Raw genomic sequence first — 129,254 nt, 5'->3', positions numbered from 1 at the left:
TCCCTCCCTCCCCTCCCTCCCTCCCTCCCTCCCTCCCCTCCCTCCTCTCCCTCCCCTCCCCTCCCTCCCTCCCCTCCCTTCCCTCCCTCCCTACCCTTCCCCTCCCCCCCTCCCCTCCCTACCTCTCCATCTTTCTCTTCCATTCCTCTTGTCCAGGCCCAGCGTCCTCCAGGCAAGCCATCGTGTCCCACCATCGCGGGGCACCACCAGGCGACCACTGTGAGAAGCCTACTCTGGACATTGGGGGCTTCCCTGTCCTCCTGAGTGGACACCGCAGGGCTCAGAGACTCCTACAGACAGCGTGGAAAGAGAGGGGGTCCGTAGAGCCCGCCAGAGGTAGGTGCTTATCAATCAATATCAACATGTATACACCACACCACATACTGTATATGGTACAAAGCATTATGGTCCAAATGCATGTTCCATTCAACTAGTTGAATATCTTTGTTTTGCAGTTCACCTAAAATGAATACACTAATTCTTATCATCAGGACTAGGATATGAAAGACCTTAAACAATACCCAATGGAGAATTATTGGGAGTCTCTTCCTGTGAATTGTGACTTCTGTACAGAACAAAGTCTAGTGTTGTCTACATTGTATGGGCAATATGAACAATATGAACAAGATACTTGAAAATCCTCGAAAACAAAAAAAGGAATAAATAATTCAAGGCTTTTTCCTTATGGTTTATTTTGGCTTCAGCTCCAGTTCCTCAGTGTAAAGAGAATGTATGGATATAAATACCAGACGTAAACACACTCAGGAGGTGGGAGGATGTGCCACTATACACATTCATATTTACCATACAGAGGGTGAGGCACACACACACACACACACACACATATACACACACACACACACACACACACATATACACAGCACACACACACACATATACACACACACACATATACACACACACACATACACACACACACACACACACACATATACACACACACACACACACACACACACACACACACACACACACATACACATACACACACACACATATACACATGCACACACACACACACACACACACACACATATACACACACACACACACACATACATACACACACACACACACACACATATACACACGCACACACACACACACATATACACACACATACACACATACACACACACATACACACACACGCACACACACACACACACACACACACACACACACACACACACACACACACACACACACACACACACACACACACACACACACACACACACACACACACACAGTGACAGAGTCAAATACATACATACCAGAGCACTGACGGCTGCCTCCATTGTTTACACCAGTGTAGAATAGCAGCAGCATAAATGTATATACTCCTCCCTGAATACACACACACACACACACACACACACACCCTCCACAGACTTGGCCAGACTGACGAGAGGGAGAGGGGAGAGAGAGGGGAGGGAGGGATCGAGGGGAGAGTTGGCCCGGTAGGAAGTGCAGGCAGTTCTTGTGCTTTAAGGGACTTTCTGTATGTCTGTCAGGGGATCCAGGGCTCATGACCTGGGGGGGGGGCAGGAAGGAGGTAGTCAGAATAAGCATCCTGCTGCTTCTGCTGCTGCTAGTCCCTGGGGGCAGGGGAGAGTCCCTGGGAGGGGGGGTCCCCACAGAGATACAGTTAATTATGTGACTGTCTCTAGATTCCCTACCTATGCTTTTTGTTTCAACAAAAATGGACAATAAAAATGGACAATGCTACGCAATTCTATTCTAATCTGGGGGATTATGAAGTGGGACTGCAGTGGATAGCAACACATTTACAGACTCCTGACCAGTTCTGCTATTTAGTGTTTTTTTTTACACTGATCTTAAAAATGTTTTTTTTTTTACACAATGTCTCCGCCATCATTTCCTATGACCTTCTGGAGATCAGAACAGTGATCACTAACCTCCATTTGAATGGCAGTTTGTACTTCAACGGGTCGGCAGCTCTGGACGTTCTGTTTACTCTGGACGTTCTGTTTACTCTGGACGTTCTGTTTACTCTGGACGTTCTGTTTACTCTGGACGTTCTGTTTACTCTGGACGTTCTGTTAACTCTGGACATTCTGTTTACTCTGGACGTTCTGTTAACTCTGGACGTTCTGTTTACTCTGGACGTTCTGTTAACTCTGGACGTTCTGTTTACTCTGGACGTTCTGTTAACTCTGGACGTTCTGTTTACTCTGGACGTTCTGTTTACTCTGGACGTTCTGTTTACTCTGGACGTTCTGTTTACTCTGGACGTTCTGTTGACTCTGGACGTTCTGTTGACTCTGGACGTTCTGTTAACTCTGGATGTTCTGTTGACTCTGGACCAGACCCTAATCCCGGGGACTCAAAAGAGGAAGTGATGGAGCAAAAGAGGCAGAGGAGCCGGCATCATGACGAGACTACGTCGGCGTGCAAATAAACCGCCTGTTGCCGAACATACGGTCACTAGAGAATAAACTGGACAAGCTCTGTTTGATATTATCCTATCAACGGGACCTACAGATCTGTAATATTCTATGTTTCATGGAGTCGTGGCTGAACAAGGACATGGATAATATACATCTTGTTGGCTTTTCCGTTGTCAAGACCGGTCAGCAGCCTCTGGTAAGCTGAGAAGGGGAGGGGTGTCTCTTAACAACAGCTGGTGCGTGATCTCTAATGTTAAGGAAGTCTCAAGTCTCTATTTACCACCACAATCCGATGCTGGCACTACTAGCTGTATAGGGCCAATAGCAAACGCACTTCTTGTGGCCGGTGATTTTAATGCAGGGAAACTGAAATTCCTTTCACTTCATTTTTACCAGCATGTTACCTTTACTTCATACACAGAAATCCCTCACCCTCCAATCTGACCATAACTCTATCCTGATTCCTGCTTACAAGCAAAAACTCAAAACAGGAAGTACCAGTGACACGCTCAAAGACTGTTTCACTACCCCAGACTGGAATAAGTCTGGTAGCTTCAACATCTAAATGGAAGCAAGTCCCCGCGGCAATGTTCTAATATCTAGTGGAAAGCCTTCCCAGAAGAGTGGAGGCTGTTACTGATTTTGGAATGAGATGTTTGATGAGAAGGTGTCCACATACCTTTGTTCATGTAGTGTATATGTACATATCTACCTCAATTACCTTGTACCCTTACACATTGACTTGTATATGTATATAGCCAAGATATTCGTGTTATATTCTTATATATTAGATTTGTACCTTGTCAGCTCGGGGATGTGAACTTGCAACCTTTCAGGTTACTAGTCCAACGCTCTAACCACTGGGCTACGCTGCCACCCCAAATGAAGGAGGATTAATTGTCAGAGTAGAGGACCTTGTGCATTTCAGGTAAAATAACAACCCAATGTTTATATCCCAGGTCAAATTAGCTAGCAACAGTAAGCTAGCCAGCTAAATTGCCATGAATGTTTAATGCTTTTTGTTCTGTCCTCAAGTTAATATAGTTGGTTCAGAGTTCGTTTTGATATGTCAACCTGCGTGTCCTGATCGCGTCTGGTGTGTGTGGACAAAATCAACATGTGCACGATGTCGCACGTGGATGCACGCCTTCGCGCGCCCGGTCTAGTCAGCATGTTGGTCTAGCATGTGACAAATAACATTTTATTTGATTGCGTATTTTCCCTTCAGGGTGGAGCAGGCTGATCTGACCCTAGTAGTGGTGGACTCCACCCAGCTACCCCCAGACCCTCAGCTAGTAGCAGCCTTCCTCCAGCAGCACCTCAGCACTGTACTGCCCAGCCCTGAGGCCGGTATGACGGCTGCCTCAGACAAGGTTCTGCTGGTGCTCAACAAGAGTGATCTGGTACCTGAGGAGCAGAGGGAAAGAACAGAGGGAGAGCTGAGAGAGAGACCGGGTCTCCCTCCTGCATGTTTTCTGTCTTGCTCTACCAGTACAGGCCTGGAGGATTTCCTCACTGTGCTGCAGAGCAGGGTCAAGACTCTGTAAGTATAGAGTACAGTTCTGTGTTAATGTTACTGTATGCTTCTACGTAGGTTTAAAAAAAAAAATGTTTTTCCTGTATATCAGGTATTCACCATGGGCGGAATCCTAACTCTGATTGATAGATTCATTGTGCAATTCATTCGAAATCAAACTTAGGTAACACTTTGATATCGCAAGTAAGTTAGGATTGGTCCCTAAGCTTTTGATAATATCATGCATGACTTGTCATAACATGAGTCATAACACCCTGTGCTTACCCTACGGTAGGAGTTTCATTGTGTCGTTTACAGCCCGCCGTATCCTGTGGAAATGAGAAATAAACTCTGATTAGATTTGATACATCCTGAGTCTTTGAAGAAAGTAACGCTGATAGCATCTCCCAGACTGAAGATCAAACACCCCATTATTTTGAAACATTTGGCAGCGCCGGCCGGCTCACCTACATACAGTACATCAGTTATAACACATCTGCTCCATCCAGGTGTGGTGACCCTCTGAGCGGAGCTCCCAGTCTGACCCAGGCCCGTCACAGAGCCCACCTCCAGCAAAGTGTCCAGGCCCTGAACCAGTACCACCAGTACAGAGACCAGGACCTGGCCCTGGCCGCAGAGGGGGTCCGCCTCGCCCTCACCCACCTGGGACGCATTACAGGACGGGTCGGAGCCGAGGAGATCCTGGACATCATATTCAGAGACTTCTGTATAGGGAAATAAATGGTTGAACGTGGATACATCTCATGCAGAAAGGACACTCTCACACTAGATCACGTGACAGGGTGGAACACTAACACAGACTTTAAGTGTAGTTATTCTAGCAATATACCAAAATGTAACTAGTGTATTTCATTGTTTGTCCTGATCATTTGAACTGGTGGATCTCAACTCTAGCCAGACTGAAGAAGTGTAAACATCTTAGCAGATCATCTGTGACTCTCTACTGAGTCACTGTTTGAGTCATCATCGCTCTGTGTTAAGTGGGAAATAAACGGTTTGGTAGGCGATCATCTCTGTGTTCTGTGGGAAATAAATGGTTTGGTAGGCGATCATCTCTGTGTTAAGTGGGAAATAAATGGTTTTGGTAGGCGATCATCTCTGTGTTAAGTGGGAAATAAATGGTTTGGTAGGCGATCATCTCTGTGTTAAGTGGGAAATAAATGGTTTTGGTAGGCGATAATCTATGTGTTCTGTGGGAAATAAATGGTTTGGTAGGCGATCATCTCTGTGTTAAGTGGGAAATAAATGGTTTGGTAGGCGATCATCTCTGTGTTAAGTGGGAAATAAATGGTTTGGTAGGCGATCATCTCTGTGTTAAGTGGGAAATAAATGGTTTTGGTAGGCGATCATCTCTGTGTTAAGTGGGAAATAAATGGTTTGGTAGGCGATCATCTCTGTGTTCTGTGGGAAAAAGACGGTTTGGTAGGCGATCATCTCTGTGTTCTGTGGGAAAAAGACGGTTTGGTAGGCGATCATCTCTGTGTCCTGTGGGAAAAAGACGATTTGGTAGGCGATCATCTCTGTTCTGTGGGAAAGAAATAATCGTCTCTGTTCTGTGGGAAAGGGACTGTTTGGTAGGCGATCATCTCTGTTCTATGGGAAAGAGACAGTTTGGTAGGCGATCATCTCTGTTCTATGGGAAAGAGACAGTTTGGTAGGCGATCATCTCTGTTCTGTGGGAAAGGGACTGTTTGGTAGGCGATCATCTCTGTTCTATGGGAAAGAGACAGTTTGGTAGGCGATCATCTCTGTTCTATGGGAAAGAGACAGTTTGGTTGGCGATCATCTCTGTTCTATGGGAAAGAGACAGTTTGGTAGGCGATCATCTCTGTTCTATGGGAAAGAGACAGTTTGGTAGGCGATCATCTCTGTTCTATGGGAAAGAGACAGTTTGGTAGGCGATCATCTCTGTTCTATGGGAAAGAGACAGTTTGGTAGGCGATCATCTCTGTTCTGTGGGAAAGAGACCGTTTGGTAGGCGATCATCTCTGTTCTATGTGAGACTCTCTCACACAGTCTCTCTGTCACACAGTCTCTCTGTCACACAGTCTCTCTCACACAGTCTCTCTCTCACACCGTCTCTCTGTCACACAGTCTCTCTGTCACACCGTCTCTCTGTCACACCGTCTCTCTGTCACACCGTCTCTCTCTCACACAGTCTCTCTGTCACACAGTCTCTCTGTCACACAGTCTCTCTGTCACACAGTCTCTCTGTCACACAGTCTCTCTGTCACACAGTCTCTCTGTCACATTGTTTACTGCGGGTGTTGAAGTAGAGGGCTGCGGGTCCCGACAGAGATCATTGTGGCGCAGTCTGTATTGTTCATGCGGTTAGGAGTGGACGGTCAAACCAGACAACTTTGGGATGCAACTCGATATTAGGAAGGTGTCCTTAATGTTTTGTACACTCAGTGTATGTATGGTCCCAATGCAATAGAGTAGACTGCCATTGCTGGGGTAGGAGAAGAATGGGGCAGATATCTTTCCAAGGAAATGTACTTCCTAAATATGATTAGGCTATAGTTTACTACATTGCCTAAAAATAATTATCGATCACCCATATTTGTCTCTGTCTGAAAATCGTCCCACTCCTGAAAGGTAGGCTATAAAACGTTGCTCAAGAGAAAGTGCAAGCGTCTCCAACTCAGTAAACTACATCTACTCTCTTGGCTGATTTGTGAGAATTTCTGGTAATTTAAACTATTTCTTAGGTTATTTTGGTGGATTTTTGATATTGCCTATAGGGCTCAAAATTGCTGGACCATGGCTGACAAGTGCGTTGCGTCCTCACAGACGCCTAAATGAACGTTGCGGGACTACGGGTTGAGTTCAGGTCCAGTTTTTCCTGGTGCGATATGAAAAGCTGCGGGAGTGGGATGAATAAATCAGTGGCGCGCAGACCTCTATATTGAAATGCCTTTCTGTTTGGCATCTACTCAGGTCTTGATGTCTTCTCCAGCAGTTAGGGGATGTGTTTGACCCAGCTGTATAACACTGCTGAATCAATAGAGCACAATGGAGAACACAGTAAGTAACAAAACAAAATACAAGTTATTGGAATTAAGGAAGTCTACATCTATGGGTGGCAATGAGCCGACATCTTGATAATGGGCCTGTTGATATGTTATTATCATTAACCTTGGAAATCCTGGAAAAGGCTGCTTTGTTTTTCCTTGGAAACTGGACTGTTGGTACCTGGAATTCTCTGATCCTCTGAGAAACAATGTTCCTGATAAGTGTTTGATACGAAAGAAATGACCATTTAGTATTGTAATCTATTTTTAATACGTCGGTTAGAACTGGAAGAACACACCCAAGGTAAAATTAGTTTTACATTGGATACTCGGTGGATATTCTCATCAATAGCATTGAACCAAGCATGCCATGACTATGAAGATGGTATCTTCTAAATCGGGTGGAAAAAGAAAAATCCCACCCCCAAAATGTAATAGTACGTTTTCACATTTAAATCTTCAGTAGGTCTTACACAATTCCTTCTATGACTATGAAGATGGTATATTCTGAATCGGGGGAGGATGGACAACAATCCACACCTTTTTTGTTACCATTTGAATTTTATTCTGGGGACAGGGGCTTTTGTGTAACAACTATTGAAGATTGAAAGCTAAAACAAAATGTATAGCTAAAAAATAAACACATGGATTTTTGTCCATCCACCCCTGATTCAGAATATACCATCTTCATTGCCATGGCATGCTTGGTTCAATAGCTATTGATGAGAGAACCGAATATCCAATATAAAAATGATTTTACCTAGGTGAAGAATGCCTGGAATTCGGCTTAGTGTTTACCAGGATAAACGTGTGCTTTTACAACAAAGTGATCAAAAGAAAATAAGAACATCATTTCATATTCTTGTTTCTCTATTATGTTTTCAACATAACCTTTATCACAAGACCAGACACCAATGGACGTTTCATGGTTGAGTGATGAGTGTAGTTTAACCTGTGTGGTAATTGTGTTTCCTCTGACGGAGGTGTTTGTGCGTCTGTGTGCATGTTCGTGTGTTGTGAGGAACAGGGTGACTTATGGAGTGTAATTGGGGGCATTCGGGTTCACGTTCACAGATGTGCTCTGTGTGCGCACTCCCCCTGTTTGACCCAGGGTAAGACAGACTGTCTGTGTGTGTGTTTGACCGACCGCACAGGGGGAAAAAAACAGTCCTTAAACAAAGGATTTCCTGAGAACAGTAGAGGCTCCTTCACCTGTAGTTCTGTCATGCATGATGAACAGATGCAGTCTCAGCAAGATGTATCTTATAAACAATCACTTTTTACTTGAACTATTATTCTCCTCCAAGAGTGGCTGTAGGGTATAGAGTGGCTGTATGTTATTAGGGTATAGAGTGGTTGTATGTTATTAGGGTATAGAGTGGCTGTATGTTATTAGGGTATAGAGTGGCTGTATGTTATTGGGGTTTAGAGTGGCTGTAAGTTATTAGGGTATAGAGTGGCTGTATGTTATTAGGTTATAGAGTGGCTGTAGGGTATAGAGTGGCTGTAGGGTATGGGGTGGCTGTATGTTATTAGGGTATAGAGTGGCTGTAGGGTATAGAGTGGCTGTATGTTATTGGGGTATAGAGTGGCTGTATGTTATTGGGGTATAGAGTGGTTGTATGTTATTAGGGTATAGAGTGGCTGTATGTTATTAGGGTATAGAGTGGCTGTATGTTATTGGGGTTTAGAGTGGCTGTAAGTTATTAGGGTATAGAGTGGCTGTATGTTATTAGGATATAGAGTGGCTGTATGTTATTAGGGTATAGAGTGGCTGTATGTTATTAGGGTATAGAGTGGCTGTAGGGTATAGAGTGGCTGTATGTTATTAGGATATAGAGTGGCTGTATGTTATTAGGATATAGAGTGGCTGTATGTTATTAGGGTATAGAGTGGCTGTAGGGTATAGAGTGGCTGTATGTTATTAGGGTATAGAGTGGCTGTATGTTATTAGGGTATAAAGTGGCTGTAGGGTATAGAGTGGCTGTATGTTATTAGGCTATAGAGTGGCTGTATGTTATTAGGGTATAGAGTGGCTGTATGTTATTAGGGTATAGAGTGGCTGTATGTTATTAGGGTATAGAGTGGCTGTAGGGTATAGAGTTGCTGTATGTTATTAGGCTATAGAGTGGCTGTAGGGTATAGAGTTGCTGTATGTTATTAGGGTATAGAGTGGCTGTAGGGTATAGAGTTGCTGTATGTTATTAGGCTATAGAGTGGCTGTAGGGTATAGAGTTGCTGTATGTTATTAGGCTATAGAGTGGCTGTATGTTATTAGGATATAGAGTGGCTGTATGTTATTAGGCTATAGAGTGGCTGTAGGGTATAGAGTGGCTGTATGTTATTAGGGTATAGAGTGGCTGTAGGGTATAGAGTGGCTGTATGTTATTAGGCTATAGAGTGGCTGTATGTTATTAGGATATAGAGTGGCTGTATGTTATTAGGCTATAGAGTGGCTGTATGTTATTAGGATATAGAGTGGCTGTATGTTATTAGGCTATAGAGTGGCTGTATGTTATTAGGCTATAGAGTGGCTGTAGGGTATAGAGTGGCTGTATGTTATTAGGGTATAGAGTGGCTGTAGGGTATAGAGTGGCTGTATGTTATTAGGCTATAGAGTGGCTGTATGTTATTAGGATATAGAGTGGCTGTATGTTATTAGGATATAGAGTGGCTGTATGTTATTAGGATATAGAGTGGCTGTATGTTATTAGGCTATAGAGTGGCTGTAGGGTATAGAGTGGCTGTATGTTATTAGGGTATAGAGTGGCTGTAGGGTATAGAGTGGCTGTATGTTATTAGGCTATAGAGTGGCTGTATGTTATTAGGATATAGAGTGGCTGTATGTTATTAGGCTATAGAGTGGCTGTATGTTATTAGGGTATAGAGTGGCTGTATAGAGTGGCTGTATATACATACTATGTACTGGTGTCTATGTACATACTATGTACTGGTGTCTATGTACATACTATGTACTGGTGTATATGTACATACTATGTACTGGTGTATATGTACATACTATGTACTGATGTATATGTACATACTATGTACTGATGTATATGTACATACTATGTACTGGTGTATATGTACATACTATGTACTGGTGTCTATGTACATACTATGTACTGGTGTCTATGTACATACTATGTACTGGTGTATATGTACATACTATGTACTGGTGTATATGTACATACTATGTACTGGTGTCTATGTACATACTATGTACTGGTGTCTATGTACATACTATGTACTGGTGTATATGTACATACTATGTACTGGTGTCTATGTACATACTATGTACTGATGTATATGTACATACTATGTACTGGTGTATATGTACATACTATGTACTGATGTCTATGTACATACTATGTACTGGTGCATCAAAATACATACAAAAGTTGCCAATATCGTATTTTAATTTTGTAATTTTGTATTTTTTGTTATTGTCCCACCATACCAACCCTAGCTAGCTAAAGTAGGACAGCACAGTTTATCTGAAGTAGGACAGCACAGTTTAGCTAAAGTAGGACAGCACAGTGTAGATAAAGTAGGACAGCACAGTGTAGATAAAGTAGGACAGCACAGTGTAGCTAAAATAGGACAGCACAGTGTAGATAAAGTAGAACAGCACAGTGTAGCTAAAGTAGGACAGCACAGTGTAGCTAAAGTAGGACAGCACAGTGTAGCTAAAGTAGGACAGCACAGTGTAGATAAAGTAGGACAGCACAGTGTGGCTGAAGTAGGACAGCACAGTGTAGCTAAAGTAGGCCAGCACAGTGTAGCTAAAGTAGGACAGCACAGTGTGGCTAAAGTAGAACAGCACAGAGTAGCTAAAGTAGGACAGTATGGAGTAGCTAAAGTAGGACCGCACAGTGTAGCTAAAATAAAACAACATGGAGTAGCTAAAGTAGAAAAACATGGAGTTGCTAATGTAGAACAGCATGGAGTAGCACAGCACAGTGTAGCTAAAGTAGGACAGCACAGTGTAGCTAAAGTAGGACAGCACAGTGTAGCTAAAGTAGAACAGCATGGAGTAGCTAAAGTAGAACAGTCTTATAGGGTTTTCCATTGGAGGAAAGAGATCCAGTTTACATTAGGAACCCCCTGTACTTATGTTAGGCAGGGACCGGGATCTTGTAGTACTATATACAATTTTGTTGTACTGTTATTAATACTATTATTAATACTGTTGAGTGCATTCAGAATAAGTGGGGAACTTTTTTAATTTCTGTCTTCTGCAACCTCTTCAGACATCTATCCAACATATTAGCCCGATACATTTCTGAAATTCTCAGATGTTTCCTAATCAATCACAAATTGAATTTAATTGTCATTGGGGTACAGACCCATTTGCGTACGCTGAGTCAAAACCATATTTTCTGTTTTGCATTTGGTAGATTGGGACAACAGGTACATTATGTATGGATATATAGACACCCCAGACCAGGATGTAAATACATTATGTATGGATATATAGACACCCCAGACCAGGATGTAGATACATTATGTATGGATATATAGACAGACCAGGATGTAGGTACATTATGTATGGATTTATAGACACCCCAGACCAGGATGTAGGTACATTAAGTATGGATATATAGACACCCCAGACCAGGATGTAGGTACATTATGTATGGATATATAGACAGACCAGGATGTAGATACATTAAGTATTGATTTATGGATGTGTGTATAGACATAGCCATCATGGGATTTCACCTCTGTTATACTAGCTGTGTGAACAGTTTTCCCATGTGGAGCTATTTACAGACTTCATATTGTATAAGGAAGCTATAGACATTATTTTCTCTCCAATTCTTCCACTATTCTTTGAAATTTGCAACAACAAAATAAATAATAATATGTCTTTCACAAAGGACCCAACGGTAGTGGAAACTGCCGCAGTTCCTAAACTGCTGGTGAGGATTACGCGTGTATAACAAAGATCACTCACATTCAAAGAGGAAGAATATTTTTAAAGAACTGCAAATTCAAGCTTTTATTTCCTCAAATCCAACAGACTTTAGTAGATTTATTTTCTATCATAAATTAGAAAAAAAAGATTAGCAAAGGAAGATGTTAATATCTAAAAACCAACACACTATCAGAAACATTGAATTGCGTCTTAGGAAAGATTATTTACATAATAATCACATGAACTTTATTGGTACACATCTTTCTTTAACCTGAGTATAAAGTTAAAGGAGGACACACACGCTTTTCCCAGTACACAGTGAATCCCAGTACACGCTTTTCCCAGTACACAGTGAATCCCAGTACACAGTGAATCCCAGTAGACAGTGAATTCCAGTACACAGTGAATCCCAGTACACAGTGAATCCCAGTACACAGTGAATCCCAGTACACACGCTTTTCCCAGTACACAGTGAATCCCAGTACACAGTGAATCCCAGTACACACGCTTTTCCCAGTACACAGTGAATCCCAGTACACAGTGAATCCCAGTACACACGCTTTTCCCAGTACACAGTGAATCCCAGTACACAGTGAATCCCAGTACACACGCTTTTCCCAGTACACAGTGAATCCCAGTACACAGTGAATCCCAGTACACAGTGAATCCCAGTACACACGCTTTTCCCAGTACACAGTGAATCCCAGTACACACGCTTTTCCCAGTACACAGTGAATCCCAGTACACACGCTTTTCCCAGTACACAGTGAATCCCAGTACACAGTGAATCCCAGTACACAGTGAATCCCAGTACACACGCTTTTCCCAGTACACAGTGAATCCCAGTACACAGTGAATCCCAGTACACACGCTTTTCCCAGTACACAGTGAATCCCAGTACACAGTGAATCCCAGTACACAGTGAATCCCAGTACACACGCTTTTCCCAGTACACAGTGAATCCCAGTACACACGCTTTTCCCAGTACACAGTGAATCCCAGTACACACGCTTTTCCCAGTACACAGTGAATCCCAGTACACAGTGAATCCCAGTACACAGTGAATCCCAGTACACACGCTTTTCCCAGTACACAGTGAATCCCAGTACACAGTGAATCCCAGTACACACGCTTTTCCCAGTACACAGTGAATCCCAGTACACAGTGAATCCCAGTACACAGTGAATCCCAGTACACAGTGAATCCCAGTACACACGCTTTTCCCAGTACACAGTGAATCCCAGTACACAGTGAATCCCAGTACACACGCTTTTCCCAGTACACAGTGAATCCCAGTACACAGTGAATCCCAGTACACACGCTTTTCCCAGTACACAGTGAATCCCAGTACACAGTGAATCCCAGTACACAGTGAATCCCAGTACACGCTTTTCCCAGTACACAGTGAATCCCAGTACACAGTGAATCCCAGTACACACGCTTTTCCCAGTACACACGCTTTTCCCAGTACACAGTGAATCCCAGTACACGCTTTTCCCAGTACACAGTGAATCCCAGTACACAGTGAATCCCAGTACACAGTGAATCCCAGTACACAGTGAATCCCAGTACACAGTGAATCCCAGTACACAGTGAATCCCAGTAGACAGTGAATTCCAGTACACAGTGAATCCCAGTACACAGTGAATCCCAGTACACAGTGAATCCCAGTACACAGTGAATCCCAGTACACAGTGAATCCCAGTACACAGTGAATCCCAGTACACAGTGAATCCCAGTACACAGTGAATTCCAGTACACAGTGAATCCCAGTACACAGTGAATCCCAGTACACAGTGAATCCCAGTAGACAGTGAATTCCAGTACACAGTGAATCCCAGTACACAGTGAATTCCAGTACACAGTGAATCCCAGTACACAGTGAATTCCAGTAGACAGTGAATCCCAGTACACAGTGAATCCTAGTACACAGTGAATTCCAGTACACAGTGAATCCCAGTACACAGTGAATTCCAGTAGACAGTGAATCCCAGTACACAGTGAATCCCAGTACACAGTGAATTCCAGTACACAGTGAATTCCCAGCCTAAACTCAGCAATCAAATACAAGTGGAATTACAAGGATAAAAACAACCCTATTCAATTAATTATTAAATGAATTACGTTTAAAAGCGATATGTACTGTATACACTGAGTGTACAAAACATTAAGGAGACTGTCCTGATATTGGGTTGAAGGTAACCTGTCTCCTCCCCTTCATCTACAGTGATTGAAGTGGATTTAACAAGTGACATCAATAAGGAATCATAGCTTTCTATGTCATGGAAAGAGCAGGTGTTCATAATGTTTTGTCCACTCATTGTACATTTGTAGATACAGTTTTTAGACGGAACAAAAATATAACCGCAACATGCAACAATCTCTACGATTTTACTGAGTTACACTTCATAGAAGGAATATTCATTAGGCCCTAATCGATGGATTTCACGACTGGGCAAGGGCACAGCCATAGGTGGGCCTGGGAGGGCATAGGCCCACCCATTTGGGAGACAGGTTCACTCACTGGGGAGCCAGGCCTAGCCAATCAGAATGAGTTTTTCCCCACAAAAGGGATTTTTACAGACAGAAATACTCCTCAGCACCCCCCCTCAGACGGTCCCTTGAAGAAGCCGGATGTGAATGTCCTGGGCTGGCGTGGTTACACGTAGTCTGCGGTTGTGAGGCCGATTGGATGTACTGCCAAATTCTAACAAATGACGTTGGAAGTGGTCTAATGGTAGACAAATTACCATTCAATTCTCTGGCAACAGCTCCAGTCGACATTCCTGCAGTCAGCATGCAAATTGCACACTCCTTCAAAACTTGGGATTGTGCTGTGTGACAAAACTGCACATTTTAGAGTGGCCTTTTATTGTCCGCAGAACAAGGTGCACCTGTGTAATACTCGTGTTGTTTAATCAGCTTCTTGATATGCCACACCTGTCAGGTGGATGGATTATCTTGGCAAAGGAGAAATGCTCACTAACAGGGATGTAAACAAATTTGTGCACAATTTGAGAGAAATGTGTTTTTGTTTGTACGTATGGAACATTTCTGAGATCTTTTATTTCAGCTCATGAAAAATGGCAACAACACCTTCACATGTTGCAATTATATTTTTGTTCAGTGTACATGATGTAGGACAGTAGATACAACCTATAGTGTCTGTAGTATTTACACATGGACATTTTAAGGTCTAAGAGCACACATTGATCACTGAAAGGCATCACACCCAATTCTCCAGGGACCATAACAGTAAGTGCCTTCATTTTCTCACTCGGTCATGGCCTAGGTAGAGCTGTGTGAGTGGGGCATCTTCCTCACACCCGTCTCTCCTCACCTTGCCTGAAGGAACAAACAGTAACATGATTACGATGTGGTGTCTGATTGATTCCATTTGAATATCTAAACTGGGTTTATCATTACTGACGTCTAGCATTAGGAGATCAACTCAAACTGATCTTTTGATAATGAGTTATTTATTGAACCTTTTAGGGTTCAGAACAGAACAGTGAGTGTAACACCAGTGACTGAGAGTCAGGGGTGTGTATGTACCATGTGGGGTTTACTGATCACTGGTGCTGCAATGGATGGCCCCCCCTTCAAGGCTGACATCAGTCCGAGAGGCTTTTGGCCGGTGAGCTGCATTACAGACAAAACATCACAAACGGATTGAGTTTTACAGCAGATCCTCCTGATCCCCAGAGCTTTATGGACTCGTCATAATACTCGTGACGTAGCCAAAAATATATAGAAAATGCACACAGACACACACACTTAAAACAGTGAATATCTAAATCGGCATGAGACCCCCGTAGCCCGTAGCTACCGACAAACCATCGGTCAAACTGTGCTTCCTCCTGACGTGTGGTTGTTATCGTCTGTCCATCCCTTCATTTATCTAGGCTGTCTGTCTCTTCCTGTGTCCCCCCCCCCGACACCACTATTATGCTGACTGAGTCTTTCTCCTCAGCAATGCACTGGGACAACCATTATTGAAGGCAGTGTGTCCTTGGGTTACATTGCTCAACTGCTAACGTAGGGTTGTAGTGGGCTGGTAATGTAGTTCACTCAATACCATAGGGTCCCCACTGATAACAAGCTCCTTTGGTAGGATCTGCTTGCTATCTAAAGTTATTTACAGTTCTGAGAGTGTGCACAATTATTATTCTCTTACCTTAGGGTTACAGTTGGTTAGAGCGGTGGTGAGTGACTCGACATTCCCGTTGAGTGTTTTGACCTCAGCCTCCCTCAGAATCAGTCTCTCTCCCTGCAGGCTCTTCTCCTCCCTCAGCCGGTTCTGTTCCTTCAGCAGGGTCTCTACCTGCCTGTCGTGGTTCTCCCGGATCTCTAACAGTAGCCTGCTGCTCTCCGCCGCCGTCACGCTGCGGTTTTGGACACACTGCTGGAGGTCAAGGGTCAGATGGCTGTTCTGGACCTCCAGGCGACTGGACTGGACCTGGATGTTTGCCACCTGGATGAAGAGGATAACATATTGTAGCAAATTCTTGGGGTATCCCCAACTGGGACTTGAACCAGGGTTCCAGAGATTGTCAAGCCAACACATTAACTGTTATACTAAGAGGTCTGAACCTCTTGAAAAGGTCGCTAGGTGTTGGATTAATGATGATGCTCTACAGAGCCAGGTTACTGGATGTTTGTTTGTAGAAAGTGATGTGCAAATATACTTTTATTGATGAATTGATTGATACTGTAGGCAGTTGGGTAAAGCAGAAACAGACTGAGAACACTGGCTAACCTGTAAACTCCATGCTAAATTGAACATACCAATACTTTCAAAGTATGTTACATAAATATTTGACCCAGGTCTGGTTCTTCTACATACCTTGTTCCCCACGTTGTCCAGGTATCTCTGGAACTTGTCCTCAACCTCCTTAGACAGGTTGGAGCATCTGGCCCTGATGTTCTCCATCTGCTCTGTCTGCTTCTCACAGGTCAGGTGAAAGGTCATGGAGTGGGGGAACAGGTTGTCGATGCGCACCAGGAAGTTACTGGTCACCATTTGGATCCCCTCCAGAGACTTAGCAAAGTCCTCTTTACACTTCTGGGTGTAGAGTTTCAGGTGTTCCTTCAGGTTGTTGTTCTCCCTCCGCAAAGAGATGGTCTCAAGGTTGTGGGCGTCACGGTCCTTGATGGCATTGTCCCTCTCGATGCGGATGTACTGGTTGGTCTGGGTGAAGTTGGCTTCGATCAGTTTGATCATTGCTGCCTGCTGGGAGTTCAGAGACTGGAGGGTTTTTACCTCAGCTGAGGAGAAAAGATATCACAGCAGAAATTGTTGTGACTTGTTGTTATTAGATTGAAATGTTTGGGTCAATGTACTGTGTCAGGTCTCTATCCCAGTATTAGAATAGAACGCTCTGCCTAAGGGACAAAGGGGAAGTAGTAACGTACTGTTAGGAGTGGCGAAGATGAAAGGGGTGGTGGGTCCCCGGACTTGGGTAGCACGGCTCATCTCTAGTTTCTTCTTTTCTGTTTCACACTGGCTCTGTGGAGGACAGAAAGTGTCAGGTTTATTCTCCATAAATGTTAGCTATGCTCCTCTAATTGAAATAAACTGTCACTTTTTGGGAGAAAAGTTAGTTTGCAGATATTCTTGCATTATAGTCATGTAAGTGCAAAAACATTTGTTTTTATCTAACCTCTGAGATAAAACATAAATCAATTCCACAAGAGAGAACTGATATCATTTGCAGCAGAAACAGTTTAAAGAATTGTCTCTGTATAGTAATTCTTTCTCAGATCTAATGCCAAAATAATTCCTGCACACTAAATGCTTCTAGTGCTGTACATCAGCTCACAAAATCAAAATGAACAAAACATGAGCTAGTATCTATTTATATTACATCATAATGTTACAGTCCCATCTCCTCACCGCTTTCAGTAGGAGGGCTCTGATCTGCTCCACGGAGGCATTCGCTGCTTTCTTTATCATGGCCACCTCTCCCTCCAGGGCTGTCTTCTCAGCCTTCCTGGCCCCCAGCGCAGCTCCCAGGTCAGCTTTATCCTTCCTCAGGTTAATGTTGTTCTCGCTGATCCTGTTCAAACTCTGCTCCAGCTCCTCTACCCTCCTCTCTTCAGCAGACTTCTCTGGCTGGCCGTAGACCAGGAACAGCACCAGGCTCACGATGATGAGGGACTGGATCAGAGAGGAGAAGAAGAAGACCACCCTCATGTAATAGCCGCAGCTCTTTCCCTTTGCCTTGTGGATGTCCTTGGCCTCCAGACCAAACTTGGCCTGTGAGTAGCTGTTGCCACTGTACATCTCTGCTGGATGTCGGTGTGGTCAAGAAGAGGGTATTGAAAAGTCAATGGAGGTCTCTTTGGTTTCTCAGGGGAATTTCCCTCCTTCAAAAAGCTCTCTTGGTGCTCTCTCAAAAAGTGCTGAAGCCTCAAAATGAGTAAACTCTTAGGTTACTAATGTTTAAAACGAACCAGAGTCTAATTCTCTTTGTCAGTAGTCCTGTATCTATGTAAAGGGTGACCCTGAGGACCATGTTTATAAACGCGGAGGCACACTTCCTACACTGTGACTCCTTCCTGGCCCTCCCCTGGCCCCTGGGTAGCCCGGCCCAGCCAGCGCACCGCTCCAGAGGTTATCATAACTTCACCCTGCCCTGCGGTCAGCAGGGACGTCTGGGCTGACATCACTTTCACATTGCTAGCACTGCACAGCCCTCCTACAACCGTCAGAGACTATCATCACAACTGCACAGCCCTCCTACAACCGTCAGAGACTATCATCACAACTGCACAGCCCTCCTACAACCGTCAGAGACTATCATCACAACTGCACAGCCCTCCTACAACCGTCAGAGACTATCATCACAACTGCACAGCCCTCCTACAACCGTCAGAGACTATCATCACAACTGCACAGCCCTCCTACAACCGTCAGAGACTATCATCACAACTGCACAGCCCTCCTACAACCGTCAGAGACTATCATCACAACTGCACAGCCCTCCTACAACCGTCAGAGACTATCATAACAACTGCACAGCCCTCCTACAACCGTCAGAGACTATCATCACAACTGCACAGCCCTCCTACAACCGTCAGAGACTATCATCACAACTGCACAGCCCTCCTACAACCGTCAGAGACTATCATCACAACTGCACAGCCCTCCTACAACCGTCAGAGACTATCATCACAACTGCACAGCCCTCCTACAACCGTCAGAGACTATCATCACAACTGCACAGCCCTCCTACAACCGTCAGAGACTATCATCACAACTGCACAGCCCTCCTACAACCGTCAGAGACTATCATCACAACTGCACAGCCCTCCTACAACCGTCAGAGACTATCATCACAACTGCACAGCCCTCCTACAACCGTCAGAGACTATCATCACAACTGCACAGCCCTCCTACAACCGTCAGAGACTATCATCACAACTGCACAGCCCTCCTACAACCGTCAGAGACTATCATCACAACTGCACAGCCCTCCTACAACCGTCAGAGACTATCATCACAACTGCACAGCCCTCCTACAACCGTCAGAGACTATCATCACAACTGCACAGCCCTCCTACAACCGTCAGAGACTATCATCACAACTGCACAGCCCTCCTACAACCGTCAGAGACTATCATCACAACTGCACAGCCCTCCTACAACCGTCAGAGACTATCATCACAACTGCACAGCCCTCCTACAACCGTCAGAGACTATCATCACAACTGCACAGCCCTCCTACAACCGTCAGAGACTATCATCACAACTGCACAGCCCTCCTACAACCGTCAGAGACTATCATCACAACTGCACAGCCCTCCTACAACCGTCAGAGACTATCATCACAGAATAACATATCAAATATATTGAAATAAAATGACAATGTACAAAGACATATCAAATCCATATAGTAATGTCATGAGGTATTTGCAGATGGTGCATGGCTGAAGGACTGATCCATCTATCTTGGTATGTTAGTGTGAACATCTATCTTATTGTTTTATGTCAACCCAACAGGAGCTGAGATACCAGTCGTTTCATTTGAAAATAAAAAGCATTACAAAACAAATATTAGAAATGAGGTTGAGATGATCATGTTGGGAGATACTTTGCGTCCTAGACACCAGAGCAGGCTCTGTGTATTCTTCCTCTCTCACCCCTCCCAGACACCAGAGCAGGCTCTGTGTATTCTTCCTCTCTCACCCCTCCCAGACACCAGAGCAGGCTCTGTGTATTCTTCCTCTCTCACCCCTCCCAGACACCAGAGCAGGCTCTGTGTATTCTTCCTCTCTCACCCCTCCCAGACACCAGAGCAGGCTCTGTGTATTCTTCCTCTCTCACCCCTCCCAGACACCAGAGCAGGCTCTGTGTATTCTTCCTCTCTCACCCCTCCCAGACACCAGAGCAGGCTCTGTGTATTCTTCCTCTCTCACCCCTCCCAGACACCAGAGCAGGCTCTGTGTATTCTTCCTCTCTCACCCCTCCCAGACACCAGAGCAGGCTCTGTGTATTCTTCCTCTCTCACCCCTCCCAGACACCAGAGCAGGCTCTGTGTATTCTTCCTCTCTCACCCCTCCCAGACACCAGCCCAGGCTTCGCACAGTGACCTCTCTCACCCCTCCCAGACACCAGCCCAGGCTTCTCACAGTGACCTCTCTCACCCTTCCCAGACACCAAATGTGGACGTGGCCCGTGCAGCACTGTGGGGAATAGTTGTTATTTTGTGATCCCTGAGAGGAGGACAGTTCCTTATTGTTGTTCTGTTAACTCCTCTATCATAGCTGCCCCTGTGTCTGTGTGCTGCCTGGGGAACAGGAAATAGCATCTGCATGTGTGGATCACATTGTTCATTCATTTGTGGATGGAATGTGATCAGGAATTTGGCATTTGGGTTGTTTAGCATGATAGCACGGCGTTTTACTCCGAATATGTGATTTTCTTTTAATTAGTTACTGGAATTTCTGTTTTGTTATATATATTTTTGTACGATTGTTAAAATATTTTACAATATAAAACATACACATACAAACTACAACATACAGATGCACACCTACATGCACATAACCCTGCCCAGACACACCTGCTCACAACCCCCATCTCCTCTCTGCCAAATGGCCTCAAACTGCACAATTGTGTTTCTCTCTGTTGCCCATGCACTTTCAACATTTAATTTCAACATTTATTTAATAGATAATAAAGCATTTGACTTTTGGTTGATTTCCAGTGTTTAAGTATATGTTATTTCAAGATGATTGAAGATAATTTCTGTGTCTGGGGGGCTGCTGTGAACACTGTGAGTGAAGTGCTGAAAGATTTGTTTTTTAGAAGCATTGCGTACAGTCATTAAACTTGGTCTAATATACTCGAAAGCCTACTAAAGTGAGACGTTGTTCTTGTGTTTTTTGGTTATTTACATAGATTTGTTCTCAAGCTAGGTTGCTTTTCAATGTTTGAGTTTGCTTCCACTGCTAGCAGAAAGAGACATTTTTATTTAACCAGGTAAAGTTGACTGAGAACACATTCTCATTTACAGCAACAACCTGGGGATAGTTACAGGGGAGAGGACATGAATGAGCCAATTGTAACCTGGGGATGATTAGGTGACCTACTCTTACAATAAGTGCACCGCGATCTTTAGTGACCACAGAGTCAGGACACCTGTTTAACGTCTAATCCGAAAGACAGCACCCTACACAGGGCAATTACCCAAATCACTGCACTGGGGCATTGGGATAATTATTTTAGACCAGAGGAAAGAAATAGTGCCTCCTGTTGGCCATCCAACACCACTTCCAGCAGCATCTGGTCTCCCATCCAGGATTAACCCTGCTTACCTTCAGAGGCCAGACAGCAGTGGGATGCAGGGTGGTATGCTGCTGGAATAATACTGAACACGTTTATATTGTAGTCAATTAGCAGTGATGCCGCTGGCTCAATGCAGCAGCCGAAACATTTTGTCTGGGACATTTTGGTTAGACGACTCAGATCACAGAATATTAAATTAAATCGAGCAATATAGCACATTACTTCTTACTAGTAATACATTTCATGTTTTAGAAATATTGCTAAGCGTGCTCATTTATTTTTTTGATTAATTATGGTGGAAACATATTTTGACTGGTAGATTATAGTGTCTGGTAGATTATAGTGTCTGGTAGAATATAGTGGCTGGTAGAATATAGTGGCTGGTAGATTATAGTGTCTGGTAGATTATAGTGTCTGGTAGATTATAGTGTCTGGTAGAATATAGTGTCTGGTAGAATATAGTGTCTGGTAGAATATAGTGTCTGGTAGATTATAGTGTCTGGTAGAATATAGTGGCTGGTAGAATATAGTGGCTGGTAGAATATAGTGGCTTGTAGAATATAGTGGCTGGTAGAATATAGTGGCTGGTAGATTATAGTGGCTGGTAGATTATAGTGTCTGGTAGATTATAGTGGCTGGTAGAATATAGTGGCTGGTAGATTATAGTGGCTGGTAGAATATAGTGGCTGGTAGAATATAGTGGCTGGTAGATTATAGTGTCTGGTAGATTATAGTGTCTGGTAGAATATAGTGTCTGGTAGAATATAGTGGCTGGTAGAATATAGTGGCTGGTAGAATATAGTGGCTGGTAGAATATAGTGGCTGGTAGATTATAGTGGCTGGTAGATTATAGTGGCTGGTAGAATATAGTGGCTGGTAGATTATAGTGGCTGGTAGATTATAGTGGCTGGTAGAATATAGTGGCTGGTAGAATATAGTGGCTGGTAGATTATAGTGGCTGGTAGATTATAGTGGCTGGTAGATTATAGTGGCTGGTAGATTATAGTGGCTGGTAGATTATAGTGTCTGGTAGATTATAGTGTCTGGTAGAATATAGTGGCTGGTAGATTATAGTGGCTGGTAGATTATAGTGGCTGGTAGAATATAGTGGCTGGTAGATTATAGTGGCTGGTAGATTATAGTGGCTGGTAGATAAGATACATTTTAATCTACCAGTACCTGGTATACAAAAAAAGTTAGTTTTAGGCCCTGATTCCACTTCACAATACGTTGACAAATTACAATGATTGAACCAGGGTGTGCCGAGCGGGTGGTTACTGACATATTTGATTTCTGTTCTTAAATCCGTTTTAGAGAGGCTGTTGATGTTTTTGCCATAACCTCTCAAGATAGATGCTTATAAAAACATGATATATTTTTTGAAGTGTTATGAGATACAGGTCAGAGGGACTGACATCTCTGAAACAAAAACAGTCTAAACTGCCCGTGTCTCCATAACTCTAAAATAAAGACTGTGGTCCTTGAGGGATGTTTATTCTCGTTTTATAAATCAAATATTTAATTATACCTGGTTCTCTAATCTCAATAGATGCCCCTATAAAGCAGTATATTACCAGTGAAACATTAAAAAGAGACCGTAGCCCCACGAGTACGGGGGCTGTCAACCATTGCTTGACGAAGCTTTCTAAAGGACACTTATATATATATATATATATACACTGCCACCTAGTGGTGAAAAGACATACTAGGTCTGGGACACAAAAACAACATGTAGATTAAACCTAACATTTATCTTTTAATCATCAGATACAGATCAACGAAAGTACAATTGACAAAACAAGCAACATAAGTGGGAATATAAATGGCTGATCTGACAAGGCAAACGTACCCATCAGAGGGTGTACGGATGGAAAAACAAGAAAATTAATCAGTTTACAACCTTTCCCAAACAGCCCATGACAACAACCTTGCTCCTGACAGTGTATATAGCTATATTTAGTTATTTCAATGTACGTTTTCCACAAGCCAGCAATGGAAATGGGTGACATCTATTGTGTAGGCCTAGAAGTGCCACCATGGATTTCACTCTTTAAGACTTGTAGGGAAAACACTGTCCCCAGATCAGGTTTAAAACCAAATGGAATACATACACACATGCTTCTTAATTTCCCCATTGTTATCTCCTAGCAACCCATCTCCTAGCAACCCATCTCCTTGTCCAATTAGAGCAGTGTTCTCCAAGTCTGGTTCTGGAGAGCTACAGCGTGTGCAAATGCTTAGTCCAGCGCCGGGCACTAACACACTTGACTCAGCAGGCTTTTGCTCCAACCCTGCACTAACACACCTCTTGATTCAGTGTCAAATTAGCAAAAGCCTGCAGACCCTGTAACTCTCCAGGACCAGGGTACTCTGAAGACCCCCAAGTTAAACACTGGCCTCTCCTGGGGGTCCATCGCTCTACCAGGCACCTCCAGTTAGACGGTGGCCTCTACGTCCTGGGGGTCATCTCCCTCTAGCAGGCTGTAGGAGGCATGGCTCTGGAAGGGTCTCTGGAGGGGGTGGGACAGCAGCTTGGCCATGCAGTTGTGGAGCTCGATGGCCGGCCCACACAGAGATACCTCGAAGTGGTAACAGGTGCCTTTAGAGTCCAGGTTACAGAACGATGTGTAGATGTCCTACAGAGAGAAAACACACGTAAGAAATTACAGTTTAAGTGAAACGATATCTCCTCTAAGTTGAACAGTTTTTCAGGTTTCAGTGATAGAACAGGAAGTGAATTCGAAAAGTATTCAGACCCCTTGACTGTTTCCGTTTTGTTACATTACAGCCTTATTCTAAAATGGATGAAATGTTTGCGAAGTTACACATACATATATATATATATATATATCTAAAAATAAATAGAAATACCTTATTTACATAAGTATTCAGACCCTTTGCTATGAGACTCGAAAAAATTGAGCTCAGGTGAATGTGTTGAGGCACAATCTGGGGGAAGGGTACCAACACATTTCTGCAGCATTGAAGGCCCCCCAAAACCCAGTGTCCCCCGTCCTTCTTAAATGGATGAAGTTTGGAACCACCAAGACTCTTTGAGCTGGCCACCCGGCCAAATTGAGCAATCAGGGGAGAAGGCCCTTGGTCAGGGAGGTGACTAAGAACCCAATGGTCACTCTGACAGAGCTGTGGAGATGGGAGAACCTTCCAGAAGGACAACCATTTCTGCAGCACTCCACCAATCAGGCCTTTATGGTAGAGTGGCCAGACGGAAGCCACTCCTCAGTAAAAGGCACGACAGCCCACTTGGAGTTTGCCAAATGGCACCTAAAGGACTCTCAGACCATAAGGAACATGATTCTCTGGTCTGATGAAACCAAGATTGAACTTTTTGGTCTGAATGCCAAGTGTCACATCTGGAGGAAACCTGGCACCATCCCTGCGGTGAAGCATGGTGGTGGCAGCATCATGCTCTGGGGAGGTTTTTCAGAGGCAGGGACTGGGAGACTAGTCGGGATCGAAGGAAAAATAAAAGGATGAAAGTACAGAGAGATCCTTGATGAAAACCTGCTCCAGAGCGCTCATGACCCTAAGCAGCACACAGCCAAGACAAAGCAAGAATGGCTTCAGGACAATTCTCTGAATTTCCATGAGTGGCCCAGACAGTGCCCGGACTAGAAATGGATCGAACATGTCTGAAGAGACCTGGAAATAGCTGTGCAGTAATGTTATTTATTTATACATTTGCAAAAATGTTTTTTTTTAAATGTTTTTGCTTTGTCATTATGGGGTATTGTGATGTCATTATGGGGTATTGTGATGTCATTATGGGGTATTGTGTGTAGATTGATGGGGAAAAAAACTATTTAAATCAATTTCAGAAAACTGCTGTAATGTAAAAGTCAAGGGGTCTGAATACTTTCCGAATGCACTGTATATACAAAAGTATGTGGACACCCCTTCAAATTTGTGGATTTGGCTATTTCAGCCACACCCATTGTTGACAGGTGTATAAAATCGAGCACACAGCCATGCAATCTCCATAGACAATCATTGGCAGTAGAATGGCCTTACTGAGAAGCTCAGTGACTTCCAACATGGCACCGTCATAGGATGCCACCTTTCCAACTAGTCAGTTCGTCAAATTTCTGTCCTGCTTCAACTGACCCGGTCACCTCTAAGTGCTGTTATTGTGAAGTGGAAACGTCTAGGAGCAACAAAGTCTCAGCCGCAAAGTGGTAGACCACACAAGCTCAGAGAACGGAACCGCCGAGTGCTGAAAAACCGTCTGTCCTCGGTTGCAACACTCACTGCCAAGTTCCAAACTGCCTCTGGAAGCAATGTCAGCACAAGAACTGTTCGTCGGGAGCTTCATGAAATGGGTTTCCATGGCTGAGCAGCCGCACACAACCCTAAGATCACCATGCGCAATGCCACGCGTCGACTAGAGTGGTGTGAAGCTTGCCGCCATTGGACTCTGGAACAGTGGAAACACGTTCTCTGGAATGATGAATCCCTCAATGTGATCAAGACAAAGGAGATGATTATGGACAACAGGAAAAAGAGGACCGAGCACACCCCCATTCACATCGACGATACTGTAGTGGAGCAGGTTGAGAGCTTCAAGTTCCTTGGTGTCCACATCGCCAACAAACTAACATGGTCCAAGCACACAAAGACAGTCGTGAAGAGGGCACGACAAAACCTATCCCCCCTCAGGAGACTGAAAAGATTTGGCATGGGTCCTCAGATCCTCAAAAGGTTCTACAACTGCACCAGAGAGCATCCTTACTGATTGCATCACTGCCTGGTATGGCAACTGCTTGGCCTCCGACCGCAAGGGCACTACAGAGGGTAGTGCGTATGGCCCAGTACATCACTGGGGCAAAGCTTCCTGCCATCCAAGACCTCTATACCAGGCAGTGTCAGAGGAAGGCCCTAAAAATTGTTAAAGACCCCAGCCACCCAAGTCATAGACTGTTCACTCTGCTACCGCATAGCAAGCAGTACCGGAGCGCCAAGTCTAGGTACAAGAGGCTTCTAAACCCTCAAGCCATAAGACTCCTGAACATCCAATCAAATAGCTACCCAAACAATTTGCACCCCCCCCCCCCTTTTTACACCACTGCTACTCTCTGTTATTATCATCTATGCATAGTCACTTTAAATAACTCTACCTACATATTACCTCAATTACCTTTTTATTTATTTAAAACTGCATTGTTGGTTAGGAGCATGTAATTAAGCATTTCCCTGTAACGTCTACTACACCTGTTGTATTCAGCATTTCACTGTAAGGTCTACTACACCTGTTGTATTCAGCATTTCACTGTAAGGTCTACTACACCTGTTGTATTCAGCATTTCACTGTAAGGTCTACTACACCTGTTGTATTCAGCATTTCACTGTGAGGTCTACTACACCTGTTGTATTCAGCATTTCACTGTGAGGTCTACTACACCTGTTGTATTCAGCATTTCACTGTGAGGTCTACTACACCTGTTGTATTCAGCATTTCACTGTAAGGTCTACCACACCTGTTGTATTCAGCATTTCACTGTAAGGTCTACTACACCTGTTGTATTCAGCATTTCACTGTGAGGTCTACTACACCTGTTGTATTCAGCATTTCACTGTGAGGTCTACTACACCTGTTGTATTCAGCATTTCACTGTGAGGTCTACTACACCTGTTGTATTCAGCATTTCACTGTAAGGTCTACTACACCTGTTGTATTCAGCATTTCACTGTAAGGTCTACTACACCTGTTGTATTCAGCATTTCACTGTAAGGTCTACCTACACCTGTTGTATTCAGCATTTCACTGTAAGGTCTACCTACACCTGTTGTATTCAGCATTTCACTGTAAGGTCTACTACACCTGTTGTATTCAGCATTTCACTGTAAGGTCTACTACACCTGTTGTATTCAGCATTTCACTGTAAGGTCTACCTACACCTGTTGTATTCAGCATTTCACTGTAAGGTCTACTACACCTGTTGTATTCAGCATTTCACTGTAATGTCTACTACACCTGTTGTATTCAGCATTTAACTGTAAGGTCTACTACACCTGTTGTATTCAGCATTTCACTGTAAGGTCTACTACACCTGTTGTATTCAGCATTTCACTGTGAGGTCTACCACACCTGTTGTATTCGGCATTTTACTGTAAGGTCTACTACACCTGTTGTATTCAGCATTTCACTGTAAGGTCTACCTACACCTGTTGTATTCAGCATTTCACTGTAAGGTCTACTACACCTGTTGTATTCAGCATTTCACTGTGAGGTCTACTACACCTGTTGTATTCAGCATTTAACTGTAAGGTCTACTACACCTGTTGTATTCAGCATTTCACTGTAAGGTCTACTACACCTGTTGTATTCAGCATTTCACTGTGAGGTCTACCACACCTGTTGTATTCGGCATTTTACTGTAAGGTCTACCTACACCTGTTGTATTCGGCATTTTACTGTAAGGTCTACCTACACCTGTTGTATTCAGCATTTCACTGTAAGGTCTACTACACCTGTTGTATTCAACATTTCACTGTAAGGTCTACTACACCTGTTGTATTCAACATTTCACTGTAAGGTCTACCTACACCTGTTGTATTCAGCATTTTACTGTAAGGTCTACCTACACCTGTTGTATTCGGCATTTTACTGTAAGGTCTACCTACAACTGTTGTATTCAGCGCAAGTGACTAATAACATTTGATTTGATGAATCACGCTTCAACATCTGGCAGTCCAACAGACGAATCTGGGTTTGGTGGATGCCAGGAGAAATCTACCTGCCCGAATGCATAGCACTGCCAACTGTAATGTTTGGTGGAGGATGAATAATGTCTGGGGCTGTTTTACATGGTTCGGATTAGGCCCTTTTGGTCCAGTGAAGGGAAATCTTAACGCTACATCATACAATGACATTCTAGATGATTCTGTGCTTCCAACATTGTGGCAACAGTTTGGGGGAAGGCCCTTTCCTGTTTCAGCATGACAATGCCCCATGCACAAAGCAAGGTCCATACAGAAATGGTTTGTTTAGATCTATGTGGAAGAACTTGACTGGCCTGCACAGAGCCCTGACCATCGAACACCTTTGGGATGAATTGGAACGCCAACTGCGAGCCAGACCTAATCGCTCAACATCAGTGCCCAACCTCACTAATGCTCTTGTGGATGAATCGAAGCAAGTCCCCGCAGCAATGTTCCAACATCTAGTGGAAAGCCTTCCCAGAAGAGTGGAGGCTGTTACAGCAGCAAATGGGGACCAACTCCATAATAATGCCCATGATTTTGGAATAAGATGTTCGACGAGCAGGTGTCCATTTACTTTTGGTCATGTAGTGTACATGAGCTGTAAGGTGCCACTTTTTCAGCAGGCTTCACAATCTCACATAGTAACATTTCAGAGCTTGGATGAATGTCTGTGCCGTTGTTCTCCTTGAATCCCTCCCTCTCCTCGACCACTCACCCTCCAGCTGGCCTCATCCCCCTGCTCCTCAGCCCCGTTGTGAAGGTAAACCACATCAAAGAAGAAGTAGGGAGACAACAGCATGCTCTGCAGGATGAGACAAGGACAGTTAGTGTATCTGTTCAAATAATACCACTAACACTGAAAGAGCTAGGTCTCACCACAGATATAAGACACGTGATACACAGCTGTACAAAATAGTATTCAGTGAAGAGTCAGAGCAGTAGACGTCTGATAAGGTGATTGACACAGTGGTGGTATAGTAGTAGAGTTAACAGTAGACAGTAGTATGTTGATAGTGTTGGTATAGTAGTAGAGTTAACAGTAGTAGGTTGATAGTGTTGGTATAGTAGTAGAGTTAACAGTAGTAGGTTGATAGTGTTGGTATAGTAGTAGAGTTAACAGTAGTAGGTTGATAGTGTTGGTATAGTAGTAGAGTTAACAGTAGAAAGTAGTAGAGTTAACTGTAGTAGGTTGATAGTGTTGGTATAGTAGTAGAGTTAACAGTAGTAGGTTGATAGTGTTGGTATAGTAGCAGAGTTAACAATAGACAGTAGTAGGTTGATAGTTTTGGTATAGTAGTACAGTTAACAGTAGACAGTAGTAGAGTTAACAGTAGTATGTTGATAGTGGTGGTATAGTAGTAGGTTGATAGTGTTGGTATAGTAGTAGAGTTAACAGTAGTAGGTTGATAGTGTTGGTATAGTGGTAGAGTTAGCAGTAGACAGTAGTAGGTTGATAGTGTTGGTATAGTAGTAGAGTTAACAGTAGACAGTAGTAGGTTGATAGTGTTGGTATAGTAGTAGAGTTAACAGTAGTAGGTTGATAGTGGTGGTATAGTAGTAGAGTTAACAATAGACAGTAGTAGGTTGATAGTGTTGGTATAGTAGTAGAGTTAACAGTAGTAGGTTGATAGTGGTGGTATAGTAGTAGAGTTAACATTAGTAGGTTGATAGTGGTGGTATAGTAGTAGAGTTAACAATAGACAGTAGTAGGTTGATAGTGTTGGTATAGTAGTAGAGTTAACAGTAGTAGGTTGATAGTGGTGGTATAGTAGTAGAGTTAACAGTAGTAGGTTGATAGTGTTGGTATAGTAGTAGGTTGATAGTTGTGGTATAGTAGTAGAGTTAACAGTAGTAGGTTGATAGTGGTGGTATAGTAGTAGAGTTAACAATAGACAGTAGTAGGTTGATAGTGTTGGTATAGTAGTAGAGTTAACAGTAGTAGGTTGATAGTGGTGGTATAGTAGTAGAGTTAACATTAGTAGGTTGATAGTGGTGGTATAGTAGTAGAGTTAACAATAGACAGTAGTAGGTTGATAGTGTTGGTATAGTAGTAGAGTTAACAGTAGTAGGTTGATAGTGGTGGTATAGTAGTAGAGTTAACAGTAGTAGGTTGATAGTGTTGGTATAGTAGTAGGTTGATAGTTGTGGTATAGTAGTAGAGTTAACAGTAGTAGGTTGATAGTGTTGGTGTAGTAGTAGAGTTAGCAGTAGTAGGTTGATAGTGGTGGTATAGTAGTAGAGTTAGCAGTAGTAGGTTGATAGTTGTGGTATAGTAGTAGAGTTAGCAGTAGTAGGTTGATAGTTGTGGTATAGTAGTAGAGTTAACAGTAGACAGTAGTAGAGTTAACAGTAGACAGTAGCAGGTTGATAGTGTTGGTATTGTAGTAGAGTTAACAGTAGTAGGTTGATAGTGTTGGTATAGTAGTAGAGTTAACAGTAGTAGGTTGATAGTGGTGGTATAGTAGTAGAGTTAACAGTAGACAGTAGTAGGTTGATAGTGGTGGTATAGTAGTAGAGTTAACAGTAGACAGTAGTAGGTTGATAGTGGTGGTATAGTAGTAGAGTTAACAGTAGACAGTAGTAGGTTGATAGTTGTGGTATAGTAGTAGAGTTAACAGTAGTAGGTTGATAGTTGTGGTATAGTAGTAGAGTTAACAGTAGTAGGTTGATAGTTGTGGTATAGTAGTAGAGTTAGCAGTAGTAGGTTGATAGTGGTGGTATAGTAGTAGAGTTAGCAGTAGACAGTAGTAGGTTGTTACAGTGGTGGTCCAGTACTGTCCCTTACATTGACAGTGTCTGAGGGGCTGAACTGCAGCTGTCCAGCGTGTCTACTGTAGATGAGGAGAGTCCTGACTACAAACGGAGGGGGGATGGTCTGGATGTTGTCCATGAGAGGAAGATCTATCTTCTGACGGCTACAAGGACAGCAGAGGATACAGGACAGCAGTTACAACCACAGCAGAAGATACAGGACAGCAATTACGGCCACAGCAGAGGATACAGGACAGCAGTTACGGCCACAGCAGAGGATACAGGACAGCAGTTACAGCCACAGCAGAGGATACAGGACAGCAGTTACGACCACAGCAGAGGATGCAGGACAGCAGGTACAGCCACAGCAGAGGGTACAGCACAACAGTTACGACCACAGCAGAAGGGAAAAGTAGAGAAGTGATTAAAGTAGGAATTGATGTAACTTACATAACACTAAGAAGATCCTCTAGATCTGGTGAAGGATATTAAGGAGACAACTTCCAGGATGTTTAGCCCCAACAGTAATACAATACCACACTAGACTACACTACAGGCTGAATGGCTTGTTGTTGTTGTGACAAAGGAAGGATACTGAAGGTTTCACACACGTTGGTGTCCAGGTCATAGAGACAGCTGCACAGCTCCCTGGGGTCAGAGGTGAAACCTGACAGCTAAGAGAGAGAGAGCAACACACACATGCATACGGAAATGATGGAATAGAATTAGACTCAAATTGGAAATACATGTGATAACTGAGCATAATAATAACGGTTTGGTTGTGGCCTTCAGGAAAAATACATTTACTTAAAGTGACTGGGCCAACAACACTCACCCACAAGGCATCATCATTAACAACCACCAGGGCAAACTCATGGCGCTTGTCAATCTTGTGTTTTGTTCTCACAAACATCTCAATCATCTTCTGGGAAATATTGAGAGCGTTGGTCTTGGATCTGAAGGGAGAGGGGAAAGGATGCAGAAATTTGGACATAGTCAGAGAGTGGCCGCTTCACGTGTCGTCAAGCAGATAAAAGATATGGGATGGCGGGTAGCCTAGTGGTTAGAGCGTTGGACTAGTAACCTGACAAGTTGCTTGATCGAATCCCCGAGCTGACAAGGTACAAATCTGTCGTTCTGCCCCTTAACAAGGTAGTTAACCCACTGTTCTTAGGCCGTCATTGTAAATAAGAATTTGTTAACTGACTTGCCTAGTTAAATAAAGGTTAAATAAAAAATATGCCAACAAGACCAGAAGTAGAACTCACCCATTGAAGGACTCCAGTTTTTGTGATGACATCTCTTCAGAGAGATCCAAACAGATGATCTGTCATAATAAAAAAATATAGGATTACAATCTTAGAACAACACGGTCTGAGCCAATCCCTTCACATGTCCTTTCATCTAGCCTAAATCCCAGGAGTGAACTTCATCAGCCCAATATCTCTCGCAATGACATCCCTTTGATCTCATTCCGTTTCTAGTCATCAACAATACAGGATCACGCACCACTTTCTCTGGACAGTTGACGCGGGGTGCTCGTAGCTGGAACTCTGCTGTGGGAGGGATGGGGGGCGTCAGAGGGGGAGGAGCCTGGGTGGGTTTTGGCCGGTCCTTGGCCACTGGCGTGGGGGTGGGCAGGCCTACTATGGCATTGACCGTAGCTGCCACTATAGGGGCTACGGTCTGGGCTGTGGTGGCAGAGACTGTGGTGGTGGTGGAGCTAGGAGGACTGTCGCTGGTCGAGGCCTCCCCCTCTCCCTCCACTCGGCTTCCCACTGCGGGCTGCGGGGTGCTGGGGTTGCTGTTGCCTAGGCTACCAGTGCTGCTGCGCCTGTCCTCTGCACCCTCCGGGTTTGAGCGTGTTCTGGGCCGCAGCTCCACTGATCGCTCTTCTCCGTCTGCTGGGCCGGGCTGTGGGGTCTCCATGGATACTGGTTGCTGCGGGGATATATATTTCAGTTATTAATTTATTTTAAAGGTTATTTGATGGAAACAGATGAGCTTAAAATATGGACACAATGAATGACACGTGTGAAGCAGCCGTGTGGATTAGTGCTCTCCGGGATCCTTGAGATGTCCCTAAAGCCCAACCCCTACTCTAATCATTTTAAACTTCAATGGGGTGACGTCCCAAGGAACCTGTTTAGACATCAATCCGTGTGATGCATTGGCTAGCCTGCTACTGGATTTGGTGCTGGGGGGAGAGGTGATATATTTGGCCTGTATCCCTAGTGCGAGTTTCGGGAACCAGGGCGCATCCTCTAGTCTAGACGTTCACAACCCTTTCTCAGAAATCCTCTCGGCTGTCAGGGGGCCAAATGAATCCCTCCAGAAAATAAAATAAAAAGATACCAGGAGCAGGCAGTCAGTGAGGCAGCAGCCAGCCTCTCGACAACAACAGTTAATCACATAGTTCACTTTTCACAAATAGTTCACTTTTCACTTCTCCGGACAGGGCAAAATGTGAGCCTAATATCAAAAACAGCGCGAGAGGCTGCATATTGAACACATACAGGGGATGAATCAAGATGAATCCATAAATACTGAAACTAGCAATGTAAATGAACACAAACAAGACACCGGCTCAGGCAGCTGGCTGGCTAGCTAACGTTAGCAATCTCAGCATCGAAACTAAAGCATAGATATGCGTAAACATAGTTAGATTTAAAACGCCAACTTACATTTTTTTCCAGGAAATACCTCGATTATACCTCTATAAAACGAAGAAAACGAATGAAATATAGTTCATATTTCGCTAACTATTTGTTGTGTACGGCCATCTTCCTAACCGGAAGAAAGTCAATCAGGAATTCCGGCAGCGGGGAATTGAGGTTATTGTAGTCCAAATATGAAATGTCCTGTAAAATCATATAATACTGTATGTAATCAGATACATTGTTACTATGGGTCCACTAATTTTCAGCAAACAAGTAACTTCCCATTTATATGATGACACAATTCAAGTAAATAATGAAGCAACTTGAAGTTTATTAGTTCATATTTTTTATTTAACCAGGTAGGCTAGTTGAGAACACCTTTATTTAACCAGGTAGGCTAGTTGAGAACACCTTTATTTAACCAGGTAGGCTAGTTGAGAACACCTTTATTTAACCAGGTAGGCCCGTTGAGAACACCTTTATTTAACCAGGTAGGCTAGTTGAGAACAAGTTCTCATTTACAACTGCGACCTGGCCAAGATAAAGCAAAGCAGTGCGACACAAGCAACTACACAGAGTTACACAATGTATAAACAAACGTACAGTCAATAACACAATAGAAAAATCTATATACAGTGTGTGCAAATGTAGTAAGATTAGGGAGGTACGGCAATAAATAGACCATAGTGACGAAATAATTACAATTGAGCAATGTGAGTGTTCATAAACATGAAGTGGACTTGGACGCGCATTAAGAAGGATTACCAACCATATCGTCACTCAAATGCTTAGCTTCTGAAAGTGGGCATCTCAACTGAGATAAAAACACAGTACACAATCAGTGACAGACAGGAAGAGTTCCAATGCGAGGGAGAACAAGGGTTGGGTTGGGATCACTATCTGACCCCCCCCCCCCCCCCATTTGCTGCTAGATGCCAAAACGCCTCTAGATGCCAATCTACCATATTGTGATATCCTGGAGCTGAGATGGAGCTGGAACAGACAGAGTGATGTCACTGAACTCCTAAAACTAAAATACCAATACACCAGAGGCTTCACACAGATAGAGAGATACAGAAATAGATAAATAGAAAGAGAGAGAGAAATGGTGAGTGTCTGAAAGAGAGAGAGAGATGGGGGGGGGGCTCCCAGTCGAGCAGGGTAGGCAGCACACAGGCAGGCAGAAGTTTTACAACAGAGAGAAACGGAGGAACCATTGGAAGGTATAATTATACAAAACTACAGGCAACAGGATAGCAGTGTCTGGCTGCAGCAGCACCACAGAGGTTAGCTCAGTTCTCCAGTGTTTAATGGCAGTTAGTGGACAACAGATAGAAGCAGGAGAATCACAGTGAGCTTCTGACACATGGAAGCCATGGAGGTAAGTCTATCATGTCCTCTTTGTTAACTGGGGGGGGGGGGTTGTCAATTTGATCTTGTACCAAACCAAGCATAACACACGTTTAAAGGTGCTGACTGCTGGCATGAAAACATTTGAGGGGTAGCCTTCCTAACAGTCATATTAGAGTGTTTTTTCCTTTACCATCAAGGCTACGTGTACCTGTACAGTAACCCACATTTTGCAATGAACTCACACCATTGATGTCTTTCATTGGACACTTTGGTGTGTCAGATAATGCAGGCACCAGCTTATTTGTATTACTTTGAATTCTGTCTGTGTATCTATCTATCTGGTTGTGTGATTGTCTTTGAGAGCTTGAGTATCATCTGCGGGTTCAAACTCTAACTTTCCACATCCTTCTGTCCACTGCTTACTGTGTTGTACAGGTACCACAGTCACTAATGTTCCTTATGCGTTGCTTAAAAGACAAGTGTGTTTTAACAGTTCAAGTTGGTTGATTTGTACATTTTATACACTATCAGAATTAAGGCAAGAAGTTGAAAAAGAGTGAGGTTGTTTTCAGTTTGGCATGACTTATACGTGTTTTTTGGGCTACATATTTCTGAGCGGGAAGTGCTTTTGCAGGATGCTTCTGTTTCCTACACTTCCGCTTCTCAAAACAATGGTTGTCCAAAGAGAACAACAATAACCTCCATGTCATGAGCACAGCAGCTGTCAGTCATTTAATGGAGAGTTCTATGGAAAGGTCATATCAAATCCTTAGTGTTTGTTTACAGTAAAAAACAAAGGTCATATCAAATCCTTAGTGTTTGTTTACAGTTTAAAAAAAGATCATTGAATTGACTCAGGTCCAATATATTTTATGAAACAAAATGTTGTCAGAAAAAATGTCCATTATTTCCACACAGGAGTTCAAACGAGGGAAATCTGATACCCTGGACATACAGTCAGAGGGTGAGGAGATGACCCCGGTTACCCTGGTAACCACAATGACCCCTGACACCGAGGTGAACTCTGAGCCTTCCCAGGCAGAGCTGGCTCAGTGTGAGGCGGAGGTCGGAACTCTACTCAGCATCATTGCTGAACTCAACAGGAAAATGGGCGCATTACAAGCACCAAGGTGTGTGTTAGAGAAAGAGAACATTCTTCATGGAGCTGTAAAATATCACTAGACTTGCCCTGAGCTGCTGGTTCATAGAAAGATGTACTTCTTTCCTCTTCAGTGATCCAGATGACCTTAAACCACAGGAGCCAGTCATCCTCCCTCCGGCTCCAGCCTCCCTGTCCAGCCCCCCTCCATCCCTCTGCAACCCAGAGAAACACACTGGCACCGCATCTAAAGCCCCAGTAACCAACAGAGGTTGGCATAGGCTCCATGGCATGACTTCACAATTCACAATACCCACACATCCATCCATCTCTCTGTGTGTGTGTGTGCTGTGCTTTGTGGCAATGAACAGAAAGGGATGATGGTTGTAGTTCTGGCTACTGTGCCAGACCAAACATAATCTATTTGTGTGTCCAAAGAAAAGAACAGCCTCTATCATTTGGGAGGTTTTCATTTTCTTGGTAATACGCCTGTTTTTGTTTCTTGGTCATGATCTTCTGAATGCTCGTTTAGATACAGTAGAAAGCGTTCATTCTTGTTTCAGTTTACCCATATTCTAACTTCATCCCCAGGCTCAGTTTACCCATATACTAACCTCATCCCCAGGCTCAGTTTACCCATATCCTAACCTCATCCCCAGGCTCAGTTTACCCATATCCTAACCTCATCCCCAGGCTCAGTTTACCCATATCCTAACCTCATCCCCAGGCTCAGTTTACCCATATCCTAACCTCATCCCCAGGCTCAGTTTACCCATATCCTAACCTCATCCCCAGGCTCAATTGTTTGCTACTGCAGAGCTGCCTGGGGATGGGATTACCAATATCCAAATGTTAGCAGTTGACTACAAAGAATAGACAATCAGTACGTTAACCACATCCTTTCACAACATTTATAATGAATAGAATATATATACTTTCTTAACGGTGTACAGATCTTTAGTGATGACCGTAATAGCGTGTCTGCTCTGTGTTGTCCTGCAGAGGGTAGTGGTGAAGTATGGTCAGAACTCCAGGGAGTCATGTCTGTTCTGGAGGGTTCCATTAACACCAGGAGGGCCTGGGCTGCCTCTCACACTGCCTGTGGCCAGGACGGACAGATGGAACACCTCACAGCCGCCAGGGACAGCTGGGTACAAGTCACACAGGTGAGACATGGTCACAATGTCAGGTGACAAGGAATGATGTGACATCATTTTTTATTACCATGTAACAAGCTAGTTGGAATAACTCTTTATCAATGTGAACTGTATTTAAACTTGTAACTTAATTTTTTACACAGTAACAGGATATTTTCGAAACACAGGCTACAGTGCAGTAACTACCAGTTGAGTGACCTATGTAGGCTAATTACCACGTGGGCCTCAAAACCTAATTACCCTGGAATCATGCCTAACTAATTAAGTTATGTGTGACCTCAAACCTCTCCTCAGGTCTTAGAGGAGATGGAGAGAGAGTTTGGGATCTCGTACCCGTCTGGTCTGCCCCCCGAGGAGCGTCAGCAATACCAGAAGGACATCCTGGCACTTCACCAGCGGAACTGTGACCTGCGCAGCAGCCTACAAAGCAGACAGGAAGAACTAGAGGGGGCAAAGGTCACGGTGGGAGACATAGAGGTTGAGAGGAACAGTCTACATGAGAAGGTAGGTGGAAGTGCAACAGGCTACATCTCAATAATCCTAGATCTAAAAGGATTTGTGTAATCAGTTTGGTGAAAACTCCACAAACTAGCCAATCAGAGCTAGGGAGAGCTACGACCATACAGTTTACTGTGTCTTTCTGATCTAGCATCATAATGCTTTGGCTGAAACCACAATGGTCAAACTATGTCTGTCTGCTGGCGAATGGCTAAACTCTCTTTGTCTATGGGTCTGGTGCCAGTTACTGGGCCTCCATAAGGCGTGGCGATCAGGCAGCCTCTCTCCTCCCTACAGCTCCTCAGGGAGCTCCAGTGGTGTGGTTCTGAGTCCTGGCTGGGCCTCCCCTGGTTCCCCTGGTTCCCCTTCATTCCTTGGCTCTCCTCCCTTCCCCGGGTCACCCCTGTTCCTCAGAAGACCCATCGCCATGGGGATCTTCCCGGCCCTCTCTACTGGGGGGGACATATCCTCCTCGGCCTCTCCATCACCTTCCCCCTGGCCTGGGAGTGTCCCACAAGGCAGCCCCTGTCGTAGCCCCAGCCCCAGCGTCAGCCTGGAGGGTGAGACAGACAGACTACAGAGGTAAGTACAACTGAGAGGGTTAAATTACAGATTTACAACATGGAATAGATCCCAGATCTGCTGGTTTGGGTCAGTGTTTCCCAAGTGATGTGTTGTGTCATGTGTTGTGTGTTGTTGTGTGTTGTTGTGTGGTGTGTGTTGTGTGTCGTGGCCCTGACCTCCCTCGTTAACCACCACAGGTGTATAGAAAGGCTGAAGGCCCGGAACGAGCGTCTGACTGCAGCTCTGGACAAGAGAAAGGGAGAGTCTGAGCTGATCAGTATGACGCTCAGCAGACACGAAGCTGACAGCACAGCCCTGCAGATGGCTCTCCAATACTGGTACAGACACACACATGGCTATATACAGGAAGTAGAAAATAACATGGCTATATACAGGGAGTAGACAATAACATGACTATAATGGCTCTGAACGAACTTTATTTCACTCTCTGCAAACTGGAAACGATTTATCCGGAGGCTGCATTCATTGTAGCTGGGGATTTTAACAAGGCTAATCTGAAAACAAGACTCCCTAAATTTTATCAGCATATCGATTGCGCAACCAGGGGTGGAAAGACCTTGGATCATTGTTACTCTAACTTCCGCGACGCATATAAGGCCTGGCCCCGCGCCCCTTTCGGAAAAGCTGACCACGACTCCATTTTGTTGATCCCTGCCTACAGACAGAAACTAAAACAAGAGGCTCCCACGCTGAGGTCTGTCCAACGCTGGTCCGACCAAGCTGACTCCACACTCCAAGACTGCTTCCATCACGTGGACTGGGGGATGTTTCGTATTGCGTCAGATAACAATATTGACGAATACGCTGATTCGGTGTGCGAGTTCATTAGAACGGTGCGTTGAAGATGTCGTTCCCATAGCAACGATTAAAACATTCCCTAACCAGAAACCGTGGATTGATGGCAGCATTCGTGTGAAACTGAAAGCGCGAACCACTGCTTTTAATCAGGGCAAGGTGTCTGGTAACATGACCGAATACAAACAGTGCAGCTATTCCCTCCGCAAGGCTATCAAACAAGCTAAGCGCCAGTACAGAGACAAAGTAGAATCTCAATTCAACGGCTCAGACACAAGATCAAATCAAATCAAATCAAATTTATTTATATAGCCCTTCGTACATCAGCTGATATCTCAAAGTGCTGTACAGAAACCCAGCCTAAAACCCCAAACAGCAAGCAATGCAGGTGTAGAAGCACGGTGGCTAGGAAAAACTCCCTAGAAAGGCCAATACCTAGGAAGAAACCTAGAGAGGAACCAGGCTATGTGGGGTGGCCAGTCCTCTTCTGGCTGTGCCGGGTGGAGATTATAACAGAACATGGCCAAGATGTTCAAATGTTCATAAATGACCAGCATGGTCGAATAATAATAAGGCAGAACAGTTGAAACTAGAGCAGCAGCACAGTCAGGTGGAAGTTGAAACTGGAGCAGCAGCATGGCCAGGTGGACTGGGGACAGCAAGGAGTCATCATGTCAGGTAGTCCTGGGGCATGGTCCTAGGGCTCAGGTCCTCCGAGAGAGAGAAAGAAAGAGAGAAGGAGAGAATTAGAGAACGCACACTTAGATTCACACAGGACACCGAATAGGACAGGAGAAGTACTCCAGATATAACAAACTGACCCCAGCCCCCCGACACATAAACTACTGCAGCATAAATACTGGAGGCTGAGACAGGAGGGGTCAGGAGACACTGTGGCCCCATCCGAGGACACCCCCAGACAGGGCCAAACAGGAAGGATATAACCCCACCCACTTTGCCAAAGCACAGCCCCCACACCACTAGAGGGATATCTTCAACCACCAACTTACCATCCTGAGACAAGGCTGAGTATAGCCCACAAAGATCTCCGCCACGGCACAACCCAAGGGGGGGGGCGCCAACCCAGACAGGATGACCACAACAGTGAATCAACCCACTCAGGTGACGCACCCCCTCCAGGGACGGCATGAGAGAGCCCCAGCAAGCCAGTGCTGAGGCATGTGGCAGGGTCTACAGTCAATCACGGACTACAGGAAGAAATCCAGCCCAGTCACGGACCAGGATGTCTTGCTCCCAGGCAGACTAAATAACTTTTTGGTCCGCTTTGGGGACAATACAGTCCCACTGACACGGCCTGCAACGAAAACATGCGGTCTCTCCATCACTGCAGCCGAGGTGAGTAAGACATTTAAACGTGTTAACCCTCGCAAGGCTGCAGGCCCAGACGGCATCCCCAGCCGCGCCCTCAGAGCATGCGCAGATCAGCTGGCCGGTGTGTTTACGGACATATTCAATCAATCCCTATACCAGTCTGCTGTTCCCACATGCTTCAAGAGGGCCACCATTGTTCCTGTTCCCAAGAAAGCTAAGGTAACTGAGCTAAACGACTACCGCCCCGTAGCACTCACATCCGTCATCATGAAGTGCTTTGAGAGACTAGTCAAGAACCATATCACCTCCACCTGACACCCTAGACCTACTCCAATTTGCTTACCACCCCAATAGGTCCACAGACGATGCAATCGCAACCACACTGCCCTAACCCATCTGGACAAGAAGAATACCTATGTAAGAATGCTGTTCATCGACTACAGCTCAGCATTTAACACCATAGTACTCTCCAAACTCGTCATTAAGCTCGAGACCTTGGTTCTCGACTCCGCTCTGTGCAACTGGGTCCTGGACTTCCTGACGGGCCGCCCCCAGGTGGTGAGGGTAGGCAACAACATCTCCTCCCCGCTGATCCTCAACACTGGGGCCCCACAAGGGTGTGTTCTGAGCCCTCTCCTGTACTCCCTGTTCACCCACGACTGCGTGGCCACGCACGCCTCCAACTCAATCATCAAGTTTGCGGACGACACAACAGTGGTAGGCTTGATTACCAACAACGACGAGACGGCCTACAGGGAGGAGGTGAGGGCCCTCGGAGTGTGGTGTCAGGAAAATAACCTCACACTCAACGTCAACAAAACTAAGGAGATGATTGTGGACTTCAGGAAACAGCAGAGGGAACACCCCCCTATCCACATCGCTGGAACAGTAGTGGAGAGGGTAGCAAGTTTTAAGTTCCTCGGCATACACATCACAGACAAACTGAAATGGTCCACTCACACAGACAGCATCGTGAAGAAGGCGCAGCAGCGCCTCTTCAACCTCAGGAGGCTGAAGAAATTCGGCTTGTCACCAAAAGCACTCACAAACTTCTACAGATGCACAATCGAGAGCATCCTGGCGGGCTGTATCACCGCCTGGTATGGCAACTGCACCGCCCTCAACCGTAAGGCTCTCCAGAGGGTAGTGAGGTCTGCACAACGCATCACCGGGGGCAAACTACCTTCCCTCCAGGACACCTACACCACCCGATGCTACAAGATCATCAAGGACATCAACCACCTGAGCCACTGCCTGTTCACCCCGCTATCATCCAGAAGGCGAGGTCAGTACAGGTGCATCAAAGCTGGGACCGAGAGACTGAAAAACAGCTTCTATCTCAAGGCCATCAGACTGTTAAACAGCCACCACTAACATTGAGTGGCTGCTGCCAACACACTGTCAATGACACTGACTCAACTCCAGCCACTTTAATAATGGGAATTGATGGGAAATGATGTAAATATATCACTAGCCACTTTAAACAATGCTACCTTATATAATGTTACTTACCCTACATTATTCATCTCATATGCATACGTATATACTGTACTCTATATCATCGACTGCATCCTTATGTAATACATGTATCACTAGCCACTTTAACTATGCCACTTTGTTTACATACTCATCTCATATGTATATACTGTACTCGATATCATCTACTGTATCTTGCCTATGCTGCTCTGTACCATCACTCATTCATATATCCTTATGTACATATTCTTTATCCCCTTACACTGTGTATAAGACAGTAGTTTTTTGGAATTGTTAGTTAGATTACTTGTTAGATTACACACTGGACTCTACCCACACACTGACACATACTGAACTCTATCCATACACTGACACACACTGGACTCTACCCACACACTGACACACACTGGACTCTACCCACACACTGACACACACTGGACACTACCCACACACTGACACATACTGGACTCTACCCACACACTGACACACACTGGACTCGACCCACACACTGACACACACTGGACTCTACCCACACACTGACAAACACTGGACTCTACCCACACACTGGACTCTACCCACACACTGACACATACTGGACTCTACCCACACACTGACACACACTGGACTCTACCCACACACTGACACACACTGGACTCTACCCACACACTGACACACACTGGACTCTACCCACACACTGGACTCTACCCACACACTGACAAACACTGGACTCTACCCACACACTGACACATACTGGACTCTACCCACACACTGACACACACTGGACTCTACCCACACACTGACACACACTGGACTCTACCCACACACTGATACACACTGGACTCTACCCACACACTGACACATACTGGACTCTACCCACACACTGACACATAATGGACTCTACCCACACACTGACACACACTGGACTCTACCCACACACTGACACACACTGGACTCTACCCACACACTGATACACACTGGACTCTACCCACACACTGACACATACTGGACTCTACCCACACACTGACACATAATGGACTCTACCCACACACTGACACATACTGGACTCTACCCACACACTGACACATACTGGACTCTACCCACACACTGACACACACTGGACTCGATCCACACACTGACACATACTGGACTCTACCCACACACTGACACACACTGGACTCTACCCACACACTGACACATACTGAACTCTATCCATACACTGCTACACACTGGACTCTACCCACACACTGACACACACTGAACTCTACCCACACACTGACACATACTGGACTCTACCCATACACTGACACACACTGGACTCTACCCACACACTGACACACACTGGACTCTACCCACACACTGGACTCTACCCACACACTGACACATACTGGACTCTACCCACACACTGGACTCTACCCACACACTGACACATACTGGACTCTATCCATACACTGATACACACTGGACTCTACCCACACACTGACACACACTGAACTCTACCCACACACTGACACATACTGGACTCTACCCACACACTGACACACACTGGACTCTACCCATACACTGACACATACTGGACTCTATCCATACACTGACACATACTGGACTCTATCCATACACTGACACATACTGGACTCTACCCACACACTGACACATACTGGACTCTATCCATACACTGATACACACTGGACTCTACCCACACACTGACACACACTGGACTCTACCCACACACTGACACATACTGGACTCTACCCACACACTGGACTCTACCCACACACTGACACATACTGGACTCTATCCATACACTGATACACACTGGACTCTACCCACACACTGACACACACTGAACTCTACCCACACACTGACACATACTGGACTCTATCCATACACTGACACGTGTGGGTAGAGTCCAGTGTGTGTCAGTGTGTGGGTAGAGTCCAGTGTGTGTCAGTGTATGGATAGAGTCCAGTATGTGTCAGTGTGTGGGTAGAGTCCAGTGTGTGTCAGTGTGTGGGTAGAGTCCAGTGTGTGTCAGTGTGTGGGTAGAGTCCAGTATGTGTCAGTGTGTGGGGTAGAGTCCAGTGTGTGTCAGTGTGTGGATAGAGTCCAGTGTGTGTCAGTGTATGGATAGAGTCCAGTATGTGTCAGTGTGTGGGTAGAGTCCAGTGTGTGGGTAGAGTCCAGTGTGTGTCAGTGTGTGGGTAGAGTCCAGTATGTGTCAGTGTGTGGGTAGAGTCCAGTGTGTGTCAGTGTATGGATAGAGTCCAGTGTGTGTCAGTGTGTGGGTAGAGTCCAGTGTGTGTCAGTGTGTGGGTAGAGTCCAGTGTGTGTCAGTGTGTGGGTAGAGTCCAGTATGTGTCAGTGTGTGGGTAGAGTCCAGTGTGTGGGTAGAGTCCAGTGTTTGTCAGTGTGTGGGTAGAGTCCAGTGTGTGGGTAGAGTCCAGTGTGTGTCAGTGTGTGGGTCGAGTCCAGTCTGTGTCAGTGTGTGGGTCGAGTCCAGTGTGTGTCAGTGTGTGGGTCGAGTCCAGTGTGTGTCAGTGTGTGACACCGCCTGGTATATAGATCCTGGATGGCAGGGAGCTCGGCCCCAGTGATGGGCGGGGCCGTAACCTCTGTAGCGCCTTGCAGTTGTCCTACCAAGTGGGTATGCAGCTAGTCAAGATGTTCTCATTGGTGCAGCTGTCTATGTGTTTGAGGATCTGAGGGCCCATGTCAAATCTTTTCAGCCTTCCGAGGGGAACGAGGCGTTGTCGTGCCCTCTTCACAACTGTGTGGGCATTGTTCATTTCTCAGTGATGTGGACACCGAGGAATCTGTAAGACCCGCTCCACCACAGCACCATCGATGTGGACGAGGAGCGTGCTCGCCCCTACGTTTCCTGTAGTCCACGATCAGCTCCTTTGTCTTGCTGACGTTGAGGGAGAGGTTGTTGTACTGACACCACACTGCCAGGTCTCTGACCTCCTCCCTGTAGGCTGCCTCTTCGTCATCGGTGATCAGTCCTACCGCCGGTCGTGTCGTCAGCGAACTTGATGATGGTGTTTGTAGTCGTACGCTACGTCGTAGCACTTAATCTCGTCCGACCGGTGGGCTCTTTCTCTATCGAACATGAATATGTGGTAGCAATTGAGCCTGGGGATGAAGTCATGTAGCCCTGTAACCTACACGTGTGTTAAATGTACAAACATTCCGTGGTGACACCTGTTTCTCTATGACCATGTGCTCTGAGAGTGTTGTCCTGCTGCTGTGTATGAAACGTTTTCCCTGTTTGATCGACAGCGAGGAGTGTGAGGAGGCCTACAGTGAGTTACTGTCTGTGTACGAGGGCAGGAGACAGCAGGTCATACCACACTGGAGACACATAGCAGGTGGCTAAATCACACACACACACACACACACACACACACACACACACACACACACACACACACACACACACACACACACACACACACACACACACACACACACACACACCTCAACTACTCTTTATGGAAAAGACACAAACACACTTGCAGTTTGCACACACACACTCATAACAGTTAATTCCTCTTCCCAGGCCCGGTTATGGAGAGTCAGCAGCCCAACAGTCCCAGGCCGTCCCTTAGGAGTCTAAGAACTGAGGAGTTGTCAACCTCCTTCTCAACACCAGGGGGTGCTGTTGAGACAGAAACATACATCCAGACCAGGTTCCATCTCTATTATACAGCCAGGTCTGTCTGTGGCAGATCAAATAGCATCTTCTGACTATAATAGAAAAACGGTTTTGTCCACAACATGTGGACATCTACATTTGGCTTCATGCAATAACATTGACAAACATTTAAAACTGAAACAACATCAAAACATTGTCTGATAAAACACAACCTACTTTCACCACAGGGGGTCCGAGGTAGAGGGGTGCGAGGCGGACATTCGGGAGCGTATCGAGCGGTTGAAGCAGGACAGGGCAGCAGTGTGTGTCCCTAAGCCAGGGCCTGGGGGAGAGGGGAATCTCAGCCCAGATACAGGCACCCTGGCTGGGCTTAGAGGGACCCGTGGAGGACAAGGGGGCCAGGACACCTCCAACCCCCAGAGCACCAAGAGAGAGAAGGCTGTTCTGCTCTATGACCTGGTCACTGTCAGGGTGTGTGATATATATTGTACTATATACTCTACTGTACTGTTTCGGCTTTACATTCAATTCATGAAATATTAATCTGAATACTAGAATTATGGACATACTATTTCTGTAGTATATTTCAACAGTATAACAATAACTTTGATTAACCAACAGTATAACAATAACTTTGATTAACCAACAGTATAACAATAACTTTGATTAACCAACAGTATAACAATAACTTTGATTAACCAACAGTATAACAATAACTTTGATTAACCAACAGTATAACAATAACTTTGATTAACCAACAGTATAACAATAACTTTGATTAACCAACAGTATAACAATAACTTTGATTAACCAACAGTATAACAATAACTTTGATTAACCAACAGTATAACAATAACTTTGATTAACCAACAGTATAACAATAACTTTGATTAACCAACAGTATAACAATAACTTTGATTAACCAACAGTATAACAATAACTTTGATTAACCAACAGTATAACAATAACTTTGATTAACCAACAGTATAACAATAACTTTGATTAACCAACAGTATAACAATAACTTTGATTAACCAACAGTATAACAATAACTTTGATTAACCAACAGTATAACAATAACTTTGATTAACCAACAGTATAACAATAACTTTGATTAACCAACAGTATAACAATAACTTTGATTAACCAACAGTATAACAATAACTTTGATATATAAATATCTGTGTATAGTTTTGACCAAAGAGAGAAACAATGACTGTCTTTTTTGTTATACAATAAGCAACTACACAGAGATGAAGATATCAACATAATAATCATAGTGTAATGAGCATAGCCCAGAACCATGGTGTGGAATCAGAATAATCATAGTGTAATGAGCATAGCCCAGAACCATAGTGTGGAATCAGAATAATCATAGTATAATGAGCATAGCCCAGAACCATAGTGTGGAATCAACCCTCTTGCCTATGCTGCTCTGTACCATCACTCATTCATATATCCTTATGTACATATTCTTTATCCCCTTACACTGTGTATAAGACAGTAGTTTTGGAATTGTTAGTTAGATTACTTGTTGGTTATTACTGCATTGTCGGAACTAGAAGCACAAGCATTTCGCTACACTCGCATTAACATCTGCTAACCATGTGTATGTGACAAATAAAATTTGATTTGATTTGATTTGAATAATCATTTCAAAAGAATAATTGAGTTGTTTAAATTCAGAAGGATGCTAAATTCATCCTCATTTGCATATAGCCAGGAGAGGCCAAACTATTTATAGAGGCAGATATTTCCAGACAGATATTTCCAAACAGATATTTCTAGACAGATATTTCTGGACGGACCGATTGAGTCTACATTAGTGCTTGTCTTAACACAGTTTTTTAATGCTGTGAGTCCTTTGGAAGCTTCCTCTGATGCACAAAAAAACCAAAAAACAATATTTATAGTCTTGACCCTAAAGGAATCATTTACTAACGACTAGTGTGTTCTTCAGGACATGTCTGAGATTTACTATGTGGTCCTGTCTTGTCTTTGTGAACCTCTTTATCTCAGTTGGTAGAGCGTGACGCTTGCATTGTCACAATAGTGGGTTCTATTCCGGGACCCCCCATAGGTAAAACATGTAAGACAAGATGCTTTGCATAAAAGCGTCTGTTGAAGGGAATACATTATTATATGATCTATATATTATATATTATACAGGAGGAGATGTCGGAGCTGCGAGGTTTAATCCGTCTGACGGAGAAGGAGCGGAGGTGTCTGGACTGGAGTCTAATGGCCCAGAAGGCCCAGGATGCAGCTGGAGCCCTGATCTCTGAGAGCCTCGCTGAGGAGATAGAGGACAGGAGGACAGAACAGCAGGTAACAACCCTAACCTATCCCTAACCTTAACTGGAATCTAACCTAACCACCTGAGAGCCTCACTGAAGAGATAGAGGACAGGACAGAACAGCAGATAGCAACCCCACCCTAACCCTAACTTAACCTTAACCTAACCACCCGATAGCCTCACTGAAGAGATAGAGGGCAGGACCGAACAGCAGATAGCAACCCCACCCTAACCCTAACTTAACCTTAACCTAACCACCTGAGAGCCTCACTGAAGAGATAGAGGACAGGACAGAACAGCAGATAGAAACCCTGGTAATACCAACCTGGTCTCAGAGCATTTTGTATTAATCTGTATGTACAGTGCCATCGGAAAGTATTCAGACCCTTGACTTTTTCCACATTTTGTTATGTTTCAGCCTAATTCAATAAAAATACATCCTCAGCAATCTACACACAATACCCCATAATGACATCACAATACCCCATAATGACATCACAATACCCCATAATGACATCACAATACCCCATAATGACAAAGCGAAAACAGGTTTTTTAGAAATGTTTGTAAATGTATTAAAAACCAAAGAACAGAACTACCTTATTTACGTAAGTATTCAGATCCTTTGATATGAGACTCTAAATTTAGTTCAGGTGCATCCTGTTTCCATTGATCATCCTTGAGATGTTTCTACAACTTGATTGGAGTCCACCTGTGATAAATACAATGTATTGGAAAGGCACACACCTGTCTATATGTCCTACAGTTGACAGTGCATGTCAGAGCAAAAACCAAGCCATGAGGTCGAAGGAATTGTCCGTAGAGCTCCGAGACAGGATTGTGTCGAGGCACAGATCTGGGGGAAGGGTACCAAAACATTTCTGCAGCATGGCAGTTTCCCAAGAACACAGTGACCTCCATCATTCTTAAATGGAAGAAGTTTGGAACCACCAAGACTCTTCCTAGAGCTGGCTGCCTGGTCAAACTGAGCAATCGGAGGAGAAGGGTCTTGGACAAGAACCCGATGGTCACTCTGACAGAGCTCTAGAGTTTCTCTGTGGAGATGGGAGAACCTTCCAGAAGGACAACCATCTCTGCAGCAATCCACCAATTAGGCATTTATGGTGAGTGGCCAGCCAGAAGCCCCTCCTCAGTAAAAAGCACATGACAGCCCGCTTGGAGTTTGCCAAAAGGCACCTAAAGGACTCTCAGACCATGAGAAACAAGGGTACCATTTTTCAGCGTCAGGGACTTGGAGACTAGTCAGGATCGAGGCAAAGATGAACGGAGCAAAGTACAGAGAGAGAGATCCTTGATGAATACAATTTGTATATGTTACGAATTTGCTAAATGTACAATACGTTACAAATTTGTGAAACAAACTCTAGCTAGGTGCTAACGTTAGCTAGGCTAGGGGTCAGGGTTAAGGTTAAGTTTTGGAGTTAGCTTAAAGGGTTAGGGTTAGGGGAAGGGTTAGTTAACAGGGTTAAGGTTAGTGGAAGGGTTAGCTAACAGGGTTACAGTTAGGGGAAGGGTTAGCTAACAGGGTTAAGGTTAGGGGAAGGGTTAGCTAACAGGGTTACAGTTAGCTAACAGGGTTAAGGTTAGGGGAAGGGTTAGCTAACAGGGTTACAGTTAGTGGAAGGGTTAGCTAACAGGGTTACCGTTATGGGAAGGGTTAGCTAACAGGGCTACAGTTAGTGGAAGGGTTAGCTAACAGGGTTACCGTTATGGGAAGGGTTAGCTAAGAGGGCTACAGTTAGTGGAAGGGTTAGCTAACAGGGCTACAGTTAGTGGAAGGGTTAGCTAACAGGGTTACAGTTAGTGGAAGGGTTAGCTAACAGGGTTAGCGTTAGTGGAAGGGTTAGCTTGGCGAATCCAAGCTTGATATTGGTCTGAATTGATGTCACCATTGCGTGCCTCATCAATGGCCAGAAGGAGGGTGGCTCATTGGGGATGGAAAACATGATCCTTTCACATCTATAGTAATCCTATATTTATATTTTACCATATTGTATTGTACTTGTATATTGTCGTGGACCTGTCTGGCTCAATTAGTAAGAGCATAGCAGTAGAAACGCCAAAGTTGTGGTTTCGATTCCCACTGGGGTCAAATAGGACAATGTATTGTCATCACTTTGGATAAAGTGTGACGTCTGCTATGTAAATGACATTTATTATGGTGTTACAGTACAGTATTGGCCAATGCAATTTTAGTAAAGCAGTGTGAAACCCTCTATCAAGAAGACACCAGCAACTTCATGTTGGATACATGTTTACTGTACAGTGTATCTCATCTCGTCAATATCATAATAACACATTACAGTATATAGTATACTTAATATCTTTATACTTTATAAACATACATTTTCATTATGTAGTTCTCAATCTGTGGTAGACAAACTAGTTTAAAATCTATAGGCATAAATTATTCATAAATTATTATAAAGTCATAGTAAAATGCATTTGAACAAATGACAAGACAATTATATAAAAAGTAATGTGAGCTTTGCGAAAGGAAATGACACTAAAATAATGACCTCATATGTCTTGTAATGTGAACTGTGTATTTCTAGATGAAACGTTGGACAGAAATGAAACTTTATAATTGTGTGTGTTGTACTTTAGTCAATTGAAAATCAGCTTATAGTCTTGAAATAACTGCCCTTTTAATGATCTGTTATGAGTTTTGTACTAAGAGTTGTGAAAATGTACCAACACCCACAGAATCAGACTGAGCATTTCAAAAGGAGGCTCAGGGAAATACAGTATAAAACATATATATTTCGAGTTGTTTTCATGAAATAAACACAGCGATTTATTAAGACATACGGAGATGATTTCAAATCGGAATTTCTCGTCCATCATCTTGGGAAAACACGTACACTTAAGTGGAAATCAACCAATCCTCCATCGTTAACACAACGGAAAGGTCACATGCTTTATTATCTAAATGTTGAAAGATTGTGGGCGACGGAGACACAAAATGGTGTAGTTTGAGGTCATGTGGCGGAGATTGATGCAGGCGCTGGAGAGGGGGGTGGGCAGGTGGGTCTGGGCAGGTGGGTCTGGAGATGGGGGGGCTGAGCAGGTGGGTCTGGAGATGGGGGGGGGTGAGCAGGTGGGTCTGGGCAGGTGTGATGTTGTTGATGGAGGGGGGGTGGGCAGGTGGGTCTGGGCAGGTGTGATGTAGTTGATGGAGGGGGGGTGTGAGCAGGTGGGTCTGGGCAGGTGTGATGTAGTTGATGGAGGGGGGGTGTGAGCAGGTGGGTCTGGGCAGGTGTGATGTTGTTGATGGGGGGGGGGGGTGAGCAGGTGGGTCTGGGCAGGTGTGATGTAGTTGATGAGGGGGGGTGGGCAGGTGGGTCTGGGCAGGTGTGATGTAGTTGATGGAGGGGGGGTGTGAGCAGGTGGGTTTCTGGGCAGGTGTGATGTTGTTGATGGAGGGGGGGTGTGAGCAGGTGGGTCTGGGCAGTTGATGGAGGGGGGGTGTGCAGGTGGGTCTGGAGACGGGGGTGTGAGCAGGTGGGTCTGGGCAGGTGTGATGTTGTTGATGTTGGTGTGCGTCTCTATGCTGTTTACATGTGTATGTTTTCTATTGTTTAAACAACAAACAACGTACCAAAAAATTATAAATAATAGATGGGTAGCCCCTCCCTCCCTCCCTCCCTCCCTCCCTCCCTCCCTCCCTCCCTCCCTCCCTCCCTCCCTCCCTCCCTCCCTCCCTCCCTCCCTCCCTGTCTATGTAACTGACTGTCTGTCTGTCTATGTAACTGACTGTCTGTCTGTCTGTCTGTCTGTCTGTCTGTCTGTCTGTCTGTCTGTCTACTGTAGAATCACTACATCTTACCAATGCTTTGCGTCTGTTGTGTAGCAGGTTCAAACCCTGCTCTGGGAATTCCCCCTTAATCGCATTCTTTAACTTTAACCGAAGTCATGAGTTCAATGACACAGGCCCAATGACACAGGCCCAATGACACAGGCCCAATGACACAGGCCCAAGGACACAGGCCCAATGACACAGGCCCAATGACACAGGCCCAATGACACCGGCCCAAGGACACAGGCCCAATGACACAGGCCCAAGGACACAGGCCCAATGACACAGGCCCAAGGACACAGGCCCAATGACACAGGCCCAAGGACACAGGCCCAATGTGTTTCTGTCGCCGTTATTGTAGACGACCTATGACACCACATTGCATCAGAGGGATATACAGCTTAGCACGCTAGGAGCTAATGAGGATCTAATTACCTGTCATCTATTTGCCTGTTGTGTGTTCCAGAGGACTTCTGAGAACGAGGATAAGCTAAGCAGCGATGGAGACACCCCTGGGCCTCAAAACCGTGCCATCCTTCGAGAGCTACAGGCTGTCCTGCAACGGTCAGAAACACTTAAAAAATATATATATATAAGGGAATATTTTCATACGGTTTCCAGGTTACGGTTTCCAGGTTACGGTTTCCAGGTTACGGTTTCCAGGTTATGGGATAACATTTTAAGATGACACAACTTTGAAGTCAAGTGTGAAGTGGAGTTACAGAAATGTTCCAAACAATGTCAAATAAAAATTGCTCTATGAATCAAGGTTAAAGTAACATCACCCAAATGTTACTGCTCTGGAATGTTCTCTAAGGGACATTCTCAGAACACTGAGGACAAATAGAACACTGAGGACAAATAGAACTCTGAGGAACACAATTCCCAGAGACGGGTTCAGGGATCCAAACTAGCTGTGTCTCTCCGCCATCTCACAACCTTCCCTGAAGGCCTATCTGTTTGTAGACCATATAGTATTGGTACTTTACATTGAATATAGAACGTATAACGAGAAAATAAGTCCTTAACTGACTATACCCTAAAGGCATGTTTATCAGCATGGGGTACTAGCATTACTTGCATTGAGCATGTATCTTAAACAAAAGGCATTCTGTATTGTGTGTGTGTGTGTGTGTGTGTGTGTGTGTGTGTGTGTGTGTGTGTGTGTGTGTGTGTGTGTGTGTGTGTGTGTGTGTGTGTGTGTGTGTGTGTGTGTGTGTGTGTGTGTGTGTGTGTGTGTGTGTGTGTGTGAGAAGGTGTATGAGAAGGTGTGTGTGTGTGTATAAGAAGGTGTGTGTGTGTATGTGTGTTTGTGTGTGTACTTACAAAGAGGTATTCAGCTGATCACAATCACCTCAGCCCATACAGGCCATCTCTCAGGGCATCTGTTGCCGGGTGTTAGACTGTTGCTTAGGAACGCTATCAGCAGAAATGCAGACTGAGGATGTAAATTGTTAATGGCTGTCTGCTGGGGCTTACATGGGGTTATACCTTCCAGATTGGCACTGAGGGTCCTTGAAGTTGGGTGTGTGTGGAATGAGAGAGAGTGTTTGTTGTGCCTCAGGCTTTGTTCAAATACTTTAAAAATGCACCCTGCCTTACTTGCAGTAATGGGGCTGGGTGGTCATGTTGAGGGAAATGAAGTACCACATCCACTACGAAGCTTTGTGGAACAGTAAAGTCACCCCTGTGCTGTGGTCTCCCAGGGAGCAGGTGCTGAAGAGGAGAGTGTTGGCGGTGAGGGAGTCTCTGGACTTGGTTCTCTCCGACAGCGCCTCTCGCAGGAGAGGCAACGATGAGCAGATGGCTCGGCTCGCACAAGCTCACAGGTAACACACTTCCTACTTATATGACCACTTCCTGTCCACTACTTACCTCTATGACTACTTCCAGTTCGTGGGTGTGCAGGTCTCTTGCTGTATCCCTACACTAAAACACCTGATTCAGTTATTCAAGGTCTTGATGTGCAGCTGATAAGTGGAGTCAGATGTTAGCTAGATTGGGGCTGGAGTTAAATCCGGTTCGCTTGACTCTGACAGCCATCTTTCTCTGTTTTATAATGTTGTCTCCAGCTAGAGCATCCTGTAACTTTTAATTAGCTAATCAATTCAATCAATCAATAAACTTAGTGAGTGGCTCTGACAGCCATCTGTCTCTGTTTTGCAGCAAGGCCACAGGGTCGTACCGGAACGCTCGCAGGAAGTACAGGGAGAAGCTGTGGAGGCTGGAGAGTCAGGTGTCAGCAATGTCAGATCGTCACATGACCCAGATCGGGGCCCTGAAGGCCACGCTGGAGGCCATGGAGTGCAGGAGGGAGGAGACTGTACTCTGACTGAGCTGAGGTCAGCTTCTGGGGACATTGGTCCTAACTTCTGGTACAGGGTCAGATATTATAATCCAAAATGGTTCGGATGAATTTGGGATTTGAGCGTTAGGATTAGCCTCGTACTACCATCCTGATCTCGCGAGTTTACATAAAATATGTTTTACTACCGCTACTTTACTACACCTACTTTACTACACCTACTTTACTACACCTACTTTACTACACCTACTTTACTACACCTACTTTACTACACCTACTTTACTACACCTACTTTACTACACCTACTTTACCCTCCCTTCTTTACTACAGCTACTTTACTACAGCTACTTTACTAATCTACTTTACTACACCTACTTTACTATACCTACTTTACCCTCCCTACTTTACTACAGCTACTTTACTACAGCTACTTTACTAATCTACTTTACTACATCTACTTTACCTTCCCTACTTTACTACAGCTACTTTACTATCCCTACTTTACTACATCTACTTTACTATCCCTACTTTACTACAGCTACTTTACTAAGCTACTTTACATTACTAAGCTACTTTACTAATCTACTTTACTAAGCTTGCGGAATCAGGATGGTAGTACGAAGCCAAGTAAGGATTGGACTGATGATCAAATAATCTGATCCTTGATCTGTGGTTAGAGGCAACTACTCTTGCCAGCCGTGCCTCCATTCTGGCCATATAGAGACGATGATGTGTTATCTTCATTCAAGAAAATGGCAGCATTATCCACATGCTCAGATCCAGAGAGGTGTAAGCATCTGAGCCTGGTTAGGATTTGACCCTGAGGTCATGGGTTATTTTCCCACACAGCCTGACTCTATGAAGCCTGGCCCTGCTCCTCTGATCTGACAGTGGAGAGGTGATGAGGTCTGATGTGTCCACGCTCACCGCTTGTCTTGTTTCTGGTGCTTTTTCACAACCTTTATCTCTCTCTTCCCTCTTCCTCTCATGCTCTCTCACTCTCCTTTTCCCTCTCCATCTTCTTGCCCCCCCCCCCCTCCATCTCATTCACTATCTCCTTCTCTCCTCTCCCGTCCTCTCTTCATTAATCTCCCTCTCTCCCCCTCTGCCCTGTCTGAGGCGTCTGGCCAGCTGCAGCTGTGACCAGCGGTCAGGAGGTTAAGGCAAAGGTTGAGTGTCACACCCACCGGGTCACAGCGGTGCCTGGCTGTTGTGTCAACCTCTGAATGGAGGGTTCAGGGGGCCAGACTAGGAGGTGAGCCCCTGCTACCCTGACTCTTGCCTGAGCTTGCCCTCTGTGGCAGCAGGGGTCATCAGGGTGGATCTACTGCCCTGTTCCCCTCTCCCTGGGTCTCCCTGTGTCTCCCTGTGTCTCCCTGTGTCTATCTGTGTCTCCCTGGGTCTCCCTGTGTCTCCCTGGGTCTCCCTGTGTCTCCCTGGGTCTCCCTGTGTCTCCCTGGGTCTCCCTGTATCTCCCTGTGTCTCCCTGTGTCTCCCTGTGTCTCCCTGTGTCTCCCTGTGTCTCCCTGTATCTCCCTGTGTCTCCCTGTGTCTCCCTGTGTCTCCCTGTATCTCCCTGTGTCTCCCTGTGTCTTAATGACCATTGTTATAATAGCTGCTATTAGAACATAGTATACAATTACCATTCCATTTTGCTATCTCTCTCTCTCTCTGTCTCTCTTTCTCTCTCTCTCGCTCTCTCTCTCTCTCCCTGTCTATCCCTCTCTCTCTCTCTCCCTCTATCTCCCTCTCTCCTCCAATCTCTCTCTCTGTCTCTCTCCCCCTCTCTCTCACCCCCCCCCCCCTCTCTCTCTCTCTCTCTCTCTCTCTCTCTCTCTCTCTCTCTCTCTCTCTCTCTCTCTCTCTCTCTCTCTCTCTCTCTCTCTCTCTCTCTCTCTCTCTCTCTCTCTCTCTCTCTCTCTCTCTCTCTCTCTCTCTCTCTCTCTCTCTCTCTCTCTCTCTCTCTCTCTCTCTCTCTCTCTCTCTCTCTCCACCCTCTCACCCTCTCACCCTCTCACCCTCTCTCTCTGTCTCCCCCGTCTCTATCTCTGTCTCTCTCTCGTTATCACTGCTGTGCATTTGCCTCCAGCTCATCAAAGGGTCTCAATCCAGGTTCTAACCTCTGGTTGACTCTGCTTTCCTGGCAAAAGATGTCACGAGAAGGGGAAAAGAGAAGGGGAAAAGAGAAGGAGACATTGATGCACTCACCCATGTCTATAGCGTTGTTACAGTAAACATCATGTGCTTATGACATTATAGTAATGTGTGATTTCTCTACAGTCTCAGGACTCAGCGTCTGTATGATAGGGTCCAGCTGATGATCATGTATTTACATCAACTGGAATGTGTTTCACAATGACTGTTTTGAATTATTGAATGAACTTATCTCCTTGGTTTGGAATGAAATCATGCTACTGAAAGACATATTGAATCTATTTTTTTCTAAAGGACAAGTTTAATATAATCCTGGTGTAACAATCTAATGCAGGAAATGTGCATACGAAGTGTGTTTGCTTTGCATAAGGGGTATATCAAAAATGATCTGTGAACAGATTGAGGAAACAGCGGATCTGTAGATGCCTGGGAACAAGTCCCCCTGCCATTATTACACAATAACAGAGGCTGTCAATCACACAAACAGAGGGCAATGACCCTAGGGTTGAAGGTCACCTCATTTACTCTCTGCATCCGTATCTCATTTAAATAAATTGTCCTGCTAAGCCGTATAAAGAGATCACCGGCTGTTCCCTGCTCCTTTATTTCTCAGGCTATCCCTCTCTCTCTCCCTGTACCCTCTCTGTTCTCTCCCTGTATCCTCTCTGTTCTCTCCCTGTACCCTCTCTGTTCTCTCCCTGTACCCTCTCTCTCTCCCTGTACCCTCTCTGTTCTCTCCCTTGTACCCTCTCTCTCTCCCTGTACCCTCTCTGTTCTCTCCCTGTATCCTCTCTGTTCTCTCCCTGTACCCTCTCTGTTCTCTCCCTGTACCCTCTCTGTTCTCTCCCTGTACCCTCTCTGTTCTCTCCCTGTACCCTCTCTCTCTCCCTGTACCCTCTCTGTTCTCTCCCTGTACCCTCTCTCTCTCCCTGTACCCTCTCTGTTCTCTCCCTGTACCCTCTCTCTCTCTCCCTGTACCCTCTCTGTTCTCTCCCTGTAACGTTACAATACCCTGACTAGTGAGATGATGACACAGCCTGCCAGGGCAGAGCACTATAGAGGGGTCAGAGATTTCCTCTCCGCCGTCGATTTAAAATGACCCATCACGTCTGCTTTGTGCTCTCGCCCACGCGTGTAATGACATCCACATCGCCAACAGCCAAACGATCCCGTCATCACTGAGCCCAGACAGATAGGGTGACCCAGGCAACTCCACAACACAACACAATCACACACACGTGTCTGTTCAGAAACACAATGGCCGACCGTTGTAATAGTCACAAATGGGTCTCGCCACATCCTTATCAGACACACTGGACTGGACACAGTGCAGCCGACAACAACAAGTTGCTTTCGTAGGGTGTAGTAGGATTTAGCCTACATTCAATGACCTAAAGGGCTTTATAACTTAATGGTTTGTCCCTACTGGCACCCTATTCCCTATATAGTGCACTACTTTTGACAAGATCCCTATGGCACTAAGTGGTGCACTATATGGGGAATAGGGTGCCATTTGGGATGGAGCCTAAGCCCTGATCATGTCGGGTCCCAGATAAGGCCATCACGGAGAGCAACCAACCTAATTAAGGTCATTTAGCGCTTCAGCCTCTCTGTAAAGAGGGGGATTATGGGACTAAGGTCTGGAGAGGTGAAGGCCGTGGAGGGGAGTGGTTCCTGTCTGCTGGCCTGGTTGATAATCCAGTTAGTTTAACTCTTGAGATGTCTTAGACCCGTTAGCCAGGGCCTCTGTCTGCCTGGCCTCAGCTAACCTGCTCTCCACCATCTTGCCTTCTGCTCCATCCGTCCACAGTAACTAACTGAACAACAGGAAATGGAGATGGACGCCGATGTCCAAACTTTTGTGACTGCCTCAGTGTGGTAATACTTGGTCTGAAAACATAAAGCTTGTTAGAAGATGATACTTCTACAATGTTATGTTAAATAACGTGTTGGAACGTGTGTTTTCTTATCTTCTGTTATGACGCTATTTAATGTGTTAAAATGTTTTTAACAAATATAGAACTATATAGATGGAGGTAGATCACTTTCATTTGTTATTTGTTGAGCAACATATTTAGTTGATTGGAGACACACTAGTAATGTTTCTTCTTTTAGTTCTACATTCTTTTATTTGATTTTGATTTTACACCCTGTTTTCTCCTCCAATTTCGTGGTTTCCAATTGGTAGTTACAGTCTTGTCTCATCGCTGCAACTCCCGTACAGACTCTGGGGAGGTGAAGGTCGAGAGCCATGTGCCCTCTCACAACCCAGAGGGGTAGAACAGAGACATTCCCTGGGTGGGTGAGAGAGGGGTAGAACAGAGACAGGCCCTGGGTGGGTGAGAGAGGGGTAGAACAGAGACAGGCCCTGGGTGGGTGAGAGAGGGGTAGCACAGAGACAGGCCCTGGTGGGTGAGAGAGGGGTAGAACAGAGACAGGCCCTGGGTGGGTGAGAGAGGGGTAGAACAGAGACAGGCCCTGGGTGGGTGAGAGAGGGGTAGCACAGAGACAGGCCCTGGTGGGTGAGAGAGGGGTAGAACAGAGACAGGCCCTGGGTGGGTGAGAGAGGGGTAGAACAGAGACAGGCCCTGGGTGGGTGAGAGAGGGGTACAACAGAGACACAGACCCTATTATAATTATCTTGTTAGCTATAGAAGTATAGAGGTATAGAGGTATAGAGCTACTCTGCTCCTCTCTGCTCTACTCTGCTCCTCTCTGCTCTACTCTGCTTCTCTCTGTTCTACTCTGCTCCACTCTGCTCCTCTCTGTTCTACTCTGCTCTACTCTGCTCCTCTCTGTTCTACTCTGCTCCTCTCTGTTCTACTCTGCTCCTCCTCTCTGCTCTACTCTGCTCCTCTCTGTTCTACTCTGCTCCTCTCTGCTCTACTCTGCTCCTCTCTGTTCTACTCTGCTCCTCTCTGCTCCTCTCTGTTCTACTCTGCTCCTCTCTGCTCTACTCTGCTCCTCTCTGCTCTACTCTGTTCTACTCTGTTCTACTCTGCTCCTCTCTGTTCTACTCTGCTCCTCTCTGTTCTACTCTGCTCCTCTCTGTTCTACTCTCTGCTCCTCTCTGCTCTACTCTGTTCTACTCTGCTCCTCTCTGCTCCTCTCTGTTCTACTCTGCTCCTCTCTGTTCTACTCTGCTCCTCTCTGCTCCTCTCTGTTCTACTCTGCTCCTCTCTGTTCTACTCTGCTCCTCTCTGTTCTACTCTGCTCCTCTCTGTTCTACTCTGCTCCTCTCTGTTCTACTCTGCTCCTCTCTGTTCTACTCTGCTCCTCTCTGTTCTACTCTGCTCCTCTCTGTTCTACTCTGCTATGGGCTTCTGGACGTGTTGAGAATGTACAGACCCTAACTCAGCAGACTCCATGCAGAGAACAGATGCATTCCTGACCTGCAGGTCAAAGAGCAAGGGACACACACAGAGAATCGCACACATGAACACACACACACACACACACACACTTGCACACATGAACACACACACACACACACACACACACACACACACACACACACACACACACACACACACACACACAGAGAATCGCACACATGAACACACACACACACACTTGCACACATGAACACACACACACTTGCACACATGAACACACAAGCAAATGCACACATTCTCTTACAAAAAGTGGTCAATACACAACTTCATACTCCACCCTCAGACAGTCACCCAAAACCTATTTTTGGTTTTGTGTGGCTCCCTACTCCTCTCTGCTCTACTCCTCTCTGCTCTACTCTACTCCTCTCTGCTCTACTCCTCTCTGATCTACTCTGCTCTACTCATCTCTGCTCTACTCATCTCTACTCTACCCATCTTTACGCTACTCATCTCTACTCATCTCTGCTCTACTCATCTCTGCTCTACTCATCTCTACTCTACTCATCTCTGCTCTACTCATCTCTGCTCATCTCATCTCATCTCATCTCTGCTCTACTCATCTCTACTCATCTCTACTCTGCTCTGCTCTACTCATCTCTACTCTGCTCTACTCATCTCTGCTCATCTCTACTCTGCTCTACTCTGCTCTACTCATCTCTACTCTGCTCTACTCATCTCTACTCTGCTCTACTCATCTCTGCTCTACTCATCTCTGCTCATCTCTGCTCTACTCTACTCATCTCTGCTCATCTCATCTCTGCTCTACTCATCTTTATTCTACTTATCTCATCTCTACTCTACTCTGCTCTACTCATCTCTACTCTACTCCTCTCTGTTCTACTCATCTCTGCTCTACTCATCTCTGCTCTACTCTACTCTACTCATCTCTGTTCTACTCATCTCTACTCATCTCATCTCTGCTCTACTCATCTCTACTCATCTCTGCTCTACTCATCTCTACTCTACTCATCTCTGCTCATCTCACCTTTATTCTACTTATCTCATCTCTACTCTACTCTGCTCTACTCATCTCTGCTCTACTCATCTCTACTCTACTCTACTCATCTCTGCTCTACTCATCTTTATTCTACTTATCTCATCTCTACTCTACTCTGCTCTACTCATCTCTACTCATCTCTGCTCTACTCATCTCTGCTCTACTCATCTCTGCTCTACTCATCTGTACTCATCTCTACTCTGCTCTACTCATCTCTACTCTACTCATCTCTATTCTGCTCTACTCATCTCTGCTCTGCTCTACTAATCTCGGCTCTACTCATCTCTGCTCTACTCATCTCTACTCATCTCTACTAATCTCTACTCATCTCTACTCATCTCTGCTCTACTCATCTCTGCTCTACTCATCTCTGCTCTACTCATCTCTGCTCTACCCATTTTACGCTACTCATCTCTACTCATCTCTGCTCTACTCATCTCTGCTCTACTCATCTCTGCTCTGCTCTACTCTACTCATCTCTATTCTGCTCTACTCATCTCTGCTCTGCTCAACTAATCTCGGCTCTACTCATCTCTACTCTACTCATCTCTGCTCATCTCTACTAATCTCTACTCTGCTCTACTCATCTCTGCTCTACTCATCTCTACTCTACCCATCTTTACGCTACTCATCTCTACTCATCTCTGCTCTACTCATCTCTACTCTACTCATCTCTACTCATCTCTACTCTGCTCTACTCTGCTCTACTCATCTCTACTCATCTCTACTCTGCTCTACTCATCTCTGCTCTACTCATCTCTACTCTACCCATCTTTACGCTTCTCTGCTCTACTCATCTCTGCTCTACTCATCTCTGCTCTACTCATCTCTACTCTACCCATCTTTACGCTACTCATCTCTACTCATCTCTGCTCTACTCATCTCTACTCTACTCACCTCGGCTCTACTCATCTCTAGTCATCTCTACTGATCTCTACTCATCTCTGCTCTACTCATCTCTACTCTGCTCTACTCATCTCTACTCTGCTCTACTCATCTCATCTCTGCTCTACTCATCTCTACTCTACCCATCTTTGCTCTACTCATCTCTACTCATCTCTGCTCTACTCATCTCTGCTCTACTCATCTCGGCTCTACTCATCTCTACTGATCTCTACTCATCTCTGCTCTACTCATCTCTACTCTGCTCATCTCTACTCTGCTCTACTCATCTCTACTCTGCTCTACTCATCTCTGCTCTACTCATCTCTACTCTACCCATCTTTACGCTACTCATCTCTACTCATCTCTGCTCTACTCATCTCTGCTCTACTCATCTCTACTCTACTCATCTCTACTCTACTCATCTCTGCTCTACTCATCTCTACTCATCTCTACTCTGCTCTACTCTGCTCTACTCTGCTCTGCTCTGCTCTACTCTACTCTACTCTGCTCTACTCATCTCTGCTCTACTCATCTCTACTCTACCCATCTTTACGCTACTCATCTCTACTCATCTCTGCTCTACTCATCTCTGCTCTACTCATCTCTACTCTACTCATCTCTGCTCTACTCATCTCTGCTCTACTCATCTCTGCTCTACTCATCTCTACTCTGTTCTACTCTGCTCCTCTCTGTTCTACTCTGCTCCACTCTGTTCTACTCTGGTCCACTCTGTTCTACTCTGCTCCAATCTGTTCTACTCTGCTCCTCTCTGTTCTACTCTGCTCCTCTCTGTTCTACTCTGCTCCTCTCTGTTCTACTCTGCTCCTCTCTGTTCTACTCTGCTCCTCTCTGCTCCTCTCTGTTCTACTCTGCTCCTCTCCGCTCTGTTCTACTCTGCTCCTCTCTGCTCCTCTCTGTTCTACTCTACTCTCTGTTCTACTCTGCTCCTCTCTGTTCTACTCTACTCCTCTCTGCTCCTCTCTGTTCTACTCTGCTCTACTCTGCTCCTCTCTGTTCTACTCTGCTCCTCTCTGTTCTACTCTACTCCTCTCTGCTCCTCTCTGTTCTACTCTGCTCCTCTCTGTTCTACTCTGCTCCTCTCTGCTCTACTCTGCTCCTCTCTGCTCCTCTCTGTTCTACTCTGCTCCTCTCTGCTCCTCTCTGCTCTACTCTGCTCCTCTCTGCTCCTCTCTGTTCTACTCTGCTCCTCTCTGCTCCTCTCTGCTCTACTCTGCTCCTCTCTGCTCTACTCTGCTCCTCTCTGCTCCTCTCTGTTCTACTCTGCTCCTCTCTGTTCTACTCTGCTCCTCTCTGTTCTACTCTGCTCCTCTCTGCTCTACTCTGCTCCTCTCTGCTCTACTCTGCTCCTCTCTGCTCCTCTCTGCTCTACTCTGCTCCTCTGCCTCTGTGACATGCAGGTTGTTAGGCTGTTATCTGACTCCTTGGCTGCAGGGTCCCTCTGTTTATTGTCTCCTCTCTTTTCCAGGAGACCTTCAAAGGACAATGATGTTGGCATGCCATGCACACACACACAAACACACACACACACACACTCACTCGCACACGTGCACACACACACACACACACACACACACATTTCTTAACCATAGTTGCTAGAGACAACGTGGACACTATTGAGCCTAACCATATTATATAATATAACGTACTGAGTGTACAAAGGATTAGGAACACCCTCCTAGTATTGAGTTGCAAACCCCCTTTTCCCCACAGAACAGCCTCAATTCGTCAGGTCATGGACTCTACAAGGTGTTGAAGGCGTTCCACAGGGATGCTGACCCATGTTGACTCCAATGCTTCCCACAGTTGTGTCAAGTTGGCTGGATGTCCTTTGGGTGGTGGACCATTCTTGATACACACGGGAAACTGTTGAGCGTGGAAAACACAGCCGCGTTGCAGTTCTTGACTCCTAGCACCTACTACCATACCCTGTTCAAAGACACTTCATTGTTTTGTCTTTCTTGCCCATTCACCCTCTGAATGGCACACATACACAGTCCATGTCTCAATTGTCTCAAGACTTAAACATCCTTATTTAACGTCTCCTCCCCTTCAGATACACTGATTGTAGTGTATTTAACAAGTGAATTAAATAAGGGATCATAGCTTTCACCTGATCAGTCTATATCACGGAAAGAGCAGGTGTTCCTAATGTTTTGTCCACTCAGTGTATAAATATGTACTAAATTATATGTTACAATGAACACTTTCTTTGCATTCCTTTTAATTGAAATATCCTGCCTACAAGACACCAACCCAGACAGTGTCAAAGTAAGTCTGTCAAAGATTGCAGAATAGCCTGTGTGACCTTTATCCAAGTTCCTCCATGACAACAAACCTCTTCCTCGTTATTATGGGGTCAACAAAGTCAGAGGAAGTCAGCCAGGCGGATTGGAGAGAAGAACATGAAACTGGAGTAAAAAAAGCCCTGCCATGCGCCTGGTGCCTGGTGTGCTGGCCAGCGGCCCCCTTTCGTCTGCTGGCACTGTCGGGGTTAACTCCCCTAGTGCTAGGAGGCATCCTGGGGTCAGGGCTTAGTTAGAGAAGGGGGCGAGCAGGGAGCCGCATTCTTTCTGTGTGTGTGTGAGTGTGTCAGTGTGTGAGTGTGTGTGTGTGTGTGTGTGTGTGTGTGTGTGTGTGTGTGTGTGTGTGTGTGTGTGAGTGTGAGTGTGAGTGTGTGTGTGTGTGTGTGTGTAGAGTGAGAGAAGAGAGGAGAGAGGAGAGAGAGAGAGAGAGAGAGAGAGAGAGAGAGAGAGAGAGAGCCCTCCAGTGTAGCTCCCTCTACAGCCCACTCTCTGCTCTTTGACTCCAATGGCCTTATAAGGCAATGAGTGCCATGGCAACCAGAGGGCTTGAGCACACAGACACATGCTCCAATACTCACTCACTGGGCGAAAGGAGGGAGGGAGAGAGGGAGAGAGAGACAGAGAGAGAGAGGGAGAGAGAGACAGAGAGAGAGAGGGAGAGAGAGAGAAGACCAGCAGAAGAGGCTGTTAAGACTGCGCTACACCTCAGCAGCTAGCTTTGGCTATCGTCTGTGACCGTGTTTTTCCCTCCGCTGGTTTGCCTAATTTATTCAAGCCGGGGCCGGAGGAGAGCAGGAGGAAGGAGATTGTGACTGTGCTTAAGGGAATGCAGAGAGACTTGGGCCTCGAGTCGTTACTGCTGGATGGACAAGCACTGACAAAACAAGGGAGAGAAAGAGACAGAAAAAGAGAGAGAAGAGGGGAGACTTGCTAGGAGGAACTTGCATTCTGTTTAAGGGATAGTAGAGAGTATTTTCCTCCTTTTTTCAACTGTGTTTTCACTGCGTTTGTTCTGGTGGTTTGAACTATTGAAGCCACAGATATATGGGCGCAAGAGAGGAACAAGAAACAGATGCTGCTTCACAACAGACAGAGCAAGGGGACATCACTGCACTTTGAACTTTCCCAGACTAGCAGGACCAGAAGGAGCTGTTTTATCATTTCTGTGTTTTAAATAGCAAGCCTATAGAATCAGTCTGCCTATAGATTCAGTCTGCCTATAGATTCAGTCTGCCTATAGATTCAGTCTGCCTATAGATTCAGTCTGCCTATAGAATCAGTCTGCGTTAGATTCAGTCTGTCTATAGATTCAGTCTGCCTATAGATTCAGTCTGCCTATAGATTCAGTCTGCCTATAGATTCAGTCTGCCTATAGATTCAGTCTGCCTATAGAATCAGTCTGCGTTAGATTCAGTCTGTCTATAGATTCAGTCTGCCTATAGATTCAGTCTGCCTATAGATTCAGTCTGCCTATAGAATCAGTCTGCGTTAGATTCAGTCTGTCTATAGATTCAGTCTGCCTATAGATTCAGTCTGCCTATAGATTCAGTCTGCATTTGACGCAGTCTGCATTAGATTCAGTCTGCCTATAGATTCAGTCTGCATTAGAATCAGTCTGCCTATAGATTCAGTCTGCGTTAGATTCAGTCTGTCTATAGAGTCAGTCTGCATTAGATTCAGTCTGCCTATAGATTCAGTCTGTCTATAGAGTCAGTCTGCATTAGATTCAGTCTGCCTATAGATTCATTCCGCCTATAGATTCAGTTTGCATTCGATGCAGTCTTCATAAGATTCAGTCTGCCTATAGATTCAGTCTGCCTATATATTCAGTCTGCCTATAGATTCAGTCTGCATTCGTCTCAGTCTGCATTTGATTCAGTCTGCCTATAGATTCAGTCTGCGTTAGATTCAGTCTGTCTATAGATTCGGTCTGCCTATAGATTCAGTCTGCCTATAGATTCAGTCTGCCTATAGATTCAGTCTGCCTATAGATTCAGTCTGTCTATAGATTCAGTCTGCCTATAGATTCTGTCTGCATTAAATTCAGTCTGCATTAAATTCAGTCTGTTTATAGATTCAGTCCGCATTAGATTCAGTCTGTCTACAGATTCAGTCTGCCTATATTCAGTCTGTCTATAGATTCAGTCTGCATTAGATTCAGTCTGCATTATATTCAGTCTGCCTATAGATTCAGTCTGCCTATAGATCCAGTCTGCCTATAGATTCAGTCTGCATTAGATTCAGTCTGCATTCATCTCAGTCTGCATTAGATTCAGTCTGCGTTAGATTCAGTCTGCCTATAGATTCAGTCTGCCTATAGATTCAGTCTGCGTTAGATTCAGTCTGAGTTAGATTTAGTCTGCCTATAGATTCAGTCTGCATTAGATTCAGTCTGCATTCAACTCAGTCTGCATTAGATTCAGTATGTCTATAGATTCAGTCTGCATTAGATTCAGACTGCCTATAGATTCAGTCTTCCTGTAGATTCAGTCTGCCTATAGATTCAGTCTGCCTGTAGATTCAGTCTTCCTGTAGATTCAGTCTGCCTATAGATTCAGTCTGCCTGTAGATTCAGTCTGCCTATAGATTGAGTCTGCCTGTAGAGTCAGTCTGCCTGTAGAGTCAGTCTGCCTGTAGATTCAGGCTGCGTTAGATTCAGTCTGCCTGTAGATTCAGTCTGCCTGTAGATTCAGGCTGCGTTAGATTCAGTCTGCCTATAGATTCAGTCTGCCTATAAATTCAGTCTGCCTGTAGATTCAGTCTGCCTATAGATTCAGTCTGCCTGTAGATTCAGGGAGTGTTAGATTCAGTCTGCCTATAGATTCAGTCTGCCTATAGATTCAGTCTGCCTATAGATTCAGTCTGCCTATAGATTCAGTATGGTTGTTCTCTGGATTCATCTATTGTCTTTGAGTATTGGCTGTCTGGGGAGATAGGATAGTTCTGCCAAGCTAGTGAAACCAAAAGTGCTGTTTATACAAGTTTGTGAGGGTGTGAGCATGTGTAAACTGTGAACCAAACATAGACTACTAGCAACAGACCAAAGACAAAGTCATTCAACCTTCTAATGGGGGTTGAATGACAGAAATCCATTTCTAGCATTCTCTGAATCTCTGCTTGTATCTGAAATTCTTGACAGAAATGAGTTCTCTGTTTTCTAACTGCTGAGCTAAAACTGTGCTTCTGCCTGTTAGATAGATAGATGGCACTTTCTACACAGCCCAGAACTGGTCTGACTAGTTCGTAAGTAGTAAAGTAATCCTACGGAAGTGGTGTTTTTTTCCCTCTGGGAGGGACAGAGAGAGAGAGGGATAGAGAGAAAGAGGGATAGAGGGAGAGGCAGAGAGAGAGAGAGAAAGAAAGAGAGGGATAGAGGGAGAGACAGAGAGAGAGACAGAGAGACAGAGAAAGAGAGAAAGAGAGAAAGAGAGACAGAGAGACAGAGAGAGAGAGAGAGAGAGAGAAAGAAAGAGAGGGAGAGACAGAGAGAGGGAGAGAGAGGGAGAGAGAGAGGGATAGAGGGAGAGACAGAGAGGGAGAGAGAGGGGGAGAGAGAGAGAGAGAGAGAGGGGGAGAGAGAGAGAGAGACAGAGAGAGAGGGAGAGAGGGGGAGAGAGCCTAAGCCTCTAAGTGTAATGTATTGTTTTCTGTGAAAGGGCAGGCTGCACCCTTTTCCCCCTCCTGAACTCTGAACCGCTCGTTGTGTCAGAACTTTTAGGAGGAGTCATTGACTTGGGTCACAGGAAAGACAGGGGAGAGAAGGAGAAGAAAAGGAGAGCGACAGTAGAGAAGTAGAGCAGTGAGAGGGACCTCCGGGTCATTTCACAGAGACAGAAGGGGAAAGAGGTCAACTCTATTACTTTTCCTGGAAGTGAACTCAAAAACATATTTAGTATGATTAGAAACTAAAGTGTTATAGCTGAAGATTTTCAGAGAAAAGAGGAGAGCACTCGGTGAGTGGACAGGCGTGTGTAAGAGAGAGTGTGTGTGTCGGCCGTTTAGCTCAGATATGGCCATGGTGAGCGGGGGATGGGGCAATCCTAACCGGGAGACCAACGGACTGGGTGGGGAGAAGGCTTACCTGCGTGGAGATGAGGAGGGCTCGCCCCAGGCCGGGAGCGATGTGGAGGTGGGAGACGAAGACAAGGCGTGCGTGGTGGACTGCGTGGTGTGTGGGGACAAGTCCAGTGGGAAACACTATGGGGTGTTCACCTGCGAGGGTTGCAAGAGCTTCTTCAAGAGGAGCATCAGAAGGAACCTCAACTACTCCTGCAGGTAGGCAGAGGTGGCACCACTGGATCAAAAGTGCTGTGGCTAAATTTGTGGCACGTCTTTTCTGGGGCCTGGAGTTTTTCTTGATCTCATGACCTGTTTGTGTAAAACTCTGGGTCCTATTCGTAGGCTATGACAGGGTTCAAACTTAATCCAACCGGGCCAGCTGGATAAAAATCTGCTAGCCCGAACAGAATTTCTACTGGTGGGGACATGGTGTATTTTTTTAACGGATTGGGCTCATGCAGGGCCTATAGATTGGCATGCTTCCTCTCTATATTCAGATATTAATAGGCTACATTTGGCTATTGTGATTAAAAAGCTGATTCATATAATTTAGCAATGCAAGTCATTATTCTATATCTTTAGAATGTCATGGTATTAATTAATCACATTCATGTTTGTTTCTAAAGTCTTTCTAACGTCTTTTTGAGACGTTTTTTGTTTTGTTTTACATTTTAAAATAGGATGCTGCCCCTTTAAGACAATGACGTACCAAAAGAGATACTGACCTGTCAACAGTATGCTTGTCAAGATCAACGCTACAGTGATTTTTATTTTGCTTTCAACAGTAGCCACCACATTGTCGGTATGTTCACTATTGAATGTTTACTTTTGTAAATCACTTTGCCTAAATGAAATAAGTTCGGCGAGTAGATTGACGGGCACTTCTTTTTTGCTAAGGACAGCTCACCTTTGCTGTGTAAACGTAGCTATCAATTTACGTCGCGTACTGCTCAGTGCTCGAGAAATTGTGATACGCAAGAGCGAAGTGGTGCTTGAATGAATAGCCAATCATATTGCTCAGCAGTGGCTGCTCGTCAGAGAAGGAAGAGGTGGACCATGCTACTCAGTGAATTTCATTATAATAAAAATAGTGAAACGTAAAAAAAGGTTTCCTTTTTAGATACAACTATACTAAATATATTCACGTCACCAAATAACTGATTAAAAGACACTGTTTTTCAATGAAGGTCTACAGTAGTCTCAACAGCATTTTGTAGGGCAGCACACTAGGTGGAAAAAGTACCCAATTGTGATACTTGAGTAAAAGTATAGATACCTTAATAGAAAGTGACTCCAGCTAAAGTTGAATTCATCCAGTAAAATACTACTTGAGTAAAAGTCTAAAAGTATTTGGTTCGAAGTATACTTCAATATCAAAAGTAAATAAATTGCAAAAATATACTTAAGTATTAAAAGTAAAAGTATAAATCACTAACTGATGGCACCATTTTATTGTTTTTAAAATGTTTGGATAGCCAGGGGACACACTCCGACACTCAGACATCATTTACAAATTAAGCATTTGTGTTTAGTGAGTCCGCCCGCCATATCAGAGGCAGAAGGGATAACCACGTGTTCTCTTGATAAGTGTGTGAATTTGCCCATTTTCCTGTCCTTGCTTAACATTCCAAATGCAACGAGTACTTTTGGGTGTCAGGGAAAATGTAAGGAGTAAAAAGTACATTCTGTTCTTTAGGAATGTAGTGAAGTAAAAGTAAAAGTTTTCCAAAAAATAAATAGTAAAGTAGAGTACAGATACCGCAAAAAACGACTTAAGTAGTACTTTGAAGTATTTTACTTCACTGGGTAGCACAATGGTGTAGCCAGAGAACAGCTATTTTCCGTCCTCCTCTGGGTACATTGACTTCAATACAAAACCTAGGAGGCTCATGGTTCTCACCCCCTTCCATAGACTTATTGAGTAATTATGACATTTTCCAGAGGACGTCCTCCAACCTGTCAGAACTCTTGCAGCATGAACTGACATGTTGTCCATCCAATCAGAGCATCAGAAAATGAATCTAATACTAAAAGCTTAAGCTACAGCTAGCTAGCACTGCATTGTATAAAATGTGGTGAGTAATTGACTCAAAGAGACAGAAAAACAATAGTTGAACAGCTTTGAACAAATACATTTATTTACAAATGAAGGAGAAGCAGCAGAGAGAGAGAGAGCGCGAGAGATACACTACATGACCAAAAGTATGTGGACACCTGCTCGTGAAACATTTAATTCCAAAATCATGGACATTATTATGGAGTTGGTCCCCCCCCCCCTCCCCCTTTTCTGCTATAACAGCCTCCACTCTTCTGGGAAGGCTTTCCACTAGATGTTGGAACATTGCTGCTATAACAGCCTCCACTCTTCTGGAAAGGCTCTCCACTAGATGTTGGAACATTGCTGCGGGAACTTGCTTCCATTCAGCCACAAGAGCATTAGTGAGGTCGGGTACTGGCGTTGGGCGATTAGGCCTGGCTCGCAGTCGGCGTTCCAATTCATCCCAAAGGTGTTCGATGGGGTTGAGGTCAGGGTTCTGTGCAGGCCAGTCAAGGTCTTGCTCACTGATCTCGACAAACCATTTCTGTATGGATCTTGCTTTGTGCACGGGGGCATTATCATGCTGAAACAGGAAAGGGCAAAGTTGGAAGCATAGAATTGTCTAGAATGTCATTGTATGCTGTAGCGTTAAGATTTCCCTTCACTGGAACTAAGGGGCCTAAGCCGAACCATGAAAACAGCCCCAGAACATTATTCTTCCTCCACCAAATTTAACAATTGGCACTATGCATTTGGTCAGGTAGCATTCTCCTGGCATCCGCCAAACCCAGATTTGTCCGTCGGACTGCCAGATGGTAAAGAATGACTCATCACTCCAGAGAACGGATTTCCACTGCTCCAGAGTCCAGTGGCGGCGAGCTTTACACCACTCCAGCTGACGCTTGGCATTGCGCATGGTGATCTTAGGCTTGGAAACCCATTTCATGAAGCTCCCGATGAACAGTTCATGTGACGTTGCTTCCAGATGCAGTTTGGAACATGTTGTATCCGAGCAACAGACAACTCTTACGCTTCAGCACTCGGTGGGTCCGATCTATGAGCTTGTGTGACACATCCAAGTATATATGACCAAATTATTAATAGACAAAAATTGTACGTTTGAATTCCGTAAAGTGAGTCCGGAAGAGGTGAAAAAAAAAATTGTTGTCTATCAACAATGACAAGCCAACAGGATCTGACAACTTGGATGGAAGATTACTGAGGATAATAGAGGACAATATTGCCTCTCCTATTTACCATATCTCCAATTTAAGCGTACTAGAAAGTGTGTGCCCTCAGGCCTGGAGGGAAGCAGAAGTAATTCCGATACCTTAGAGTAGTAAAGCCTCCTTTACTGGCTCAAATAGTTGACCAATAAGCCTGTTACCAACCCGTAGTAAAGTATTGGAAAAAATAGTGTTTGACCAGATACCAATGCTATTTTACAGTAAACAAATTGACAACAGACTTTCAGCATGCTTCTAGAGAAGGACATTCAACAAGCACAGCACTTACACAAATGACTGATGATTGGCTGAGAGAAATGTATGATAAAAAGATTGTTGGAACTGTTTTGTTAGACTTCAGTGCCGCTTTAGACATTATCGATCATATTCTGCTGATGGAAAAAAAACGATGTATTATGGCTTTACACCCCCTGCTATATTGTGGAAAAATAGTTACCTGTCTAACAGAACACAGAGGGTGTTCTTTAATGGAAGCCTCTCCAACAGAATCCAGGTAGAATCAGGAATTCCACAAGGCAACTGTCTAGGCCCCTTACTTTCTTCAATGTTTACTAAGGACATGCCACTGGCTTTGAGTAAATACAGTGTGTCTATGTATGCGGATAACTCAACACTAAACACATCAGTTACTACAGCAACTGAAATGACTGAAACACTTAACAAAGAGCTGCAGTTAGTTTCCGAATGGGTGGCAAGGAATAAGTTAGTCCTAAATATTTCCAAAACTAAAAGCATTGTATTTAAGATAAATCATTCACTAAACCCTAAACCTCAACTAAATCTTGTAATAAATCATGTGGAAATTGAGCAAGTTGAGGTGACTAAACTCCTTGGAGTAACCCTGGATTGACAGTTTGACCAACTGTCATGGTCAAAACATATTGATACAACAGTAGTAAGATGGGGAGAAGTCTGTGCATAATAAAGAGCTACTCTACCTTCTAAACAGCACTGTCAACAAGGCAGGTCTTACAGGCTCTAGTTTTGTCGCACCTGGACTACTGTTCAGTCGTGTGGTCAGGTGCTACAAAGAGGGACTTAGGGAAATTGCAATTGGCTCAGAACAAGGCAGCACGGCTGGCCCTTGGATGTACACAGAGAGCAAACATTAATAATATGCATGTCCATCTCTCCTGGCTGAAAGTAGAGGAGAAATTGACTTCATCACTACTTTATGAGAGGTATTGACATGTTGAAAAGCACTGAGCTGTCTGTTTAAACGACTAGCACACAGCTCAGACACCCATGCATACCCTACAAGACATACCCTACAAGTCCCCAGAGGTCTCTTCACAGTCCCCAAGTCCAGAACAGACTATGACTACATGGAACTCTATCCCACATCTGGTAACTGATGCAAACAGTAGAATGTGTTATTGGAGTAGGGGCCTGAGGGCACACAGTGTGTTGTGAAATATATTATGAATGTGTTGTAATGTTTTTAAAGTTGTGTAACTATTTTAATGTTGCTGAACCCCAGGAAGAGTAGCTGCTGCCTTGGCAGGAACTAATGGGGATCCTTAATAAACCCCAGGAAGAGTAGCTGCTGCCTTGGCAGGAACTAATGTGGATCCTTAATAAACCCAGGAAGAGTAGCTGCTGCCTTGGCAGGAACTAATGGGGATCCTTAATAAACCCCAGGAAGAGTAGCTGCTGCCTTGGCAGGAACTAATGGGGATCCTTAATAAACCCCAGGAAGAGTAGCTGCTGCCTTGGCAGGAAATAATGGGGATCCATGATAAACCCCAGGAAGAGTAGCTGCTGCCTTGGCAGGAACTAATGGGGATCCATAATAAACCCCAGGAAGAGTAGCTTCTGCCTTGGCAGGAACTAATGGGGATCCATAATAAACCCCAGGAAGAGTAGCTGCTGCCTTGGCAGGAACTAATGGTGATCCATAATAAACCCCAGGAAGAGTAGCTGCTGCCTTGGCAGGAACTAATGGGGATCCATAATAAACCCCAGGAAGAGTAGCTGCTGCCTTGGCAGGAACTAATGGGGATCCATAATAAATACAAATACAAGTAAGGCCATGCTCATATCTTTTTTTAAATGGCGCCCAGTGCCACAATTTTTCTGCATTTTAATCTTCAATTGTTTCAATGGTAGACTGTGACATGGCAGGTAAATGTAGAACTGTGAAAATGCGCTGAAAAGTGCTGCTGCTTTGAAAGTGGTCATATTGAAAAGCACTGGTGCAAATTCTGTCTCGCCACACATTTTCCGGCGTCTCTGCAGGTAGGTGCAGCCTCTCTGTATAATCACAAGAAAATATGTTCATGTGCAGAACAATAACATAATAATAAAAAAAGAAGGTTTGGAAAAAGTACAAGAAACACGTAAGTTAATGTCAAAAGTTACTGTGTACTAGGATCTCAAAAATTCATATTCTGTTCATGGTGTTCATTTAAGTGAAAATGCCCTCTAAGCCAGTGTTTGGAGGACATATTGGCACGGGTGCTGCAAACCGTACCAATATATCCTCCAAACACCGGCTATGAGGGCATTATCACCTTTATACAACGGGTTACCAACATATTCAAATAATGATAAAAAATACATATATTTGTAGGATTTATTCATACTATTTCATCCTTCCACAAGATATAGTCCCGACACAAATCTAGGGTTGCTACCTAAGCCGGCTGGTCGTTGGTTAGAGATGCGACTCAGTTGTTCAGTATTTTCGTTCTGGATCTATGGACGCGACCAAGTCATTCGTTCTAAATGTTTACATTTCCTTACTGGCTGGCAACATTCTTATCTCTTGCTTGCTAGCTAGTCATCTACAGCTAATTTACAGTCACATGGAAAAAATCAGCCAGAATAACAGCAAAGTAGTTACATTTGCATTTGTTTAAGCTGTTTTCTAGTGACATTTATTTGGATACATCCATAGCAATGAGCTAATGAGGCGCAATTTCACCTGGCATAAAAAAAAGTGCTCTCTCGTCAGGACACTGTTGTTCAGAGGAGCTGGCCAACAACACAGCTAACACAGTCACTTCAAATCAAATCAAAATCAAATCAAATTTATTTATATAGCCCTTCGTACATCAGCTGATATCTCAAAGTGCTGTACAGAAACCCAGCCTAAAACCCCAAAAGAGCAAGCAATGCAGGTGTAGAAGCACGGTGGCTAGGAAAAACTCCCTAGAAAGGCCAAAACCTAGGAATAAACCTAGAGAGGAACCAGGCTATGTGGGGTGGCCAGTCCTCTTCTGGCTGTGCCGGGTGGAGATTATAACAGAACATGGCCAAGATGTTCAAATGTTCATAAATGACCAGCATGGTCCAATAATAATAAGGCAGAACAGTTGAAACTGGAGCAGCAGCACGGCCAGGTGGACCGGGGACAGCAAGGAGTCATCATGTCAGGTAGTCCTGAGGCATGGTCCTAGGGCTCAGGTCCTCCGAGAGAGAGAAAGAAAGAAAGAGAAAAAGAGAGAATTAGAGAGAGCACACTTAAATTCACACAGGACACTGAATAGGACAGAAGAAGTACTCCAGATATAACAAACTGACCCTAGCCCGCCGACACATAAACTACTGCAGCATAAATACTGGAGGCTGAGACAGGAGGGGTCAGGAGACACTGTGGCCCCATCCGAGGACACCCCCGGACAGGGCCAAACAGGAAGGATATAACCCCACCCACTTTGCCAAAGCACAGCCCCCACACCACTAGAGGGATATCTTCAACCACCAACTTACCATCCAGAGACAAGGCTGAGTATAGCCCACAAAGATCTCTGCCACGGCACAACCCAAGGGGGGGGCGCCAACCCAGACAGGATGATCACATCAGTGACTCAACCCACTCAGGTGACGCACCCCTCCCAGGGATGCGGGGATTCAAACTGAAGCTGGAAAGACTGCAAACTAGCTGCACTTTTTTCCATTTCCATTTCTTTGTATATATCCATAAAGATTATGCCAGCTGATTCATGATTTTGACTGGCGGAGAAACGTTGCATGCCTATCTGTCTCGTCCCGAGTCCCGACACGTTCATTACTATGGGGCAGCTGGAAATCGAATTTGAATATTGAAACAATGTTGCAAATATCGGAGAGACAGACAGCAAGGTTTACACTGTTGATAACTAAATGTTAGTCTAAAATAAATAATGTCTAGATGCTTTATATAGTGGACATCGAGTTTATAAATTGCCTGGCTGGGCTGAAGAGACAGTGGATTGCGCAGTCAGATGGAACAGAGTAAATAGGCATTTTAACGTCATAGATTTAGCCTGTGGTAACTTGTGGAATAGACACTGGCTGGAATGCGGGTTTTAACCAATCAGCATTGGTTAAGACACACCCTTTGTATAAATCATAGGTACAGCATAAATATAGAACCTGTAACTTGTTAGATCATATTTCCCTTAGGGGATTCCACTCTGGGTTAGGCTGTGTTGCAGCTTTAACTCAGGTTTATGTTTTAGATTTTCAGGTGTATAATATACACATGGCAAAATACATATGTTTTTTTATCAGAACCATACAAATGTGCCTTTCCCACTCCCACCTAGTTTATAGTCAATAATATATTGACTGCACTACCACATCACACTCCTGAGGAATATGACCCTTTGTTTATTGTTTACTATCTAAGGGCTATATTCAATTAAAAAGCTGCCAAACAGGTTTCAGTGCTGTCAGGGATAAACAAATATTGGTCCTGTGATGTAAGAATGCATGTTTAGATTCATGGAGCTGGTGGTTGCAGTGTTGACACTATGTTGACAGTGTTGACACTATGTTGACAGTGTTGACACTATGTTGACAGTGTTGACACTATGTTGACAGTGTTCAAATCAAATCAAATCAAATTGATTTATATAGCCCTTCGTACATCAGCTGATATCTCAAAGTGCTGTACAGAAACCCAGCCTAAAACCCCAAACAGCAAGCAATGCAGGTGTAGAAGCACGGTGGCTAGGAAAAACTCCCTAGAAAGGCCAATACCTAGGAAGAAACCTAGAGAGGAACCAGGCTATGTGGGGTGGCCAGTCCTCTTCTGGCTGTGCCGGGTGGAGATTATAACAGAACATGGCCAAGATGTTCAAATGTTCATAAATGACCAGCATGGTCGAATAATAATAAGGCAGAACAGTTGAAACTGGAGCAGCAGCACAGTCAGGTGGAAGTTGAAACTGGAGCAGCAGCATGGCCAGGTGGACTGGGGACAGCAAGGAGTCATCATGTCAGGTAGTCCTGGGGCATGGTCCTAGGGCTCAGGTCCTCCGAGAGAGAGAAAGAAAGAGAGAAGGAGAGAATTAGAGAACGCACACTTAGATTCACACAGGACACCGAATAGGACAGGAGAAGTACTCCAGATATAACAAACTGACCCCAGCCCCCCGACACATAAACTACTGCAGCATAAATAGTGTTGACACTATGTTGACAGTGTTGACACTATGTTGACAGTGTTGACACTATGTTGACACTATGTTGACAGTGTTGACACGATGTTTATAGTGTTGACACTATGTTTATAGTCTTTACACAATGTTGACAGTGTTGACACTATGTTGACTTTGTTGACACTATGTTGACAGCATTTAAACCATGTTTACTCTGTGTTTACACTATGTTTACAGTGTTTACACTATGTTTACAACATTAACACTATTTTTTACAGTGTTTACACTTTGTTTACTCTGTTTCCAGTGTTTATTCTATGTTTACAGTGTTTACACTATGTTTACACTATGTTTACTTTATGTTTACTCTATGTTTACAGTGTTTACACTATGTTTACAGTGTTTACACTATGTTTACACTATGTTTACACTGTTTACAGTGTTTACACTATGTTTACAGTGTTTACACTATGTTTACACTATGTTTACAGTGTTTACACTATGTTTACAGTGTTTACACTATGTTTACACTATGTTTACTTTATGTTTACTCTATGTTTACAGCGTTTACACTATGTCTACAGTGTTTACACTATGTTTACAGTGTTTACACTATGTTTACACTATGTTTACTTTGTTTACACTATGTTTACTTTATGTTTACTCTATGTTTACAGTGTTTACACTATGTTTACAGTGTTTACACTATGTTTACTTTATGTTTACTCTATAATTACAGTGTTTACACTATGTTTACTCTATGTTTACAGTGTGAAGGGAAAATAAGCTCAACTGCACATTGTCTCAAAAATGCTGCATGGGAAGATTTACGCTTACTTGTTATCCAGTTCAGATTGAATACCGCCATTTTACAAATGACCCAAATGATAACGTTCCTATGGTTAACTTTCCCTTCTCTCTGTCCATTGACCTGTTACTGTACAGTTTACTACACAGTGGTTCAAATGCTCTTAATCTGTTTCCTACATTTTGAATCATACAGGACATTCCCCCCCAGAAGTAAAATATGAAATGACAAACTTTCTCAAGAAAATTTTACTTCTGGGTAACCAAGATTATACAGGCTATACGGCTATACAGGCCTAGACATCTATACATGCCTACACATCTAGACATCTATACAGGCCTAGACAGCTATCAGACCCAGTGCCTAGACAGCTATCAGACCCAGTGCCTAGACAGCTATCAGACCCAGTGCCTAGACAGCTATCAGACCCAGTGCCTAGACAGCTATCAGACCCAGTGCCTAGACAGCTATCAGACCCAGTGTCTACACAGCTATCAGACCCAGTGTCTAGACAGCTATCCGTGCCAGGATAAAGTGTGTAACCGGGCAGTTGAAATCGGCGAGGGGGCACCATTTATTTAGGTTCTTGCGTTGGAATGATATTGAATTCTGCTTATATCACGCTATATGACAGTAATATGTAATATGTGAATGCAGCCGTACACACAGCTGTCTTACCTAAATAATGCTAACTAAATAATGCTAACTAAACAATGCTAACTAAACAATGCTAACTAAACAATGCTAACTAAATCATGCTAACTAAATAATGCTAACTAAATAATGCTAACTAAATAATGCTAACTAAATAATGCTAACTAAATGCTGAAAGTAGTAACCTTGTTATTCAAGCATTCATACAGTTTGGCTAACAATGCCGACACAACTGCAAATGCTAACGAATGAAAGCGAATGGAACAAACCAGTGGTACCAAGTAGTAAGTAAAGTAAATATCAGATCAATAATGACAATCTGTATTTAGGCTAGTTACAATAACAGTAGTCCAACTCAGTAAACAAAAGGTGAATGGAGATCAAAATAACCAAAACACAGCCTACAGTCTACTACAGTGAGATGCAGCCTACTACAGTGAGATAAAGCCTACTACAGTGAGATGCAGTCTACTACAGTGAGATGCAGCCTACTACAGTGAGATAAAGCCTACTACAGTGAGATGCAGTCTACTACAGTGAGATAAAGCCTACAGTCTACTACAGTGAGATAAAGCCTACAGTCTACTACAGTGAGATGCAGCCTACTACAGTGAGATGCAGTCTACTACAGTGAGATAAAGCCTGCAGTCTACTACAGTGAGATAAAGCCTACAGTCTACTACAGTGAGATAAAGCCTACTACAGTGAGATAAAGCCTACAGTCTACTACAGTGAGATGCAGTCTACAGCCTACTACAGTGAGATAAAGCCTACAGTCTACTACAGTGAGATGCAGCCTCCAGCCTACTACGGGGAGATAAAGCCTCCAGCCTACTACAGTGAGATGCCGCCTACAGTCTACTACAGTGAGATGCAGCCTCCAGCCTACTACAGTGAGATGCAGTCTACAGTCTACTACAGTGAGATGCAGCCTCCAGCCTACTACAGTGAGATAAAGCCTACAGCCTACTACAGTGAGATGCAGCCTACAGTCTACTACAGTGAGATACAGTCTACAGTATACTATAGTGAGATGCAGTCTACAGCCTCCAGCCTACTACAGTGAAATGCAGCCATGCACAGCGGTCTTGCCAAGTAAATAGGCCTATAGGCTTCAGCAACATGTTGGGATATGGCACACAGTTCCATTTACAACCATGAAAAGAAATAGTGTACCAAGAATACCATAGTAGAATGAATATTTTTTTTATTTTACTCCCTTTTTCTCCCCAATTACGATCTTGTCTCATCTCTGCAACTCCCTAATGGGCTCTGGAGAGGCAAGTCATGCGTCCCCCAAAACATGACTCGCCAAACCGCACCTGCCAGCTTAACCCGGAAGCCAGCCGTACAACACAAGTCAGCGTGCACTGCGCCTTGCCCGCCACAAGGAGTCGCTAGAGCACAATGGGACAAGGACATCCCAGCCAGCCAAACCCTCCCCTAACCTGGATGATACTGGGCCAATTGTACACCGCCTCATGGGTCTCCCGGTCGCGACACATCCTGGGATCGAACCCGGGTCTGTAGTGACGCCTCTAGCACTATGATGAAACATAACGATGTGTAGCTACTGCCCAGGAGCGTCATTTAGGTTCTTGCATTTGAATTATATTGAATTCTGCTTATATCACTCTATAACACAGTAAACATAAACGTTCAAATGCTATTAACCAAGAAGTTACAGGTTCAATGGCGTGAAATCTCCCTGCGCTCTATCAACACCATGGACAGAATCATACACGCTAAAAGCAAGATTTTGATCAAAAACCAACCAGCTAGATTGTTTCATACTTTTTTTTCAGAAGTGTTGCAGCGTCCTTGACGTCCTGCAACTTCTTGTAAGATCAGGCTATGCAGGCAGAGCTAGCTGGAGCTCGGCAGCATTAGCGCTGCTAGGCTTGGCGGCGGCCTCGATGGTTGGACGTTCTCCTCCTTTTGGCTTTGTTTGGGTACTTTGGCAAAGCCAATTTCTGATATCCATTGTGGCAGTTTAGCTGGTTCGAGCTAGCTAAATAGGCTAAGGCTAATAACACTAACGTATTTTACAACTAACTAAGAAGCTAACTAAACTCTGGAGTGGTGGGGCGTGAGGCAGAGTTGAGAGAAGCAGCTTCAACAGTAAACTTGACCCCCGCAGTTATAAATCAAAATCATAATATTACAGGCGGAGTCGTACCTCGTTATTCACATTATTCACGTGATAACACGTTCTATGTTCTAAATTTGTTATGATAACACGTTCTATGTTCTAAATTCGTTATGATAACACATTCTATGTTCTAAATTCGTTATGATAACACGTTCTATGTTCTAAATTCGTTATGATAACACGTTCTATGTTCTAAATTCGTTATGATAACACATTCTATGTTCTAAATTCGTTATGATAACACATTCTAAGTTCTATGTTTAATGTTCTGTTGTGCAGGTCGAATCGAGAATGCCAGATAGACCAGCATCACCGCAACCAGTGCCAATACTGCCGGCTGAAGAAATGTTTCCGTGTTGGCATGCGCAAAGAAGGTAACTATCCCATCTTACCTATTGCACAACATCTCCGCCAGTCAGACCATGCCTAAAGCAGAGGCCGATCCAAATGTTCCATATATCGTAACTGACTGCATCAAGATAGTTTGCCCCTGCCGTTATAAACAGAGCCGACATTTCACAACTCTTGTCAGGTGGCCAAAATATTTGCATATTTACACTGTAAACTACATCAAGCTCATTTTTAAAAGCCCCGACGCTATTTTAAAGGTGTTTCATATAAATGCAAACATGTTTTATACTTATTTTATGTAGCATAGTATTTGTAAACCAGTTTAGCTCTATCGTCTAACCAACACACTCTTGACCCCTAGTCTCTAAGTACCACTACGTAGTACGTATCATTCAGGGCTAGGTGCCAGAGGCATTTCCCAGGCAGTGTGAAGGTTGAATAACCAAGCCTGTATTCTGCTTTGAGCTGACACCAGCCCAGAGCTATATTCAGCAGGGATATTCATTCAGGGGTCAGAGTCACCCAACGACAGCACTGACGAAGCCTGGCCACAGTGTTTCCACATTACCTGGAACCGCTTGGATCACCTTCGCCGGTTGGTGGGTCCAACTTGAGGTGTCATTAAAAAAAAAGACTTCCCCACCCCTCCCCAACGTAAAAAATATTTTGACATGACCCTCCCCTTGTACTGAAAAAAAAATTGGACACCCTCCCTCACAATAGTGTTTACGGCCACAAATACACTACATGACCAAAAGTATGTGGACACCTGCTCGTCGAACATCTTATTCCAAAATCATGGGCATTAATATGGAGTTGGTCCCCCCCCCTTTGCTGCATAAGCAGCCTCCACTCTTCTGGGAAGGCTTTCCACTAGCTGTTGGAACATTGCTGTGGGGACTTGCATTCAGCCACAAGAGCATTAGTGAGGTCGGGCACTTATGTTGGGCGATTAGGCCTGGCTCGCAGTCGGCGTTCGATGGGGTTGAGGTCAGGGCCTAACCCGAACCATGAAAAACAGGCCCCAGACCATTATTCCTCCTCCACCAAACTTTACAGTTGGCACTATGTATTTGGGCAGGTAGCATTTACCTGGCATCCGCCAAACCCAGATTTGTCCATCAGACGGTGAAACGTGACTCATCACTCCTGAAATAGCCAATTCACTCATTTGAAGGAGTGTCTACATACTGTACTTTTGTATATATATAGTGTAACTGTAGCTACCCTGTGTTTATAAATGTGGATATCAACTTCGACACTTCAGCATGCGCCCCGCAGGCTGCGGGCCAGGAGGTTGAGGATCCGCCGACCACCACGGACAAGCTAACTCTCCTTGCATGTTTCATTAGACACTACATGTATATTTATTTAACTCGGCAAGTCAGTTAAGAACAAATTCTTATTTTCAATGACGGCCTAGGAACAGTGGGTTAACTGCCTTGTTCAGAACGACAGATTTTTACCTTGTCAGCTCGGGGATTCAATCTTGCAACCTTTCGGTTACTGTTCCAACGCTCTAACCACTAGGCTACCTGCCGCCCCACTACGATCAGAGCTGCAGACAATAATCAGCTGGGTCAGCGTTTCCCAAACTGGGTCCTGGGGACCCCAAGTGGTGCACATGTTGGTTTTTGCCCTAAAACTACACAGCGGATTTAAATGATCAAAGCTTGATGATTAGTTTATTATTTGAATCAGCTGTGTAGTGTTAGGGCAGAAGAAAACTAAACGTGCACGAGGGGGCCCCAGGACCCAGTTTGGGAAACCCTTGGGCTAGGCATCTACAGCTCTGTCAGCATATCTTTCATCTTGTAAGAAAACCCTGAGGTGGAAATCCGATTTTCAAAATGTTGATGCTATATTTATATAAAATATATGCAACAAATTTTCCACCAATTCACCACAACCAATAAGCAAAGCATACCGACTTGGGGGAGCTTCAACTTCATAGTTTGCGTTTTCAACACCACAATCTGCACAGTTTGGATGCTGGAATTTTATTTTGGACGATTCCTACAGGATCATTTTGAAATAGCCTAAATCAGATTAAAACATTGAGACTGGTTGTGTTTATGCCACACCTAAAAGGTAATACATTTTGAAAGTGAAATTACAAATATTTTGGCTATATTGGAGGCAGAGAGAGCATGACTTTCCTGGGAACATTATGACAGCGCATCTCATTATGTCTCTCTAGACCCAGAACTGATCCAAATTAAATTAATGGAATGGAATATTCAAATTATAGGGCTTTCGCTCCATTATTCAAATTACATTTTCAATGCAGTTTACAGCCTAGAGTGGAATGTTGTTCTCACTTGAAAACCATCATGCAGTTATCTGTTGTAAGGCTAGTCTAGGGAGGATATGTGAATTGTCCCTAAACATGATCATTAGGGAAGGGTTTTGAGCTGAGTGTCTCATGTCTTCACTGTTCTTTCATGCGCAATGACTACCTGGCCTCTCCACTTACATAAAACATTGGTGCAGCTTTGAATGATTTTATGTGTGGTTTGATGCTAGTTAGCATATTATAGATCTGGGCAAACAATCCACCTATCACTATTGTCACTATGAATGGTGGATAGAGGACAGGTTAGACTGTTAGACTAGACTATACTTACCTGTGATATAGTAAATGTTTTGGAAGCACCAAAACACCTTAATATAGGGGAGACTCATGCAAGCAGATGAGAAAATATGTCTAGGGTGGAAGAGATGTTATAGTGAAACCTGGTAATGATTTAGTGAAACCTGTAATGATTTAGTAAAACCTGGTAATGATTTAGTAAAACCTGTAATGATTTAGTGAAACCTGTAATGATTTAGTAAAACCTGGTAATGATTTAGTAAAACCTGTAATGATTTAGTAAAACCTGGTAATGATTTAGTAAAACCTGGTAATGATTTAGTAAAACCTGTAATGATTTAGTAAAACCTGGTAATGATTTAGTGAAACCTGTAATGATTTAGTGAAACCTGTAATGATTTAGTGAAACCTGTAATGATTTAGTGAAACCTGTAATGATTTAGTAAAACCTGGTAATGATTTAGTAAAACCTGGTAATGATTTAGTAAAACCTGGTAATGATTTAGTGAAACCTGTAATGATTTAGTGAAACCTGGTAATGATTTAGTGAAACCTGTAATGATTTAGTGAAACCTGTAATGATTTAGTGAAACCTGTAATGATTTAGTGAAACCTGGTAATGATTTAGTGAAACCTGTAATGATTTAGTGAAACCTGGTAATGATTTAGTAAAACCTGGTAATGATTTAGTGAAACCTGGTAATGATTTAGTGAAACCTGGTAATGATTTAGTAAAACCTGGTAATGATTTAGTAAAACCTGGTAATGATTTAGTAAAACCTGTAATGATTTAGTGAAACCTGTAATGATTTAGTAAAACCTGTAATGATTTAGTAAAACCTGGTAATGTTTTAGTAAAACCTGGTAATGATTTAGTAAAACCTGGTAATGATTTAGTGAAACCTGTAATGATTTAGTAAAACCTGTAATGATTTAGTGAAACCTGTAATGATTTAGTGAAACCTGTAATGATTTAGTAAAACCTGGTAATGATTTAGTAAAACCTGGTAATGATTTAGTAAAACCTGGTAATGATTTAGTGAAACCTGGTAATGATTTAGTGAAACCTGTAATGATTTAGTGAAACCTGTAATGATTTAGTGAAACCTGTAATGATTTAGTGAAACCTGTAATGATTTAGTAAAACCTGTAATGATTTAGTGAAACCTGGTAATGATTTAGTAAAACCTGTAATGATTTAGTAAAACCTGCAGAAGGGTCAATGTAAACCAGGGAAAAAAACACCATCCTCCTCTGTGCACAATAAAAAAAACACACTACCCTTCCCAATTCAAAAGAAACATTTAATAACCCTCCCCAACTCAAAAGAAAAAGTTTAACATCCCTTCCCAAATCAAAAAAAAGTTTAAAAAGTCCCCTATTTTACATCAGCCTCTATCATCTCTACAAAGCCCTTTCTCTCAACCCTCTTCCCCTCTCCTCCCTCTCTCTCTCTTCCCTCCAGCAGTCCAGCGTGGGCGTATACCTCCATCCCACTCAGGCATCAGTCCCACTTCTTTGGTCGGCGGAGGTGGTGGTACTGGGGCCGGGCCAGTAGGGGGCGAATTCTTCAACGGCCAGCCTGTGTCTGAGCTCATCTCCCAGCTGCTCCGTGCTGAACCGTACCCCAGCAGCCGCTACGGTCCCCAGTATGGCCAGCAGCAGCAGATGCAAGGTGCTGGAGGAGGCTCCGTCATGGGCATCGACAACATCTGTGAGCTGGCGGCACGCCTCCTCTTCAGCACCATCGAGTGGGCCAGGAACATCCCCTACTTCCCTGAGCTGCCCGTCTCTGAGCAGGTGGCTCTGCTGAGACTGAGCTGGAGCGAGCTGTTCATCCTGAACGCAGCCCAGTCCGCCCTGCCACTACACATGGCCCCACTGCTGGCCGCCGCCGGTTTCCACTCCTCGCCCATGTCAGCAGAGAGGGTGGTGTCCTTCATGGACCAGGTGAGGGTGTTCCAGGACCAGGTGGACAAGCTGACCAGACTTCAGGTGGACTCGGCAGAGTACAGCTGCCTCAAGGCCATCGCTCTCTTGTCTCCAGGTCAGTGTATTGGTTGGTCGTCTCTCTAAGGCCACCGCCCTCTTGTCTGCAGGTCAGTGTACTGGTTGGTCGTCTCTCTAAGGCCCAAACCAAGACCCCTATACAGACACTGGGAGATTAATTCACCTTTTAGCAGGACAATAAGGCCAAATCTACACTGAGTTCCTTACCAAGAAGACAGTGAAGAAGACAGTGAAGTTGAGTTACAGTTTTGACTTTAATCTGCTTGAAAATCTATGGCAAGACCCAAGACCTGGAAATGGTTGTCTAGCAATGATCAAAAACCAATCTGACAGAGCTTGAAGAATATTGAAAAGACTAATGAGCAAATGTTGCCCAATCCAGGTGGGGAAAGCTCTTAGAGACTTACCCAGAAAGACTCACAGCTCTTAGAGACTTACCCAGAAACCCTCACAGCTCTTAGAGACTTACCCAGAAACCCTCACAGCTCTTAGAGACTTACCCAGAAACCCTCATAGCTCTTAGAGACTTACCCAGAAACCCTCATAGCTCTTAGAGACTTACCCAGAAACCCTCACAGCTCTTAGAGACTTACCCAGAAACCCTCACAGCTCTTAAAGACTTACCCAGAAACCCTCACAGCTGTAATCTCTTCCAAAGGTGATTCTAACATGTTTTGACGCAGGGGGTTGAATACTTATCTCATCAATATATATTAGTATTTTATCTGTCATGATTTTTTGTGTGTAGATCGTTGGCAAGAAATGACAATTAAATAAATTTTAATCCCAATTTGTAACAACTGTAACGGGATTCGTCCTCTGACGAGGAGAGATCGGAACAATATGCAGCGTGGTAAGTGTTCATGATATTTAATAGAACAGAACACTTAAATACAAAAACAACAAGAGAACGAAAAATGAAACCCGAAACAGTTCTGCTACCTATGTAAGTATGGTTCTCAATCAGAGACAACAATTGACAGCTGCCTCTGATTGGGAACCATACCAGGCCAAACACATAGAAATACAAAACATAGAACAAAAACATAGAATGCCCACCCCAACTCACGCCCTGACCAAACTAAAATAGAGACATAAAAAAGGAACTAAGGTCAGGACGTGACAGTACCCCCCCCCCCCCCCCCCAAAGGTGCGGATTCCGGCCGCAAAACCTAAACCCATAGGGGAGGGTCTGGGTGGGCATCTGTCCGCGGTGGCGGCTCTGGCGTGGGACGTGGACCCCACTCCACCTTAGTCTTTGCCCACTTATGTGGCGCCTCTGGAGTGGCGACCCTCGCCGCCGACTTCGGACTGGGGACCCTTACAGTGGGCCCAAATAGACGGGAGACTCTGGCAGTGCCGGACAGGCGGGAGACTCTGGCAGCGCCGGACAGGCAGGAGACTCTGGCAGTGCCGGAGTGAAGGGCGGTTCTGGCAGCTCCTGACTGACGGGCGGCTCTGGCAGCTCCTGACTGACGGGCGGCTCTGGCAGCTCCTGACTGACGGGCGACTCTGGCAGCTCCTGACTGACGGGCGACTCTGGCAGCTCCTGACTGACGGGCGACTCTGGCAGCTCCTGACTGACGGGCGACTCTGGCAGCTCCTGACTGACGGGCAACTCTGGCCGCTCCGGACAGGAGAGAGACTCTGGCCGCTCCGGACAGGAGAGAGACTCTGGCAGCTCCGGACAGGAGGGAGACTCTGGCAGCTCCGGACAGGAAGGAGAGTCTGGCAGCTCCGGACAGGAGGGAGACCCTGGCAGCTCCGGACAGGAGGGAGACTCTGGCAGCTCCGGACAGGAGGGAGACTCTGGAAGCGCCGGACAGGCTGGAGAACCTGGAGGGAGGAGACGGAGAGACAGCCTGGTGCGTGGGGCTGCCACCGGAGGCCTGGTACGTGGAGGAGGCACCAGATGGACCGGACCGTGTAGGCGCACTTGAGGTCTCGAGCACCGAACCTGCACAACCTGTCCTGGCTGGATACTCCCTGTAGCCCGGCCAGCTGTACTGGCGAACCAGGGACACCGTGCGTAGGGCTGGTGCCATATACCCCGGGCCGAGGAGACACACTGGAGACCAGATGCGCTGAGCCTGCTTCATAGCACCTGGCTCGATGCCCACTCTAGCCCGGCCGATACGAGGAGCTGCGATGTAGCGCACCGGGCTATGCCTGCGCACTGGGGACACCGTGCGCGTCACAGCATAACACGGTGCCTGCCCGGTCCACCTCTCTCCACAGTAAGCACAGGGAGTTGGCTCAGGTCTCCTACCTGACTTAGCCACACTCCCCGTGTGCCTCCCCCCCAATAATTTTTGGGGGCTGCCTCTCGTCCCTGTTGCGCTGCCGTGCTAGCTCCTCATAATGCCGCCGCTCGGCTTTGGCTGCCTCCAGCTCTTCCCGGGGGCGGCGATATTCCCCAGCCTGTGCCCAGGGTCCCCTACCGTCCAAAATCTACTCCCATGCCCAGGAGTCCAGAACCCTCTGCTCCTGATTACCACGCTGCTTGGTCCGGTTGTGGTGGGTGATTCTGTAACGGGATTCGTCCTCCTCTGACGAGGAGTATGAGAGATCGGACCAATACGCAGCATGGTAAGTGTTCATGATATTTAATAGAACAGAACACTTAAATACAAAAACAACAAGAGGAGGAAAAATGAAACCACCGAAACAGCTCCGTCAGGTGCAAAACACACTAAACAGAAAATAACTACCCACAAACACCAGGGAACAGGCTACCTAAGTATGGTTCTCAATCAGAGACAATGATTGACAGCTGCCTCTGATTGGGAACCATACCAGGCCAAACACAGAAATACAAAACAGAACAAAAATATAGAATGCCCACCAGAACTCACGCCATGACCAAACTAAAATAGAGACATAAAAAAGGAACTAAGGTCAGGACGTGACAACAACACATTTTTTTTAAAGTCAAGGGGTGTGAATACTTTCTCGGGTCACTGTAACTCTTCCCTGCTCTCAGATTAGAAAGAGAGAATATGGGAGGAAGTGGGATACAAGCCCAGGCTCATAACTTTGGAATGAGTGTTCATTTTTACTCCCACTAGTATTTCAATCTGACAAAATGAGACATGCAGATTCTAAAGTCAGTCTGTAGGTCAGCATTTCTCATATGAACAGCCTTTTAAAGCATTATATCTCTGTCCAAATGAGAAATATGGACCTACAACTCTACAATAGTACATCTGCTCTTTCAGTCAGCATGTCTCATTGATCTCAGGCTGTGTGAGACATTATTTTCTCCTCCACTGTAGCTCTTGCCTGTGTTCTCCATTGTAGCACTAACCATTTCTGAACTTCTGATTGACTTTAAATCCATGCTTACGTCTGTCTGTGTGTCCTCTGTTGTCCTCTTCAGATGCGTGTGGTCTGACAGACCCCATCCACGTAGAGTCTCTGCAGGAGAAGGCCCAGGTGGCTCTGATGGAGTATGAGAGGATGCAGTACCCGGGTCAACCCCAGCGCTTCGGCCGTCTGCTCCTCCGCCTGCCTGCCCTCAGGGCCGTGCCCGCCAACCTCATCTCCCAGCTGTTCTTTATGCGCCTGGTGGGCAAGACGCCCATCGAGACCCTCATCAGGGACATGCAACTCTCTGGGAGCTCCATTAGCTGGCCTTACGTCCCTGGGCAGTGAGGACAGGAGCCTGGGACCCACAGGACCCTGGAGGAACCTGGAAACTGGAACCCAGAATGGGATGGAGAGGGATTAGCCACTGATGTCATTAATGTCTAAATTCTTGAGGATTTAGTAGAGGAGGACTATACTGCTACTCACTCACACAGAGTCAAACACTGAGCTTCCAGTGAATGGAGCTGGACTCAAACCATTGGTAGTTTAGCTGTCCGTGTATTCCAAGGAAATTATTCATTTGTCTTGGAGTATATTTCCTGATCTGTATCATGACCTCTCTGAATGACCTGTCTGAAACACAGAACAGGGTTCTAGAACACAGAACAGGGCTCTGAAACACAGAACAGGGCTCTGAAACACAGAACAGGGCTCTGAAACACAGAACAGGGCTCTGGAACACAGAACAGGGCTCTGAAACACAGAACAGGGCTCTGAAACACAGAACAGGGCTCTGAAACACAGAACAGGGTTCTAGAATACAGAACAGGGCTCTGAAACACAGAACAGGGCTCTGAAACACAGAACAGGGCTCTGGAACACAGAACAGGGCTCTGAAACACAGAACAGGGCTCTGAAACACAGAACAGGGCTCTGAAACACAGAACAGGGTTCTAGAATACAGAACAGGGCTCTGAAACACAGAACAGGGCTCTGGAACACAGAACAGGGCTCTGGAACACAGAACAGGGCTCTGGAACACAGAACAGGGCTCTGAAACACAGAACAGGGTTCTAGAATACAGAACAGGGCTCTGAAACACAGAACAGGGCTCTGAAACACAGAACAGGGCTCTGAAACACAGAACAGGGCTCTGGAACACAGAACAGGGCTCCGGAACACAGAACAGGACTCCGGAACACAGAACAGGGCTCTGGAACACAGAACAGGGCTCCGGAACACAGAACAGGGCTCCGGAACACAGAACAGGGCTCCGGAACACAGAACAGGGCTACAAAACACGGAACAGGGCTCTGAAACAGAGAACAGGGCTCTGGAACACAGAACAGGGTTCTAGAATACAGAACAGGGCTCTGAAACACAGAACAGGGCTCTGAAACACATAACAGGGCTCTGAAACACAGAACAGGGCTCTGGAACACAGAACAGGGTTCTGGAACACAGAACAGGGTTCTAGAATACAGAACAGGACTCTGGGACACAGAACAGGGCTCCGGAACACAGAACAGGGCTCCGAAATACAGAACAGGGCTCTGAAACACAGAACAGGGCTCTGAAACACAGAACAGGGCTCTGAAACACCGAACAGGGCTCTGAAACACAGAACAGGGCTCTGGAACACAGAACAGGGTTCGAGAATACAGAACAGGGCTCTGAAACACAGAACAGGGCTCTGGAACACAGAACAGGGCTCTGAAACACAGAACAGGCCTCTGAAACACAGACTGTAACTAAAGGCCCATTGCCACTACTACCTCCATCCCCATGGCGCCCCACGCGACTCTGACCCCAGGCTCTGTGTGGCTCTCTGGCTGCTGTGTTAGGCCCCTGGGTCTCATGTGGGACCCTATTCCCCTTAGCTACAGTGCATAGGGCTCTGGTACTCAAACATAGTGCACTGTGAAGGGAATAGGGTGCCATTTGAGATTCAGACACAGGGATTATGAAGCCACAGCCACGCCACATACTGCCATTTTATTGTGTTTTGTCCTGAGCTCTCTATTCATGTAAATCGTTGAGTTTGATTTACATTCATGTTGAGCTTATAGTGTAAAATGTCATGTGTACATTATGCATATGTGGTCATGTTAAATCTCTGAATGTTATGCAAATAGCGGGCTCTCTCCATAGTATAAGCAATAGCATACATGCTACAGTGCATGCTATGGTGCCCGAACACTTGCACAAGCTAGCAGAGGTGAATGTATATGATAGATATCCCCTCACACGCATCCTGAGTCACAACGAGTCACCCCTGTCTTATACGTTGTTACCTCAAGGTTTATACCAATGACAGAGATTGTATAGTGGATTACCTGATAATAGAACCCTTGCATTCTTAAACGGAACTAAGAACCCTCCGTGATGTGATCGATGACAAACACAAAGGGATGAAAGCCTTGTACACACCAGCATTATGTCATTAGCCTGAAAGTAAACTAACTGTAGGGTTGACCCTTGTCATAAGGCCTATCGGAAGGCTAGGTGGAGCCATGACCGTACTGCTTAGACCTGAAGGGTAGGGGGCTAGGGGAAGCTGTTGCTTTCAGATCAGACATTTCATGTGATTGTCATACAATGTAACTAAAGGTACAGACCCCTTTAAGGACTAAAGGGTATGCTGTGTATTAACAGTAAAACTACGGTACAGTGCACAAGGCTGTGTGCATACTCTTAGTGATATTGGCCTGGACTGCAATTTCATGTGACAATGCTTCTTTTTTTTTTTTTTTGGCCAAATGACTTACTCAGAGTGGACGTATGAATACCTGAAATCAAAGAATCTGTTTTACTCTGATGGGATTTTGACTAACGACTTCATTGTGTAGTTCTACATAAGAATCATGTTTTTATTGCGATGTCAAACCAAAATGTAAAGATAATTGCTACTGCTGACCATGGCTATTTTTGCATTACTAAAAATAAAGTATAAGTACTCTTACTGTGGTTGATTTGAGAATGCTTTCGGTTAGTGACTGATAGACAGACTATCCACAAAGCAGGACAACGGGCATCATTAAAAAGGCATTACAGTATAGACATGGCTGTGTTAATAGTGGCATAAACTGCTTTAACACAAGGGGTTGGAACAGGTTCAGGGAACAGAATCAGAACATGGAATGGAAGTGTTTTCTTGAACAGAACTGTTATTTTAAAAGCATGGGAACCGGTTAACTTTTTACTGCAGTGGGCTAAATGAGGGTCACGCAGAGTGTTTCTGGGTAGTCTTAAACAAATGTACTTGGAAACAAAAGTATACACCTCACACACATGGTTAGGGCCTTAATAAAAAGAAGACGCCTGTACCATGTCAGATACAGAGTTGAAATGTTTTACATTTTGAGTTTGCATCCCAATATTGCACTTTACATACATCACAGAAAACTGAAATATTCACACCCCTTGAAAGTATTCACACCCCTTGACTTTTTCCACATTTTGTTGTGTTACAGCCTGAATTTAAAATGTATTACATTTAGATTTTGTGTCACTTATCTACACACATTACCCCATAATGTCAAAGTGGAATTATGTTTAAAAAAAGAAGATATATATACAGTACCAGTTAAAAGTTTTGACATACCTACTCATTCAAGGGTTTTTCTTATTTAAAAAAATATTTTCTACATTGTAGAATACAGTGCCTTGCGAAAGTATTCGGCCCCCTTGAACTTTGCGACCTTTTGCCACATTTCAGGCTTCAAACATAAAGATATAAAACTGTATTTTTTTTGTGAAGAATCAACAACAAGTGGGACACAATCATGAAGTGGAACGACATTTATTGGATATTTCAAACTTTTTTAACAAATCAAAAACTGAAACATTGGGCGTGCAAAATTATTCAGCCCCTTTACTTTCAGTGCAGCAAACTCTCTCCAGAAGTTCAGTGAGGATCTATGAATGATCCAATGTTGACCTAAATGACTAATGATGATAAATATAATCCACCTGTGTGTAATCAAGTCTCCGTATAAATGCACCTGCACTGTGATAGTCTCAGAGGTCCGTTAAAAGCGCAGAGAGCATCATGAAGAACAAGGAACACACCAGGCAGGTCCGAGATACTGTTGTGAAGAAGTTTAAAGCCGGATTTGGATACAAAAAGATTTCCCAAGCTTTAAACATCCCAAGGAGCACTGTGCAAGCGATAATATTGAAATGGAAGGAGTATCAGACCACTGCAAATCTACCAAGACCTGGCCGTCCCTCTAAACTTTCAGCTCATACAAGGAGAAGACTGATCAGAGATGCAGCCAAGAGGCCCATGATCACTCTGGATGAACTGCAGAGATCTACAGCTGAGGTGGGAGACTCTTTCCATAGGACAACAATCAGTCGTATATTGCACAAATCTGGCCTTTATGGAAGAGTGGCAAGAAGAAAGCCATTTCTTAAAGATATCCATAAAAAGTGTTGTTTAAAGTTTGCCACAAGCCACCTGGGAGACACACCAAACATGTGGAAGAAGGTGCTCTGGTCAGATGAAACCAAAATGGAACTTTTTGGCAACAATGCAAAACGTTATGTTTGGCGTAAAAGCAACACAGCTCATCACCCTGAACACACCATCCCCACTGTCAAACATGGTGGTGGCAGCATCATGGTTTGGGCCTGCTTTTCTTCAGCAGGGACAGGGAAGATGGTTAAAATTGATGGGAAGATGGATGGAGCCAAATACAGGACCATTCTGGAAGAAAACCTGATGGAGTCTGCAAAAGACCTGAGACTGGGACGGAGATTTGTCTTCCAACAAGACAATGATCCAAAATACAAAGCAAAATCTACAATGGAATGGTTCAAAAATAAACATATTCAGGTGTTAGAATGGCCAAGTCAAAGTCCAGACATGAATCCAATCGAGAATCTGTGGAAAGAACTGAAAACTGCTGTTCACAAATGCTCTCCATCCAACCTCACTGAGCTCGAGCTGTTTTGCAAGGAGGAATGGGAAAACATTTCAGTCTCTCGATGTGCAAAACTGATAGAGACATACCCCAAGCGACTTACAGCTGTAATCGCAGCAAAAGGTGGCGCTACAAAGTATTAACTTAAGGGGGCTGAATAATTTTGCACGTCCAATTTTTCCGTTTTTGATTTGTTAAACAAGTTTGAAATATCCAATAAATGTCGTTCCACTTCATGATTGTGTCCCACTTGTTGTTGATTCTTCACAAAAAAATACAGTTTTATATCTTTATGTTTGAAGCCTGAAATGTGGGAAAAGGTCACAAAGTTCAAGGGGGCCGAATACTTTCGCAAGGCACTGTACCTCATGAAGCTGGTTGAGAGAATGCCATGAGTGTGTAAAGCTGTCAACAAGACAAAGGGTGGCTACTTTGAAGAATCTCAAATATAAAATATATTTTGATTTGTTTAACACTTTTTTGGTTACTACATGATTCCATATGTGTTATTTCATAGTTTTGAGGTCTTCACTGTTATTCTACAATGTAGAAATTAGTAAAGGTGTGTCCAAACTTTTGACTGGTACTGTACATATATATATTCTTTCCCACCTTAAACTTAGATGGAGATTGGTGACATGATTGAGATAAACAGGGGTACATACAACCACTGGGTTGTGGACATTGGACATGGAGAGATCATTAATGTGGATGTTTTTCTGGAAATGTATTTATGGTTCATTACAATGCCACAACTGGGGGAGAATGTAAACATAATCCGAAGTTAAATCTTAACAGTATAGTTTTGGACAGAACTGACTTCTGAACAGCATAGTAAAACTGACTTCTGAACAGCATAGTACAACTGACTTCTGAACAGCATAATAAAACTGACTTCTGAACAGCATAGTACAACTGACTTCTGAACAGCACAGTAAAACTGACTTCTGAACAGCATAATAAAACTGACTTCTGAACAGCATAGTTAAACTGACTTCTGAACAGCATAGTTAAACTGACTTCTGAACAAGAACGTTTGAGTCAGAACTTTTTAAACTTAATCAGCTTCAGCATTTGATGTTCTCTCTCTCTCTCTCTCTCTCTCTCTCTCTCTCTCTCTCTCTCAACACACACACTCCTTTTTCCCTTCTGTTTGTAGACGGACCTGCTTCTCCAACAGTAGCTCACCCAGCGGTTCCTGTAAAGGCACGTTACAATAGAGAAGTTAGAGGATTAGGCACAAGGCATGTTTACAGGTGGGCTTGGTGCACTGGCTTCTGGAGCAGTGGTGATAGTAGCAGTGGAAGTGGTGATAGTAGCAGTGGAAGTGGTGATAGTAGCAGTGGAAGTGGTGACAGTATCAGTGGAAGTGGTGTTCGTTTCAGTGGAAGTGGTGATAGTAGCAGTGGAAGTGGTGATAGTAGCAGTGGAAGTGGTGATAGTATGAGTGGAAGTGGTGATAGTATCAGTGGAAGTGGTGATAGTATCAGTGGAAGTGGTGATTGTATCAGTGGAAGTGGTGTAGTATCAGTAGAAGTGGTGATAATATGAGTGGAAGTGATGATAGTAGCAGTGGAAGTGGTGTTTGTAGCCATGTTAGAAAATAGGGTTATTGGCTGTCCCATGAGTCCATGGAGAAATGTCAGTAATGTCAGATGGTCTTCCATAGTTAAATTAATAAAATACAATATCAAAAGCCAATGTGGTTGTGTTGTCATTTTCCCCTCAAAGCAAACAGAAGTATTTGAATAATTGATTTTTAGGTTACTGTCACAACCTGGCCTTAGTTATCTGTGTTCTCTTTATTATTTTGGTTAGGCCAGGGTGTGACATGGGTGATTTATTGGGTTTCGTCTTGTCTAGGGGTTTGTTAGATTAGTGTTCAGTTTAGTTGTCTAGGTAAGTCTATGGTTGCCTGGAGTGGTTCTCAATCAGAGGCAGGTGTTTATCGTTGTCTCTGATTGGGAGCCATATTTAGGCAGCCATATTCTTTGGGTATTTTGTGGGTGATTGTTTCCTGTGTCAGTGTTTGTGCCACACGGGACTGTTTTGGGTTTTCATGTGTCTTGTTTTGTATATGTGTTCATGTTGAGATTTTCTTATTGAAAGAACCATGGACACTTACCATGCTGCATATTGGTCCTCCGATTCTTCTCGCCTCTCCTCTTCAGATGAAGAGGAGGAAAACCGTGACAGTTATGTATCAGGCTACTTTCTGTTCATTAGCTCTACATTGACTATTTTCATGTAAACTGTTACCAAATATTCTGTCAATGTATTAGTCCATTTGTACTTTTAAGGCTGGATTGTCTGACCCAGATTAAACCTACTCCTTGACTGAATAACAGGGTCAATGGGAAATATTTATTGAAAGCGATTCTTAGTCCAGATCTAGGCTTAATCTGGGTCTGTGAAAACCACCTTTAAATGTTCTGAACTTTTGTTTCTTGCATACAGTAGCATAAAAGGTTTTTGATGACATCAATGTTGTTACGTTCCCCAGCAAGAAAAACAAATAATGTGGCTCCAACGGAAGGGGAGGACTAACAAAGAGTCACTGACCATCAACCAAAACTAAACAGGTGTGGTTTTAGGAGGGGTTCTGAAAGACACTCATGGGGGATGTCCACTGAAAGTTGCCTAGCAACAACAACTGGAACCTAACAGACACCTACTGTGAGAGCCCACTAAATTCACCCAAGAAGAGGCCAAAGAAAAACCCACACCAAACTTAAAGACAGGAATCAAACCAAAAAGTTTAGCATAACAAAATCAGGGAAGATCAGATAAAGCAATGTTGTTTCTAGCCAACTGAAGGTGATGACTGTGCTGACTAACGAGGTGACGCACTACACGCTAAAGTCCAACCTCAAAACATAAATGGAAAAAACAAACAAGATGAAGATCTTTATCTACAGTAAATAAAGATGACAAATGTTAAGGTCCTGAGTCCCAAATCATGAGATATTCTGTTAAATGTTCTGTACAACAGGTTTTCAGATGACCAACAGGGTCATCTGGCTGTGTACGGTCATCAATGTGCCAGTGAGAATAAATAGCTCCTGATTAGTATTTTATGCATGTAGCCATGTTATATCTCTGAAAATGTTGAATATTACAAACCCCAAACAAGTCCTGAGAAGACTTGAGGACTGGCTTGATGTTAGATCACTGACTGAACATATGTACTGTCTACATGGCCCCCTCTATTGGCCAATCAAATGAGGTACATTGTATTGTGATTAATAACTGCTTTAGTCAGAGATGAGATAAGTAGGGGTGCTGAGACTGCTGCAGCACAACCCAGTCTCTCATTAAGGATGTACTATATGTACAAATTAGCACAATGTTTTTATGTACTATTAGCATAAACTCGTTGAACTACATTAATGCCAAGCCCCTTCTGAATCCCTTAACTCAATGCTCTCTGAGTTTGGGCTATTAGTACAAATAAACATAACTGCTTATTTTGGAGGTAGCTAGCTAGCTATTTTAAAGTGAAAGCGAGGTAAATTATTGAATAAGAAATTACCAATAATCTAGTAGTTTCTGTATTTCGGTCCGCATAATTCTAGACTATTATTTTATTTTAATGAGTTATGTAGTTTTTTCATAGTTTTGATGTCTTCACTAATTATTCTACAATGTAGAAAATAGTACAAATGAATAAAAACCCTGGAATGAGTATTGTAGGTGTGTCCAAACATTTGGCTGGTACTGTACATTACAAATAAAACAGACCATAATAAAACACAAAATACACATTCAAAAAAGTCTGCAATCAATCATTTAAGGTACTAGAATATCTAAATGCAGGGAATTATGTGTATTGTTCCACACATAACGGCCCAGAAAATAAATAACTCTGTGGCGACCAAAGAGATCTTCAGAGTTAAAATAAGATATTAAGCTTTAGTTTAGTAACATGAACAATTCTCAGGTCAATGAACTGCACAAATATGTATAGGGCATACATTCATTAGATGACAATAAAAGTCATACTCAATCGGTATGTTCCTGGTCAATTTTGAAGTTTTGTTATAGTTTGTACCGCAGACACGATTTTATTTATACCTCTACACAAAACATTTGCAAATGACCGTTCTGTAACGTTGACCTCTGATGAACAGGTCCCATATTTTTGGGCAACAGCGACGTTTGCTAGTAATGTTCGCAATCATGACTTAATTAGGACCCCTTAGTTAAGGCAGGTAGCCTAGTAGTTAGAGCGTTGGGACAGTAACCGAAAGGTTGCTAGATCGGATCCTCGAGCTGACGAGTTAAAAATCTGTCTTTCTGCCCCTGAACAAGGCAGTTAACCCACTGTTCCTAGGCTGTCATTGTAAATAACAATTTGTTCTTAACTGACTTGCTTATTTAAATTAAGGTAAAATAAAAAAAACTTAATGTCAAATAATGTTGGGATATGTTAATCTGTTCTTGACCTACAAATCATTAAAGTTTGGAGAAATTGCACCCAGGGGTATGGAATCGCACATATGTCTGATTCACCCCAAATATATTTTGTGCCAAGAACGTTTTTTTTTTAATGTAAATTTTATTTTAACAAGCCATGACGAGACATGGCTTGTTAAAATAGAAGATTGTCTAGGGTTGTATAGAGCTTCATGGCAAAAAATCCTTGAGATGTTTCTAGAAACTTGATTGGAGTGGTCCCACGGTTGACAGTGCACGCCAGAGCGAAAACCAAGCCATGAGGTCGAAGGAATTGTCTGTAGAGCTCTGAGACAGGATTGTGTCGAGGTACAGGTATGGGGAAGGGTACCAAATCATTTCTGCAGCCTTGAAAGTCCCCTAGAACACAGTGGCCTCCATCCTTCTTAAATGGAAGAAGTTTATGGTAGAGTGGTCAGACGGAAGCCACTCCTCAGTAAAAGGCACATGACAGCCCACTTGGAGTTTGCAAAAAGGTACCTAAAAAGACTCTCAGACCATTAGAAACAAGATTATCTGGTCTGATGAAACCAAGATTGAACTCTTTGGACTGAATGCCAGGCGTCACGTCTGGAGGAAACCTGGCACCATCTCTACGGTGAAGCAAGGTGGTGGCAGCATCACGCTGTGGGGATGTTTTTCAGCGGCAGGGACTGGGAGACCAGTCAGGATCGAGGGAAAGATGAATGTAGCAAAGTACAGAGTGATCCTTGAAGAAAACCTGCTCCAGAGTGCTCAGGACCTCAGACTGGGGTGAAGGTTCACCTTCCAACAGGGCAATAACCCTAAGCACACAGCCAAGACAATGCAGAAGTGGCTTCAGGACAAGTCTCTAAATGTCCTTGAGGTAGCCCAGCCGGAGCCCGGACTTGAAACAATCTAACATCCCTGGAGAGACCTAAAAATAGCTGTGCAGCGACACTCCCCATTCTACCTGACAGAGCTTTAGGGAATCTGCAGAGAAGAATGAGAGAAACTCCCTGAATACAGGTGTGGCAAGCCTGTAGCATCATACCCAAGAAGTCTCAAGGCTGTAATCACTGCCAAAGGTGCTTCAAGAAAGTACTGAGTAAAGCGTCTGAATATTTATGTAAATGTGATATTTTAAGGTTTTTATTTGTAATAAAATTGCAAAAAATTCTAAAAACCTGTTTTTTGCTTTGTCATCATGTGGTATTGTGATGTCATCATGTGGTATTGTGATGTCATCATGTGGTATTGTGTGTAGATTGATGAGGGCAGAAACAATTAATTCATTTTAGAATAAGGCTGTAATGTAAGAAAATGTGGAAAAAGTCAAGGGGTCTGAATACTTTCCTAAGGCACTGTAAGTAGATCTTTCCCCATTAGCCAAGATAACAGCTTATCTTGCAAAGCAATCCTACGGAGAGTCATATGAGAAATATAAGACATATTTTGCACATACTACACATGGTTAATATGTTTCAGTCTGTTTTCTGACGTTACACACCCAATGAACACAACCCACCTCTGCCCTGCCCTACGGTAGGACAGGTTGGAGGAGCTGCTGGGAGCTAGAGATGGAACTTGTGTGCTATGACTGGTGAGCACAATCACCCTCTATCTCTGTCTGAGGACTGAAGCTGGGTGGACAACATAACTAGAACCCTCCTGTTGCTTAAGTCAGAACTCACTGGCGGGGGGGAATCCGTCTAGGAATTGGTTCTCACTGAAGAAAAAACAACTGTGTGTCCAAAATGACATCATATTCCCTATATAGTGCACTAGTTTTGACCAGAGCCCTATGGGCCCTGAACAAAAGTAGTGCACTATAAAGGGAATAGGATTCAATTTAAAGACAAACACTCTGCACTTCTTTCTTGTTTACTTTTACAGAGCTCAAGTCGATAATTTATAGTTTATTTTGGATGACTTTAGCTGGTCTACAGTATACAGTCTTGTAATGGTAAGGTGACTTTAGCTGGTCTACAGTATACAGTCTTGTAATGGTAGGATGACTTCAGCTGGTCTATAGTACACAGACTTGTAATGGTAGGATGACTTCAGCTGGTCTATAGTACACAGACTTGTAATGGTAGGATGACTTTAGCTGGTCTATAGTATACAGTCTAGCTGGTCTATAGTATACAGACTTGTAATGGTAGGATGACTTTAGCTGGTCTATTTGATCATATCTAAACAAAGCGTTCAGCCGTAGCTACACGTAGTCGTCAGGTGTATGGTTTTGTTGTTTGGGGGGATTGGTATAGCTTACTGCCCTCACTGCTTGTAGGTCATTTTATTGAGAAACAAACATTCAAAACCAGAGGTAGAGCTGGTTGCAAACGCGCTTGGGTCTCAAAGAGTTAAGTTGAATAACAGGATGTTGGTTTGGATCTTGTAATATAAGGGCAAGTGTTTTTTTCACCTCGCACAATCAACAGTGAGACGTTCACATGCAAAACATGGCTCTTCCCGCTCCCACAGTAAGTACTGCTACTGATCTTTCACTAATACTAATTACTATTAATCAACAGTACCATAAAAGGTGTGTGTGTGTGGACATGTTTAACTATAATTGCGGGGACCAGAATAGTAAACAAACAATTTGACCAAGCTGGGGACATTTTACCAGTCCCCACAAGGAAAAAGGCAATTTATTGGGGGATTAGGGTTAGAATTAGGGTTAGGGGTGAGAGAAAATATTTTAGCCAAACAGGACTGTGTGTGTGTGTGTGTGTGTGTGTATGTGGGGGAGGGGGTTACATAATTAAACATTCTCTTACCCACCTTATTCTTAAATGCAGTTTGGTGACATGATTGAGATCAACAGAGGTCGATACAAACACTGGGCCCTGTACATTGGAAATGAAAAGCTCATCCATTTGGTAGTTCAAGGTATGATGTTTGTCTATAAATGTATTTGTGGTAGCCTATATTCCAATTCCATAATTGGGGCAGGGTGTAAACATAATCTGAAGTCAAATGTTAACAGCAGAGTACTGGCCCAATGCTCTAACCACTAGACTACCTGCTACCCCTAACAGCAGAGTACTGGCCCAATGCTCTAACCACTAGGCTACCTGCTACCCCTAACAGCAGAGTACTGGCCCAATGCTCTAACCACTAGGCTACCTGCTACCCCTAACAGCAGAGTACTGGCCCAATGCTCTAACCACTAGGCTACCTGCTTCCCCTAACAGCAGAGTACTGGCCCAATGCTCTAACAACTAGGCTACCTGCTGCCCCTAACAGCAGAGTACTGGCCCAATGCTCTAACCACTAGGCTACCTGCTTCCCCTAACAGCAGAGTACTGGCCCAATGCTCTAACAACTAGGCTACCTGCTGCCCCTAACAGCAGAGTACTGGCCCAATGCTCTAACCACTAGGCTACCTGCCGCCCCTAACAGCAGAGTACTGGCCCAATGCTCTAACCACTAGGCTACCTGCTGCCCCTAACAGCAGAGTAAAACTGATATCAACATGGTCCATAGTCAGAACTTTTTAACATATTCAATCAGCTACAGCATCTGCTGTGCTCTCTCTGTCTTTATTTCTCTTATCATCAAAACACACAATTACTCCTCCATGTGCACACTATGGTGGAACATTACTACCCCTCAATATATATACGTTATGCTTGCAAGCTGGTTTAGTATGTTTCCCTCTGACACATGTCTGAAATCATTTCTGGGCTTGAGGCCAACAACTGATGAGAGTAAACTCATCTTGGGCCACATCTTGTTTTTTCGATGCGCTTAAACATTCTTCACAGCAAATCATATCAAATTGTATTTGTCACATGCGCCTAATACAACAGGTGTCGACCTTACAGTGAAATGCTTACTTACAAGCCCTTAACCAACAATGCCGTTTTAAGAAAAAAAGTTTTCAGAAAGTGTTTACTAAAATTAACTGAAGTAAAAAAATATATAAAATAAAATACAAAATAAATAAGAAATAAAATGAAAATAACAAATAATTAAGGAGCAACAATAAAAATAACAGTAGCGAGGCTATATACAGGGGGTACCGGTACAGAGTCAATATGTGTGGCCACAGGTTAGTCGAGGTAATTGAGGTAATATGTACATAGCTAAATATGTAAATAGCTAATAAACGGAGAGTAGCAGCAGCGTAAAAATGGGTGCGGGGGGACAATGCAAATAGTCCGGGTAGCCATTTGATTAGCTGTTTAGGAGTCTTATGGCTCTTGGTAGAAGCTGTTATGAAGCCTATTGGTTCTAGACTTGGTGCTTCGGTACCGCTTGCCGTGCGGTAGCAGAGAGAACAGTCTACGACTAGGGTGGCTGGAGTCTTTGACAATTTTTAGGGCCTTCCTTTGACACCGCCTGGTATAGAGGTCCTGGATGGCAGAAAGCTTGGCCCCAGTGATCTATTGGGCCGTACGCACTACCCTCTGTAGTGCCTTGTGGTCGGAGGTCGAGTAGTTGCCATACCAGACGGTGATGCAACCAGTCAAGATGCTCTCGATTGTGCAGCTGTAGAACATTTTGAGGATCTTAAGACCCATGCCAAATCTTTTCAGTCTCCTGGGGGGGAATAGGTGTTGTCCTGCCCTGTTCACGACTGTCTTGGTGTGTTTTGACAATGATAGTTTGTTAGTGATGTGGACACCAAGGAACTTGAAGCTCTCAACCTGCTCCACTACAGCCCTGTCGATGAGAATCAGGACGTGCTTGGTCCTCCTTTTCTTGTCGTCCACAATCATCTCCTTTGTCTTGATAACGTTGAGGGAGAGGTTGCTATCCTGGCACCACACTGCCTGGTCTCTGACCTCCTCCCTATAGTCTGTCTCGTCGTTGTCGGAGATCAGGCAGTGTGGACACTGTTGTGTCGTCAGCAGACATAAGGATGGTGTTGAAGTCGTGCTTTGTCATGCAGTCATTGGTGAACAGGGAGTAGGATCCAGTTGCAGAGGGAGGTGTTTAGTCCCTAGGCCATGACAGTATAATGAGAGAATATTCTAATTAATGCTTCATGAGATGCACTCCATATTCATTTGTTTTTTGTTTGTCTTTCTCCTTATAGGCAGATGACTTCCTGAATAATTTCATAGAAGGTTGCTGCCTGTTTGTTGGACTGGCTGCTGGTGCTGCTTCTACAGATGCTGCAGCAAGCACACTTAGTAAATAGGTTTCTTGGGAGTCCATTGAGAATGTCATTGACGTAACACTTTGTTCATAGCCTAATGAATAAAATACAGAGACCAACGTGGTTGTGTGGTCATTTTTCCTTCAAAGTAAACAGAATATTAAATTAAGATACTTGCCTTGATTAACCTTTTACTGCAGTGGGCTAAATCAGGCCACACAGAGTGTTTCTTGGTAGTCTTAAACAAATCTACTTAGACACAAATATACACTTCACACACATGGTTATGTACTTTAAAAAAGAAGACACCTTTACCATGTCAGATATAGAGATGAAATGTATTACATTGAGTTTGCATCCCAATATTAGTCTTTATATACATCACATAAGACTGAAATATGATAAAAACCTTTTGACATCAAAACACTGGCTGTTTAAAAAAATATATATATCCAGTTGAAGTCGGAAGATTACATACACCTTAGCCAAATACATTTAAACTCAGTTTTTCACAATTCCTGAAATGTAATCCTAGTAAAAAGTCCCTGTCATAGGTCAGATAGGATCACCACTTTATTTTAAGAATGTGAAATGGCAAACTAATAGTAGAGAGAATGATTTATTTCAGCTTTTATTTATTTCACCACATTCCCAGTGGGTCAGAAGTTTACATACACTCAATTAGTATTTTGTAGCATTGCCTTTAAATTGTTTAACTTGGGTCAAAAGTTTTGGGTAGCCTTCCACAAGCTTCCCACAATAAGTTGTGTGAATTTTGGCCCATTCCTCCTGAAGAGCTGGTGTAACTTAGTCAGGTTGGTAGGCCTTTTCAGTTCTGCCCACAAATTTTCTATGGGATTGTGGTCAGGGCTTTGTGATGGTCACTCCAATACCTTGACTTTGTTGTCCTTAGGCCATTTTGCCACAACTTTCAAAGTATGCCTAGGGTTATTGTCCATTTGGAAGCTTTTAACTTCCTGACTGATGTCTTGAGATGATGCTTCAATATATCCACATAATTTTCCTTTCTCATGAAGCCGTCTATTTTGTGAAGTGCACCAGTCCCTCCTGCAGCAAAGCACCAGCACAACATGATGCTGGCACCCCTGTGCTTCACAGTTTGGATGGTGTTATTCGACTTGCAAGCATCCCCATCTGGGTCTGTGAAACCTGCACTTTAATGCAGTAATGCATACAGTAAGATAGGAGAATACAGTAATGCATACAGTAAGATAGGAGAATACAGTAATGCATACAATAAGATAGGAGAACATGCCCCCCCCACAAATGTTGTAAATGACTGATCTCTATGGCATGACACATCATTCACCCAAGTTTAATCACAATCAAGCCAGTGGTGTCTGAGATATTGTGTGTGACAAACATACCGACAGTTGATTACTATAGCGCCCCCCGTAGGGCCGAACAGTGTAATTTTATAAATGGCGTATTTCCACACTTGGTAAGTCAATAGATAAACATGTGCCTGTTATACCACCACCGTGTGGTTGATATGAATGTTCTTTCATATTTTGAATCTTGACAGTGTTTACAACATGTGTGCCAAATTTTGTTACAATACGAATATCCTTGACTGATTTATGCATTTGTGCCAGGGGTGGGGTTAGGGGCGGGGTCGGGGTTAGGGGCGGGGTTGGGGTTAGGGGCAGGGTTGGGGTTAGGGACGGGGTTGGGGTTGGGGTTAGGGGCGGGGTTAGGGGTGGGGTTGGGGTTAGGGGCAGGGTTGGGGAGTAACGGGTTACATGTAATCCTGTACATGTAAGGGATTACAAAAACTGTAATCCGTTACATTACCTGCAAAAAAATATTGTAATCCGATTACAGATACTTTTGAAAAACTAGATGATTACTTTGAGGATTACTTTGAAATTCGGAAAAGGATGTTTGCGGAAAAAAAACATATTTGACACCTCTATTTTCTCAATGACATTCAAATCATCTTTGAAAAAAAGACGCAAATGTTTGTTGCACCTGAGCGAGACTGACCACAAGTCAGAGACCACAAGTCAGAGACCACTATGATGACATACCAAATTTGTTTGATGGATCGCGGGAAAACAGCAGGAAGAGGCTTTTGTAGGCTACAGTCCAAGCTAATGTATGTCTTCCAATGGTGTGACTGCTGTCGTCATCTAAAGATTATCCAACTTGAATAAACACTTCGAGGTAAGGATAACGGCGATACGGATATCACTTATTATTGATCTACATAGCGCATTGATGTGAATCAAACTGCTTCTCTCTCATTTAGCTATTTGCGCTTTACGGATTGTGGTTGTTGTGGATGGCTGTTCACAAATCTAAATGTGTATTGGAACCCAATAATGGATGAATTAAAGAAGTGTAAGCTGCCTGTCAATCATTGTTTTTGAAACCAGTGGACAACCAGTTAAACATGGGCTCTTGCAACAGCTGCATAGTGCAGATCCCAGGCTATGGAATAACAGCTGCATAGTGCAGATCCCAGGCTATGGAATAACAGCTGCATAGTGCAGATCCCAGGCTATGGAATAACAGCTGCATAGTGCAGATCCCAGGCTATGGAATAACAGCTGCATAGTGCAGATCCCAGACTATGGAATAACAGCTGCATAGTGCAGATCCCAGGCTATGGAATAACAGCTGCATAGTGCAGATCCCAGACTATGGAATAACAGCTGCATAGTGCAGATCCCAGGCTATGGAATAACAGCTGCATAGTGCAGATCCCAGGCTATGGAATAACAGCTGCATAGTGCAGATCCCAGGCTATGGAATAACAGCTGCATAGTGCAGATCCCAGGCTATGGAATAACAGCTGCATAGTGCAGATCCCAGGCTATGGAATAACAGCTGCATAGTGCAGATCCCAGGCTATGGAATAACAGCTGCATAGTGCAGATCCCAGGCTATGGAATAACAGCTGCATAGTGCAGATCCCAGGCTATGGAATAACAGCTGCATAGTGCAGATCCCAGGCTATGGAATAACAGCTGCATAGTGCAGATCCCAGGCTATGGAATAACAGCTGCATAGTGCAGATCCCAGGCTATGGAATAACAGCTGCATAGTGCAGATCCCAGGCTATGGAATAACAGCTGCATAGTGCAGATCCCAGGCTATGGAATAACAGCTGCATAGTGCAGATCCCAGGCTATGGAATAACAGCTGCATAGTGCAGATCCCAGGCTATGGAATAACAGCTGCATAGTGCAGATCCCAGGCTATGGAATAACAGTGGGGCTTTGATTGCTCAAACTGTTGATTGCCCCTTTAAGTCTATCTCTAGTTGCTACATCCATTCCAACTGTTGATTGCCCCTTTAAGTCTATCTCTAGTTGCTACATCCATTCCAACTGTTGATTGCCCCTTTAAGTCTATCTCTAGTTGCTACATCCATTATTTTACTTATAAATTATATACACAGTCGAAAGTTTGGACACACCTACACATTCAAGGGTTTTTCTTGATTTTTACATTGTAGAATAATACTGAAGACATCAAAACTATGAAATAACACTTAGGAATCATGTAGTAACCAAAAAAGTGTTAAGCAAATCAACATATATTTTATATTCTTTAAAGTAGCCACCCTTTGCCTTGATGACAGCTTTGCACACTCCTGGCAAAGCATGCCGTTCCATGAGTGCAGCATTTCACTTGTCTATACTTCTATATTTCCAAGTCCTATTCTTGAAGATCAAGGGGTATAACATTTATTGGAATGAATGGAATTCTGATATCTTTACATTAAAAACCAAAGTCTTATCATTTAATCACATTATTATATGTAGTAGAAAGCGATGGGTTAGCAGAAACCTACATAACCAACCCATAAAGTAAAATGTAGCATCCATATATGGCCAGCTATGTAAACTTTAACATTGATTTATCCTGCAATAGATGTTGTTCAATTGGTAACATAAATTTTTGTCTTCTTCTATTGTCTCTTAAGGGGAAAGTAATCTAAAATTAGCAGAATGTAATCAGTGTTTAGGTAATCCAAAAGTTACGTTACTGATTACAATTTTGGACAGGTAATTAGTAACTGTAAGGGATTACATTTAGAAAGTAACCTACCCAACCCTGGTTAGGGGCATGACCTTTCAAAGTTTTCATTTCAATCGCTTGTTATATTGCCACCATCTGGCCAATCAGTATAATTTTGTAAATGCCGGATCTCTATGGCAAGATGCATCATTCACTAAATCGTGCCAGTGCTGTCTGAGATATTGCGTGTGATGAAAGAACATACGAACTAAGACTGAGACAGATCCACAGTCCCCTCCTCAATTTCATTGTGGGGGAGAATAAAGATGAAACATGGTCCTGAGCACCAAATCATGAAATAATTTGTCCAATAGATCTTTTTCCAGTACACAGAACTCTGGGGGAACCCCTATAAATTCTTTAAAAAAAACTTTTAATGGATCCTCGATGACCCCTTTTAAAGAATCTTTTGGGGTTCATTTCCTGACCCCCCCCCCCCCCCTATTATTATGATTATTAGTAATAATAATACTATGTTATATTCATCAGAGGGGGGGGGGGGGGTCTGTGAATCTGTGTAATTACAGATGATTAACAGAACATGCTCATGACAGTATTTATACTGTCAATCACATCATTCTTATCGGCAGACTCAATAGCTTTGGTTTCTCAAATGACTACCACGCCTGGTTCACCAACTACTTCTCAGATAGAGTTCAGTGTGTCAAATCGGAGGGCCTGTTGTCTGGACCTCTGGCAGTCTCTATGGGGGTGCCACAGGGTTCAATTCTCGGGCCGACTCTTCTCTATATACATCAATGATGTCGCTCTTGCTGCTGGTGATTCTCTGATCCACCTCTACGCAGACGACACCATTCTGTATAAATCTGGCCCTTCTTTAGACACTGTGTTAACAAACCTCCAAACGAGCTTCAATGCCATAAAACACTCCTTCCATGGCCTCCAACTCCAAAGAATACCTTGGCTTTTGTGGTAAATGGTAATCAATGTAACTGTTTTGATAATAGTTTTCATACACCTACCTTGTCCATAATGTAGAGGCCTATGGGATATTCATTGAAGAGGTAAGGCAGGAGGATGGTACATGTGATCAGCATAACATACCAATACCAATTAACATACCTTTGTATGCTTCCTTGTCTGTATACCTACAGACACAAAAGTGAGCAGTTCAGTCATCTGCACCCAATACAGCAAGCCTTCAACATATTCTTAAAGCCAACATATTCTTACCTCTTTGTTGATTGATATCCATTGAATTGTGTCCACTTTCTGTTTTATAAATATTTGCACAAATATGAGAAGATAGATGGTATCATCATAAAACAATATAAATTTAGATCATACAAGAGACAAACCATACCTTAAATTGAGGAGATCTTTACAAGTTAAGTACCTGCACCTGCTGTCCTTTCAAAATAAAACCCCCACCAACTATTGTTTATTTATCTGTTATTTAACCAGGTAAGTTGACTGAGAACACGTTCTCATTTACAGCAACGACCTGGGGAATAATTACAGGGGAGAGGAGGGGGATGAATGAGCCAATTGTAAACTGGGGATTATTAGGTGACCATGATGGTTGGAGGGCCAGATTGGGAATTTAGCCAGGACACCAGGGTTAACACCCCTACTCTTACGATAAGTGCCATGGGATCTTTAATGACCTCAGAGAGTCAGGATACCCGTTTAACATCCCATCCGAAAGACGGCACCCTACAAAGGTACATTTTTTTAGACCAAAGGAAAACAGGAGATTCACTTCTACAAAAAAAGACCCACTAGAGCTAAACAACATTCTGTAATGTTTACCACGGTTCCACCACATATACTTAGAACTCGAGAAAAATAGGAAGTGCTGTCATGAAACACTGGCATGTTTAATCATCATACCCAGCTGTTCCAGCTGAATGTGAGAACTCACCACTTATAGTATATAGGAGAGGTAGCAATTTACGTGACAAATTAGTCCATGCCAACTGCCAGCCACAAAATAAAATGAGCCAGGCTCTTTTACGCTCTCTTCCGAGGGGTCGCTATAAATGCAGAGGCTGTGCACAGTGCAACACTATGATGAAGTGTGAATATTTCTGCCACCCACATACAGGAAAACAGTTTCAAATAAATGACATTATAGCGTGCTCCATCACCCATATTATCTACATGATTAAATGTCCATGGGCCCTGCTATGTCGGTAAAACCTCTCGTTCTCTCAAACAGAGAAATAGTGAACATAAAAGTTCAATCAGGAGAAACGACAGGGATTATCCAGTCTCAGTATATTTTAATGCCCAAAAACATGACCTTTCTACCTTTTAGATTTTGTGGCGTAGAGAAAGTTAAGATATCAGACATGGGGAGGTGATATAAATAATACTCTGAGGGAAAGAGAATGTTTTGGGATTTCAACCCTCCAGACATTATTCCCCAAAGGTCATAATGATGACCTTACATGTTATGTTGTTAATGTAAACATGAATTAATGCTACCACTTCAGACTACTCTGACGTATTTTATTGCCCTGTACCCAATGATTTTATGTACACGGTGTATTGGAATACTTGTGAAATGCACATTGTTATATTTGGTCATATAATTTCCCCTCGACTCCAACCTCATTTGATGCATTGAACAGATGTGGGTGGAGCAATGTCTACATGAGGGTACAAACTATAAACACTCACCAAAGCTCTGACGACGGCCTTGAGGACGATACCTAAAGCGTTATAAGGAGCAGTGATACTGGCTGGAGCGGGTTTCTTATCTTTTCTCACCACAGGTGCAGTGAAATGCTTTTGTCTCTAGCTTCAACAGTGCAGTAAAACCTAGCAATACAAATAAAAACACACATTGAAATGCTCTGAGGAAATAATGTACCAAATAACACCCCAAAAAATACAATACTGCAAGTTGTATAATCATTGATAAAAAATTGTGCTTTGAATTGACTTAATTCAAATATGTACATCGGTTCCACGAGAATGAAACATGTTAGATAAACACAATTATTATTTTTCAGTTGACTTCTTCTCTTAAACTCAACATTGACCTGAAAATAGTAATTAAACCAATTAAATTAAAAACTGCAGAAAGGAAAAGAGACTGGAGATGATTACACAAGCAGCAACAAGAGGGTTCTCTATAGGAAGAGAAATAACTAGGCAGCCAGCACACGTGGTGATAACTCTGAATAAGACTTACTTATGTGGCAAGCTGAGGGAAAATGATCTTCTACCTTCACCAACAAATCCCAGGTAACATAACCAATAGATCAACAATAAGACAAGCATGGCTAACTTTACCTCAGTGACTTCAAAGAACGCAGGCCATGAAGTCCTCTATCATGGGTGCATCACGGACATCTTCATGTCTCCTGTATGCAAACGTCTTCTCCATTTTGAACTTCACTGTCTCTGTTCCTTTTCTTCACGTCGGACAGTAGAGCTTTCCGCATGTCTTCGAGGCTCTCTCCTGTTTCTCCTGAGGCCGTCGTATGTCTGACTTCAACTTAGGCTCTGGATCAAGTAGAGTGCCACTTTCAAGGTAAGCTGAATTGGCCTGCTGAAGTTTTAGCTCAGCATCATAGGATAATTGAGGCACACAGAACAAAGTAGGCCTAGAGGACCGTGAGCTAGTAGACTCTGGAGAAGACAGTATATCAGTGTCAACTCAACCACTGGATAGTGTTGACGAGTCATCGATGTGGTTACGATTAAAGGCAGAGGTTGTCGGGAGTGGGGTGTTGATACTGCTGGAGGTTTCAGCACAGTGAATTGTGTCAATAAATGTAAGTGTACCTTTGTCCTCTACTTCTGCCATTGAGGTCAGGTTAAAATAACTCAGTTCCAAAAATAGGATTCATGAACTGAAGTCTGAAGTTGCCGTGAAGTCCACACTGCTTCTGAACATCGTTAAGGTCAGTCACAGAATCAGGTAGTCCACAAGGGAAAGTCAGCATCTGGGAACTGTCATCAATCAGGATGATCTTCATTTTTGCAAGAGTTGACATCATCTTGCTTCTTAGTCTGCATAGAAGACAGATAAGAATGACAGTCAAAAATGATTCTTCATGGTCCATAAAATGTTAATTATATTTGAAAGTTGTAAGAAATTGTTTTCATATCTAATTTCTATTGATTAGGCAGGCATACATATTAAGTTAAATTCAACCAGTATGTGCTAAACATACTTAAACTCTTATTGGCTAAGCCATTTCAAAGTCATCATGCGGACTGATCCAATGATGTATTCAACCAGTGGATAACTGTCTGCCAGTTCACTTAGTGCCACTAGAGGGACATCTCTTGTGGGAGCAGGACTATGGCTAATGGCTTCAGCTATTTCATTTTTGTGTAAATGCACTGGGAGAGTGGAGACAGTTTAGACCTCAAGTTCAGACTTGCTAAGATGTGGAGAGCTCAACTGTTAAGCAATCATCTGATGCTTGGAGGCTAATGAAAGAGACACATTTCTGAAGCACCTTGTGTGTCTGATAACTTTAGGCTATGTTTGGCCTCAAAGCGTATTGTCCATGGCCTTACAAGAAGACCAAAGAACCTGATCATTTGGGGGTAGTGTTCTAGATAATGCCTAACGCCAGGGAACAACTCTTTGTATCTATGCCTGTGCTCCATTTTTTTGCTTTCTACATAAGAAATAGAGTCATTACTATGCACAGGGGCAACAACAAGCTCAATGATGTCTTTCAGGTACATAAGTACAAGCCATGCTGGCTCATCTTCAGGTACAAGGGGCTCCACAACACCGAAGTGCTCCTTGTAATACTGCTTACGCTGATAAGCAGTGCTAAGACAACCAACTTTTTCAATAGACTGCAACAGCAATTTCTTTAATGGCCGATTCATCTCCCTATAGAGATTATGTTGACGAAAGATGCCACCAACAAAGTCACTAGATAAAGAGACAGGTACGGAACAAATCAAATGATGGAGCTCCCTCATCAATAGCTGAGCTTGGCCAAATGCTCTAATATCAGTAGAGAAGCTGCAAATCTTTCCTCAATAATAGTTGCTAAGCCTTTAGCTGTACAATTCAAATCAGAAGAAGCATTGGCATCATCAACAAACTCTTCTTCCTGACTATTTGCATGTGATTCATCCACTGATGGTGAAGATACTCTAGTAGTCATGACAACTCTTGCAACACTAACTCAAAAAAGTTCTGGGACACTGTAAAGTCCATGGAGAATAAGAACACCTCCTCCCAGCTGCCCACTGCACTGAAGATAGGAAACACTGTCACCACTGATAAATCCACCATAATTGAGAATTTCAATAAAAAAAAATCTACGGCTGGCCATGCTTTCCACCTGGCTACTCCTACCCCGGACAACAGCACTGCACCCCCAACAGCAACTCGCCCAAGCCTTCCCCATTTCTCCTTCTCCCAAATCCATTCAGCTGATGTTCTGAAAGAGCTGCAAAATCTGGACCCCTACAAATCAGCCGGGCTAGACAATCTGGACCCTTTCTTTCTAAAATTATCTGCCGAAATTGTTGCCACCCCTATTACTAGCCTGTTCAACCTCTCTTTCGTGTCGTCTGAGATTCCCAAAGATTGGAAAGCAGCTGCGGTCATCCCCCTCTTCAAAGGGGGGGACACTCTTGACCCAAACTGCTACAGACCTATATCTATCCTACCGTGCCTTTCTAAGGTCTTCGAAAGCCAAGTCAACAAACAGATTACCGACCATTTCGAATCTCACCATACCTTCTCTGCTATGCAATCTGGTTTCAGAGCTGGTCATGGGTGCACCTCAGCCACGCTCAAGGTCCTAAACGATATCTTAACCGCCATCGATAAGAAACATTACTGTGCAGCCGTATTCATTGATCTGGCCAAGGCTTTCGACTCTGTCAATCACCATATCCTCATCGGCAGACTCGACAGCCTTGGTTTCTCAAATGATTGCCTCGCCTGGTTCACCAACTACTTCTCTGATAGAGTTCAGTGTGTCAAATCGGAGGGTCTGCTGTCCGGACCTCTGGCAGTCTCTATGGGGGTGCCACAGGGTTCAATTCTTGGACCGACTCTCTTCTCTGTATACATCAATGAGGTCGCTCTTGCTGCTGGTGAGTCCCTGATCCACCTCTACGCAGACGACACCATTCTGTATACTTCCGGCCCTTCTTTGGACACTGTGTTAACAACCCTCCAGGCAAGCTTCAATGCCATACAACTCTCCTTCCGTGGCCTCCAATTGCTCTTAAATACAAGTAAAACTAAATGCATGCTCTTCAACCGATCGCTACCTGCACCTACCCGCCTGTCCAACATCACTACTCTGGACGGCTCTGACTTAGAATACGTGGACAACTACAAATACTTAGGTGTCTGGTTAGACTGTAAACTCTCCTTCCAGACCCATATCAAACATCTCCAATCCAAAGTTAAATCTAGAATTGGCTTCCTATTTCGCAACAAAGCATCCTTCACTCATGCTGCCAAACATACCCTTGTAAAACTGACCATCCTACCAATCCTCGACTTTGGCGATGTCATTTACAAAATAGCCTCCAATACCCTACTCAACAAATTGGATGCAGTCTATCACAGTGCAATCCGTTTTATCACCAAAGCCCCATATACTACCCACCATTGCGACCTGTACGCTCTCGTTGGCTGGCCCTCGCTTCATACTCGTCGCCAAACCCACTGGCTCCATGTCATCTACAAGACCCTGCTAGGTAAAGTCCCCCCTTATCTCAGCTCGCTGGTCACCATAGCATCTCCCACCTGTAGCACACGCTCCAGCAGGTATATCTCTCTAGTCACCCCCAAAACCAATTCTTTCTTTGGCCGCCTCTCCTTCCAGTTCTCTGCTGCCAATGACTGGAACGAACTACAAAAATCTCTGAAACTGGAAACACTTATCTCCCTCACTAGCTTTAAGCACCAACTGTCAGAGCAGCTCACAGATTACTGCACCTGTACATAGCCCACCTATAATTTAGCCCAAACAACTACCTCTGTCCCAACTGTATTTAATTTTAATTAATTTATTTATTTTGCTCCTTTGCACCCCATTATTTTTTTATTTCTACTTTGCACATTCTTCCATTGCAAAACTACCATTCCAGTATTTTACTTGCTATATTGTATTTACTTTGCCATCATGGCCTTTTTTGCCTTTACCTCCCTTCTCACCTCATTTGCTCACATTGTATATAGACTTGTTTATACTGCATTATTGACTGTATGTTTGTTTTTACTCCATGTGTAACTCTGTGTCGTTTTATCTGTCGAACTGCTTTGCTTTATCTTGGCCAGGTCGCAATTGTAAATGAGAACTTGTTCTCAACTTGCCTACCTGGTTAAATAAAGGTAAAATAAATAAATAAATAAATAAAAACTCCAGGTTTAAAATGTGAGAGCAATGTTTGCCATTTTTGTGAGATTTAAAAGGTACCATTAATGTTTGTCTGGAAATTACAGCCTACAAACATACAAGTAATAGTTTAATTACTGTTGAGATGGCTGTTGATGTGTACAAAATAATCACTTTCTGATGCTAAATCATTACAAGCACATAGATGACAACTGAACATTGCCACATTTGTGAGATTTTTAGTAACTTCTGAGTGGACTTTAATTTGGTGCACAATTAAGGCGTTCCAGGCCTTAAATGCACATGGACAGTCAATGTATGTACACGGGTAACGGACAGTACGGCTGTAATGTGGGTCTTTAACTTATAATGTTGCAAAAGTTAGGACCTACTTGACACCAATTCTGAACACACCACAGATTTCCACATTCACACAACACTGAATAATAGAGAACAGAAGCATCATAAGACCTAAAGACTGACATTCAGAGTACATTTCTCTGGGGTATTAAAACAACCTGTGATAACAGTACTCACCAACACTATATAGCATTTGAATTGGTAGACAAAGCAGCACAAATGGACCTGTAAATATACATTTTGTTCATGAAATCATTTTTTTCAGTTATGAAATGTTTGATTTAATTATCTTGTGATTTATGCGTCCACTCATATGCACATACGTTGAATGATTTTTTATTTTTGTCAAATATTTATTTATTTATTGATAAATGGACACCCACAATATAAAGTAACACTGTTCAAATGCTAAAATGAACTCCACATCCCATTTCACTAAGTCTGTATGTTTTAAAACATGGAGGCAGCCAAGGGCAAACTGTTAAACTGCATGAAAGCACCAATCTCATAGGATTATGTGTATAATCATTAGCTCTTAAATATGTAATGAAAAACAGTTTTTAAAAAGTCTGTTATTATGCAAAAAAAACAACTTTTATCTCACATTTTTTTTAAATGCCGCACTAAATGCTAAATTGCAGACGATGTCGTGCACAAGCACCAAAGCATTAGTTAGCTAGCATGTTAGCTAGCTCAAGCGGTGTGCACTCCTCAGCAAATGTTTATTAGTTCTTGGCTTGGTAAATTCAAAGTCCTTGACCAATAGGTAAATATCATGGTGTTTCGCCAACTATCTTTACCTCCTTGCAAAATGGGGAGGAGGTCAGAATTGGCAGTGTGGTGCCAGGAAAACAACCTTTCCTTCAACATCGACGGGGCTGTAGTGGAGTGGGCCAAACAGGCCCCATTAACATCGACGGGGCTGTAGTGGAGCGGGCCAAACAGGCCCCATTAACATCGACGGGGCTGTAGTGGAGCGGGCCAAACAGGCCCCATTAACATCGACGGGGCTGTAGTGGAGCGGGCCAAACAGGCCCCATTAACATCGACGGGCTGTAGTGGAGCGGGCCAAACAGGCCCCATTAACATCGACGGGGCTGTAGTGGAGCGGGCCAAACAGGCCCCATTAACATCGACGGGGCTGTAGTGGAGCGGGCCAAACAGGCCCCATTAACATCGACGGGGCTGTAGGAGTTTCATGTTCCTTGGTGTCCACATCACCAACTCTGTAGGAGTTTCAAGTTCCTTGGTGTCCACATCACCAACGAACTACCATGGTCCAAACATACAGGACAGTCGTGAAGAGGGCACGACAAAACCTTTTCCCCCTCAGGAGACTGAAAAGATTTGGCATGGGTCCCCAGATCCTCAAAAGGTTCTACAGCTGCAAAATCAAGAGCACCTCCTGGTATGGCAACTGCTCGGCATCTGACCGTAAGGTGCAAAAGGGGGCTGCGCTTTGGCAAGGTGGGTGTGAGTTATATCCTGCCTGTTTGGCCCTGTCCGGGGGTATCATCGGATGGGGCCACAGTGTCTCCTGACCCCTCCTGTCTCAGCCTCCAGTATTTATGCTGCAGTAGCTTATGTGTCGGGTGTAGGGTCAGTTTGTTATATTTGGAGTACTTCTCCTGCCTTATCGGGTGTCCTGTGTGAATTTATGTATGCTCTCTCTAAATCTCTCTCTCTTTCTCTCTTTCTTTCTTTCTTTCTTTCTTTCTTTCTTTCTTTTTTTCTTTCTTTCTTTCTTTCTTTCTTTCTTTCTTTCTTTCTTTCTTTCTTTCTCTCTCTCTCGGAGGACCTGAGCCCTTGGACCATGCCTCAGGACTACCTGGCCTGAAGACTCCTTGCTGTCCCCAGTCCACCTGGCCGTGCTGCTGCTCCAGTTTCAACTGTTCTGCCTGCGGCTATGGAACCATGACCTGTTCACCGGATGTGTTACCTGTCCCAGACCTGCTGTTTTCAACTCTCTAGAGACAGCAGGAGCGGTAGAGATACTCTTAATGATCGGCTAAGAAAAACCGATGGCGATGGTTTTCTTACTACCGCAAAGAGTTGCACGCAGCTCTGCGTGATGTCAGTGTGTACTGGAAAAGGGTCTTCTGGGAAAAGTATTTCATGATTTGGTGCTCAGGACCATGTTTCAACTTTATTGTCTTTCTCAAGGTAATCGGGGAAAGGACTGTGGATCTGTTTCCGTCCTTAAGTATGTTCGTACGTTCTTTCATCACACACAATATCTCAGACAGCACTGGCACGATTTGGTGAATGATGCATCTTGCTATAGAGATCTGGCAATTACAGAATGATACTGATTGGCCAGATGGTGGCGCTATGACAAGCGATTGAAATGCAAACTTTGAAGGGCCCTAACCCCGTTTGACCAAAAGTCCCTTTCCTCACAAGGAACAATTTTGCCTCAGGGACTCAAAAGGTCCGCAATGATGAATTATTCACCATTTAGAATTTTGTGGGAAATACTTAAATTCCTAGTTCTGTGGCACCGAAAGACCGATCTGCACTAAACTTGACATGTTGCATCTATGGACAAAGGTCTCTCAACTTACTATTTTTCAGACTAGTACTTAAAACAACATGGCTGCTATTGACAAATAAACATGCGCATGGGCGTGGTCTGGCACTAATGCATATAAATCAGTCAAGGATATTTGTATTGTAACAAAATATGGAACAAATGTTGCAAACCCTGTCAAGAATCTAAATTTGAAAGAACATTCATAACAACCACACGGTGGTCCTGTATACGAACACATGTTTATATCACTTGATGTATTTGACTCACCGAGTGATTAAATTTGACACATATGCTCAGGGATAGGAGTCTAGTTAACCCAAGCAATATCTCAGACACCACTGGCCTGATTTTGATGACATTTGGGAGAATAATGTGTCTTGCGATAGAGATCAGTCATTTACACAATAAACTGATTGTCCCAAAGGGGGCGCTGCATCATTCATGGGGAATGACCTGCTCTTTTGCCTTGTTTACTGTAGATAAAGTATATTGTTCTCCTATCTTACTGTATTCAAGGAACTAGTTCACAACATTAAAGTGCAGGTTTCACAGACCCAGATGAAGTCTAGTCCTGGATTAACAATCACTTTCATTAGAGATGATCCATTAACAATGCTTTTAAATCCAGGAGGAGGTTTAATCTGGTTCCTGCAATCTGTCCCTAAAAGTAGAAACGGGGCTAATACTTTATAACAGAATATATGATTAACATGAACTGTATGGGAGGATTCTCCATAGATCCTGTTCCTGCAGTCAATCGCCCTCTAGTGGCCTCATGGGTGGAATGTTAGTCATATTTTTCATAATTTTATAATGAATCAACTTTATTTTTGTTAAACACCTGAAAATCCAGTGTTTCGATGTGAAAATGTTTTGTTATATTTCAGTCTCCTTTAATGTACACTATCGTTCCAAAGTTTGGGGTCACTTAGAAATGTCCTTGCTTTCAAAAGAAAAGCAAATATTTTGTCCATTAAAATAACATCAAATTGATCAGAAATACAGTGTAGACATTGAGGCAGAGTTCCTCTGTCCAGTGTCTGTGTTCTTTTGCCCGTCTTAATCTTTTCTTTTTATTGGCCAGTCTGAGATATGGCTTTTTCTTTGCAACTCTGCCTAGAAGGCCAGCATCCCGGAGTCGACTCTTCACTGTTGATGTTGAGACTGGTGTTTTGCGGGTACTTTTTAATGAAGCTGCCAGTTGAGGACTTGTGAGGCGTCTGTTTCTCAGAATAGAAACCCTAATGTACTTGTCTTCTTGCTCAGTTGTGCACCGGGGCCTCCCACTCCTCTTTCTACTCTGGTCGGAGCCAGTTTGCGCTGTTCTGTGAAGGGAGTAGTACACAGCATTGTACGAGATCTTTAGTTTCTTGGCAATTTCTTGCATGGAATTGCCTTCATTTCTCAGAACAAGAATAGACTGACGAGTTTCAGAAGAAAGGTCTTTGTTTCTGGCCATTTTGAGCCTGTATTCGAACCCACAAATGCTGATGCTCCAGATACTCAACTAGTCTAAAGAAGGCCAGTTCTATTGCTTCTTTAATCAGAACAACAGTCTTCAGCCGTGCTAACATAATTGCAAAAGGGTTTTCTAATGATCAATTAGCCTTTTAAAATGAAAAACTTGGATTAGCTAAAAGAATGTGCCATTGAAACACAGGAGTGGTGGAAGCTGATAATGGGCCTCTGTACACCTATGTAGATATTCCATTCAAAATCAACCGTTTCCAGCTACAATAGTCATTTACAACATAAACAATGTCTACACTATATTTCTGATCAATTTGATTACATTTTAATGGACAAAAAATTTGCTTTTCTTTCAAAAACAAGGACATTTCTAAGTGACCTCAAACTTTTGAACGGTAGTGTATATAAAGTCTAATATTGGGATGCAAACTCAGAATGTAAATGGTCTGACATGGTACAGGTGTCTTCTTTTTTTAAGCCCATAACCATGTGTGTAAAGTGTATACTTTTGTTTCTACGATGATTTGTTTAAGACTACCCAGAAACACTCTGGTTTATCCCACTGCAGTATTAATCAAGGTCATGGTAATATGGTTTTGGTAATAAATAATAAAGGCAAATGTATTAATTTAATATTCTGTTTGCTTTGAATGAAAAATGACCATTGGTCTTTGAGATGGTCCTTTATTCATTAGGTTATAAAAAACATTTTGCATTACTGACATTCTCAATGGACTCATGAGAGAACCAATAAATTATTTACTAAGTTTGCTTGCTGCAGCAGCTGTAGAAACAGCAACAGCAGCCAGTACACCAATCAGGCCTAGCTGACTACCTAACAAATCCTTCATGAAGTCATCTGCCTATAAGGAAAAAGACAAACAGAAAACAAATTAATATGGAGTGCATCTCATCAAGCAAAGCATTCATTAGAATATTCTCTCAATTATACTGTCATGGCTACCTGTTTGGACTCTGATTTGCCATAACGGAGGAAAGTAACAAAATGCTCGCAGTTCTGTCCAAGGAGGTCATATTTTATTGTGCTGCCTCTCATTTTGTCCACTTCCCCCATAATGACGTCAGTCCTCCTTGGTTTGTACTCGTCATCCAGGTAGTTGTTGATTTTGTAAGTATTCCCTGCTGCCACATCCTGTAATGTCTCTATTGTAATCGTGCCTTTACAGGAAACACTGCCGCTGGATGAGCTAAAACTGCAGAAAGATACTCTTGAAGGCCCATCTACAAAACAGGAGGAAATAAAAGGTGTGTTTTGATGATGAGAAATAAAGAAACTGAGAGAACAGCAGATGCTGTAGCTGATTGAATACATTCATAAAGTTATGACTATCGACCATGTTCAGATATCAGTTTTACTCTGCTGTTAGGGGCAGCAGGTAGTCTAGTGGTTAGAGCATTGGGCCAGTACTCTGCTGTTAGGGGCAGCAGGTAGTCTAGTGGTTAGAGCATTGGGCCAGTACTCTGCTGTTAGGGGCAGCAGGTAGTCTAGTGGTTAGAGCATTGAGCCAGTACTCTGCTGTTAGGGGCAGCAGGTAGTCTAGTGGTTAGAGCATTGGGCCAGTACTCTGCTGTTAGGGGCAGCAGGTAGTCTAGTGGTTAGAGCATTGGGCCAGTACTCTGCTGTTAGGGGCAGCAGGTAGCCTAGTGGTTAGAGCATTGGGCCAGTACTCTGCTGTTAGGGGCAGCAGGTAGCCTAGTGGTTAGAGCATTGGGCCAGTACTCTGCTGTTAGGGGCGGCAGGTAGCCTAGTGGTTAGAGCATTGGGCCAGTACTCTGCTGTTAACATTTGACTTCAGATGATGTTTACACCCTGCCCCAATTCTGGAATTCGAATATCGGCTACAACAAATACATTTCCAGAAAAACATCATACCTGGAGTTACCAACTGGATGACATCTCCATTTCCAATGTACAGAGCCCAGTGTTTGTATGCACCTCTGTTGATCTCAATCATGTCACCAATCTCCATCTAAGAATAAGGTGGGTAAGAAGACATGTAATGATGTAACACCCCCCCCCCCCCCCCACACACACACACAGTCCTGTTTTGCTAACACATTTTCTCTAACCCCTAACCACAAATCTGGTCCCCACAAGTATAGTTAAACATGTTCACACACACACAAACTCCTTTGATTGCACTGTTGATAATTATAAATTACTATTAGTCAAAGATCAGTAACAGTACTTACTGTGGTCGGACTCCTGGTTTAAATGTGAATGTTTCACTGTAGGTTGTGTCTCGTGAAAAAAACCTCGCCCTTATATGACAAGGTCCAAAACTAACATCCTGTTATTCAAATTAACTATTTGAGACCCGAGCGTTCTTGCAACTAGCTCTACCTCTGGCTTAGAATGTTTATTTCTCTATATATTTGTTTCTACATAATCACTACTTCAGAAAGGAAACACCATGTAGAAATATGTTTAACAACTTAATAAAGAATGAATAAGGTATGTCTTGGCGACACAAGGCATGTTCTGCTCCTTCAGGGTAGCTCACTGCCCAAGAAAAGCTGCAATATATAAAATGGTCTACAAGCAGTCCGGGTGGCCATTTTATTAATTGTTCAGCAGTCTTATGGCTTGTGGGTAGAAGCTGTTAAGGAGCCTTTTGGACCTTGACTTGCCGTGCAGCAGCAGAGAGAACAGTCTATGACTTGGATGACTTGAGTTTTTGACAATTTTTCAGGCCTTCCTCTGACTGATTTTAAATCATATTATTAAGGTCACCATATTAAGGTCATAGTCAACCTACTGTAGTTGTAGAACACAACGCAGGAAAGCAAGTACAGACCTTTGTCAAGCCTATCAGTCTGCTGGGGCACTTTGGTAAATATGCAAAAAGATTTTGTTCACATGCCTGCCTGTAGAAGAAAAAATGATATGTTGGTAATCTTGACAGATACTCTAAACGGATTGAAGCCTTCCCCACATCAAATGAGGAAGCAGAGACTTTAGCTAAGTGCCTGTTACAAGATATTGTTCCATGACAAAGTTTAGTTAACGCTAGGGGGACACATTTCACCTTGAAGATAATGAAAGAATTGTGTGACATGATGCAAGTTAAGAGAAATTTGCATGTACTGTTTCATCCGGAATGTTCTGGACTTGTAGAACGCTACAATGGCGTTTTGAAAAATAAAGTGTAAAAAATATGTGCTCAAACAGGAATTACCTGGGTGGATGTGCTACCCATAGCCTTGTCTTCAATGTGTTCCACCCTGGTCCGGATAACTGGCCTCAGTCCACATGAGGTACTGATGGCCCGTCCCATGAGGACCCAAATCCCTGATCTGCATCTGTTGGATGACACTACGATGAAGTACTAAATGTGTTCGAGCTGTTCACCTAACAGGTTTCTGCTGCCCAAACTCCCCCAGACGACCATCCCCATCACGATCGGCAGCCTGGAGACTGGGTAATGGTCAGGATGCACAAAGAACCTTTGAAATCCAGGTGGAAAAGGCAACATCAGATGACCCTCGCTACCCCAGCGGCAGTAAAGTGCCTACTTGATTCCAATGGGGATGCTGAGTCTGTTGGTAAGGAGATTGTGTGAAACAGAAGTATCTTCCCTCCACCAGATGGTCATGTGACCACAGAAGTAAACTTGAATGACCTGACAGATCTCGTCACTGTGTCACCCTTTATTGTGGATCAAAATGGCCTCATTGGAGATGATAGTAATAAACAAAGTAGCAGCAGCGTAAAAATGGGGGTGGGGGGACAAGGCAAATTGTCCCGGTAGCCATTTGTCACTGTGTCGCCCTCTATAGGCGATCAAAATTGCCTTATTGGAGATGATAGTAACTACTGTCATTGAAATGACTCTGATCCCTAAAAACCTCCCTTTTCCCTAGATTGTTATTATGTTACCTTTCAGGAGCCACATTCTGCGTAAAATGACAACTTTAAATTCTGTCTGACAACAGCTCAGAGACATCATATATGGTGATGCTTATGGTTTCTATATCGTCAACGGGGGACTTGTGGAGGCAGAATTTGGGGTGACCTGTTGTAACATCTCAAGGGATATGCTCTGTGTTGGACTGTGATGTGATGTGATGTCATAGACTCCTGGTATGTCTGCACCCTGACACCAAGCCACTGTGTTCCGGAACTGTTGCTTGTACTGAAAGAACTGTTGTGTAAACATTATCATTGTATTATAACCTCACACTATATAAGGGACATGGAACCATTTATTCTTTGAGTTATTCCCTGTGAAATCAGAGGTAGATCTCCCCTGCAGCTGCTTGATTAAAGATTTTTCTATAACATCATTAAATAGTTTCTGCCATAATCTTTGGATCGACATTTCCACAACAGTTGTACAGTATATGCAGTATATATATATATATGACATCAGATTGTTGGATTGTAGATTGTTACCAGACAGTGCTGAGACTATGACATCAGATTGTCGGCAGCGTAGCCTAGTGGTTAGAGCGTTGGACTAGTAACCGGAAGGTTGCGAGTTCAAACCCCCGAGCTGACAAGGTACAAATCTGTCGTTCTGCCCCTGAACAGGCAGTTAACCCACTGTTCCCAGGCCATCATTGAAAATAAGAATGTGTTCTTAACTTACTTGCCTGGTTAAATAAAGGTCAAATTAAATTGTTGGATTGTAGATTGTTACCAGACATTGCTGAGACTATGACATCAGATTGTTGGATTGTAGATTGTTACCAGACAGTGCTGAGACTATGACATCAGATTGTTGTATTGTAGATTGTTACCAGACAGTGCTGAGACTATGACATCAGATTGTTGGATTGTAGATTGTTACCAGACAGTGCTGAGACTATGACATCAGATTGTTGGATTGTAGATTGTTACCAGACAGTGCTGAGACTATGACATCAGATTGACATCAGATTGTTAGCTAGCAATTTTTTACCTTTATTTAACTAGGCAAGTCAGTTAAGGACAACGCTCTAACCACTAGGCTACCCTGCCGCCACAAATACATCTAGCTACTTTAGCCTACTCAAACACCTGGCTCAAACAGAGACGTTAGCTATGTTAGCTAGCTGGCTATCCAAAACTGGAACTCTTCCATGTCAAGGTAAGCTTTTGATTTGATTCATTTATTGCCACCGGAGCCCACCGATGTAACTGCTAAACTGTTTGCTGTACACTGTACGGCATGATTGTAGCAGGCTTACTAACGCGTTAGTTTTAGTAGCTACAGTATGTTGACTATGACATTAATATGGTGAAAACAAGGTAGGCTGTATGTAGTGGTTATGGTGTGAAGGTTTGGCTTGGAAAGGTTTTTTCGCCTGGTCACAGACATCTGATGTGTTGTGCACCGAAGTCCACAAGCGAAGGGAAAATGTGAGAGGAGAAGAGAGCGTCGATGCAAAAAGGTAGTATACTGAACAAAAAATATAAACGCAACATGCAACAATTTCAAAGATTTTACTGTTACAGTTCATATAAGGAAATCAGTCAATTGAAATAAATTAATTAAACCCTAATCTATGGATTTCAAATGACTGGGAATATAGATATTCGTCTGTTGGTCACAGAACTTTTTTTTAAAGGTAGAGGCGTGGATCAGAAAACCACTCAGCATCTAGTGTGACCACCATTTGCCTCATGCAGCTCGACACATATCCTTCACAGAGTTAATCAGGCTGTTGATTGTGTCCTGTGGACTGTTGTCCCACTCCTCTTCAAATCGCTGTGCGAAGTTGCTGGATATTGGCAGGAACTGGAACTCGCTGTCGTACACGTCGATCAGAGCATCCGAAGTTACACTATTTGTTATAAATGCAGCATAATCTCAGACACTCCTGCTAGCGGCTGGTCCTCCCTTTCTAATTGACTGGACAGCACCCTCACAGGTGAGTCACACTCGCTAAGTCCCGGGTATAGGGCTTCATCTAAATTCACTTTTTACTGAAAGCAGAGGTTCAGCACTTTGTCTGGGTAGAGGACAAAAGCATGACAGGCTAGACTCCCAGTGCTCATTTAGTGTGCCTTTAACCCAGTTACCCTCAGGCTCCTCTTTGGTTTCCTCCTCAAGCCCACAATATGGTCTGGCCACAGACCACTTAAGGCAAAGCCCCAAAGCCTAAAGTTGTTAAGTTATTTTGCACTTTTTTCAACCAATATTTTGTTTTGTTTTTTTGGGGGCGGGTGGATCAGCTTAATATTGCAGAAAGAATGTTGCTTCCAATGTAATTGTCTGCATCATTTCCAATCCCCCATATTTGTTGGTAAATATATATATCCATACACGCAGGCATATATATACACATATATACATACACATACCTGTATAGACATACATACTTTTTTAAAGAATATACCTTTATTATTATTCCCCGCAAACCCTTCCGCCGATCCCCCAATTGGAGTAAACTAATAAACACTTCTGCTTTTACCTTCAATCCATACATCTTATACACACTCTACAGACACAGTCTACTTTACAATAGTTGTCTCTTGTTTGTTCGTAGTCCTTCCTATATTTCTGATGTCCATCCAGTTTGATTCCTATTTGTAACTGTGCTATTTCACAAAAGCTCCGAACCTTTATACATTCTACAGATCCCGTATGTTTTACATTGTTTATCTTGTTATTAGTCCCACCCTTCAGCTCCATTCAACCCCTCCCATCTGTCTCTCAACATCATCCATTTCGGATTTCTACTTGCCATATATTTTTCAACTCTGCTGTGATGCTTCACAAAATAATTTAACCTTCCTATTCTCATAGCTTCTACAGATTGTAAATTAAAAATAATTTTTTTTGCTAAAATAATTATTATATTATTGATGATTGACTATGGCTTTTCAAATCACCCAGTATTGCTATCTGCAGCGTTAGTTCTAGGCAAATATTGCAATTCTTCAGCCATTCCTGGACCTGTGACCAAAAATGAGCTACATATGGACAATACCAAAATACATGATCTAATGACTCTGCCTCCAAGCAGCAGAATCTGCAGAGCTGGGAAGATTGTATCCCACATATATATAACATTCTATTAGTTGCAAGAATTTTGTATAGTAATTTATATTGAAAAATTTGAAGTTTTGAATCCGGCGTTGTTTTGCGTATCAATTCATAAACCATGTGCCATGGAATGGGTACATCGAAAATCTCTTCCCAACTATTTTGCAATTTATATGGCACAGCTGTCAGTTTTTTGGTCCTTAAATGAAATTGGTATATGTTTTTATTTATCACACTTTTCGTTAAACATTTATGTTCTTTAATACAGGGCCGACATACAAGTTCCTTACTTTTTTTCCCCTTCTACTTGCCTCTTCCATTTTTGTGGTAATGCTGCAATTAATTGGTTGTAATTTTGGGTAGAGCAGACATTTCCATATGTCTGTGTTAGCTGCATGTGTGACCTAACTCCACCAGTCCTATTTATGATATCATTCACTAAATGTATACCTTTTTAAAAAATGTCTTTGATAAATACAGTTTTTTTAAATCAATTAGTGTATTTGAATTTAACCACAATATTTGTTGTACTATTTGTTCCGTCCTTTCAGGTGGATTAAACTGAAATTGCAACCAACTTTCTAAGGCTTGTATAAAAAATAAAGATATTTTGGAGATTATTTCCATTTCAAACAACCGAAAGTAAGCAGGTGTAATCTGAATAAAGGGGAAAAGGCCCTTCCTGAATATAGGATGAGACATTCGTACCAATTGACTAGAGAACCAGTTTGCATTTAAGTATAATTTTTGTATGACTGATGCCTTTAGTGAGAGGTCTAATGCTTTAATATTTAATCATTTCTGCCCACTGAATTCATATTCGTTATATAAATAGGCCCTTTTAATTTTATCTGGTTTGCCGTTCCAAATAAAATGTCATATTTTTTGTTCATATAATTTAAAAAGCAGGTCACTAGGTGTAGGCAAAACCATAAGCAAATAGGTCAACTGTGATATAACTAAGGAGTTAATCAGGGTGATTTTTCCACAAATAGACAGGTATTTTCCTTTCCATGGTAGCAAGATCTTATCTATTTTTACTAACTTTCTATAAAAATGTATTGGAGTGAGATCATTTCTTTCCTTTGGGATTTGTATACTGAGTATGCCTACATCTCCATCAGACTAGGAAAAAAATCCATACAATTTGTTTCAGGTAGTGGAGATGGAGGAGCCTGAAATGAAAACATATTCTTAGAGTACTTTACTTCCTCTTTCAAAATACCATCCGGTGAATCATGTGACTCCATCATTCATTCGGTGATTCATGTGACTCCATCATTCATCCGGTGAATCATGTGACTCCATCATTCATCCGGTGAATCATGTGACTCCATCATTCATTCGGTGAATCATGTGACTCCATCATTCATTCGGTGAATCATGTGACTCCATCATTCATTCGGTGAATCATGTGACTCCATCATTCATTCGGTGAATCATGTGACTCCATCATTCATTCGGTGAATCATGTGACTCCATCATTCATTCGGTGAATCATGTGACTCCATCATTCATTCGGTGAATCATGCATGACTCCATCATTCATTCGGTGAATCATGCATGACTCCATCATTCATTCGGTGAATCATGTGACTCCATCATTCATTCGGTGAATCATGTGACTCCATCATTCATTCGGTGAATCATGTGACTCCATCATTCATCCGGTGAATCATGTGACTCCATCATTCATCCGGTGAATCATGTGACTCCATCATTCATTCGGTGAATCATGTGACTCCATCATTCATTCGGTGAATCATGTGACTCCATCATTCATTCGGTGAATCATGTGACTCCATCATTCATCCGGTGAATCATGTGACTCCATCATTCATCCGGTGAATCATGTGACTCCATCATTCATTCGGTGAATCATGTGACTCCATCATTCATTCGGTGAATCATGTGACTCCATCATTCATCCGGTGAATCATGTGACTCCATCATTCATCCGGTGAATCATGTGACTCCATCATTCATTTGGTGAATCATGTGACTCCATCATTCATTCGGTGAATCATGTGACTCCATCATTCATTCGGTGAATCATGTGACTCCATCATTCATTCGGTGAATCATGTGACTCCATCATTCATTCGGTGAATCATGCATGACTCCATCATTCATTCGGTGAATCATGCATGACTCCATCATTCATTCGGTGAATCATGCATGACTCCATCATTCATTCGGTGAATCATGTGACTCCATCATTCATTCGGTGAATCATGTGACTCCATCATTCATTCGGTGAATCATGTGACTCCATCATTCATCCGGTGAATCATGTGACTCCATCATTCATCCGGTGAATCATGTGACTCCATCATTCATCCGGTGAATCATGTGACTCCATCATTCATCCGGTGAATCATGTGACTCCATCATTCATTCGGTGAATCATGTGACTCCATCATTCATCCGGTGAATCATGTGACTCCATCATTCATTTGGTGAATCATGTGACTCCATCATTCATTCGGTGAATCATGTGACTCCATCATTCATTCGGTGAATCATGTGACTCCATCATTCATTCGGTGAATCATGTGACTCCATCATTCATTCGGTGAATCATGCATGACTTCATCATTCATTCGGTGAATCATGTGACTCCATCATTCATTCGGTGAATCATGTGACTCCATCATTCATCCGGTGAATCATGTGACTCCATCATTCATTCGGTGAATCATGTGACTCCATCATTCATTCGGTGAATCATGTGACTCCATCATTCATTCGGTGAATCACGTGACTCCATCATTCATTCGGTGAATCATGTGACTCCATCATTCATTCGGTGAATTATGTGACTCCATCATTCATCCGGTGAATCATGTGACTCCATCATTCATCCGGTGAATCATGTGACTCCATCATTCATCCGGTGAATCATGTGACTCCATCATTCATTCGGTGAATCATGTGACTCCATCATTCATTCGGTGAATCATGTGACTCCATCATTCATTCGGTGAATCATGTGACTCCATCATTCATTCGGTGAATCATGTGACTTTAAAAGTGTCCCATACAGTAAAGGGATCTGCTGTACCTATGTTACGTCTGAAAAAGTCAGTTATAAATTCTTCTGTCCTAGTTCTAAACAATTTATCATCTAGTAGGCTTTGATTAAATTTCCAATATCCTCGCCCACGTGGAAATTCTGTAAGAGTAATATATATGCCAATTATTTGATGATCCGACCGCATTCTGTCCCCTACCAACACTTTTTAAACTTTTGGTGCCAGAGAGAATGGCATAAGAAAGTAGTCAAGGCGACTAGCTTGATTATGCCTCCGCCATGTATATCTCACTAGGTCAGGGTATTTAAGTCTCCATATGTCCACTAATTCCAATATATCCATGACATTCATGATTTCCTTAAATGCCTGCGGGTGATAATTTGTAGTGTGATTTCCTTTCCGGTCCATAGAGGTATTTAAGACCGTATTAAAATCTCCCACCATAATAATGGAGTCTAGTGTTGCTTGTAGAGTTGATAGATTCTTATATATAT

The 129,254-nt window shown here is 43.6% G+C and overlaps 8 protein-coding genes and 1 long non-coding RNA gene across 12 annotated transcripts in view; 4 read left to right on the top strand and 5 right to left on the bottom strand.

Moving 5' to 3' along the window:
• The window catches only part of gtpbp3 (GTP binding protein 3, mitochondrial), a 41,761-nt gene extending 36,525 nt beyond the window's left edge, over positions 1 to 5,236 (top strand). Inside the window, 5 exon segments of the mRNA XM_031785519.1 lie at positions 163 to 266; positions 268 to 291; positions 293 to 336; positions 3,664 to 3,978; positions 4,461 to 5,236. Of these exon segments, the coding sequence (XP_031641379.1) occupies positions 163 to 266; positions 268 to 291; positions 293 to 336; positions 3,664 to 3,978; positions 4,461 to 4,692 (719 nt within the window). The 3' untranslated portion in view covers positions 4,693 to 5,236.
• A 5,267-nt stretch (positions 5,237 to 10,503) lies between these two features.
• LOC109880564 (NADH-ubiquinone oxidoreductase chain 6-like) lies at positions 10,504 to 11,019 on the bottom strand. Its single transcript, XM_020472761.2, has one exon. The coding sequence runs from the start codon at positions 11,017 to 11,019 to the stop codon at positions 10,504 to 10,506; it is 516 nt and encodes a 171-aa protein (XP_020328350.2).
• Positions 11,020 to 11,964: 945 nt separating this feature from the next.
• Positions 11,965 to 14,332, bottom strand: LOC116376684 (uncharacterized). Its single transcript, XM_031838029.1, has 3 exons — positions 14,303 to 14,332; positions 13,398 to 13,829; positions 11,965 to 13,362 (listed from the first exon to the last, which is right to left on the bottom strand). The coding sequence occupies exons 1-3, from the start codon at positions 14,330 to 14,332 to the stop codon at positions 12,154 to 12,156; spliced, it is 1,671 nt and encodes a 556-aa protein (XP_031693889.1). The 3' UTR covers positions 11,965 to 12,153.
• Positions 12,128 to 18,411, bottom strand: plvapb (plasmalemma vesicle associated protein b). Its single transcript, XM_020472764.2, has 6 exons — positions 17,804 to 18,411; positions 17,323 to 17,416; positions 16,754 to 17,175; positions 16,085 to 16,381; positions 15,463 to 15,549; positions 12,128 to 15,252 (listed from the first exon to the last, which is right to left on the bottom strand). Exons 1-6 carry the CDS (start codon positions 18,191 to 18,193, stop codon positions 15,244 to 15,246), a joined length of 1,299 nt encoding a protein of 432 aa, XP_020328353.1. The 5' UTR covers positions 18,194 to 18,411; the 3' UTR covers positions 12,128 to 15,243.
• A 5,021-nt stretch (positions 18,412 to 23,432) lies between these two features.
• On the bottom strand, positions 23,433 to 34,005 carry babam1 (BRISC and BRCA1 A complex member 1). The gene is made up of 9 exons (XM_020472759.2): positions 33,859 to 34,005; positions 32,684 to 33,115; positions 32,443 to 32,501; positions 32,010 to 32,130; positions 31,770 to 31,848; positions 31,625 to 31,649; positions 31,209 to 31,338; positions 29,139 to 29,225; positions 23,433 to 24,336 (listed from the first exon to the last, which is right to left on the bottom strand). The coding sequence occupies exons 2-9, from the start codon at positions 33,101 to 33,103 to the stop codon at positions 24,136 to 24,138; spliced, it is 1,122 nt and encodes a 373-aa protein (XP_020328348.1). The 5' UTR covers positions 33,104 to 33,115; positions 33,859 to 34,005; the 3' UTR covers positions 23,433 to 24,135.
• Positions 34,006 to 35,102: 1,097 nt separating this feature from the next.
• ushbp1 (Usher syndrome 1C binding protein 1) lies at positions 35,103 to 54,483 on the top strand. Of its 2 annotated transcripts, none has more exons than XM_031785517.1 (14): positions 35,103 to 35,215; positions 36,106 to 36,317; positions 36,421 to 36,557; positions 37,289 to 37,452; positions 37,738 to 37,947; positions 38,186 to 38,523; positions 38,703 to 38,843; positions 45,406 to 45,494; positions 45,686 to 45,815; positions 46,009 to 46,252; positions 47,951 to 48,109; positions 52,364 to 52,461; positions 53,604 to 53,726; positions 54,064 to 54,483. In XM_031785517.1, the coding sequence occupies exons 1-14, from the start codon at positions 35,201 to 35,203 to the stop codon at positions 54,227 to 54,229; spliced, it is 2,226 nt and encodes a 741-aa protein (XP_031641377.1). In that variant the 5' UTR covers positions 35,103 to 35,200; the 3' UTR covers positions 54,230 to 54,483. The 2 variants fall into 2 exon arrangements, with proteins under 2 accessions (XP_031641377.1, XP_031641376.1); XM_031785516.1 differs by having other exon boundaries at positions 45,686 to 45,839.
• Positions 54,484 to 64,553: 10,070 nt separating this feature from the next.
• nr2f6b (nuclear receptor subfamily 2, group F, member 6b) lies at positions 64,554 to 91,509 on the top strand. Of its 2 annotated transcripts, none has more exons than XM_020472758.2 (4): positions 64,554 to 68,232; positions 80,564 to 80,658; positions 84,697 to 85,275; positions 88,618 to 91,509. In XM_020472758.2, the coding sequence occupies exons 1-4, from the start codon at positions 67,967 to 67,969 to the stop codon at positions 88,890 to 88,892; spliced, it is 1,215 nt and encodes a 404-aa protein (XP_020328347.1). In that variant the 5' UTR covers positions 64,554 to 67,966; the 3' UTR covers positions 88,893 to 91,509. The 2 variants fall into 2 exon arrangements, with proteins under 2 accessions (XP_020328347.1, XP_020328346.1); XM_020472757.2 differs by having other exon boundaries at positions 67,404 to 68,232; positions 84,694 to 85,275.
• Positions 91,510 to 100,295: 8,786 nt separating this feature from the next.
• On the top strand, positions 100,296 to 103,126 carry LOC116353032 (uncharacterized). Its single transcript, XR_004202319.1, has 3 exons — positions 100,296 to 100,377; positions 100,699 to 100,789; positions 102,945 to 103,126. It is a non-coding gene; the product is annotated as an uncharacterized LOC116353032 (long non-coding RNA).
• Positions 103,127 to 119,394: 16,268 nt separating this feature from the next.
• LOC109880567 (phospholipase A and acyltransferase 4) overlaps positions 119,395 to 129,254 on the bottom strand; it is a 12,201-nt gene continuing 2,341 nt past the window's right edge. Inside the window, exons 1-4 of one of the 2 annotated variants that reach the window (XM_031785512.1) lie at positions 120,945 to 121,080; positions 120,625 to 120,721; positions 119,695 to 119,972; positions 119,395 to 119,593 (exon numbers count right to left, since the gene is read on the bottom strand). In XM_031785512.1, coding sequence (XP_031641372.1) covers positions 119,486 to 119,593; positions 119,695 to 119,972; positions 120,625 to 120,721 — 483 coding nt within the window. In that variant the 5' untranslated portion in view covers positions 120,945 to 121,080 and the 3' untranslated portion in view covers positions 119,395 to 119,485. Of the gene's footprint in view, positions 119,594 to 119,694; positions 119,973 to 120,624; positions 120,722 to 120,944; positions 121,081 to 129,254 lie in introns of those variants that run through there. The other variant, XM_031785513.1, reaches the window with a different exon arrangement.

Source organism: Oncorhynchus kisutch, linkage group LG13 (assembly GCF_002021735.2).
Source record: "Oncorhynchus kisutch isolate 150728-3 linkage group LG13, Okis_V2, whole genome shotgun sequence".
In the NCBI taxonomy this organism is placed as follows: Eukaryota; Metazoa; Chordata; class Actinopteri; order Salmoniformes; family Salmonidae; genus Oncorhynchus; species Oncorhynchus kisutch.
The sequence above is the reverse complement of the archived record's forward strand: the minus strand, read 5'-3'. Positions and strand labels throughout refer to the sequence as shown.

Coding starts and splice junctions, on each gene's coding strand:
- plvapb (XM_020472764.2), bottom strand. CDS start 18,193: ATGTACAGTGGCAACAGCTACTCACAGGCCAAGTTTGGTCTGGAGGCC. Junction 17,176..17,322: donor CATCTTCGCCACTCCTAACA/GTACGTTACTAC, acceptor TTTTCTCCTCAG/CTGAGGTAAAAACCCTCCAG. Junction 16,382..16,753: donor TGGACAACGTGGGGAACAAG/GTATGTAGAAGA, acceptor CTCTTCATCCAG/GTGGCAAACATCCAGGTCCA.
- LOC116376684 (XM_031838029.1), bottom strand. CDS start 14,332: ATGAATATTCCTTCTATGAAGTGTAACTCA. Junction 13,830..14,302: donor CTTCTATGAAGTGTAACTCA/GTAAAATCGTAG, acceptor ACTGTGTACTAG/GATTCACTGTGTACTGGGAT. Junction 13,363..13,397: donor CACTGTGTACTGGGAAAAGC/GTGTACTGGGAT, acceptor TGGGAAAAGCGT/GTGTACTGGGAAAAGCGTGT.
- nr2f6b (XM_020472757.2), top strand. CDS start 67,967: ATGGCCATGGTGAGCGGGGGATGGGGCAATCCTAACCGGGAGACCAAC. Junction 80,659..84,693: donor TGTTGGCATGCGCAAAGAAG/GTAACTATCCCA, acceptor TCTTCCCTCCAG/CAGTCCAGCGTGGGCGTATA. Junction 85,276..88,617: donor CATCGCTCTCTTGTCTCCAG/GTCAGTGTATTG, acceptor TGTCCTCTTCAG/ATGCGTGTGGTCTGACAGAC.
- LOC109880564 (XM_020472761.2), bottom strand. CDS start 11,019: ATGCTGTTCTACTTTAGCTACACTGTGCTGTCCTACTTTAGCTACACT.
- ushbp1 (XM_031785516.1), top strand. Junction 37,948..38,185: donor GGAACAGTCTACATGAGAAG/GTAGGTGGAAGT, acceptor GTCTGGTGCCAG/TTACTGGGCCTCCATAAGGC. Junction 48,110..52,363: donor ACAGGAGGACAGAACAGCAG/GTAACAACCCTA, acceptor TGTGTGTTCCAG/AGGACTTCTGAGAACGAGGA.
- babam1 (XM_020472759.2), bottom strand. CDS start 33,103: ATGGAGACCCCACAGCCCGGCCCAGCAGACGGAGAAGAGCGATCAGTG. Junction 31,650..31,769: donor CAACGTGTGTGAAACCTTCA/GTATCCTTCCTT, acceptor ATCCTTCACCAG/ATCTAGAGGATCTTCTTAGT. Junction 31,339..31,624: donor GAGGATCTTCTTAGTGTTAT/GTAAGTTACATC, acceptor CTGTCCTTGTAG/CCGTCAGAAGATAGATCTTC.